This window comes from Battus philenor, unplaced genomic scaffold, assembly GCF_028537555.1.
Source record: "Battus philenor isolate CCGP_79_NKW_IND1 unplaced genomic scaffold, ilBatPhil1.0.hap1 SCAF_27, whole genome shotgun sequence".
Taxonomy (NCBI): domain Eukaryota; kingdom Metazoa; phylum Arthropoda; class Insecta; order Lepidoptera; family Papilionidae; genus Battus; species Battus philenor.
In genome coordinates, this window is record NW_027181690.1 from 6901085 (window position 1) to 7020767 (window position 119683).

The 119683-nt window shown below is 32.3% G+C and overlaps 7 protein-coding genes across 7 annotated transcripts; 4 read left to right on the forward strand and 3 right to left on the reverse strand.

Moving 5' to 3' along the window:
* Positions 1–7859: 7859 nt before the first annotated feature.
* Positions 7860–10646, forward strand: Prosbeta5 (Proteasome beta5 subunit). Its single transcript, XM_068768866.1, has 6 exons — positions 7860–8062; positions 8139–8240; positions 8491–8590; positions 8847–9040; positions 9381–9519; positions 10447–10646. Exons 1-6 carry the CDS (start codon positions 7919–7921, stop codon positions 10617–10619), a joined length of 852 nt encoding a protein of 283 aa, XP_068624967.1. The 5' UTR covers positions 7860–7918; the 3' UTR covers positions 10620–10646.
* Positions 10647–11757: 1111 nt separating this feature from the next.
* LOC137925353 (probable enoyl-CoA hydratase) lies at positions 11758–18442 on the reverse strand. The gene is made up of 6 exons (XM_068768778.1): positions 18254–18442; positions 16867–17099; positions 15486–15636; positions 14637–14786; positions 13110–13307; positions 11758–12354 (listed from the first exon to the last, which is right to left on the reverse strand). The coding sequence occupies exons 1-6, from the start codon at positions 18384–18386 to the stop codon at positions 12236–12238; spliced, it is 984 nt and encodes a 327-aa protein (XP_068624879.1). The 5' UTR covers positions 18387–18442; the 3' UTR covers positions 11758–12235.
* Positions 18443–18688: 246 nt separating this feature from the next.
* On the forward strand, positions 18689–22163 carry Der-1 (derlin-1). Its single transcript, XM_068768779.1, has 5 exons — positions 18689–19001; positions 19197–19400; positions 19896–20044; positions 20498–20608; positions 21063–22163. Exons 1-5 carry the CDS (start codon positions 18849–18851, stop codon positions 21196–21198), a joined length of 753 nt encoding a protein of 250 aa, XP_068624880.1. The 5' UTR covers positions 18689–18848; the 3' UTR covers positions 21199–22163.
* Positions 22164–23943: 1780 nt separating this feature from the next.
* Positions 23944–26109, reverse strand: ND-B22 (NADH dehydrogenase (ubiquinone) B22 subunit). The gene is made up of 3 exons (XM_068769004.1): positions 25967–26109; positions 25509–25651; positions 23944–24223 (listed from the first exon to the last, which is right to left on the reverse strand). Exons 1-3 carry the CDS (start codon positions 26062–26064, stop codon positions 24030–24032), a joined length of 435 nt encoding a protein of 144 aa, XP_068625105.1. The 5' UTR covers positions 26065–26109; the 3' UTR covers positions 23944–24029.
* A 7577-nt stretch (positions 26110–33686) lies between these two features.
* On the forward strand, positions 33687–65100 carry LOC137925469 (retinaldehyde-binding protein 1-like). Its single transcript, XM_068768915.1, has 6 exons — positions 33687–33838; positions 60391–60660; positions 62057–62278; positions 62787–62980; positions 63756–63872; positions 64660–65100. Exons 2-6 carry the CDS (start codon positions 60399–60401, stop codon positions 64900–64902), a joined length of 1038 nt encoding a protein of 345 aa, XP_068625016.1. The 5' UTR covers positions 33687–33838; positions 60391–60398; the 3' UTR covers positions 64903–65100.
* Positions 65101–67073: 1973 nt separating this feature from the next.
* Positions 67074–104374, forward strand: pds5 (cohesin associated factor B pds5). The gene is made up of 19 exons (XM_068768818.1): positions 67074–67285; positions 68873–68962; positions 85138–85332; positions 86012–86202; positions 86693–86900; positions 88861–89907; positions 90440–90617; positions 90911–91099; positions 92553–92646; positions 93354–93537; positions 94137–94358; positions 95056–95193; positions 95524–95583; positions 96176–96335; positions 96737–96855; positions 97522–97665; positions 98622–98786; positions 100253–100354; positions 101209–104374. The coding sequence occupies exons 2-19, from the start codon at positions 68882–68884 to the stop codon at positions 101308–101310; spliced, it is 3579 nt and encodes a 1192-aa protein (XP_068624919.1). The 5' UTR covers positions 67074–67285; positions 68873–68881; the 3' UTR covers positions 101311–104374.
* A 1435-nt stretch (positions 104375–105809) lies between these two features.
* On the reverse strand, positions 105810–110153 carry LOC137925567 (putative trypsin-6). Its single transcript, XM_068769031.1, has 6 exons — positions 109902–110153; positions 109128–109309; positions 108901–108998; positions 108228–108395; positions 106748–106866; positions 105810–106035 (listed from the first exon to the last, which is right to left on the reverse strand). Exons 1-6 carry the CDS (start codon positions 109991–109993, stop codon positions 105864–105866), a joined length of 831 nt encoding a protein of 276 aa, XP_068625132.1. The 5' UTR covers positions 109994–110153; the 3' UTR covers positions 105810–105863.
* Between the last annotated feature and the right edge of the window lie 9530 nt (positions 110154–119683).

Sequence of the window (119683 nt, forward strand, 5' to 3'; positions counted from 1 at the left end):
TGTCAATAGTAACGACTAGGGTGCAGTTTGTCCTCATTAGCATACCACCGAAATGCATGACATTATGTGACAGCCGCGGGCTGGACTCCCAAACACTTTTGACGGTTACCATAATTTAGACGAGACTTTACCGTAGCGTGTTAAGTAAACAGTTAATTTAAGTAAAACAGCTCTCGGATCTCGTGAGCAAAACGGTATAAAACTGTTAAAACCAAACATCAATCGTATATTTATAGTCTGCTATAATTTTTCAACATTCTATCATAATGTCTAGCTTTAATTTATTTAAACTGCTATATGACTGTTACATGCAGTTATGACATTTATTTATATGTTAAATAAAATTATTATTATAAAGTATAGTTATTGGCAAGCAGAATACCCGAAATCCACACTATATTTTACACAAATTAAAAATAGTTAAATATCATTTAACTTCAATTTTAATTTGAAAATAACGTCAAGCTGACTGTGTAGCTCATTTGTCAGCAAAAAGCTTTAAAAATTCTACACCAATTTTCAAACATCCTGTATAAATTGACCGCTCTAAAAAATTTATTGAATGCATCAGACCAATTACTTCTGGCAGTACAAAATGTGCAGAGACAGATAGTTAGTAATAATTAATTTTAATATGTAGTAATCCGAAATTTTAAAACTATTTTTCTAACTATATTATTATTACGTTCTTTATTACTACAGAACCGTTGATTTTTGACAAACAAATGTGCTATAAATTCACCCCTTTAAAGCACTTACACCTTTAACCAATCACCTGCATATTCCATATAAATTACGTTGTTGAAATCCTCTGCTTTAATTTACAATTTTAATCCGTTAAATTATATTACGTTTTATAAGTCAATAACAAATGTATAAAACTTTCGAAGGATTTAATAATGATTTAAATGAAAGTATTTTTTTACTACACTACAGCGTTTGAAATTCTAATAAAAAAGGGAGACAGTCTTTAAAAAAACATGGCCATCCTATTTGAATACCAGAAAAGACATGGATCGCGTGACAGAGAAGCAACTCGTGGTGCATACTCGGTTTCCTATGGGAACGAAGGCCTAATGCGCCCTCCTGGCCCTAACCCTTCTGATAAATTGCAAGGATTTCTTTCAAGAATGCGCTAATAAGTTTTAAAATTGGCAGATAGTTGCACCGTAGCGTAATCAAAATATCAAATCCTAAACTGTACACTAAATCTTTTTCCTATATATAGTTCTAAAGATCGCCTGTCTGTTTAAAAAAAAATTGAAAGTTTCTTGTTTGGACATTTTGAAAGACGTTTGGTCCCTAAAAATTTGGTTGACAGAGGGACCGACTGAATTTATATTTTAGCAATTATTTTAGGTTATGTTTGTTTTAATAAATTATTATTTACTTAACGATTAACCTTAATTTTGTCAAATATTGATAATAACACATTGAATTAAAGTAAAAAAATGAAAAATATTTGTGGTCAGCTGTGGATAGGCAAAATATCTGTTGACATATATTTTTTTTATTTTATGCAATCTCGGTACGGAACGTCCTCCCTAAGTCAAAACCCTGGATGCAGGCTGCCTCTAGCCGGTCCTATTAGAAATCTATGGCAGGTGCCCATGTTCAGCAATAGGCGTCCTATTATTGAAAGCATGAAATATGGGTACTCAAAATTTTACTTTATTTAATAACAAAACCTTATAATATTAAAAAGTAATTTGACATCGATTGTTTTATTCTATCTGTTGTATCTGTTATAGTCGTGTTATTTTAAAACTGATTATATATTTTTACATTCGCTGCACGATACTGTACGGTCTGAGAGGCGGCCACACATAAGTTGCAATTATGCGTTTTTAAGCTATCATTTGGCGGGCACTAGGTTAGTTCTTAATGCGCACTTTAGCCCTCACTAAATCGTGACTTTCATAATTTTCGGGTTCACGATTTCTGAATTTGTTTGACGGAATACCGCTTGTGTGGGAGGGCATGGCGCCTTGGCCGCTGTCAAAACGAAACATCTAATTGCCGTGCTAAGGTTTTAGTATTGTTACTTAAATAAATCGTAGTAGCTACATTCACAGATGTCGCTTTAACATATTGTTTACTAACACTATCAGTTACAACGATATTATAAATATATTCTGTAGTTAGGCATCATATAGTTAGAAGCGTTGCTGGGGGTTCATCCGACACTTTTCGGGCACTAAAGCTTCCCGAAGTAGTAATGTTATCCAGTACATTTGCCCTTGAGCCTAGTCATCCCATGGAGCGTCCACCCAAGATATATAAGAGCTCTGCAGCATCCTTTTCTGTTGAAATTGTAGTAGACAGCGACCCAAACCGAAGCTCTCCAGGAGCATAGCTATATACCTTAAAAGAGGTTTTATGCTAAGCGCCCTTTACGCGCTGCCCCCTCGCACCCCTAGAACTTGCTAATGCCACTTGGGTAGCAGTAAAAGTCAGGTAAAATATCTATAATTAAGGCAACACAAAATATAATAAAAATACTTCGGATATATATTTATTAATTTTTAGCAAACGAATACAGCAAAACATGATATGAGTATACATGAGTTACGTCTAACATTGTGCAAATTTATGTATTTGCCTATTGTAGTCGTACAACAGCTTTGGCTATAAATATGCACACTTATATATAAAGGTTAGTAAATTAATGAAAAAAGGAAAATAATATGAAATATGATAAAATAATGCACGAAGATCCTATGTTAAATAAATTATAGATATATAAAGATATTCATTTCTTTAATACGAAAATCCTCAACAGCGACATGATGTTTGATTTTCAAGTAATTCCAGTGTAACTTAGTTCCTATTTTACTTTTATTTACATGTAGTGTTCACTTAACTAATGTATATTTATTAATTATTAGTGTAATTTTATTATAATTTGTGTAATCGAGTAGTTTGGTCAACGTGTTTAAATTTTTTTTTCTTTGAGAAATGCAATTTATCTTTATCATTTCTGCTGTAGGGCCTTCACATAGACATCGGTTGAAAGAGCCCTAAATTCAGCGTGTCCTGGCGACCTTGACAAGGTCGTCTGTCCATCTATGTGAACGTCCCACGCTGCGTACCCTGGTCTGTAGTCCCCACTCCAGATTTTTTTTAAATCACCAGACTACGTGCGCTCTCGTAGTGAACAGTCGTATCAGCATCGCGTTACGACGCCGCTTCCGTGCAAAAAATCGATACCAGTAGGAAAAAGTTGCCGAAATTTTACGTTCATCATAACAAAAAAAGCGCACTTTCCCAAGGAATAAAACTGTATAAGAAGAACAAAAATCGATTAAATACTCGATTTTTCTTGAACAAAACAGCCATTAAAAAACCTTAGATCATGAGGCCATCATTAAATCACCTCGACAAACGTTGGTGAGAGAGTCCTGAACTCATTTAACCTAGACTTCTTTCTATTGAACAAGCTTGAAGGCTACCACAGAGGCCTTGGCTCTGACCGTAACTTTAAATATTTCATCGGATTAGAAGACCGCCAAGCTTATAGTTTGCTGAAGCGCTCCTCGAAGCTAATAGCTGTGTGCGATTTCTTTTCTCTCATTTTAGTTTTAAAGAATTGTTTATTTTATATTCTATTTCACATAGTATCTGTATATATTGTCGCCATTTTGTCATATACAGATACCGCGAGCTTGAAGAAGCCGAGCACGGATGGTGATTAGCCTAAACCTCGTTTGCGTAACTTAGTTCGAAGATTTGAGTAGCTCTTAAAGAATCCAAGCAGACTTGGGCTGTCATTTGATACGCGTACGGTATCTCCATTTGGGGATGCCCCTGAGATTTTATCCACAGCTAATGAAATTACTTTTATAATGTTTTTACATTTTTATAGGACTTTGATTATTTTCCATGTATTAAGGTTTGAAAATATTTCACGGTGGCTTCTCAATATATATTTGATAATAGGTATAAGCCAAATTTTATATACTCATATAAAAATAGTAACGAATCAATAAATATAAATGAACTCGTAACGCCTAAATTTGATCTTCAAAAAATTATTAAAGTTTTTATTGGCGTATATAATAAGTAAACGTACATTTAAAAATAATATTAATTATGTGTTATTAAATAAATCTTAATACATCATTCAAGAGTCTATAGTTGATCAAAATGTATGAAACTTGGTTCACTCATTTATATGTAGATATATATTTACATGAAAAATCTTTTTTTTTAATATTTAATAAAGGCAACTGTTAAGTTTCAGGTCAGCCATTCTCAGTTCAATGACCTTTTTGTAATATTTTAAAGTGCGTGTAAATGCACTAAGTACACGGACCCTTCCGCTTCGTGAACTCAGTTCCGATGAAGCTGTAAAAGCCCCCGGGCTAACAGCATCGACTTTAAACCGAAACCAAGTAGTAACCATCACCAAGTAGTAAATGCACATTAGAATAAAGATATTTTTATTTTTACTCATCACACTGATGTCAAATGAGGCTGCGAAATTTGAATAAACTACTCTCTCTTCATTACTTACGTCTAACACTTAACTATTATATAAATAAATAAACGCGCACTATATAACACTACTTGCTTAAATCTTCTTTTCATGTTCAAAGCATCCTTCAAAATAAACTTCTATAAAATTAGTGAATCAGCAAACTATATTCCTAAAAAGAATATTTGCGAAGTCAGAAGAATTTACATAATTATTTTCACTCTATTTGTACATGATGTAGAACATGTATAATTTGTGTATACAGCAAGACTCCGCTTAACGCGTAAGATAGGTTTCATTTCAAAGTGAAGCGTAATGCGAAACAGTGGTAAACTTGGTTAACTTTACATGTAAATTATGGGGTTAGGGGAAGTTAAAAAATTTGTTAGGTATTAAATTTTATAATCATCTTTTTCTTATATAAAAAATTTGACATTTATTTCAAAAATAAATACTTTTTAAACGAATATACTTATAAGAACAAACAAAATCCTAAGTCAGTCCGATTGTTCAGTCCATTTTATGTTTCCGATTTTCTGCCTTTTTGTCAAGAAGGCATCTACTGTAGTCCGAGTTCTCGTTTTGAGTTCTGATAGAAATTGTTGGATAAGTAGATAAAGTGCTCCGTCTTGGTTTTGAACTCCTGTTGAAACTTGGATCGTTTTTAACAAATTGATCCATAATTTAAGTTATAGAGGTCAAACTCCTTGAAACACCTTTAAAAGTTTTTTCGCCCTTCTTCGAAATTACTTCTATCAATATTTTTGTCCTCTTCTTGTTCAGTTAATTCCTTGAGCTCATCATTGGAAAGACTAGCCGAACCGAGACTATTTATTGAACTATTTTTTGACGTCTATCACATTTACCTTATCTTCGCTAATTTCTTCCATTGTGGATAAACCACAGAGTGTCCAATGCTTTTACTTAAATCTGGGCAAATATTGTTTCATACTCCTTTGAAAGATTTTGCCGTTATCTCGTTTCAAGAAAAGCTTTATTTTTTAGCATTCATGATGTTGTAGTTTTTCCAAAATTCTATTGTTCATTGCTTCTCTTCTCTAATATGCCTTAAAATTGTATATAAAAAAAGGTGGCAAAAAAAACCACCTCGACTGGAATGCATATCGTTAATTGTTATAAATTTGTTGGCTGGCTTGGAGCATCAAATAATAGTAGTTCTCTTTATTCAAGTTTTTATTTTGGGTTTGACAGACGGTCAGAAAAGTTCAATGAACCAACACCGAAAGGGTTGCATAGTTAACTATGTTACTCCAAAATGACAGGTAAAGCTGATTTATCCTTCGATAGCCTTTTCTTGGGTTTTGGAGTTGTAGGCTACTAGTGGTAAGTACTAGTTGAAGTGTTAATCGATCTTCTGCGTTGAAGGTTGAAATAAAGGTGCGCTAAACTAAAACATCGTCAAACGTGGTCATACTGTATATCGTAATTATTTTAAGCATGTGTTTATTAGTAATAAATAGATGAAAGAAAAACATGAAGAAGGAACAGATGAGAAAACTATAATTAAAAAGTGAAAAAAAATTATCTTAATAGCGAAAAGTAATAAGATTGTAGAATGCGAAATAAATAAAGCCGGCCAGTATCTCTTTAACAGTCTCGTTTTAAATAAAATTTAACATTTTTTATACGTCATTATCCTTCCATGTAAATGAGTCAACAAACTTAGTTTCATGTATTTAGATCAACCAAAAATAACTCTACAATGTCATGTATAGTCAGGTAGATCTAACTATTGAAGTTATTTCTGCAAAGATGTTAGTATTACAACGGTTTAAACACAAACACGTTGCAGAGTACACAGGCACCCAACATTTTTGTCACATTTCCTTGCAGAGAATTTTGCTAAAAGTTCATACATTTACTTTATTTTAAAAAAAAATATTACATTGCTTAAATTTTTTTTAAAATATAATATTGACTTTTATTAGAATAAAAAAAAAATCGGCAATTTTCTATTCTTTTAGCCGACTGGATCTTTATTACAGTACGTTGGTAATAAAAAAAAAACGTTTCCACACCGTCAGCTTCTATAAAATATTTCTCTTAAAACTTCGAACAAAGTATCCGTTTGTTACCAAAAAATCTTGCATAACCGCCAAGAACTGCGCAAAGTTATGTCGTAGTTAAAAGAATTATAAAGAAATATTACCAGACTTGACAATTTTTTGAAAGTAAATCTCAAAAATGTACATAATACAACTTTCTAATGAATATCATATACAATCGTCATCACTATATCACCGCTAGGCGCCAACACGTAGAATTCCCAAAAGGTTGCCGAAATGACCGGTCTTGTGCTCTTGACTCTGTTTATTTGTTTCATCTAATGGGGTATACCCACCCTACTACATATATTTACTTATTTGTTGTTATATGTCGTTAATATTATGTGTTATAATTTTATGTAACTCATATAAGCAGGTGCATCACAATTTTTCATTGATATAACTCGCCATATAAAAAAAGTACTAATTGTACTAATTGTTATTAAACAAATGGGTGGATAATAACTTTCGTACCTTGCAATAACTACATATACTAAAAGTTGATATGTATTCGATTAAACATTAACTTATCCTGGATACTTAAAGGATGGTAAGCAATGTGATATTATATTAAAAATAATTAATGTCAAATAATATAATATACGATTAATAATTCTAAAACATACACTCATTATCTAGTATACGCGCAACTATCGTCCGAACTAATGACAGACATTATGCAAAGTCTTCCAATTTAATCGATATTATAGATTGTATCGCATTTGGATGAACGCTCTTTCCCTCTGACTCATAACATAATAATAGGTTTGCTAACTTATCACTAGTTATCGTGGCCCATTCCTCGAATCCTATTTGAATATGCAGTTCCCTTTTGAATAATTTAGAATTTTTAATTTTCACAACTAGTTATTCAATACTTCCGTTAAAAGGTCAAACATGTTGTTGTCAAACTATGCGGATTATTAAATGGTTATATTTATAATGAAAACATTTAACCGTAATGTAATAACAGTACCGAGTAGTACCTAAAAGGTAATTGATTTTGTAATATTTAATGTTTTGTCATATTCTTTATAACAGCCAACTAAATTTATATAACAGCGCCATCTATCGATTAAAAAGTTGTTGAAAATAAATCACAATCTTTATTCAGTATACTATTTATAATCTTCTAATAATTATGATAGTAATATTATCAGCAATATGACAACTGACAAAAAATTAAATTATATTTTAAGCAATTATATCATAAACAGAGATAATCAATTAGGTTACAGATTTTATGTCTCTGTCTACGTCCAATTCATTTTAATACCTCATATAGCAACACTACTTCATTGTCAAACATATTTGATTTCAGATTTCGCTTGTCATCGGAATTCAGTGTTCAATTTCTCAAGTTAACTTCAAAACAATGGCTTTAATAGATTTTTGTCGTTTGAACGAAAAAATTAATCTTAAACCGGTTGATTCACTTGTTTCATTTCAAAATGATGTTATCGGATACAGTCAAAATTTTATGAATAACACCCAACTAGCGAATCCACCGTTTGCTAATGTAAGTGCAGGTTAAGTCATCTATACTTAAAGCTTAATAATAAGTATTTTATTAATATTTATAACTTTATTTTCAGCCCGTTCAAACTTTAGCACAGTTCAATACTAAAGACGAAACTGGACGCGATATCAAAATAGAGTTTGATCATGGTACAACAACTCTAGGATTCCGGTACAAAGTAAGTATTTATAGTAAAGTGTAGAATCCATTACTCCGAGTAGTATTGATCATAAACCATAAATAAGCCTCATTTCCCAAATATCTCGATATTCTCATAATGTGAACAATATCTGGATACAAATGTTAATAAAAATGTTTTTTTATTGTGCAGTGACTGTTTTGCATAATCAAAAACTAAATGCATACTCTTTCAATATTAATATTATTTTCTAAGAAAATTTAATTTTATATGTAATGTAAAATTTTAGGGAGGTGTGTTGCTGGCAGTAGATTCTCGTGCCACTGGTGGCCAGTTTATTGGATCACAGTCAATGAAGAAGATAGTCGAAATTAATGATTACCTCCTTGGTAAGTTTAATGTAAACTCAGTTTCTGATATCATTTATAAATGTCTTAAATACTATGAAATAATTATTGTAGGGATTGGTTGTAAATTTAAAAAACTTTGTAGAATTTTGGAAGCACTTCATACACTCTTATATGAATGTTATTTAATATTTCTAATGCCAGTAATTTTTTTGATAAATAATTCTACTTTTAAGCTTTTACACCTAAACTAATCACCTTGTATTTTTAGAAGTGGTTAAAGAAGTTTAATTTTCAGGTACATTGGCTGGTGGTGCGGCAGACTGTGTGTATTGGGACAGAGTGTTGGCTAAACAGTGTCGCTTGTATGAACTCCGTAATCGCGAACGCATTTCTGTGGCAGCAGCTAGTAAACTAATGGCAAACATGGTTTATAACTACAAGGGTATGGGTCTTAGTATGGGTATGATGCTTGCTGGTTTTGATAAGCGTGTAAGTAAATTTTCCTATATGTATGTTTATGAAAACTTATCATCCTCATTTTAACAGTAGAGCATCCACTGTTGAACATAGGTTTCCCCCCATAAATTTCCAAATGGACTCATAACAATGACCTTGACAAGGTCCTCTGTCAAGTTTTGTATTGTGGGTAGATGTCTTTAGCTACAATTACTTGTTCAAGAACCTTAAAGCTACATCAAAGATCTGTTCTGTTTGGTATATGGCAATGGTTACTATTTCAACTTGCCATTTATGTTCAACTTCAGGTCTAATTTATTTTGTTTACTTTCATGCTCATTGGTCTTACTTAATAAACACAAATTGATTCCAGGGTGCACAGCTGTACTATGTGGATAGTGAAGGTACTAGAACTCCGGGGAAGGTGTTCTCAGTGGGCTCAGGTTCAGTCTATGCCTTTGGTGTGTTGGACTCTGGCTACAAATGGGATTTAGAGGATAAGGAAGCTCAAGGCAAGTAATGTTTTAAATCTAACTTTGTATATATTTTGGTGTATATAAGTGTTAGGTATCCTCTTTCATAATAAAAAGCATGTGAATTCTCCTCTTCTTTTCAACCAATAGACACCCACTGCAAAGCAAAAGCTTCCCCCAAACATTGGCTTAATGACTGGTGCTGAGCTGCCTGCAATCGGCAACTTCTATACCTTAACTATGTTGTCAGTCCTCCTAATTAGGGGCTTATCCACACTGTGTCTAGCTATATATTGGTTTTAAAAAGTAATTACTTCTGATGTTACTTTATATGGAGTTCAAATAAACATCGAGCTGATGAAGTGTTGCAATAAGAAAATTTAGAATAACTTAAATTCTCTTTAACTAATCTTTAATTATAAGTGCCCCAAATCCTCATAAAATCTGCTTTTGTTGAGAGGCAATATTAAAACTAGTTTTGCACCATTCCATTTTTATTAAATTAAATATGTAACTTTAATATAATAGATATGGTGGTATCATTTTAAGATTGATTCAACCAATCAAACAGACCTAATGTCTGATTGATTAAAGACTATAAATTGTGAGATAAAATCTATATATATACATAAACACCAAGTGGACCATCGACATAGCCAATGTATGGGAAATTGCTTGATACAAGCAACACAAGACTAGCAGTTGTGGCAATCTTTGGGGGAGGTCTGTAACTTGTAGTGTAGTAAACATCTATCGGCTATGATGATGATGATGAAAATGTATTGCACAAATCACACACACAATAAGACACAAACTATTTAGATAACTATTGTTATAACATATCACTCACTATTTGAGTGTTATGACAGTTTTGCTAAAACGGAAGAGCGGTCTCCTAATGTACACAGACATTTTGCCTGGAAAGAGACAAACATTACATTTTTTTTCTCGTGAATCTGATTTTAGAACTTGGACGCCGTGCTATCTACCACGCCACCCACCGCGATGCCTACTCCGGCGGTATCATCAGGGTGTATCACATCAGTGACAAGGGATGGGTCAACATTTCCAATGAAGATTGCTCCGATCTACATTATAAATATCAAGAGGAAAAGGGTGTAAAAGATGATGAATATTAAGTTTGTCTAATAAATTTTGTCCTTAATTGTGTGTATTTTATTAAATACTTGATATATAATATATTTATTCATTAATAGCTACCCCCACTAACTTCATACTGTCACAAGTTACTGGCCAGTTCTAGTTGTATGGATTTGCAATTACAGTATATGAATAATACATACTGCCTATCTTTTGCTACAACTGGTTAACTAACTACCCACAGAAATGCGAGATATTTTACGATCTTTCATTTATTCCTATGTTCCCTAGATAGGGCACCATGTAGCCCACCACAGTACGTCGCCATTCACAATACTTCGCTCCACGTCATTCGAACTGCCTTCGCTTTTGTAGTGATCGTCCGCCGCCAGGTTTACTTTGGGCGGCCACGTCTTCGCTTTCCTTTCAGGATTCCATTCTAGGGCTTGCCTCAATGTAATCAGAGTCCCTTCGGAGCGTGTAGCCTATCCAGTTCCACTTGCGGCGTTTGATCTGATGGTCGATCGCTATCTCACCGCAGCGCTTCTAAAGATCTACGTTGGAGACTTTCTCAGGCCAATATATACCGAGAATCCCTCGAAGACAGTCATTAATGAAGACTTCAAGCCGACACGAGATATCTTTGGTGACCTTCCATGTCTCATATCCACATAGCAACACGGTTTTCACATAGGACCGGAATATTTCTTTCATTAATACCCATTCTTTAATTAAATTTGTTATTCAATGTTAATTCAGTACAAATATAAGCGGGTGGTTTTAACATTATAATGATAAATAAATTAAAAAAATACTTTTAATCTTATGTAATCAGTATATTGATATATTTTTGGTTTGACAAAAAACTATTTTCATATATTTTTTAGCAAGAAATAATAAAACTGTTGAATATTTATTTACATGGCTAAATTATGCACTTTCAAACTTTTTAATAGGTTAAGTTTCACATAATGTACGGTAGTCTCATAAATCAACATCAATACGAAATTTAATGTTAGGGCCGGGTGGTACAGTGCTACCGAAACCGCTATACCGCGCCATAGGAAAAACGCGGCGCGGTAGGGGCCAAAATAAAGAAATCTAAAACAACGGAGCGGCCGATACTTTATTACTAAGGCTAGTAGCTAACCCCAGAAATAAAAACTTCAACGCAACATTGATTTATGGGAGAATCCTGTATAAATTTATTTTGTAAATTTTTAAACACTGATTGCATTTACTAAAATCATAGGTTAACCTGACGTACAACATTAAGACAGCGTATAAATGTTCGCGCGAAGAAGAGATGTAATGGAATTGTAAATCCTATTATTTTAAAACAATTCTCATATGATTCTAGCGACATGGTTTGCGCTTTGGCTTGTTATAGATAAAGACTAGTTCACTGATATAACATAATACATACACAATACTCTAGCATTATACAGGATGAGCAAGAAAAGTGCGAATTTTATTTTTTTCAGTGATAACTTCTTTTCACAGCTGTTATATTTGAAAACTATCAGGACACTTTTTCACAATATTATTATGTGTGTGTTATATACCAAATGGCCTCACCATATACCAATAAATAAATTACATATATATGACAAAAAAAAATTAATACTTAAAGATACCTAAATTCTAAGTTTATTTACGATTTCTTCTCCTCCTTATTAGATTCAATGGTTACTTCTTCAATTGATTCTTCTAATTCCCAATCTTTAAGAGGCACATCTGTCAGTCTGTAGAATTTACCATGTTTACCGATGCCTGTAAAAAAAGAGTATTAAATTTTTTTAACCAGAAGTTCATTATATCGATACATATTCGCCTATAGTAACATTAGCTTAAATTCTTGACTCGTACATAAGATAGATAAAAACAGTGAAACAACAAAATTCAAACAAAAGTTCGGCTGGACATTATTTGTAAAACTATGGAACATCTTCATTTTTAATAGTCACTCAGTGCTTTAAAAGTTTAAAAGTACATGTAAAAAGAAATGTAACATATACATATATATATATAATCACCAAAAATTAGAGAATTTAGGCCGAGGTGGTGCAACTGGCGGACTTATCGCTCGTGGCGTTCTCTACCAGACAACCTTTGAATGGAGATGAAAGACGTGAAGGAAAGTAGATGATGTATTTTTATATTATTAAGTGTTGTGGACAAAGTTGTGGAAATGAATCGTTCTAATTTTACGGAAAAGAAGATTTTTTAAAAACAAATACGATCGTTAAAACAAACTATGAACCTCCCTAACTTTTTGTTAATTCTTTCCAATATGTGGCGCATTACGTCTTAACGTAAACTAGATTTTAACTATACATAGCTCGTTATATGACTAGATAGCTCGTTGTTAAAAGACTACTATATTTTCCTTCTGCTTCTTCGTTTTTTACCGATGCATGGCCACTGCAAAGCGTAGTCCTCTCATAAATAGTCCAGCAATTTCCTGCAACCTTAATTATAAAGATGGTCAACCCAGACCACGGCAAATGAATAAATGAAAAAATTACCTTTCTGAAACTTTTTTACTCCCTCTTTCATATCTTCCATGGCACCTCCCATCAGGGTTGATATGATAGCTTCCTCACGCATGCTCTCCTCGCTGTTTGGATTCAACTGAGAGTTGACTGCAGCCAGTTTATCCATTATTAATGCATTTTGTGGAAACTTCACTAGCGACTTTGCTAATTTTACTGATTCGCCAAGAGCTAAAACGAATTACATTTAATTTCAAACTTAACACTTGAAGTAGATTGTTTTGTAACAATGAAAATTAAAGTTTTATGAAAAATTTAATATTGATACAATATAAAAATTAAACCTTATTTTCCTTAATAATGGCATCACTTGAAAACTAAATAAACAATCTCATTCACCTTTTGATTAAAAAAAGTACAATTTCCAGTATGCCCTACATTGATGTCAGTTAAAGAGGAATAAGTGGCACTAATCTCAAAAATCCATGTCTTTCACATGGCTAATTATATGTCAATTATTTCTGATTTGAAGAAGAATCAATGTAAAAGAGATTCAAGGAAATAGCTTAAGAAAAAGCATTACAATAAACTATGGTTTTCAAATTATTTCTTTTTTCTTTATTAATATTTGAAATAGCTATTCATAGGATGAGTAAGCTATAACTGAAATTAAAATGAGTACAATTTATTATATATCTACATTGTTCATAATATGTCCCACTTGTTGAATCGTCGTCGTTGTTTCAGTCCATAGACTCCCTCTGCGCATAGGCCATATAAGAGAGGATATACCATAATCTGGCGAGTTACCGATCGAATTGCGGTATTATGGAACGCAGAGGATGCTGCTACTTATCCTCTGGAAACTTGTTTACAAGCTGTGGCAATCCTATATAATTAATGCACAAATTGCAAATTATATAAGATTGTAATCTGGGAATCAAACCCGCATGTCTCAGTCTTCTACTGCTAGGTTACTACCGTTTTAATTACTTGTTACATATAATTACCTTGTATAATTATATAGTTATTATCAAAAAATTGTTTATATGCACTATTTAGAACATTTTTTTTAAATAACCGTGAATTTAATTATTGTAGTTTTATACCACTGGGCCTACCACTACTGTCTGTAACAATGCTAGCAAAAAATAATCGTCACTCCATGGAGCATTCGCCTAAGAGACCCAAAAAACTTAACAGCCTTTAGAGAAATAAATTAGGTACTGGTATGAGCTGAGCCTCCTGGCGAAGCATTAAGTCCGTTACTGTAAACTTTTCCTGCTCTAAACTGACAAAGCGGTAATAAATAAAAAAAGGCCAACAGAAATTTGCAGTATAAAAATGTAGCTAATGTCTTTATTTTAAATATAGAAAATATATGGTCTGCACATATTATAAAAATGTAGGTAAGTGTAAGCACATTATTAAAAGCTACAAATATTATATTTTTCTCTGATTCAACATTGTATCAAAATTAATTATATTTATATTATATTTGATTTTAATTTAAAGTATTTTTTCCTTTTGATTATTAGTAAAACAAATATAATGTCTTACCGGTTCCAGTAGAAGTAAGTTTACACGTCAATCCCATAGCATGTGCTTCGGTACCGCTTATGAGACGTCCAGTCATTAGTAAATCTAAAGCCCGAGACAGCCCTATAAGGGAGGTTAATCTCCGAGAGCCAAATAAACTCTGTGGCACACCTGTATTAAAAGAAGTTATTAAGTAAATATTTGAATATAATTGATGTCTTGCACAAACATTTGGATAAAACGACTACTAAGTTTCCATAACAATGACATAAGCCTATGACTAAAAGTAGAAGATCAAGTGTTATTTTATTAAGGAAAGAAGATTTGTAAGGATGAATACCCAGATTGAAAATTAATAGATAAAATTCCTTCTATTAATTTATCTATAACTAACTGAAGCTGTAAACATTGTCATAAGAAAAATCCTATTTTTTTTTAAATAATAACACTTTTATTATTATTTTACTAAGGTGAGTTAATTCATACATTAATATTAAAACTGATTGGCGCAAAAATAGGAAAATCGAGTTAATAAGAAACACAAAATCCAAATTTAAATATAGCATTGTTTTTTAACAGCAAAAGTGTTTATGGTTAGACTAACTGAATCTTGACATATATGTATCCAAATATACATCGATGTACTTAAAAAACGAAACTACACAACCAGAATTCTTTGCTAGTTTCTAATTAAAATGCGATATTAATAGAAATTAAGATGTAAATGAAATTAAATAAAGATTCGACCAAAGCTTGTAAACAGATAATGAATTATTTAGACATAATTTAAAGATAATATTATTTATTTTGGCAATAGTATGACAACTGTTATGAAATAAGTGAATTACAATAATGTCATAAGAGACTTACCAAACCTTCTGCCCAAACATCCCACTACTGCAGTATCTTCAATAATTCTGAGATCACAAGCTATTGCTAGCTCAAATCCTTCAGCTACTGCATAGCCTGTAACTGCAGCTATGGTCGGTTTATCACATAATGGTCGTCGAAGAAGGCGTGACTACGGAAAGCAATTTTTTTTTAATAATCCCTTATTATAAAAGTTTACTTTATGAAGACATAAAATCAAGGTATCATGTTTAATGGAATCAGGCGTTACTTCGCGGAAGTCCATCCTAAGTAAGAAAAGGACCAATATTTAGCCACTTCTGCACATGCAGTGGTAGTCGTGCAATGAAATGCACCGCCCCCCAGCCCGCTGATAAATGCGTATGCGGCAAACAATGCGAATCACACAACCGTCACCACCAAATCACTCAACACGTGTTTCACCCCTCCACGGGGCATCTTCAGGAGTTATGTTACACCGATTAGTGCCAACAACAAATGTCACTCTGTGTTTGGCACTAATTGGTGTAACATAACTCCTGAAGATGCGCATTTATCAGCGGGCTGGCGGGCGGTGCATTTCATTGCACAACTACCACTGCATGTGCGGAAGTGGCTAAATATTGGTCCTTTTCTTACCAAGGTATCATGGACATTTGTGTTAATTAATTGTTTAGCATCATTAATCATTTTCATAATCATTATTAAGCTGCAAAATGATAGAGCAAACTTATTAATTTTATTAATATTATCAGTAGTTGTCGCTGTAATTTAGTCAGCATGTTCTGCCAACTGAGCCAATTTTAATGATGCTTGGTCTTACTTTCTAAAACGACTGCTAATTAAAAAACAATTAGATTAGTTATGGGGCATTACTAGGCTAATGGGCTTTAATGGTTCACAGCATTTTAATGCTAACAGACTCTAATCTCTTGTTGATGTAAAACTGATGATGGCCATCATAATCATATCATCTGTAAGACTACTGGACATAGCCTCCCCTGTATTTCTAACAGGAATAATAGGAAGTGGCCTGCATCCACCTTGTCATCCACAGATCCTACCCTACCCTGTGCATGTCTGTTCATTGTTTCCACTCTAATATCTTAAATATGGCTTTCATTAATTCAGCATGGTGTGTGACTTGCTCATTGGCACTTTTACTTGCCAAGCTGCTGGTCTACTTCAATCCTTTTCATTCAACTACCAATCTGATTGTTTAGATCACCTGTAGCATAATGCCCCAAAATAACCTTTCCAACTTTCAGTAAATATCTTAAATATATTTATAATAGGTATAATTACACACAATACAATAACAAACCCATACAAGAATATTATTGAAGAAATATTATTGTTTTCTTTACTAAACACTACAGAAAAAGAAACATTGTAAACTCACAGCTGCATCTCGTAATGTGTGGTATCCTTTTGTTCCCACTTCATCCATGTCAAACCCTGAACAGAAAGATCCACCTTCTCCATTGAACACAAGTACTTTAGCCTCGGTGTCTTTATCAAAAGCATCTATAGCTGCTGCCATTTCCCTCAGTGTTGCCTCATCAAGACTGTTTCTAGTTTTTGCACGATCAATATTTAGTGTAGTAATAGCACCATATTTTTCAACTGAAATATCTATATCACAAAAGTAAATAAAATTAATTATAATAAGTGAAATAATTTCACTATGTATTTGTGGTTTAATATAAAAAATAATAATAAAATATAGTTATTAGCCTTTACAAAATATGTGCATTAATGTAGAATTGCTTAAATAATTCAGCTAAGGCAACACATATATATAGATATAGATAATTTATGCCAACAAAAACCCATAAGTAGATATATATACATTTATATTTAGCCCCAAAAAATGTAAAAATTAAAACAAAAATAATCTTAGTTTTTTTTCATTGCAGCAAAGCAAATCATGCATCTAGTAACATATAACTAAAAGAAGCATGATGACGGACTACATTGATGCTATTAGTAGGAGCAGAAAGTAATGTCATTTCTGTGCATGTCGATATTAGATCATCATTTGGTAGCTCATTTTGTACTTGGAAGACATTGTATACTAAATAGCAAAAAGTTATTGATAATGAAGGTGAATATATTGTTGATTTGAAATAAAAACTTGTTAAAATTATTGTCATGTGATTTTAACTTAAGAAAACAACATTACTTTCCATTCCCCCTAATATTATTGAAGACTTTTTCCAAAGATTATGACTTCTATTGCATACCTTTAACATTAATAAGAATAATCTTCAGCACATAAATGGTTCAAAAATTTCGTTTTATTTATAAGAATATTTATGGTTGAATTACTATGAATTATGCAAGAAAAATATCAATATCAGAATATCTTAAATGCATTCTTAACCTAATAACTTTCAGGTCAAATAAAACGCGAGGAATGGAGAATGTAAATTTTCAAAGGTTTTTATGAATTAACTAACAACTTTATTTTTCGAACCAAAAGAAGCATCTTTTACATAGAAAAATAGATCAAACGTTCGATACATATATTGATACGAAAGTAACATTGATATGTTTTTTTTAAGTAAAAAACGTATGTCTTATATTCCGAATAAAGCGGATCATTAAAGAAATTAATAAGGGATCAGACAAGTTATTTTTTCTAAAAACATAGTAAATTTGAAGTGCATAAAGTCAAGTATTAGTAAGATATATATACGGTCTATATTGTAATCCATTATTGTTTTAAAATAGGTACTTTTTACCATAAATAAGGTTCATAAATAAATTATTAAAAAGATGATTACTCTTAACAATTTCTTCAGTCTTCGGCGGCTCCTTTTCTTGTTTTTTAGCATCATTCGAAGCCAGCCGGTAAATATTCATTCGTGTAAATGAAACGTTTTTAGCTAAGACAGCCGGTCTCAGCAAGGACTTCATATTTTCAGATATAATTTGCTTCTTATACTTGTTATACCTTAACTTATAAATTGAATTCTAACCTACACTTTAGTGAATCTGTCAATGTCACTTGGAAGAGCATAAAAGATAATTGTAAATAAAATTTTGTTATTTTATAATGTTTATTTATTTTGTCTTCCTAGTTTAATAACAAACATTTATTAGTAAACATTAATTATTAATAAACTTGTTTTAAAATTTGTATGTAAGTCTATATTTAACAATATTTTATTATAGTCTGTGTTATTTTATCCAGGTCTCAAAACAAAATATCATTGTAGTCAGTGACGACGAATTTTAGACAAATTCTTTTAGGACACGTGTACTCAATATTACGCTAAGTTTCATCACCGGACATTAATATTTTTAAATGGTGATTGTCAAACGATCCTAGTGTACATCCCGTTTTAAATTTTTGTGCCTCGAGTACTTGAAATCACAATGTCTGAATTTAAGGACTGGTACAACAGTGTACCTTTCTTCACACGATATTGGTTGACTTGTACAATTTTATTTAGTATAATTGTACGGTTTGGTATACTCAATTATTACTATCTTATATTGGATTTACAACCATTCATCAGTCAGTTTCAGGTAATTAGATTGTTATAGTAAATGTATAGATACGAGAGGCTGAATTGAATTTTGCATATCTTTTTATTAACCATCTTTATAAACGCTGTCGGCTATGTAACAAACAATATTTTTTGTAATCTACCCAATTAAAAGGATTTAGATAAATTTATCTAAATTACATTGTCTAATAGTTTATTGATGTATCTCTTTTAGATATGGAGGCCCATCACAGCTTTATTCTTCTATCCAATTGGACCGGGAACTGGATTCCATTTTTTGATAAACTGTTACTTTTTATACAATTACTCACAAAGGCTCGAGAAGGGATTGTTTGCTGGCAAGCCTGCTGATTACTTCTACATGCTACTGTTTAACTGGTTGTGCTGTGTTATTATTGGATTTTTGGTCAATTTGCGTGTAAGTTCATAACCATTTTTTTAACCAAATGACGTCCACTTCAGGGTATAGGACTACTCCATAAATTACCAATTGTAAACAATAAGTAACATATTTTAATTTATATTTGATCTGTCCTTTATGTAGGGTTAAAAATGTTTATTATGAATTTAAAACACACCTTGGGGACCTCAAGTTATTCAATTTCATTGATGTACCCCCACACTGACATCACTGTTAGATGCTTGAAAAAGTGAGTGCAGGGACCCTCGAGTACATTTGCTATCCCTTTATTGTTAAAAAGAGAAAACATAAATGATATACACTAGTATAATGACTAGGTATTACATTTAGTAAATGATTGAGGTTGACAGATGCAATTGCTAATTGACTTTTTAACTTCTATAAAAGATGCACACAGAGTTTCAATGCACTAATTATACAATTTTATACAGCTTATAATTATACTCTAACAGCTTTGATTTGTATTATTAATAGGATTTGCATATTTTATAGATTCTTATGGACCCAATGGTGTTATCAGTACTATATGTATGGTGCCAGCTAAATAAAGATGTCATCGTCTCCTTCTGGTTTGGTACACGGTTCAAAGCAATGTATTTGCCTTGGGTACTCCTTGCCTTCAATGTTGTTTTAAGTGGAGGGTAAGAAATGCTTTTAATTTTTTTGTAAATGCACAGGGTGATTGATTATAGATGTAAAAGCTTTTAAGGAGTTCATGTATAGGTAGTTTGTTGTCAATTAATGTGTAGTTACAACTTATCCAAAAATCAATAGATTCAATAATAATAAATAACCTAATGATAACATTGTATGAAGAGAGTTTTTAAAATTTCAACTACTACATATTAAAATTAATAATTGTTAGTCACTCCCTGTAGACTATACATCGAGAAATTTTTGATTTGTTATATTCAAATATTAAAAAGAATTAGTTTATGTAACTTACTGCTGCAGTGTTTAATTTACATAGGGTGATGATGAGCTATACATTCAAATCATCTGTTTCTAATTATCATGTATACAAATTTATGCAATGAACCTAAACAGTATTTATAAATTAACACAAAATGTGTAACATGTATAATATTTTACAGAGGCATGATGGAATTGATTGGCATCCTGATCGGCCATTTGTCATTCTTCCTATTATTCAAGTACCCACAGGAGTTTGGCGGTCCAGCGCTTTTAACACCACCTGAATTTTTGTAAGTGTTTTTGTTATTGACAATTTTAAAGCGGGAATTTGGCTGGTGAAGTTAAAAAATTCTTATGTGGTGACCACAAGCCAGTGGCCATCAACAACACAGTCAATGTTGTGGGATGTTGCTGGATATAGGCAGTGCAACACTAGTCATTGTGGTGATGATTATGAGGCTTATGTCCTGTAGTGAGTGCTGATATGATGATAATTAAAAAAGTTTCTACAATTTTGCTCTATAGCAAAATATTCCAGAATGTGATTGATACCACCATTTCTACCAGTAATGAAATACTAGTTCTTCAATGTTTTTTATGAAAATGTTGTAACAAGTATTTTTATGTTTAATATAATGTTTATGGTAATTAAAATTTTCTGTTATAGCTTTATTTTTAATGTGGCATCTTTAACATATTTTATTAGATATGGATTGTTTATTTATAACTGTATTATATTTACAGAAAGAGAATATTTCCTGATGAGCGATATGTTGGAGAGTTTGGTGTGGCAGCTCAAAATAGGATACCCAATCGTGTTCCAGGCACAATGTTTGGGGGCCATAACTGGGGCAGGGGGCAGACATTGGGCGGAAATTAAGTGTTTGACTAACTTTGATTCTATATATGGTGAAAGTGGTACTGTGACAATGAGTTAAATGTTTTTTAACAATTATTGGCACTTTGGCCAGTGAACATGTTGCTAGCCTGATAAAACTTTTATTATGACATCTTACATGTCTTTAAGAAGTTCAAACAAGCAACATAGGTGGGCAAAACTAGTAACAAGCTGAAAAAAAATTAGTTTCATTATATTTATTTTAATTGGTTCATTTATTCACTTTTTTGCTCCTCCCCTTTATTACAAATTGTATAAATTGGACATAAATAAATAAAATAAACCAAGAATCTGATACCTAACTGAAAATAAGCTTTCTTGATTTCGGGCTTTGAGTTATTAATAAGCATTTTTTAACAAAGAAATATTTAATAAAGACTAGTACATTTTTTAAATATAATTTCTTAATATATACATCTTTTGCAGATTATATTTTGTATAAAGTTCTACATAATTAAACTGTAGAGATTATAAAAGAAGTTAATAGAAATATGATTCTTTTTCAGAAAATGTGTCTAAAGTTCAATGTCTATTTAATCAAAGGTAAATATTAAACCCATACTATAAAAACAAATCAGTTACTTTTAGGTTGACCGGGCGCCGTTGTTATATAAACTTTGGTTACTGTGACTTTATCGAGGCTAATTATTTTTATAGTTATTTCATTGTAAATATCAAAACGACGTACACTTTTCGTTTATGCAAATTATGAACAGTTTTTCGCGTCCGCCCCGGCTAACTAAAAAGTATGACAACTCGTCATAAATTGTAAACTAGATATCTATTTTCAAATAAATCTATGTATGAACCCTTTTTTGGCTCAAAAATTATTTTTTACCATAAGATATTTTAAAAAAAGCTATGTTACTAAAATAGAACATTTTTCCTTATCGGAAAATCTACTAAATGTATTAATATATAGAACTTCACTGTTCCGTGATTATATTAAAATATATTAATATTAATAAAAGAGTTTTATTTTAAAAGTGCTTTAAAAAGTACTTTAATGATATACTAACAGGTATCTTTACTTTGTCAAAAATTTTCCTAATGAAATACAATTTTAAAAAAAATATCGCCCACAATGGCAAAGTTAATACACTATAAAAAATATGTTTAGTATACTTTAACCCTTTTGCGGACGACGACATTTTCGGCAAATGTGCGGGGCACGTTATAGATATAATAAAAAGGATATCAACATTTGAGGAACTTTCTCAAGTACCAATAAGTCATTCTTGTCGCTTGGAGCTAAAGTAATGTAACATAAACACTTGTCGCCGATCGCGCGCCATCCGACATGCAGCCCGAATAGCCGCAGAGGCGCCTTCCGACCGAAAAGGGTTAATATGAATAGTTTTACATCATGAATTCTACAGATGCATCTAAATGCAATTTCAAGGATAATATTATAGGAACCAATTTTTAAATACTTACGTAACATTCGTACATTTACGTCAAGTATATTTCTGCTACTGGTCATATCTGTTGTTACAAAATGTTTTTCATGGCGTATATGCCTTATTGGCAGAAAGCCAAAGAAGATTAGCCTAAATCACATATTTAGTAACAAAGCTGGAGGTTAGGTTTCTAAGGGAGCCCCATAGAGGTCAAACCTCCAGCCGTTACATTATATATTACAACTGATTGAGAAAACGCCATGCATTCCGATTTCATAAGATCAAACTTTTACTCGAAAGATTGCTTTATTCAAACTAAACATTCTGTACAACATTGCACGGCTGAGAATGAATCACTATTTTTTCTATTTTAAAATAATAGGTGTTATAATGGCATCAAAGACCTGGCAGAATTTCTGCTTATTTTTAATAACAGCTTGATTTTCGTTATTGAAATTTTAAAAACCTTCATTTCCATGTAACAATGAAATGTTTTTGTTTAATGTTAATTCTCCTGCCAATATGCAATGGTCATGAGACCTGCGATGTTAGATTTTTATACATAAATCAACCTCATTAGAGAGATATAGCCATGTCATGTTACTGGCCGTTTGACTTGATAGCGAGTGGTTCTTAAAAAAGAATATCATTAAGCAGTAATAAATTGTAAATTATTCTTAATTAATGATTAAATGGTACTTTTGAAGTTAAATAAAGAAACCTTCTGCTTTTCAGTGTTATTACTTATTTTTAATGTTAGGCTATTCGTTCACATTAAAGTTATAAATGTAACCAAACCACAACACGATATTGAGAACGGCTCATCTTGCTTGTGACCTGATTTTGGTAAGTGTAACACAACCTATTTACGCAGTGTTATCGTGTCCACAAACGTATATTTTTCCTTTAGCATTAGATACAAAATAATTTGCGTAATAGAATCTAGTTTCTTTGTTAGGTTCCCGAGAAGTCTACATGAACGAAAAATGATTAATTACTATACAGGCATTATTACAAAATACCTTTTGAATGAGATGAAATGCCTTAATCCATATTGTAACTAGTTTATAGTGATCTATCCTTGCATATAATTTATTCAAACCGAGTTATTATTAAATTTCCTAATATAAAAACATATTGAACCTGGTAACTTATTGGATTTGATTTATTTGTCAAATAATAACTATTTGTTAGTTTCATCAATATTTACAAACCAATTGATTTGTACTATTTAATAGGTAAAAATCTTCAAAATCTTTTTTGCGGACTTATTAATAAAAAGTACAAAAATCAAGAATGGGAAGTTGTTATAAATAAATAAATCCAGTAACATTTTTAGCTTATATAATTTCTACATGAAATAAAACAATTACCAAATAATGATCTCTTTACTATTTTGTACACTTATAACATTTAATGGTGTGTATCCTTGGGGTCTGGTTTTCCATATTCCTTCTCCCACATAGCAATGAATTCCTTCTTCCTCTGTTCACGTTTTTTGAAATATTCAGGATATTGGGCCTTTTCTAATGGATGCCAGTAATCAAGCACCCAATCAGGAGGAGTCACTACACGTTCAAATGCTACTCCACCAGGACTTCTGGGAACTTAAATTTTTAAAATAAAAACTTGTAAATGTTATATGCAAATGATGTCAAAATCAAAAAAAAAGTTGTTTTGAATATTAACAGGCTTAATAATTATTGTAAGGCTGCATTTCCACTAGGAATAAGTAAGATGTAGCAAGGAATGATTTTACTAAGAACCAATAAAATCACTTAAGTAGTCTTACTTGTGCAACTGTAGTGGAACTCGAAGTTTTTGTACATACAAAACCTTGAAATAATGTGTGTTAGGAATAGGTTGCAAAAGATGTATGGCGATGAGTGAAAAAATTGCAGTCTTTAGAAGATAACTATTTTATATTTATTAATTTCTTGAAGAAGCAATGAAGGCAGAATTTTTTACTGCTATTTTGATACACGGAAGACGAAACAGATTTGGGATATGTAAACAAATTAATTATCAAGTAAATTGGAAGGTATTTTTACTTTTTTAACTATTTTGCTATGCATATGTAAGTTCTTAACATGTGTACCATTTCAGTGTTTATATAAATAAAAATTTTCAGTGGTCTAGTACATTCCCAGTGACAATACTCACACTGTTCAACCACCTCATAACACCAAGCCACTTTGGACATCTTTGTTAGAAACACAGCCTTGGGAGATAAGAAACATCTGAGGTTTAAAATCAACTATACATCAATTTTTGAATAGAGCTAATGGCATATTTATGTTTTAAGATTATTAATTCAGTCATTTGTGTTATTGTGATAAAGTGAATAGGTGTTCATATTTTTGTTGACATATTAACAAGCAAACACTGTTCTATCATCTCACTTGTCTATTTGCAAGTTTGAATTGGATTTTCTTTACAAAAGATTTCCATAATATAATATCCTTAAGGCAAATACACATCCCAATATCTGTAATTTATGTTATGTTGCATATTTTAATTGGGTATATTAAATGATTAAATAATATTTACTATATTGTATTTAATAATGTAAGTAAATCATTTATAACTATATTTTTAAGTGAAAAAATGTATATTTGCTTGTGTTTACATAACTTGCAAGATAAAATAACATAAAATAATAACATGAATAGTACCCAGCATTTAAATCGAATAAGAAATATTAATCTTTTATAAACAGTATTAGTTTTAACTACTATATATATATATATACTATAACAGCCTTCATTTTAAACAAAGTTATTTCCTAAGTACCAAATTAAAGGACAGTTATACCGCGACATAATGATCCAAATATTTTAAGCCTTTTTCTGCTTATTATAACTCATAATATATGATAACCACTTTACTTACATTTCTTGGGGATAGGATGTTGTGTTAAGAACAGCTCCTCTTCCCCTTGCTTAAGCATTTCCGCAGCTTTGCGTGCATCTTTTTCATTTACAATCTTATCGAATTTCTCTCTAAGTAATACCGCATGGTAGCGATATACATGTCTGAAAACCACGCCAAAATAATTATTTATTAATTGTACTAAGAAACAATATAAGTCAAAATAATCGAATGTTGATTTTTACTACATTTACTACTTTAAATTACAGACGTAACCAGTAAGCTATAATAGAGACTTAAACAATATTTTAACCTGACATAAATGAGAACTTATCACAATCTTTTCAATAGTCATCCCTTGATCTAAAAATGTTAAAGAAAAATAGTTAAAATAAAGGTTGTTAGAAAAACAAAAATTACGTAATGTCTTATATGTTAAGGGAACCAGAAAAAATATAAAAATAATTATGTTGTCTTACCGTCTATCGTAAAATGATTCTAAATTTCGCAATGTCCTTTTGTAAAGGTTGCAAACTTTTTGCACATGAGTTGTTATTCCTAGCGGAATATTCGCCATTGTTATTAACCGATATACCAATGTCTATTTGACAGGTGCTGCTGGTATTTTAATGTTACTAGCTTTGTTTAATCGATAAACCTTTTAGGAATATGTTACTATTAATTTCACTAGTTTACATAGTTTAGTTTCATTGTGTAGTTAAACGTAATTGAGGGAAAAAATTAAAATAGAAAAACGTAGTTACTAAAAACGTATTGTACGCTCAAGACTTGTAAAATGTTTTGTTTAGTCAAAAAGTTTTTTTTATACTTTCATTTTTTTTAAAGAAGTGTTAACAATTCTAATTGCAGCAGATTCAATGTATAGTTTGTATGGATTTATATTAGTTAAATATGTTTATTTTAATTAGGAGTAGATGAAAACAAAGGTAATAATTTGACTAGTTAATTTGATAACATAAATTATTGGGTCTAATATGTATTTAAAATATTTATACATTCACATTACATTTTGCTAATAAAAAAAATATTGTCGATTAACTTACATAAGTACATAAGATGATTTACAAAAATATAAAATTAAATCTGCACTTTTTCATTGTTTGAATGTATTGCTTTAACCTAGATATATCAACTTTCTTTTTTTTACAGCTTTCCTTTATTATTTAAATTTCTTTTACAATGGCATTATTGTAGTAGAATAAAAATTATAATAATTGACAGTTTTTAATAATGTAAATAAAAAGAGTAACAGATTCATTTACAAAAATGTTTTTTATTCACAATGCGCAGAGAAGAGTTAAAAAGAAAGAGACTAAATATAATGCAAAAAAGGGAAAACATTTTTTAAAAGAATTATATTAAAAAATATAATCATAGACCTTATATTATTCTTAATTATCGTTTATTCATTTTAGTTGTAGTTATACCGTGGCTAAAAAAACACGGCACCTATGCAATTCTATAATTATAAGCGGGGCGAGCTGTTATGCCGAGATGTAATCAAACGCACTTGCTACTTAGCGGTCGGAGAGAAGATCTCAGCTTGGGCATTCAGCATTCTGACTCCATGACGCTCGGGGTGGCCGAAACGCAACTGCCGCATTGGGTGAATTGGCAGTAGAAACTTCAATAACTATATTATAGAATTGGGAGCTGTGTTCAGCTGTAATTTACGGCTTGTTCTTGGCCGACTTTTGTTTTTCTTATTGTTGTCGAATCATTCGTAACATGAGACTTGTTATGAGATCTTTGGAGGAGGATTATACTGTAGGTTATTGACCCTATTTAATTATAGAAAATTTATGACATGCGCACTGAAATTGACTTTGGCATTTAAGAAGATACCTATAAATCTGAGTTGCTTTACCCATCAAGTTATACATTGCTTGGGCGTGTTGGGTCTAGGTAAAACAGGATTGCGGTTCAATAAAAGCATAGTCGCACTCGTGATGAAATTAACCTCTTTAACAACTATTGGAGTTAGTGTCGTAACATTGGTTGCGGTTTAGACATTAGCAACTGGCTTTGGTAGTACCACACACGTGCAGGTGTTATTTTTGAGTAGAACAAACTCAACAACGGAATGTCGTTAGTGTAGAACGTAAAGAGGTATAGGTCTGAGGATCTTTGCCGCACGCTGGCCTGGAGGCGCTCGTGTGTTTCTTTTTAACAATCGTAAAATGATACAGAAAACGTTGTAGTACTAGTAATTTTTAAAACTACAACTACATTTTTGCACAGCAATATTTTAAATTTATTGCATCATTTCATTTTTATATGTAATATTTTATTATTATCTTCATATTTTGTTACATATCTTGTTTTATTTTTTGGTACTCTTTCTTTTGATCGCGTCCTCAACTATGGCCCTGCAGTATTTGAGACACGCAAGCCTATCTTTATCGTCATGTATTAACGGGGAGATGCAGGATCAATGTGTGCTACCAAATTTTTTTGATTACTTACGGCACAGAATCGTGGTCTTTACTTAAAGCAGTGACTGTGTCTCAACGGGAAATGGAGTGTATTATGTTGATGATTTCTCGACGAGATCTAACGCTTAAGGTTTTAGGGCGGAAACCATGATCCAGTAAACAGCAGGGGACAAGGTGGACACAGACGACCATGTTAAGTTCATCAAAAGACGCCGGATGCATGCGGTATTTTTAGAAATCTACGGGGAAGGTCTGAAGATGATGATAAAAGTTTTACCACATTTTTAATTTATTTGAATAAATTACGTCCGTTAAATTATACATGATTTGTTCAGTTTAAATAAACTATAAAATAATGTGTGACTTACAAGTAAGTACCTTGGACCAAAAAACTGTGCGAAGTTTCGCATATATTTGTTACAAGGCCGGCTAAACATGCGCATTATAAAGATGTAGATATGATTAATGGCGGGAAAATTACTTATAACTAAAGTTTCGTGCGGTATATTTGTCGTTTACATACAAAAACACATTAAATCCGTCTATTCCTAGAAGTTTTATCGAATAGTCTTACCAGTTCTAGTACTGGGAGTTTTCTTTCCAATAGTGCTACTGTAAAAATCACAATAACACATAGACCTAGCAATTGATAAAAATTACCAAAAAATAAACAGTAATGAATTTTTTTTAAGTTGTTTTGTACCTTAATTGCTTTCACCGACGGATCTTTTCCAAAAACTGACCAACGCTTATATCTCTATTAATTAATTGATTGGGGTATTCTGATCAAGCCGATCGTGGTGAACGTAAACTTCGCTTCTTCGTTCAAATTCAACTAATTTTTGACTTGGATTACAAGTATTTTTGGTACGATGCATCAGAAAATAAAATATTAAAAAATAGTGTAGGTTGCATGTCTTCTTATCAACTTTTTCGTTTAAACTCCACAGCACTGAATAGTTGGTAGTACGATGCCGTTAGCAGAATACGCACCATCCTTTTAACTATTTATTGACAACTAATTTCTGTTCATGAATCTTACAATTCGGTACTTGTTTCTTGTTTAATGGTGCATTTCACAATATTTTTTTTAGAATATAATGGCAGAAGTTTACATTGACACTATTTTGTAGGACTTTAATTTTTGGAGATATGCCTTTTCTCTTCAGACTTTCTCAACAGTGATAAAAGCATCTACTAGGTAATGTTTGCGGGCGCGTTAGCATAGCGCATTAGCCGTCGAGGCATTTTTAGGTGCAACGATTGTACGTAACCGCTCATCGTCAATTTTGTTCACGACGAATAAGCGATGGAACGAATGTAAATTTAATTCGTTCCTTGGTTCAGAGAGTCCGCAACTGCTTCGGCTAAACTCCACGACCAGAGCCAACTCGATTTTCAAGAACTCCCGAAAACTTTAAACTGCGCGAAAGAGCCGCTTACGTGATAATCCACGACTGCAATACGGAGAGCAGCCTCACTGGGACTTACAAGAGTGATTACGCATGAAATTTCAAAAAAGAACTGAAGGTTCACCCTCTTAAAATCCAAATCGATACGATAAATTATAATATCACTGTAAAATTATTTTTCATTTTTTTGGCACCGGTTTTCACTAATGCCCAATGGCATTAACAAATTTTGAGGAGTTCGCAAGGGCAAGCGCCGAGGGTGTCTAGTTTAAGCTATTTTAAGGTCCTTGCAGTAGAAACTCCTTGTAGTAGTTTCATCAGATTTACACCATAAGAATTTCCTTGCCCTTGGCTCTTGATGCTTTCCCACACCAAGGTTCTTCGGTCTAAGCAGTTACTCGTCGATAACACCCAGCATTCTAACTAAAGAGCACACGAACTTCAACTTCGTCAGTTGTTGTTGCCTGGCTTATAACTCTACTACCATTTCGGAAAGCGTTAGCACTGAGAGAAGAGGCGGGTGAAAAATCAGCAACGCCTCTATTTACTATGATCTGGGGTAATAATTTTATTTTCATGTAAAAATATTTTAACCTAATCGGAGAATTAAAAGGCGATAACATTATATTAGACCAGTGTTTATAGCGTGCGATCTTACATTTCTCCTAAATATCACAGTTATAACTACTCATAAAAAGAATTTGTTGCCAGGACGTTAACGTTTGTGAATAATATAAACCTGCCTTATCTTGAAAGAATAGCATGAGTATGGCAATATGTCCAGGCACCAATAAGTTTAGTTTAATTTTTTCTAGGGTAACATTGTTCTCAATTTAATTCTAATAAACGAAGATTCTCTTTTCACAGTGGTAACATTTAAAACTTAAGCATTATTTCATTAGGGAATAAGTAACAATTTTAAAAAATAATAATTAAATTGAGATAAATATTTTGATTTACATACATAATACATTGCGTCCGTAAAAACTAGAGTACAGTATTCGAATGATATTACTTAATTTTTTTGCGGTAGTATTAAATACAGTATATTAATAATAAATTTCATTAAATTTTATAATGTAGTTTGTTACATACTGAAATTACTAACACAGTTCTGTCTAGAAATAATTAGGTGAATTTAAAACAATGTGTCTAATCCACAAGATACTATTTTCAGCCATTGCAATGAAACTGTAACGAAGCAATCTTATCTTTTTTAGTAACGCCGCTGCAGAGAAACCGTTAGCTTGTGGGTGTTTTACTCACTTAGCGCTGGCAACGATAACTTAAGCATAGCTATTTGAAAGTAATGTTTTATTTACTAAAGGAGACTGAACATGAGTAACTTTTAACAATCTTCCATTTATTTTTAAATCTTCCATTAAGTTATAAAAACTTTGTATAAATAGATGCTGAAAATTACATATCGGAAGTAAGCGACCTTTGGTAAGACCACGTCAAGGTTTCTTTTTGACCTGGCGTACATCGTTGTCCAAGTGGCAATTGCAGATTGATCGAGATCGTGAGGTCGAGGGGGCAGGCTGCAGAGGGCGGTTAATTTAAACCTTAAAAGGTAGTGCACCTCTAAGGCTCCCGTTTAGCATTCCGACGAAGAGGTACCGAGAGGGTCGAACTTCGTCGTGGTCGCTCCTATTGCCTGTTTAATAATTCCATTAGCAATTCGGAAAGTTAGCGCTATGTGAAATGACTAGCAACGCTTCTATTTATACCGACAGAATCATAAACTGCATCAAAATTTAAGACCCTTTAAGACTTTAATTAAAAATTATATTTAAAAAACAGGGGCTTTTATTTTGTAATAATATTTTTATTGACACTCGCATCCTTCACTATTTCTGTTTTACCACCTTCTTTCGTCCTTTCCATTATCTTACATTCTCTTATTGTTTAGATACAATCCTTTTACACACCGCCTCTCTTTCTAAGCCTCAATCTATAAAATAACTGTTTATTATTTACAATTTTGTTTCTTGTGACATATTTTTATTTTCATAACATTCGTTACATTTTGCTGTACCAGACCTAATGTTTTTAATGTTATTTTAATTTATAACCTTCTTTTTTTATTTTGTCACAATATTTAAAAAAAAAATTATGGCGTAATTTTATGTCTCCTATTAGGAAGGTGAAAGTGTTACTCTCCAGCTCGCCATTCCTCTCCAAGTCCATTTTGCAATCCGACCTTTCTTTTGCGAAAATGGGACAGCAAGTTATTGCGTGCACCACGGTTTGGTCCGCCGCAGAGTCATAGATGCACGAGAAACACGAGTTTAAACATTGCATACAGCAGCTTCCTAGTTGCCGGCGCCCATGCATTCGCTGCACACTAAATAGTCTGCTCCAGCACCACCAGATACCTTCGCAGTACATCTGACGATAAAGACCCTGGGTCTTCTTTCTCACGTTCTTAATGTGACTGTTGAACGTGAATCTATACTCAACTGTGAGGGCTTGTATGCGGACCTCCCTAGTTTGACCAAGTGACTCCTCACATGCTCCGTAATGGGTTATCGTCCTTCAGTTTATTGGTTAGCAGCATTTCAGCATTGCACGAGGTGTCAATACCCTTTTGAAATAGACATTTTCCCAAGTATTCGAACTTGTTGTACACTTTAAAATTGAATTCTATTGTTTGGTTTTCTATCGCCTTGCTAACAGTCGACAAGGTCGATCAACGTCACCGAGGTGTCCCTTGTAGAGACAAGTACAAACATGTCGACGTTTGAAGCTCTTAGCTAATAAAATTTATTTATATGTAATGAGAAGGGCGTTTTCTGAATATTAAATAGTACGACCTACACATCAGTCTTCATAACCTTGCAATATGACATAGTACGCCTCATTAGACCAATAATCACACCAGCTATAGCTACGTGATGGTACCTAGAAGACCTCCGGAGAGACTGTCTACCAGTATTTTATTGATTAAGGAAACCGAGTTATTAAAAGCTAACAAATTTATGGAAAAATGATGGTATACATAATAATTATCTGAAACTGATAAATGGTAATCGCGCTGCTACACAGAAATTTTTATTTGCATAGTAAAAATGATAAAATACAAGGATAATGTTAGTAGTAACAAAACAGTGTAGGCACGAAAGTAGTTGCGGGTTTTTAGTGTGACGATTTCTTTTATCTATACATAAATTCTTCTTTAATATGTCAAAACAACTTTAATGTTCGATAACTTTTTGCCTTCATTTTATTAACTTCATCATCCTGCGCTGATCGAGTTTGTTCCTTCATCATCATATCAGCCAATTGATGCCCATTGCAAAACATATCTCCACGTTGATCGGTCTTGCGCTACTGGTATGTGTATCCACCGGATGTCCTTAACAGTAAAACATTAAAACAAGTGCGATTCAAGGTCATCGTTATTACTGAAATTTTTTTTAAGAGATTTTGTACTATTCAAAGTAAATGATGTAGTTTTATAGTCTCAGTTCATAATATATATTATGCTATCTATAGGCATAGGATTCTGGTTTAATATTTGAACTGAAAATAATTACGATTGTCAATTAGTTTTTCAAGGCTCAATTTAGTGTTTTATGAAAGTTAGTTAGGGAATCAAATCGAAAGTCATGCTTCAAGTATATAATCGCTCCAATAATTGTTGGTGGAACGAATTAAAATGTTTTTTTTTAATTTATCGATTTTTACATTGGAAAGCGAGAAAAATAATTTTAGATTCTTCATTTTACTCCTGTTTAGAGGTTCACAATTAAATTTTCATCTGAATCATCAGTTGAACGTTTTATTTATTTGCATTTAGTGTATCTAAACATAGTGACCCTAAAACGTGTGGTGACACGTGGTGAGACATGTACAATCAAATACACATTACATTATTAAACGCAATCACGAAAAAAACTGTACCGCCATCAACATTAACGGGGTCAAAGAAAGTTAGAAAAACGGACGCGATGAGATGACTAAAGTAAACCGGTCCCGGGCGCTAGTGCTGCCACAGATAACACAAACGTAATCTCCCTACACCGATTGCATTACAAATGACAAAGGGATTTTTTTTTTAATTATGTTATGACAACTAAAATATATATGGCCTATATTATAGCAAATACGCTTTACATTAAAACGAGTACATAATCAAAAAATTAGAACCTCTTTCGTCGATAAATCTTTTGAAATGGAACATTTTATATCTACATTTATTTTGAAATAAAAAACGATGTATGTCACCGACGTATTGCTTTTAACTTTTCGTAGTAAATTATCAGTGACGGTGTAGTATTTGTCGAATGCTAGTACGCCACTGCAATACGCCAGTGTTGTATCGACACTCGGAGCGGTGGGTACCATTAGTGGCTCAGGTAGAGTCAATAATAAAAAAACCTCGCGTCGACTGTGTTTCATCAATTTTGTCCGGGAAATTTATAAGAGTGTCTACTTGCTGGTTTGACTTGGATCTTGATTATTTGGTGTTTGTTTATAGGTGAGAAGTTTTTAATTTTTTTTATTTTAATAGTAAGTTTTTTGCGAAAAATATTGCATAAACATTATTAAAATAATTGACATACAATCTTTTAGCTGTACGTATATTGTTAAAATTACCTATTTTTAAGTAATATTTGTGACCGTTATTAATCGGTTTTAATAAAAAGCGAAGGTTGTCGCCTTTTACTTTTCTATAATTCTTCTTAATTATGCACAAGTACAGATGCCTTAAGGACGTCAAGCTGATTTAATGCAGTTAATATTTTTACGAAACTTCGTGAATGTTCCGTATTTAAATGTCAAGGGTTTAAAAGGGATTGCCTCGTATTCGGTGTAAATAACAATAGGCTCTGGGTAAATAGATTTTTTGTTTATTTATTCACAACCCCATTTTCATGGGAGATTAAAACATTACCAGTACATTTTTTAATCAATTATAAATCTGTTTATTAATGTGTCTTATTACGCTCGTTGGTATAACATGTTAAAACATGTATAAGACATGTTTTTATAAACAATGTAATAATAATTGTCTAAATAAAAAAAAAATATTTTAATTGCAAACTATTTATTGTGCCGCGGATAACGTTTAAAGGTTGTTTATATGACATCACGCATCATATTCCTAATAATTTTCTTTTAAAAATTAAAATTAATACGCAGGTATTAATTTTGTTTCTATAAATATAAAGAAAAAAAAACGCATTTTTATGTAATGCTTGCGACAGTCGTTTTAATAATAATTCACCTTTACACTTTATGCAGTATATTTTTAAAATGGTAATAAAAAAAATAGGAAGAGAATCTCCGAGATCTTTGCCTCAAAATATTAATTGCGAATGATTGTTGCTAGAATATTAATACTAGCATACAAAAGAGAAAATAACATTTTTAAATAAGGAATACGTACATCAAAGAAAATTAACAAAAATATTAATAAACTAAAGAGTATTCTAAATGAATTCTTAAGTTGAATTCAAATGTTGAAAAAAAAAAACTAGAGCAAAATTAACAAAGAAAGTAGGTGAAGTCAATAAGAAGGCGTAGTTTCGCTTTGGTTTACTATGGCAAAACCTGATTCGTGTTCAGTTTGTTCCTTATAGCCAGATGTATCTCCCGGCTTCGTTTAAATGGAAAAACAAACATATTGCATTGACGTTGATGGCTAGCTGGCTTTTCTTACACGATTTATTATACACACACACACACATATATATATATATGTATGTATGTGTATATATATAAATATATGTATTGCTTCAGATAACGAAGCATATTTTAAATTTTTAATGTTACATGTGAAGATAACAAGATGTAAGCTGAAAAATATGCTATCACATAAATCTGTTGTGATTTGGTATTTCTGGTATGTCTGCATCTGCTGATATGTAATGGCTGTACGCATATAAAACAAAGTTCCACAAGATATCCTCGTTCTTCGATTTCTTTGTTTTAAATCTAAAATAATTAAATAAACCTAATCTTTCTATCACAATAGTTAGATTATACCTAAGGTTTGGGCCATTCGGGCGCTCATGATATTTATAATAAATATTTTTTTTCTTAAAACTACAACAATTATTATGCAAAAAACTAATTTGAAATTAAATGAAAAATAGCAATTTCCAAAAAATAATAAATTAATATTATTAATTTAAATTAACCATATGAGTAAAAATCATTTAATTTCAATCGATAAGTAACATTAATATTATTTCGTTATGAATAATTGGATGCTGGCTGCCTATGCCTTGTAGTGGGTGTCTATCGGCAGCTTCGATGATGAAGATGATAATGAAAAATTATCACAATAAATACAGAATTAACCTTCTCAATAAAGAGTAAGTAAATAATATAAACCTTTGCATATGTGTATATTAATTTCTTATATACCATTTACCGTCAACTATATTGATCTTATTGTATTATTTTAATATTGATACATTTTTTCTCTTCATATATAAAACGATAGAAAACATTCGTCCGCGATGCTATAAACATTTTTCATAGCGCACTGCTTTTGAAAAAGGTTGCATAACCCTGCTCTAGTGTAAATAAAAAAGCATTAATGTGACATTTACGAATTTGCAATGCTCAGTTAATTTCACCTCGCTATTCATATCAACCCGAACGTAACCAAATTCGCACTCGCGAAAGTGAAAACATAACTCTCACTTATATTGAGGTCTGAGAACAAAAACGAACAAAAGGATAAGTGGAAACAGTTCTGTTTTATCGAAATTTTGTCACAGCATTCACCTCTAGTCTACTTTTTATAGCACTAATTTTACGATTTACACCGACAGGTCTTTCAAGAATTTTAAGATTTTTTTTTAAAAGATTGACTATGAATTTCAACATTCTATTGGTTTTTAGCTTGTTAGTAATATAATATTGTTAGTATGTTTATTTTTAATTAATAGATTCTTCCATAAACTTAATGGCTAGAAATTGAAAATCATGCGGTACAATATTTTTCCGAAAGCCGTTTGAAGGTCGGTTGTTTATTCATGTATATATTTTATAATGCTACCGAAATCTTTGCATTGAAACTTAAGAAATCACAGCGAGATGGAGGCTGAAGAAAAAATAGCTGTTGGATGTTGGAAGGGAATAGCTGATACTCCCTCTGTCATACCATCTAAAAATGTCTTCATCGAAAAGAATTGCACTTTTTTCTGAAAACTGAGTAGATATCAATAAGTCAATACAAAACGTCAGGCGACGAACCTATTTTTTAATTTATTAGCTCGCGGATTTTGGATCCGCAGGCCTTGAGTCCAAAGAAGCTGTAAAAGCCAGAAAGGCAAATAGCGTCCAGCACCAATTAAATACAGCTACAGTGTCGTCTTGCTGTGCAACATATCTAAGGCGCGATATAGCGGTTTTAATAGCACTACAGATACAGCACTCTTCTTTCTTTAAACTCCTTCTTTTTCTTTGTTCTTTAAACCGGAACCCAGGTATACTTGTGCGCCGATACCATTATAGCAATAATTCCCAAAGCTCTGATTATAACCGTTAGTTCGAATGACTACCCAATCTAAGATTCCCTCTCAGAGATTCTTCTCACGAGTGTCCGTATACGCTATCTTAGTGGCCTTATAATCCGGCGGGACATCTTATGGAAACTCTCTAGCCAACGAGAGAATCCTCCCGTTTAGCTATCATAACAAGGATTAGGTTAAACGAAACACGGAAAATAATAGACCCATTAAAAATTGGCACAAAGAACATTGTAAGTTTTCGATTGAACCATAATAGTATTAAAAGGAATCCAATGTCATTGTTGAACTGTTTGTTATACTATTTGTATATAGAACACGCTTCATACAGTCGTTTATGCTACGTGATGTGTGTTGGAATGAACGGAAAATTATATCAATTTATATGATAGATAGAACACTAGTTTTTTTGTTATATTTTATAATTATAGAACACGATTAAGAGAAGAAGGGCGAACCCATGTCGATTATTTGAAAGAGTAACTAATTACTATATTATTTACGTTTATATCGTCCTCTCAATAACAGGTAAAAGCAATATTTCCCAAGTTGAAGTTACCTACGTGCTTAAAGCTTGGTAGTTTAGGAGCTGGAAGACCTCAGTAGTGATAAGTACTCTATGCTAATTTAAAAAAAAAGACTGTTTGAACCAAATTGCATGAGTGTTCCATACGGAAAATCATTATGAAATGCTAGTATTTTTCAAAGATATATGGGATACATGCGGGAATAATATCACGAAAAGTTTCCACAGTTGCGCGCCGCATAAGAAGACCTGTTGCACTTCAGCCATTGTTCGAAGTCCGGTGTCTGTTAATAAAACAATTATTTTAGTGACATTTGGACTTGTGCGTTGGCAAGTTGTCGATTAAATATGAAAGGTTCAAGTGACAGCTACAAGAGTAACTAAATAATAACTACTTGTACTCGGAAAATTTAAAACTACCGTACTATTTATTTATCTATTAACACTTTTTGTACACAGTAGACAATAAATAAACCGTAGAAAATAAAATATTTTTTCATTAAATATCTGTATTTAACTGAAACATACTGCATAACAAAACACTACAGTGGATTATTTTTGGAATAAAATGCTTAAACTCGTAACGCATAAATTTCGTAACAAACAAGAAATTAAAATTATATATTTTAATTTAATTATATCAGTAAAAATCTTTTAATTTGAATCTATAAGTAACATTAACATTATTTCCTTATGAAATATAGAGGAAAAAATCATATGGTACATACTCTTTACGTTTATGCCGATAATAGTAATTTATCGAGCTGAGGTCTATAGTCAGATTGACAGCGGTCGTAAAACATTTAATTTATCAGGCTGCAAGAAATTGCAGCCTCTTTAGTAAGTCTTTCGTCTTTAAGCATAGTTTCAGTCCAGATCGAGACTGTCTTCAGCACTCTGCAATCAAAAAACTGCCACACTGGAAGCTATGTACCTGTGGCACAACTATTAATCTTCGAGTCCCGACTGACTTCCCACAAACCTATCTTTGAACAACCGCCATGTTTGCAACGGACGACGCGTTTTGGCAGACGTCGGTACTAATAATGGCGTGCCAATTGATATGGCGCGTGACTATCGGAACCATCTATAACTTTATTTCCGTGGGTTTATTGATTAACTAAACACAACAATGTGTTGATACTAAAGAACTTCTCTATCTTAACTCAAGCGTTACTCTTGATCTGGCTCGGCGCATTGTTTAAAGCCTCAAGGCATTTAACGATATAGAAATGAATATAGAGTTTAGTAATCAAAAATTATACTCATATACATGAATATAAATTTTAAATGTATTTAACCATAAGGAAAATTGCATAAAAGCATATCGTGACTCGCAGCTGGGGAAAGAAATATGATTCAACAGAAACAATCCTTCTCCCAACTGTCTCCGCTCAGTAAACGCGAAACACATTATGAGCAAAACACCCTAGCGGTACAAATTATATTTAATAATAAAAAAAACTCTAGCGTTACTTAAAGTACGTCGAGTTTCAACTAAATAATAATTCTCTCAACGCTTAAAGTGGTGGTTATCAATTGAGAGATATGTAGCTTCAAATGTGGCAGTTAAAATAATTTTGTTTCAATTACGATAATAAATATATTTCTAAGTTTAAAATGAATACGTACTAACGTCATTTGAAAAAAAAAGGTGCTGGTGTCAAACAAAAGTAAAGTAATCATACAATTACGTAATGGTAAAAATACCGACCGTCCCATTTGGCTATCGATGGAAAATGGCGAAGGTAAAATGTACAACAGGCAACAACGCGAAAAACTACGTGCTCCTCTAGATTCATGCGATTATTTACCTAACATCTGCATGTTAAAGCGTATATTTGCATACATGTATATTTCAGTTGACACTGTGTTGTTGATTAATTCGCAAATACGTTTTCTGATTTTATACATATACTGAATGCAAAATAAGAGGCTTGAAAATGGCGTTTATACAGGATGATGGTTTATATGAGTAATAACTAAAATGGCCAATGTATAAGTAATTTCTTAGAATTTTTTTAAAGCTTTTACGACTATTTAAAATCAACCGGTATAAAGTGATGATTTTGAAATTATTTTTTTTTTCTATGGTGATGCGTGAGGGCAATACATTATAAATACAAAGTCTGCAGGAACTGATAATGTGGAATAATTTATTTTAATACATGGTAATCCGAATTTTCACAACACTTTTTTAACTACATTTAAATTGCGTTATTATTCATTTCTGAAATCATTGATATTTTGAATAAGGTGTACCGTACGTTAGTTGACAGCAAATGAATTTTACTTTCACACTTTTAAGCTTTTACATCTATTACCAATCATCCTGTATATGCAGTAGATATGCTAATCAAAAAAAGTTTGATAAACATAAAATATGGCCGTAATTTGAAATTACTAAAGACAGAAAAAATATTTGTGTAGCCCAAGCAAAAAATTAATATAATAAATTATTCTATAATCATGACTTCATGGCACTCGTAATTTTAAATTATTCTTACACAAATATTGGTTAACACTTAGCTGCAATAACAAAAACCTTGTTTCATGTCCTTGATTTTGTACTTAAGAACCTGTTTGATTCGAGTAATGCACGAAGTAATTGACATTTTTCTTTCGCATATAAATTATTAATAGTTATTCTTAATAAATTGAACTTAAAAAAGTTATATTTGTTTTAAACAATAGGATATAAAGTCGAAATATTTTCTATAACTAATTGGAAGGTTTTTGTTAAATAATTATCACTTTTGAGTTCCGTCTTGAATTTTTAAAAGTTCAATAGTTATACCGAGTGCGTATTTAATAATTGAGGACATGTAAGATCTTTTTTCGCGTAACCTTCAATGACATTTGCGACTGACGGCTTCCGTGGTTATATTCTTAAATGTCGGTTCCGGTGAAAGATAAAGTTTACCTGAGGTTCTTGTGGTTCCGTGACTTTGTGGTTTTGCCAAATTAAGGTACACTGATTTATTACATGTAATACCACATTTACATAAATGTTTTTGTCTTTATCTCTTGAAAAGTTAATAAAATATTACCGAACAATAGCTTTTTCATGATGTCATAAATAACTAAATAAAGGATGAATTTATGACAGTATAGGATATCGACTCGCGAAATCAGATATCTCTGTATAACATTACTTTGTCTTTTTACATTTCAAATTCGTATCAAGGACATTATGGAGATTTTAATTAAATCTTTGAAGTATCTCTTGTAAGAATACATAAATTTTAACTGAATATTTATAATGACAAGTGAAATCATCCGGAAACTACGTCTCTAATTACGATTCAAACGAACGCTTATTGTCCAGGGTTGTACCTAACACTTTTTTAACTTTAAAATGTTATTTTACCCCGTCACTTTACAATAATCTCTACAGTAAATATTTATGTTTTGTTTGTAACTTTCGTTAAAATATTATGTATCATGAATATATGTCTATCTTAAAGATGGAGGTTCTTACGGATCCGAGATGTGGTCCCTTACAATGGGCCTTATAAGAAAGCTCGAGGTTCCTCAGAGAGAGGCTTCGCTGTGAGATCGAATCAGAAATATGGAGGTCCAACCAAGGTCACCGACGTAGCTCGTATAAAGTGGCAGTAGATGGGGCACATCGGTTGGCGCTTAAAGGTTCTCGAGGGTCGAACACGAGCCGATGGATGCGGCGGAATAGGCTCCCGTCTGGACCGTTGACGTAGATAAGGTCGCGGAAGTTACTGGATACAGGTAGCACCAGTTATTGTGGCGATCTTTGGGGGAGGTGTATGCCTTGCAGTCGGCGTCTATCAGCTGAGATGATGATGACGAATTTATAGTAACTTTTCTCAGGTTACAAAGGCATTTTATAAAAATATTTTTATAGCTGTAGATTCTCTCCGATTTGTACGGAAAATAGACATTCTCTGGGAACTAACATTATTTTTTCTCGATGTAACTTAGTGTATTTGGGTTTAAAAATACAAAATCTGTGCCCCACACCCTTTTCTTATAGGAAGAATTACACGTTTAGCTTTTGTAGTTTACCTGTTATTTTTTTATATAGTAGAAGCAGTGTAAATAAAAATAAATGTGTGTCGTATTCCGCGATCTCTGTGAGAAAAGTGTGCCAAGCAAATTGTATTAATTACATCCAGTGTGAGTGTAATTAATACAATTACATTTTACAAGCACTAATACATGTAATTTAAAAGAAAAAGAACTCCTAATTCATTATTTAATTAGACATTTACTACACTAAGTACCAACGCCTTAAATTAAAATAAAATACAAGTAAATAATTGGTAAAATAATAAGTGAGCTATCTTCAATATAACCTAATACATTTACAATTTTTTATTTAAATTTTTTTATTTAAAAATTCAATTTTATTTTTTTCTTGTGAACAATATTTATTTAAATATAATTTAAAATTTTATTTAATGGAACGCGCAACAGTTAATTAAGTTTAAAAATATATATAATAATAAATATATAATATAAGTCTGGCAACCCTGTGAGCGTTACGAAAATCTCGTACTACAAACCCACATTCTTCATTCGACTTACTTATGCAGTCCACGTTAGATATCGTTTGGTAAATTCTACATCGAATGTTGAATAATATTGACCACAAACATTGTATTGTTTAAACACTACTTTGTAGATCAAAACGGAGTAGGCTTTTTGAAATAAATTATATTACCAGTTTAATTGTGCCTATTTAAACCTATATATGAGAAAATGTGAAACTGTTTAGTGATATTAAATTTACTTTGAATAATAATAAAAGGCTTTAATGCATTTTACTTAAAGAAAACTTTTTGGAACCACTTTTAAGGTTTTTAGGTAGGTGTAAAAGCCTTAAAATGGTGAATGTATATATCTATTGTCACCAAAAAGTTTCAAAGCGTTTGCACCTATTTCTAATCACTAGTAAATAGGGTTTTTTTTTTAATTTTACTATATTAACATTACGTAATTTATTATTTCTGCTACTATTAATGTTTAGCTAGAGCGTACATTAATTGACAGCAAATAATTTATACATTCATCCTTTTAAAACTTTTACAACAATAACCAATCTTCCTTTTAATTAAAAATAAAAAAAATCGTTTTGGGTCCATTTTTAAAGTTTACGGTTACGTACTTAAACATATACATATTCACAATTTTTATTTTTATTTGTCGTAGATATAACAAAATTTATATTTTAGTTAGTTCGTTAATGGAAGACAAGATTACGTAAAAATTATGTTAATAGACATGTGCCCTTGTAAGTTTTCGTCGTTGTGGTCGTAGGTTGTGGGGTAGTCCAGATATGCCTACGGAGGCGTGGACCTCCCCCAAAGATATCTATGAGAAATCGTAATTGACACGCTTGGCAGGAGGGCTGGTGATCGCATGGTGATGGCATTATGATACGCAGAGGACGCTGCTGCCCATCCTCTGGAAACGTGGTTATGAGCAGTGGCAATAATTAATGCACAAATTTTGAATTACATAAGATTTTATTTCAGAAATCGAACCCGCAATCTAAGATTGCAAGTCACAGTCCTCAACCGTTGAGCTATCGCTGGTCGAGCTAGTCAGTTTTACAACAGATTAATTGATTCTAAATTAATTCGATATGTTTAATTATAATTTGAATGGTTTTTATTACGACAGCATAAAATATTTGTAAAGATGTTACACAAAACGATCGCAATGAAAATATATTATATGAGCGATTGGAAATCGATTATATTTTCGAAATCGATGTCTGCTGTACCGTAACCAATGAATGAAAAGCAAAGGCTTAACGTCAGTGATTGTAATATAAAAAACATCTAGAATCTAGGCTTTTGAAATTTACATAATAAAGTGCAAGATAATATATTTATAAATAGGTTGTCTGATTATTTAACATAAATTATTTTAAACCAACAGCTAAATTGATTTTGATTATAATAATCACAACCTAATTTAAAAGGTAGATTAATTGTCATTTTTATTGCGTTGATTTTATATTGAAATGTATAATATTAGAATATATAAAAAATTATTAGCATTTTAATTTCGATGTGGCATTTAACTGTTCTAGTCTATTACTCCACCGAGATGGCGAAGTAACTACTAATTAAGGAGAGATTTAAAAATGAATTTCTATTAGGGAATAATTTAGTTTTTTTTTTTTTATTGAACATGCCTAAAAATATTCTGGCCATGTTACTCACCTATAAATGGTTTAGTTTGAAAATTTGCACAATATTTTTTTTGTATTAAATACCACTAACCTCCATTTTAGGCGAATTTTCGAGAAATTACGTTCGAGAAGTCAGCTAGACTTCTACTCGGTAAAAAAAATATTTCTAATTTCAAAACTCTATACCTTATATCCTTATAGTTCCAGAGCTTCATTTAAAACTTTTTTTAAACGTGACATTTGGAATTCAAAGTTTAATGAATTTTATTATCTGTGACATAGCCATGGATATGCTATGTGATTACGCAGGCTGTGGTTACGTCATTACACATGTGTTGCGCTAATGTGTCTGCATCAACTTTGGGTTAATCGTGTAAAGCAACGTCCGGTGACCTAGTTTATTGAAAATCTGAATTTTATGATGATTATATTCGTAAAGATTCAAGTTGCAGGTGCCACTTCGATATAAATTTTTTTTTACAAATATTTCGATATGTATATGAATACATATTTACATTTATATTATACTCGCTTAATAGGTGTAATAAAGCTTTGAAGCGGTAATTGTATATATAATTCATTTGCTATCAATTAATGTTTGGTACACTATATCTAAAAATTAATGGTTATGTAAATAATAAATATAGTAAGATAATATAGTAAAAAAGTTTGTTAGTTTTTTTATATATATAAGCATTTCTACGTATTAAAATTAATTATTGTTATCTGTTCCTGACTATGTACTGCCTGAATATAGTAGTAGCCTGTCACATTTCAAAATAGTTTATGAGTGATGAATATAGAGTAATTAGAAATAAGTGTTAAAGCTATAGAGCTTTCTACTGATAAATCAATTGTAAATTCACCACTTAAAAGCTTCTGCGCCAATCAAATCAACTACTTTAATGAAAAACACAACCACATTTATAAATATAACCAATAATGTCATAGTTTCGCATTAAATTTAACATATTTAATATAATATGTTTAATTTAATGTTTAACATATTTAAATCAAAAATTAAATAAAAAGAACAGCTTTTTACTTTATTTTCTCTTATTTTACACATACTTATTTGACAAAAACGTAGGTTCTGTACACAACACTGCCAAACTGTACGAACAGTTTGGTGGCGAAAATAAGTGCTTAAATATACTATTATTATTAGAACTAAGATGCAATTATATTATAAATAAAAGTGTTAATCTGTAACTTTTAAAACATTTCGTAATAATATAAATAAACAATCTATTTTGTTAAATATATAATAATGATACTTGAATTACATGTTGCATATTTTTATTTGTTTCACTTACTCTGGACTGTCATGAAGATTTTGAACGAAAGGGTTAAATTTTTGGTCATATTTTTTTCCAAGAAAGTTACAATTTCTTTAGTGGATAATATAAGTAATAATCAGGTTTACATTTTTGATAGAGTTGTCATAGAATTAAAAAAGATAATTTTGTAGTACTGGCTGACAAGAGATACTCTAATAAAAAAATTAAAAACAAAATAACGTATACGGTAGTTTAATTATGTTAATACATTGTAATTAATGTAAATTTTGAAAAAAAAAATTTAATGTATAATAAGATTAGTTCAAGGTATATTTTGTGAAAATATGTCAAACATATAACTATAAAATACAGATTTATCCAAATTGAGTCCGCAAAGCTTTTCCAGGCAAGCAATTCAGGCATCGCATATTGGTGTGCACGCGAAAGCTACTTTCTCCAATGATTAAGCGAGTATAGTAAATTTAATACGAATGTTACTGGGGGATTGGTTGTAGGTGTAACAGCTTTAAAGGAAAGAAATATATAGCTCATTTGCTGTCAATTAACTGTATACCCTATCAAAAATTAATTGTTTTAAAAAGTTTTGCTGGTACGTCTTAGTCCTAAGTATGTGTAACATTTTTCTCCAACACTACATTTCAAGTCTTAATTCTTTTATCTTTTATATACTAAAACCATATATACAGGTATATAACCTAGAATATATACAGGTATAATGTTATTGATTGAATTTTTTTACCTAAGATTTTTCGTAAGTACTCCATAAGAAGGTTGCTATATATTAAGAAGCTTTTGTTGCTATAGACTTTTATTATATACAGATAGAATACGGATCGTGTGTCTTTTTTGTCATCTGGATAACAGAAATAAAAATCTTGCTACCAAATGTGAACATCACATAAGTATCAAGTATGTTGAGTTTTGATATGTCTTAGTATAATCGGTTGGCTTATAAAGCAAGGACCGTGAAATTTGATACACTTGTTCGCATTCGAGAATCTAAGATGCGTTACTTTGAAATAAGCAGAATATCTTTTAAAATCCACCCAACGAATTTTTATTAGAACAATCGTTGAAGTGATTTAGTTCATATAATAGGAGTATATAATAAAGTCAAACAAAGCACTTCTTAAAGATAGACGAAACATGCAAATACTAATTTAACATCAAGTATTTGCGCGATATTTGCTTTTGTTTATGGTCACGCTACCGGATATCTTCTAATTACTCGTACATGAAAATAATCGATCATATCCACTCAATTCAAGGTAAGACAATTATGTTACACGCATTTAAGACAATAATGATCACGCTAAGCAGTCCATATTTAACATAATACAACTACGTCATGTTACACTAAGTAACATTTACTTTTATTTCTGCAAAATCAAAATATCTGTATTCAATTAGGCATTGACATGCATTTTGAAATCGCCGTTATTTTTAACAATATAAATAAGTCAGTGTAGAACTTTAATAAGTTACCACCCGCTCGAACCCGAAAACCGAAATTTAACAATATTTGACGTACAGTAAATATTACTGTACGTCAAATATTATAACTCTGCAAATGAGTCAACAAAACACATTTCACTTTTTATATACGTTTAAATTCTGGGTTGAGCAATGTTATGTTGATAAAGTACATTATTTGCCGACAGGTAAACAAATATAAATGTCAATGCTGTCGGTCAAACCTTAACAAGTCTGTAGAAATATCACTTTACAGGGTTACTGTTTGAAGTTGTATTTCTATGATAACATCGCAAATATGTTTATATTAAATCAACGCCCGTTTGGGCGGAAGGTTCGAGTTAGTAAATGCGGCGTGGGTAGGCTCCCCTGGATAGACCGACGACATAGATAACTTCGCGAGAAGTAGCGGAATGGGGACATCGCAAGGCATCGTGGCGATCTTTCGAGAAGGCCTGTGCATTGCAGAAGACGTTTATCGGCTGACAAATGATGACATGATGATGATATATTTATATAGCTAATGTTATTTGACCCCTTAATTCATTTACAAAGTAAAAAATATTAAAAAAAACTCCAGGCAGTCATACGTGTTTCCTTTTATTCAGATTTTATGGTGAACTTAGTAACAGTTCATGTTATGCTTGTATCAACACTTTATGCTAAGAAATATATCGGAACTTTGTACTAATTTACAATTTCCATCTCAAGAGTTTTATACATTTGAAGTATTAACAATCATTTTGGACAATATGTTAGAAACACCACTATTAAAACATCTCAATGTTAGTTTAATGTAATAAGTAAAGTAGATTGATCGTTATCACGCGCGAAGGCAATAGAAAGATAATAACTTATTGATAATAATATCCACTTACAATCACTTACATAATGCAATTGGAGCTTAAGTTGATACAAATTAGAATCAGAATGAGCTCTCATATAATAGCATCCTTAAGCACTCTGTCACCACAGGATACGGTGAAGTTGTAATTTCCAATAGGTAAACATCACTACAAACTAGACATTTTTAATAATTTCTCCTTCGCATGAGTAAAGTTATTATGGAGAGAAAAACAGAAAAATTGGTTGCAAAATTTTAAAAATAATACTTCCCATACTAACAACAGGCTAAATAAAAATACCTGATCAAAACCCCTAGCTGTCAAACCAAACGTCAATTAGATGTTGGGATGTGATCAAATTAAAAATATCGTGTATCATAAAGCATTGTAATGAAAATAGTTATCAACGTGATCAACCCCATCATAATGACAGCCGAAAGGCGCTGACTGCAAGGCATAGGACTCCTTTACAGATCACCACGAAAACCGGTCTTACGCTGCCTGCGTCCAGCGATTTCACGCGACCTAAATGTCATCTATCTACCTAATCGTTTCCGAACTGCAGAAAAAATATTTTTTAACTATTAATGAAAATAATATTACCAATTTATAACAGTTTTGCAGTGTTTGAAATTGAAAAAAAAAAACTAATTTTCGTTATTAATCATGGCTAGACGATAGACATAAATTAAGTAAATAAAGTGACCAGTCTGAAATAGGTCGAAATATATATTTTATGTTCTGGACGTTGAGAAGTCTGTCGGGGCAGCCGGTTCGTGATAAAGAAGCATCAATGTCAGGCGTACACTGTAGAGTTAACAGTGGTTTTCACGTTGCAGCTGCAATTATGTTAAACTCGCTTACAGTTACCGCTGTGAGTCAGCGGCGCGTCCCCATTCTGCTCTGCTGGCCAAGACTTTCACTGCACGCTTGTTTATGGCGGTTATTTGAGACGAATTTTTGCGACAATTTTTATATGGTCGCTTAAAAATTATGTTATGCCTTTTAATTGCAAGATTTGCTAATCGTTCTTTTATCAAACAGCTGTTATACTGGAACTAATTTTTTTTAAGAAAGTTATAATTTTTTTTAAACTTCTTACACAGAATATGAAAGCGACTTTAATGCCGAACTGATTATCAACCAGTTAAACATTTGAGCAGTGCAGAAAATAAATTAATGAACTTCAACCGATAGACGCTTATTGTATGGCGTAGGCTTCCAGCAAAGATCGCCACTATGACTGGTCTTGCACTGCCCGCATCCAACCACTTCTCGCAATCTTGACTATGTTGTCGGTCCAACTAATGGAGGACCTATCCGTGGCGCATCTACTGAAATGTGGTCGCCATAAAAATGTATATAAACACTATATATATACATGTAATGAATAGTAATTATCGTAATGATACCGAGACACAATGTCAAGTAATAGCATTCGAACCTTTGCTTTGAATGCGCAACGATTCATGTTCATCCCTATATGGGGGTAGAGCAATTTATTGAGAATAAAATAGGTGTTCGTTCTATTTTGCCAACTAAAAACAAAGTTATATCAGTATTTATATTTAGTTTATAGAAATAGATGTACAACTTTGTTATCATTCGTCTATAAAATACGATATTTAGCTTTGATTCATTTTTGCTTTCAAAAGCTTTTTGTATCCATTTCAGAGAAATACAAAACAGAAGTATTAAATTTGTATAAACTAGATAATTTCTTCGCTACCGCGTGCCTAATGCATTCGAACGATAGCGCGATTTAGCATAATGGAAGCACTATCTTATTCAAATATACAGAAACAGTTGTTAGACATGCTATCCGACTTTTGAAATAATGGAGTCTGCAATTCAGTGGCGTCTAACAAATAAATCTTGTTTATCGCCCTGTTTTTCCTGCCGCCATTAAGTGTACATTGTGTTTATTATAATTAATCCATATATGTAACTAGCTTGTAATCAATCTCAATGACAAACAGACATGCAAACATTTTGTTATTGTAATTTAAATATTAATCGATTACTATTTATTCATGGGATTCTTCCGTGGTACTTATTTAAGAATGATTGTTCTCCTGTAAACATAAATTAAATTTTCCGCGAATTTCTTATCATATAATAAAGAATGAAACTAACTTTAGTTTGCGCCTCTCTTGCCTTCGAAGAACACACTAAATCGCGACACAGAGCTGTCCAACACAAAATCACAGTTGGTGGTCGTAAAGTTCATAGCTACTTTCGACAATAGGTAATTACGAGTATATCTTAGTTTATGCTTAGAAAGATTATAGGCTCTATTTATTAAACTTGTGTTCTAGGTCCTAGTGAAAGTCTGGATAAGGCCTATGTACAACAATGGATGTCCTGTGACTACTATCATATTGATGGTAATATATTTTTAAGCCTACTATATTTTTTAAATAATTCAAAGACTTATGAATTTTTGTTCTTGCAGTTCCGAATTCGACAAAACTGTAAATCTAAGAAAGCTAATAAAGCATAACACTAATCGTTAGTATGTTAAATATAAAACTCTAAATTTTGTATTGTAAACACTTAATTATTTTGGACAGTTTAAAAATTATAAATAGTATTATTTTAAACAAATACGACATCTTTACGCTCTATATATTAGTTAATAAACATATATGATATACATGATCTTTTAAATATTACTTTTAAAAGCAAAATTACTACACAAAGTGTAAAAATGTATAATGGGTGACGGAATAATTATAATGCTACCGAAGTCGTTATTCCGCGCCTAATATATGCGTGCGAAGAGACGGTGTGGAGTGTCGTACACTTGGTTCTATCAGTCCTCTGTCAACACTTCCGGGAGCGCTTGTGCTCTTTTTTTCAACCCCCTCCGGCGCTTTCCTAAGGCGCGGTACAGCGGTTTCACAGATAAGTTCTTTTATTTTGGTTTTTTTATATGTGTTTGCATATATAGTTTTACTGAGTTTGAATGGTAAGACGTTAATATTAGATTTCTTTACAGTAACTAAAGTAGATCGAAACGTGTGATTTGGATCCTCTTTCTTTTGGAAAGTCACCAAGTTCTTGAAGCGTTTAGGCTTTTATAATAACGGCCCAGGAGTCGCCCGAGAAGGGGGGTTTTTCTCTGTTTAGACTTAAACAATACACACTTTACTTCAATTTAAGTATGTTATTATTTGCCAACCGCAAACGTTGTATTTATATTCTAAGTACAATAACTGAAAATTCAGAACAAATTAATGACATTTTCTTCTCCACTGATATTATGAAAACGAAGATTTTATTTACAGTGGAATGTGTAAATATTTACTTTGTTGATATAAAAAATAATTAAAATGCACGTCAACGCCGTATGCGTGCGCCGGAAGGGCCAGAATATGTGATGGTTACAAAAAAATATCAGATTAACTTCGTCTTTCGTTTGTTTTCTGATATCGTCATGGTTCCGTACCTGCTGTTTAACATTTTACTTAATAATTTGTTAATTCCTACTAAGTTTCTTAAGGTTCGATTGCAATAACGTTTTATTATATCTTTTATTACTTAACAGTCTACACTTGCACACTGGAGTAACGAGACAGGAACTTTCTACGAGACCAAAAATCAGGAATGACCAGATCCAAAAACGAAGGAAAGTTACCGACATAGCTTAGCGATGTTGAAGTGACAGGTCCTACAGCGCGCAGAACGGTTGGCCACTTGAACCTTAAGGTTTTAGAGAGGAGATCACGGACCGGCAAGTGCAGCCTAATACGTACACTTATAAGCTGGACAGACTACCTTCTTAAGATCGTCAAAATACGCAAGATGCAGGTGGATTCCAATTGGTCCTGTTAGAAATCTACGGGGACGATCTAAAGTCGTAGCAGTGAATGCGTAGGATATTATAGGCTAAAAAAATCACAGATTCTCAAATATTAGCCAAACTATTTAAACGTAATGAACATACATGAGTGTGAAATAGAAAAGTTTTGAGGTCGCCCCTGAGCCATGTTTGATCCACCAGCTGGTTATAAGTCCGTTACTTCTCGATGTGTTCTTTCGTCTTAGTATTGGTGGGTTATATATATATATATATATATATATATATATATATATATATATATATATATATATATATATTTATATATATATATATATATATATATATATATATATATATATATATATATATATTTATTCACATAGTCTGCTAGCCGAGGATCGAATCAATGACATACGATCGTTACTCTTTTTGACCCGTTAATGCAATTTTGTTCATGAATTTCATTACGCTAATTATAATTACATAAACAGGATGTTACATAGATATAGACGTTCCAGAGATCAATCATTTATGTATATATATTTTATTCATGTACCGATTTTTAAAGCGCGTTTTTAGTTAGATTTACCTTATGATAGCAGAGTAACTTTGCGGTTTGTTTTTCTCGAGAATTTTTAAATTAGAATGCTATACGCGTATAAAGATAGCTCGAAGTCGAGGTCCTTTCTCGAGGGGCCTTGCACTCCCTTGTGTTACTCCACGGTGCGTTTGATAAAGCGATCTAAAAAGAGCCTGGATGTATTCCAATCTGATAGATCGTGTAATATAACGGATCGATTCGAGAAATCCCATGGTAATCTTAAATAAAATTACAGCGCCGGTTTAATGTAAGCGTCTTCAGTGTCTTACCACCTCAAACTAAAGCTGCAAATGTCGCGAAAAAATAGCTATCGCTAATAAAATAAGCCTTTATCAGGAAACCTAAAATCAAAAGATATTGGTTATTGCCTTCTTTTAGTCTTAATTTTGTATGTAATAGATAAATTTCAAATTATTTATTTTAAAGGAACCCTAAAGATTCACAACGCGTCTTCGGGAACTTCTAGATGGCCAGTAATTCAGCACTAACACGTAAGGTGCAACGACCTCTTTTGAGTAACCATACATGTTTGTTTTTATCCAATTTTAAACATAGAAATTTCCAGATGTTATTAGCTTAACACGATGTAAACATTGTGATTAATTAGCGGATAAAAAGCATATTATAGAGATCATTACTTATGATTAGATGCAATCTATACATTAACAAACCACACTGTAATATTAGTGAAAAATATTAGTATGTGCGATGGCTATTTACGTCTTTTTATTTTAGAACATGTTTATATAACTCCACTGAAACTACACGGAATACATACAGGCAGTAATTTAATTATAAAGGATAGCATTCTTGCTATAACATTGTTATTTAGCATTTTTAATAGCTTTTAATGTGATATAAAGTTACAAGACATGTTATCCATCAATGGGTCTTTTAGTACGAAATATTAAAATATTTATTCAGTAAAGTTTTTAATAGTATTAAATAGTGATTTAATTTTCCAAAGGAACCAATTAGTTGTTACCTTTGAAGGTTATTAAAACAACCTTTCAAGTCTAAAACATTATACAACTGGTAATGGTCAATTTTACATAAATATTCTTATAATACAATTTATTTTGTAAGAATCGATCTAATAATAAATACGGGAACGTTCTTAAGCTATTTATTTACATCGACGTAACGACAAACATTTAAAATGCGTATAGGTTTATGCATGTTGTTGTTTTTTACAGAATGATATTTTCGGATCCCTTTCATTCTGAATAAGTTTCATAATTGAATGCTAATGTATTATTTCGGGAAAAATATCGATTGTATCTCTAGGTATAATCTCAAGCTCATTGGTAAACTTTGTACGTATACGGAGGGCATTACCCTACATAAAAAATATCTTTATAAGTGCCCTTATCCAGTGGATCGGCGGGCACATGTCGCAATATTTCGGGAGGTAACGGTGAGCAGCGGGAGCGATGACCGCGCCTGCCGGTGCAGTTCGACCTGGCCATCGTTTATTGTGGACGTGCGACTGTGTGTCCCGAAATTTGTGAAAATGTGACGCCACACCACCCGCACGAGGCTGGGGGATGTAAGTTTTTCAAACAGACGATATAAAAATAAATAATCTTTTTCATGCACACTTTGCGGATATATAACTGACATTTTACTTTAGTAAAATTATCGTATTCTTTTTTTAAATGTTATTATTTTTTGTATTATATAATTAAACAATACATGTTACAATTTACGTGAAAATGTTACAAATTATAATAACGGTGAACAATTTATGGAAAATTTATATTAACATTGATTGCATTATTTACTGGCTGAAACTGCCGCATTCTATTTTGAAGCCATCTCATAGAATTGCTAATAAAGACATTTAAAAAAAATTTACATTACAGTTTCAATGTTTCAGTACAAAATAATTTATTAATGTAGTTTATACAAATATAAACCCAGGTGATAAATAAAAAAAATTGTACATCCATTTAAATTATATGTGAATCGGTATAGCATGTGCGTATAATATAACCTAAATCTGAAATTTGTTAACAAATTAAGATAATTTTAAATAACTAATTGTGAGCCGAAATTTATGCAATGAAAATTACGGTTCCACTTTATAAGAATATAATATAAAAAATGTTTATTACAATTATCTCATACGAATACAAAACTTATTAGATTTATATGAAATACAAAAAGAGTATAATAAATTGTAAACATACGAACTACAAGTACAGATAGAAAAAAAACACAGGGCAGTGCGCGGGTAGTTCTAAAATCATCAAATAAACAGGCGAAGATTCATAGGATATTTGTCATTATATTTCAGATTTATAAAGCTATGAAAGATAGTGAAATAAACATGATCGAAAAGGCTGCTGACGTTTGTGAGAACCTCTCAAAAGACTATCTAAATATATTGTCATTCTTCCTTCAAGGACTTAACTTACATATCCTCATCTCAGCCCGCAGATACTCACTGCAAGGTAAATGCCTCCCCCTAAGATCTATAGGGGACTTACCATAATCGTCAAGCTTAGCAAACGGGTAAGCGATCGCAGTGTGCATGCACGTAGAGGACGCTACTGCCGTTCCATGAAACTTGTTTGTGAGCAGAGGCAATTCTATAAAATTAATACACAAAGTGTGAATTATTTAAGACTGTATTTCGGGAATCGACCTACGATTGCAAATCTCATTTTTGGGGCTACTATTTCTATTTATGTTTAATTGTCCAAAATTGTTTTATCATCATTCACAAACAATAATAATGAGTTAAAAATTCTGTTCATTTAATAATAAATTTATATACATTTTTTATTGAAAATAAATCGTGATCTCAATGAAACCTTTTTAAAAATATATGTATGTAGTATATAAGTAAAAGAATTCAACCTATGAACTGACTCATCACGATATCAAAAGGTCTAGAAAATGAAATTAGGTAGGCATATTCCTTTCGCCGGGTGTTAAAAACGATTATTTTCAAAGTATAGCTCTTATAAGTATAAAACTTGGTAAGAATACTTTTAATATCGTGTTAAAAAACCAACAATAAATTTTATAAAATTACACCCGTAAATAGCAGTGCATGCCACGTGAAGCGGAGGAAGTATTCTGTACTCGTTACTTTACTTGTATGAATTTATTAAGGTTATTATTGTCGTTTGAACAAGTATTTTTTTTAATTCGGACCAATTTAATATAATTTTTTTTAGTAACACATTGTGTACAGGTACTTTATTTTTGAGGTAAATTTACTTTATTAAAATGACACATCATAAAGCTTCAATTTTTCGTCTGATTACCTAAGTGTTGCCAACACATGATTAAAAGTTTGTACCGTTGAAAAAATTTTAACAACTCTTTTAGTATTTTAACATTTGATTATACTTATAACGAAAAAAAAATTGTGTTCAATTTTGAGTTATACAGGGTCATTGGAACTATAAGCGTAAAAGCTTTGAAAGGATGGATGTGTAGTTCATTTATTGTCAATTAATATATGTTACACCATATCCAAAAATCATTACTTTCAGAAATGTTTTTTTTTATAAACTAATACTAAAATAAATTATTGATTACTATCTGTCCCTTAACACACTGCTTTGCCAAAAATTAGAGGCCTGTCACGTTACAGTAGAAATTTTTTTTAATATATTTCAAAGTGATCACTTACACAGAATGTTAAGAAATAGGTGTAATTGCTTTTTTAAGCTTTTTGCTTATAAATGAGCTATACGTTCACTTCTTCGTAGCCTTTTATACCTATTTCGAATTATCCTGTATACATTTTGAAAGTCCTTAACATATTCTATTTAGTAAGTAACATAGTAAGACTTAGTCATATAAATTAATATAGGAAAACCTTTCGTATCGCATGTTATTAAGGTTTAATTTACAATGGTCTTGATTCGTTAAGCTATCCTTTGTTTGTGCTCAAACCCGACACGCTTACCGACTGTAAATGAATTTATTGATAACGATAATAGAATCCATTGAATCGTAAGTAGCGCTTTGTAGCCGCGTTTTGTCTGTGGTCTGTTAGGTGAATTTGAAATTAACGACTTTTTCTGACCGTACTTGGTGGGTTGACAACCTTTTGAACATTCTTTAAATCATTACTGTGTATGTCGCCAATAAATTGATGATGTACGTTGGCATGGTTGACTAACTTTGTCGACACATTAAATATGGTTAACGTCATTCAATATGTAAACAATACAAATAAATAGTGACTAGTGTCACGTTGTTAAATTTGATCTGATCACAGACGATACAGCGAAGTGTTTTTTTTTTTAAATACAGACATTGTTAAAATGAAAATTATAAACTTGTCAACCCTGGTTGGTCCTGGCTGCTTAATGTGGTTTTTATGTGTAGAATGTGCCACAATGTTTATAATAAATATTTTTGTAGTGCACAAATATAATAGTTAAAATTGTATGTAATACGTAATTATTTTACGTTAAAAATATTATTTGTTTTTATCTTTACTTATAGAAAGAAGTTAAACATTTAATAACATACGGATCCGAGACGTGGTCGCGTATAAAAGGCCTGTAATTGAGAATGCAATGCTCAGAGTTTTGATGAGAGATTCGAATCATAAATGAGGAGTTCTGCAGTAGAACCAAGGTAGCCTTCGTAGTGATAACAGTTGCTTGTCTGTAGTGGCAGTGGGCACATTACTATTGAAACCGTTGGCCGGTAAACTCAGTGTGGGTAGGTCCGTCACCAGGCGGACGGACAATACAGGTCAAGGGAACTCGTTAGATGCGGGCACCGCAAGACCTATATAATACAGACTAATATTTTAGTAAAAAGTACCATTATTATATTTAAAAAAAAAAACTTGACTTTTGTGTGTCTTAATTGATTTATTTCGTAAGTATTTGGTATGAATAAGAAAATAAGTTAGAGTAGAGATCATGTTTAGATTAGAAAGTAATTTCGTTATGCGGATCTGAGATACTAGTTCGTCGTGTTCATTGTTTCAGCCTATAGACACCTACTGCATGGCATAGGCCTTACCTGAGGATATAGCTATTGCGGGATTTAACAAAAATCACTACGCTTCGCAGACGAGTTGCAGTCGCAGTGTGATATTATATTATGCAGAGAACGCTGCTACTCATACTCTGCAAACTTGTTTATGAGCATTGCAATGAACAAAGTGTGTTCATCAGGCATTAGTTGATTTTAGAAAAATGCATTTTGTCCAAATTATTTTATGAATTCTTGGTTTAGAAGGTAAATTCAAAATCATAGAAAGTTCAATTTTGATTCTGGGACAATAAACAATGAAGAACGGCAGTGTAAATATGTTGTAACTGAAACAGTCGGTTATTTTACAAAACGCTCAGCAACTCACGTCTCGATTCTACGTTAAGAAATTCGAAAGTTCCTTTTTATATTATCACAATCAGAAGTACCCTTGTGGAATAATATTGACTATATAAACGGATTCAATTGTTTTATTAAATATATAGCGTTGTATTATTTAAACCTATTTGTAATAAAAAAATAAGTCGCATTAAATGTGAAATCTCTTTTGTAATATTTTGTTTAAGGCAGTAAGATGATTCTTCAGGAGAGAAAAGTGAAAAAATCAAGGCGAAATAGTAAAAACTACACTCTTCTTTTCCCATATAAATCACATAATAAAATAAAACAACTGTTCCTAAATTAACGTAAATTAAAAAAGTAAATGACGTGTTACGTAGTAATGAATAAATATGGTAAAAGTTAATGCAATATAATGAAAATATAGTCAAGAACTCGTTAATTACAGAAATTAAATATTCTGTTTTGTAAGCTCAAGTCAAAACATTTTTTTTTTATTTTATTTTCTACTGAACTGTGACCGGCCATTATTTATTGACAGGGCACCCGGTAGAGATAGTTCATATAAAATATATACTAATATTCTCTAAATCATAAAATTATATCAAATTTATGATATTAAAATAAATATTCTGTAGAGTCAATGCCGGTAAAAGAATTTCCATTGTCAAAGTCGACCATCACTTTTACTATGACGTGAAAGGCGAGTGAAAGTTTTAGCACGCGAACAAGTTTGAAGGTCAAGTGCCAAAGCGTTTCGGAAAGAGTGATTTAAAAATAAAAAGAGGACAACTTATTAGAGGTAGATTATTATTCGTAAACATCTCTCTGTTATATTACGTGTAATCTATTAATTTCAACAAAAAATTTTAACCTTTTTTTCTGCATAGTAATTGAACAGTGAGCCAATACCAAAGTAATAATTAAAGAACTTCCTCTTTACATTAATAGATCGTGAATTTAATTAATAGAAGAGAGGTAAATTCTCTCTGGAAGGCTACAATCGGAATTTCTTTGCGAGATCAAATCAGTAATGAGGAGATCCGTAAACGAACGAAAGACACAGCAAAATTAGTGGACAGGCCACATAGCGCGCAGAATTGATGGTCACTGGGACTTTAAGGTACTGGAGTAAAGACCTCGGACCGGCAAGCGCAGGGTAGACCTTGCAAGGTCGTCGGAAGATGATGGTAGTCGGCCGCTTGCAACATTTTATCAGAATTTTATGAGGCAACCTATCTCCAGAAGCTGAAATAGTTCGAATTAATTACTTTATATTGCCATTCCTGAAAAGCAATGACATACTAGAATCAAAGATCAGCGGGGTGAATATAGTATGGTCCTTCGGCCTTCGAGATGGATTAAAATATGTAAGGGTAATACTAAAATACGATAGAGGTGATATTTATAATCAAGTTCAAGCTGATCTTGTTTCGAATTGCTTTAACTTTTCTTATACCGTACATACACTTTTAATAAAATTTTACGTTATGTACAACTGCGGATGCGATGGTTCTAACTATCCGTATCTGTAAATACCACTGGACAAAAAGCATGTGCCAATGAATAATAAATCACTTTTCATTAGTTTTACGGCCTAAAAAATCCATAGTATATACATCAAGAAACTTTTTTCTTCATCAAAAATTATGATACATATTGATTTACTGTTTAAATTGATTTGGTAAGCGATCAATATTTTATCGATATTGGATTATGCAAGGCCGCAGCATCGATTTATATCGCTTGCATAAACTAGATACAGTTGATGAAACGTAATAGTTTACTGGGTCTAGGTTCACGGATTCGAAATACTTGTGTAATGTTTAAGAATCGATTTCACGAACGCTCTCTGGTATTGCCAATGTTTGTTTTTAAATACAAAACGAAAATATATGCACAATTTAAGAGAACCTACATTTATTATGTTTTGTATATCCCGGATATAACATTAAAAACATAATGATAATTAAATAATAATAATATTTCGATAAAATGGAATTGTGTGCAGTAGACAATTTGGAGGTACAACGAACATTAAAAATGTAGTTTGTGCTAAAAGTAGCATTGTTTTAATGAAACACGCATAATAATGTTTATGTAAATAATTAAATTTATTTGAATTTATGATGGTTCTGGCTTAATAATTAAGACCTATATACAATAAATGTCTTTCTCCATCTAAGGCAGTGATTGAGTTATTTTAAGTATGACCCTGATTCAATTTCAAGTAAAGCTTATTTTTAAAAATTACCCCTGGAAATAAATTTAGGAATAATCATAGGTGAAAGAGCATTTTCCCTTCCTTTTCAAAAAATTTTCGTAGCAACTCGCGTATAAATTCTATTAAATGTGGAATAATTTTTAACGATACATAACGCGTTATAAAATTGAATATCTTGTTTTCAAATGTCAAATTTAAGAAATAATAAGTAGCAGCAAATTTAAAGTGTAACCTCTTGTTTTGTATTTAGACATACTTCATTAAATGTGTAAGCCCTTAAATGGGAATAAAGGCTGACGAGAAGGTTCACGAGGCGATAAAAGATGTTTATTTATTGCACTAACGAATGTATTATGCAACTACTGATGGTTTGTCCGCGTTTTATTGTGTCGTAACGGGTCGTTGCGTATCCGCGTCTGTCGCCTATACTGTTGCCATTTTAAGTGTACAAAGCTATGTTGGTGCCTTTGTTCGACAATTTGCGCCACTTCCACTGAATACGTTGTATCTCGCAATCGAATCGTAACAATTCTTACGTGCGCATAAGATCGGTTCTTAGAAATAAAACAAAATATTAATTTTATAACAAGCATTGTCGCCGTAAGATACGCACTGCGTATATGAAAATTCTTACTTTGGATTTTCAGAGTTCAATTAGACACTAACTATTTAATTAATCATTAGGCTTCATTATGCCATGTTTCATTTTAGTGTGGCCATTTTATCTTTAGTTTTCATTTTCTTGTAATCATTGTATACGTATAATTGATTGTTATTCTGGCTTGAAATAAATATTTATCTATTTATCTAGAATTACTTGTACTCGTTCGCTCCCATTTGATGGCATCCTTCAACTTAGAATAAGTGACGGGAAGATTCTAAACGAGAGCCTACAAACCATGTTTTTTCTATGAATTAACTTTCACAAATATTCTTGACAAATAAATAGAACTATTTATTTTACTAAAAAATCTTTGTACTACAATAGGAATTTTTTACTACTTTTTGTTTAATATATTAATGGTACTGGTCATATGTTTGACTAAATTAACACGGCGATCACCTTTATTTTGTAATATGATTTGTTTGATAAGAATACGTGAAATTTTATATAAGCAAATACAATATTAGATTCCGTGGTAACCTCTTCTTTATTATTAAATCAGCTTGAAAGTAAGGCGATGACAATGACACAATATTTACAACATAACTGCTTAGAAAATTACAAAAAGAAAATATAAATATGGCGATGAAATTAATAATAAATTATTTATAGAAGCAACAATGGCCACATCCGTCCTCCAGCCCGAAGATTGCCGAAGAGAGCACGAACCTAAATTGGACATCGCAGATTCTCCGAGGTTAACCGAAGATGAACGAATTCAAATACTGGAAGCAAAAGAGCGGGAAACTGGCGAACTGCCATTAGAGCTACGGGAAAGAGCTAGAGTGGAACTGCGAGAGGAACCAGCTTTACGCGAACATGCGTTAGCTCAGATGCGGCATTTTATTGACAAACATCCGGCTATTCGAAAATGCCGCACAGGTTAGTGTACGGGGTATAACATAATTAGAAAGGTATTTCAACGACGTAAACACAAACTTTCAAGGCTATACGTATCATCATTTGTTATACGTATAAAAGCTTCAAAGTGGTGGAATTTAACTAATCTGCTGTCAATTAAGACAAGAAACAGTGGTTTCAGAAATAATTAATAACGTAATTATAATATTATACGAGAAACCCTTTTCAAAATGCTGATTAATACATATTTAAATTAATTATTGTTAATTATTTGTCCTTGTAGACTTTTCACTGGCAGAGGTTACTGGCCTGTCTGCTTTTCGATATAAAAATATATTAATGTTATATATTTCAGCGTGATCACTTTATACGGAGTCACTGGATATAGGTGTAAAACTTCAACGCTTTTTGCTACTAAATCTTCACCCCTTTGAAGCTTTTAAACATATAAACAATAATCTTACAGAAAATATTCAAACTAGCTATACGTTAATAAAAGATGAGCACATCATTTTTAATTAAGTACAAGAAAATATTTACGCGTAATAAAAAATTACCCAAAGACAAAAAAAGAGGTAAAGTTTTGGTTAAGTGTACACAAGCTAATACGAAACAAATAAGGATATCATAAAGCTCTATACAGATATTGAACTTCTAAAAATAAAACTAGTAAAACTTCCCTGAAGACTAGTTTTTAAGGGATCTATTTGTTTACAGTTGACTTGAGATTAATTTATGTTATCTTTATATATAGGTTACCAACCATTTGTATTTTAAAATATTGGAACTAAGCTCACTATGCTATGAGTTACTACAATTTATTATTATTAACATATTATAATTACAGTACCCGGCGATAAATATTCACACCACCTATATAACGTTTTGTCAGTCGGGCGACAGAGATTACGCTCTGCGAAAATTAATCGATTGTCTCTTTCCAAAGGTCGATGTGCAATATTTATCGTTGGGTATTGTAATAAAATATTTACACTTTGAGAAATATTTATTCGTACTTCAATGTTTATTAAATATGTAAATTCATGTTCTTTTAAAATTACATAGTCGAAGAGTTTCTTTTGACTAACCATGAACGTATTTTATCATAAGCTGAGAACGTTAAATGAATAAGATGATTTTCCCAGTAAATGTAATCGAACTGGCTGAAAAGCATCATGTAACCTAACCACGTATAGATTTATTTATAAATAAGTTTAATCTTTTTAGTTTCTGCCAATTTATTACGCGATTTTGTCTTAAGGTTATATTATTATAACCAGGTTATACCTATATATTCATTACTATTCAATAAAATAATTAATATAATTTTACCATGTAAAAAATGTTATTATAATTATATAAACTATAAGTAATTTACCTTCAATAAAATTAAATCAAACTAATCTGTTCGTTATAGATGCCCCGTTTCTGCTACGTTTTCTACGTACAAAAAAATACTCGATCCCACAAGCTTGTTCCATGCTGGAAAGATACTTGACGATTCGACAAATGTACCCTAATTGGTTCCAAAAGTTGGACCCACTGGATCCGAAGGTCGCTGCTGTTATAGAGGCTGGATATTTAGTTCCTTTGCCTAAAAGAGATGCAGAGGGAAGAAGAGTTGTATTGTCTTGTATGGGTAAGTTGATTAACAACAATTTTAAATCTACGAGGAGGAAACTTAAAGTGATGGTCACCACGTTTCGTAAGTTAGTTAATTCGAGATAAGTTTTTACAAAGTTTATTTCCATACATACGTGCTATTTTGTTTATTTCCACAATGTATTGATTTTTTTTGTAATTTATTTATATATTCTGTTTTTTTTTAATGAAACCTTTTTAATGACATCTAAACCAGCCAGATATTTTTTCATTTAATTATTAGTACTGCCAAAGATATTTTAGGATCCCATTCGTAACATTAATTATCGAAGAATTGAGGTCTAAGAAACCTTATAATATATTGGCGATAAGAAAAATATGAATTAGATCATAATAAACTAGAAAGCCATGTTTACACTGACCTTATGGAAAAATGTCAAGTAATAAACATTTTTAAATTTCGTTAGGTGATGTGGCGTGACTTAGCTAATTGACCATTCTCTTTACGCGAGTACAGTATATTGAATCTATTTATCATTTCACAGGACGTTTCGACCCCCATGTGTACGACAGTTGCGTAATGGCGCGTGTTCATTCCATGATAGTGGAACTACTACTGGACGAGCCCCGGTCACAACTCTTGGGCTATATGCATGTCAACGACGAGGCCGGTATGCAGATGCCACACGTTAGCCTCTGGTCCCTTAGCGATGTTCGCATCATGCTCAATTGTATACAAGTATGTCCTTTATTACATTATGTAGCCTTTTATTACACAGATTATCCCATAAATCAACGTCAAGAAAGCATACACACAAGTAAATACTGAATCACAATTATTTCACCCGTACGAAGTCCACTGATAGGTCTCCCATATCGATTTTTAATATAATTTTGTTGAAGCAGCCTGCATCAAGAATTTTTTTCATGCCGAGTGATTATTTTAATAATTGAATATGTATTAAAATTCGATGTACTCGTAAATTAAAAATAAATTGCTTTACTAATCAGACAGCTTTATATTTTTCTCGTTTCTATGATCGATGAAATTTATTCTTTCATTCTTTGCTAAAGATAATGTAATTATTAACAGGCGTTTCGTCAACTATTTTACTACTTTATTTTTGACTCTACGCGACTTGGCAAGGTGTTGTAGTTGAGGAGAAGAAGCAAGAAGTAATTCCACAACACATCTTTAAATAAAGTTTTACAATACTACTACTAGACACATATGTATAGTGTCAGATATAATGGCAATATATACTGTCAGATAGAGCCTACAATAAAACAAAACAATAAAGCGACATTATTGCCGAGGATTTTGGATATTTAAATATTCATTTATTGAATGGAATACGTTTCCGTCCGTAGTCCAACAATGTTTTGCGGAATTTTAATAACAAATTTGTTTCAATTAAAAATTCTTCTGGCATACTAATTTTGACAGTTAACTCTTAGAAATGTATAAAACATTTTATTATTCTAAATTATTAACATCTACTTTTCTCTTACAGAATTCGACTCCTATGCGCCACAAATGCACACACTTTGTGAACATTCCCCATTACGGAGTTAGATTTTTCGAATTTGCTATTTCACTGCTTAGTGACAAGTTAAAAGACCGTGTTATGGTAAGAATTTTTTTTAATTTTTCTCATTTCAAATAGCCTACATGAAAACGACACATGTACTTAAAAAATAAATGTCTTAGAATATCTTTAGTTATTTTTTATTTTTATATACTAGTCAAATAATTTTTTAACTGTATTTGCGATCAACATTTTTATTTAAGTTTGAAAATATAAATCTGTCATTAGACGACATCCTTTATAAATTTACATTTGTTTCGTATAAAATAGTTAATAATTAAATATGTTTACATATTGTTGGCTTACACAGACTATAATGGCTATAATTATGGTAGTGTCTATCAAAATGTATAAATGTCATGCGCATAGATAGCATATAGGCTTACATTTAAAAAGCCTGCTAGAGAACAAACTATCAAGCGGGATGCTGGTGTTGTCAGCGACAGGTTACGGTGGGCGTTATAAGAATGCTCAAGGTCAGAGAGCAATGAAGAGAGTTATGCTTGGAGTTTCGCTGCGAGATCGTGTCAGAAATGACGAGATCCGCAGAAGAACCAAGGTCACCGGCAGATCCATGGGTCGAAGAATTTCTTGTCTGAAGTGGTAGTGATCCAATTAATGTCCGTTGGGGCCGATGATGCATTCAAACATTAAGAAATGAATAAAGTAGTATTAATCGGGTATATAAATAATCATTAAACAAGACATGAACAATGTATGTTAAAATAAATATAGACAAGATTTTGTACTACTAATGTAACCTTATTTAATTATAAATAAATTATCTCAAAAGTGTTCTTGATTGAAGTTAAATGTTATTATTTTTCAGTTCCATCGTACGTCGGAAGATTTGACAAAACATGTGGATCCCTCAATTTTGCCTAAAGAATATGGAGGAACAGTTCCACTAAAAGATATGGTCGATGAACTCAAAAGAAATCTCCTGAAACGCAGAGAGGAGCTGTTAGCCTTGGACGAAATGTGCGTTGACTTGTACGCATTGGAGAAAAACGATTTGACACAAGACATACATTCAACAGCCGGTTCATTCAGAAAACTTGAGTTGGATTAATTAATTACATATTATCTTGCAAATAAGTGATAACTTATGTTTAAGTACAGTTTTAGTGGAGAAATGTGATTTTATTATATTCTAAGACTTTACATTTTCTTACTATTCTTTAAAAAATGCATGTGACAGATATGAAAAAAAAAACATTAACGCTATCGCTTAGATATTTTGTAGTTGCTAGTTACTTATAAGCTAAGTTTAAAAATATGTAATCAAATAAAAAAAAAATATCAACATGGCAACTCTGCTTGATGTAATTTAATTGACGGTTGAATATTTACTATAATTTTACTCATAATAGATCTCAAGATAATTTTAAATACTTTTTTCGTATTATAACTATTAAAATGAACGACTAAAACACGTGTCTTAAATTCCAATAGTAGCAATGTTATTCGTTCAGAAACGTCCCAAATTTAAAATAAAGTAAGATTATCTTTGATTGATATGTACATGTCAGCTTCAGTTAAGATAGCATTAAATAGTTTTAAAATCAATACGTTTATTAATATTTCACGTTAGTTTTTTTAACTTAAAAAAGGTTAGTAACATGCATAATACTGAACTAAAGAAATTTCTAAAAGAAAGCAGTTTTAGTATTTCAAATTCCTGTTTTAAAAAATAGTTATCACGACTCAGACAAATATTATCGGTCTCAGCAGCAAGTTCAATGGAGCAAATACTTTGATTTTGTTATAGGTAAATGTACGTGGTTTTCACCTTTTAGTTCTAGTGAGCAAAGGCAGCCGTCGGTGGAGTCACGTTACCATTAATAACTGGTTTAAATCCTCATTGTCCACTGATAATGTTTATATTAATAATTGTTCATAGAATAAATATAAGGCGATTTTATTGCCAACTTGACAACCTGACTGCTGCTTCCTTTAATTCCTTTGTGAAATTTTTATAACTAGAATTATGGCTTAGATACTAATATTACACATTAATCTGCGAAAAATAACTTTTAATAATAAAGTTTTAATTTTTCAACTATGACTTTTATTTTAAAGAAAAAAATTTAAGGTTAAACGTGTGCAGCTATATGTGCACGCCAATAAATATCCTTTTCTTCAATTCGTTATAATGGTGAAGGGAGATTATTCTAAGTGACCAGAATTTCTCATTAAGACGACAAGATGTAAGAACAAACATTTCTTTTTCTATGTACTTTTCCGTAAAGGAATAGCGATTATTTTATAAATTTATTCCCGACTACACATTCTTCACCATTATTATTATTTACTATATTACAGTAGAGCCGTTCATCTTGAATAAAACTAAACAAATTGCAAAAACTACAAAATAGGGAATTAATGATATAGCAGGCAGGAATTCGGCATTAATTTTGAAAATAGACATTATGTCTCTAAATAGGTAATGTAATATTTTTTTTTGATTCAAGTGTTATTTTGCAACATATATTTTTGTTATATGTACATATTGTGATGAATACATTATTAAATCTTATAATAATATAATATGTAAATTACGAAGAATGGCTAGCTTTGACATATAAGACTTTATTGTAATTATAATGTAACTTTTTAAGTACCATAGATAACAAAACGTTCCATGGAATATAGCCCTACGATTTTTAACACGTGGTAAATTTTGTTACAAAATAATTTAAAAAAATCTATAATACTTTAAAGTATATATTTATAACACAGTAAAATTGTTTTAAGGTATTTAACAATTATAGAAATTGTGACAATGTAATTAGTTGTATGGTATTAAATGTTGTGTAGTTTCATTAAATGGTGCCATTTCATTATTACTGCAATAGTAATCTTTTATTAAAAATAATAATTAAATAATGACTCTAAAAGCAAAATTAATCGATTGAGCTGACATTCATGTATTTCATGTATTTTTTTATTAACAAATGTCTATACATTTTGCTTAAGTACACACATATGTCGTAACAGCTTAAAAGATAAATTGAGTTTTTTTTGGTATGAAGGCGGTCCGGTAAATATTTTATATATTAAAAGTAAATATTAAAATAATGTCAGTAACCGAATCAAAAAATTATGTTGTCTCTTAAAAATTATTATTTTTCCGTCACTGGTATAAAAATTTTGTACAAAATAATTTTACAACGTTTTCCATAAACAATAGATTAACCTTGAACTGCAACGTCAAAATCTGCTAACTTCGCTGTAGTTTTTCCCGCAGTTTGGCGTCCACCGATTGATAAAAAATTTCAAGTTGATTTTCTATGTATTTAGATTAATAGAACATTTATTTATGTACATGGTTTGTTCCTCAGTGAAGAATTTATGAGTTAGTTATGTTATTACTGTGATTGACAAGTTATACTTCAACGGTTGTGGTGATATTGTAAACATCGGGAACACAGGGCCCACGTCTATGACTTCTTGTACGTATTTTGGCCATTATCGGTAACATCTTTTGAATTGTGTATTATTGTCATGTTGTTACGGTGATTTTTGTAAATATTTTATGGATTAAAGATACCAGCATGCTTTAAATGTTTGTATACGTTTTGTGTTGGTTTCAAAAAGACTGCTGTTAGTTGTGATGGAGTGATGGTAGAGATGGCCACAATCAAACACATTATCAAAACAATGTGATGCATAAAATGTAGTAATCCCTTAAGATATGTTTTGTGTTATAGTTGCAGAGAATGAAGCACTACCTTCGTTGTGTGTTATGTTTTTATATTAGCGTAACGTAATCAACGTGTAGACGACAATGTTGGAGTCGTCTTTACAGGATGTTAAAATTTTTCTTATTTTTCCAATTGTTAAATGTTATTAAACTCGTATTTAGTACATTAGTTTGTGCATTATACCTGATTTATGAAGAGATATATCCATAATTATGTTATGATTTAGTAAACCCTTGAGTCATTTTTTTCGTAATTTTGGTGTATTTAACTATTTTATTATTGATTATCATACTACTTTTTATACTCCCTATGATTATTCCTGCTTCCAATATATAGATTATTTTTTTAATGTTATGAACTAAATTTTAATCTAATATGTAATATGTTTTCATATTATCAACAATATTAATATTAATTTTTCTAAATTTTGTTATAAACGATGTTTAGATGTTACTATAGAGTTTGGCAACTATTATAAATTTATAACTGAGATAATAGGTTATGCATTATAATAAAACATTTAATTAGGTCATGTTAGAACTTCATTTAGTTTTCTGTTGCAATACCATATTATTACAACTTTCCACTTCTCTTGACTTCTTGGTAAACCTTTATAAGGTTTTTTTTTTTATTTAACAAATAATGATAAAATTACAATTGGTTTTATTATCAACATTGTATCAAGTAATTTCAACTGTGATCTCAACTATTTAATGTGAATACATATTTTTCTGATTTGTGTGTCTGTCAATTTTATAAAGATTGTATTGGAGGTGCTGTAATAATTCCCATATAAACTAAGCTGCTTATTCTTATACATTTTTTAAAGAAAATGAAATTGTTAGTTCATGATATTCAAGCATCTAATTAACTCACTATGATACAATGACTTCTCGCTGACATCACATATACTGTGCAATGGTAGACTTTGACATCTTCAATAATACCAGGCTATATGATATCATAGGATTATCTGTTCTGGCCATACAACACAGCCATTTTACTTAACAGTCAAAGATGCTTGCCCATTCTTAATAATATTGGTAATAAAATAACACTAAGATGATTAGGAAAATATGTAATTGTTATTTTACGGTATTAATTAAACAATTATAGTACACTATTACTATACCTCAACTTATTGAATGTTATATAACAATGTTAATCCAAAAATAAATTACTCTGTTCTGAGTTTGTATAGGATCAATGACTTAAGCCAAATTAAAAGGTATTCTTTGTACAATGTGCACATGATATCTATGTCAAGAGGTTAAGTTGTGAAAAACCCACAATAACTTCAATGTATTTATTATAAGATAAAATGTTTGATTTCAGATTGGCAGCATGGCGGAAATAGTGTACCCGCAAGGCTGCCGTCCCATCACCGATGACCTAGGTCCCGATGAGCTAGTTCGAAGGCTTAAGGTTTTTATATTGTTTATGAACATTTTGCTGTTTCAACTATTTTACTATTTTAATAATTTTTGTCTAGCGTAGTCCAATATCATTAAAGAAGAAATATTAGTGTTAACATGTTTAGAGCCTCTTTGATTTAAGGTAGTCCCGAGAAAGACATTGTTATACAGGGCCTAAACGGGAAATATTGAGCAGTGGCAGCCCAGCAGTAAGGACTGAGACTAATAATTGTAGGTTGTGGGTTTGATTCTTGGGATACAGTCTTATATGATTCATACTTTGTGAATTAATTATGTAGGATTACTACTACTTATAAACAAATTTTCAGAGAATGAGCAGCACTATCCTTTGTGTACCATAATAATACCACACTGCAATCTCCAACCCACCTGTGCCAATGTTTGAAGAGGCCTAAGGCATACTGGTGCATTTATGAGCTAAATATATAGGTATGGGATGAGAGCCTAGGATGAGCCACTGATGGCTGTCGTACTCAATATGTTGTGTGATAGACTATGATTGTGGCTTCCTTTTCTACTATTAAGAGTTCCAGCATTACTCAATTCCAGATTACAAGATTTCATATACCAAAGAATTTAGCATAGTTAAGTAATTGTTAAATATCAATTTAAATTATTAGACTTGGTTTGCCGTTACTTCAGGTGATAATTACATACTATTATTTCTGAACATAACAATCAGAAACACATTTATACTCTATAAAACAGTGTCTAATGTGCTACTGGATTGTGAAATGATGCTAATGTTTTCTTTACTGGCGTGACTGATTTAACTAAGAATACTTTATTTAATATGTAAAATGCACCTCTTGACATACGAGTTGCAAATATAGCCAGAATATCCTAATTTTCTGGTTAGCATTTTCTTTAGAGAAAACACAATATATTATTTCATATGATTGCTTAAATCTAAACATTAGATAATGTTTTCTCTAAATTAATTAGAAACTGATATAAATCTCACATGAATCTTTAGTTATTTCTTTATTTTCAAGTAATCAATTTTTATTTACAAAAGAAGTAGTGAAAAGTGAATTGCATTATGTCTTTCATTCTCTTTTTGTGATCAAACTGGAATTATAGATTACAAAGTTTGATTTAGTTAGATACTAATAGAGAAACTAATGAGAGAGGCTATTTTCAGAGTTGCTACATGAACATGGGTAGATGTAGTTTGTCATCTCACTGACACAAGCCAAATATTTATCTGTCTTTTATTGTCCATTATAAGTATTTCTTTTACAAGTCTAATTTTTGCTTTTGCTATATATGTGACCACTTAAGTTCATCTTTTACAAAAATTTATCAGGTTTGTGCAAATTCACTTAGTATACTATATTTATGCTCTATATGCGATAAGTATGTGATGTTCTTTGATTAAGTATACTTTACTGATGAAGCCATTTGAGTTAGCTCATGTCATATGCTTACATTTTATGTATTGTTATTGTATTAGAACTGGCTTTGTGTCACACATGGTCTTGTTTCACTACTTTTGTACTGTAATATTAGTACTTAATGGGTAAAAAAATTTAATTGGGCTTATTTTATTAAATTTCAGATTGGATCATTTATCTATCATTAATTTACATATGAGGTTGTAAAAAAAATGGTCTTTACATATTGTTTTTGCATTAATATGAGTTATAATAATGCAGAAAAACTATGTATGAATTTGTTTAAGCTCTTTCGTTGATTCATTGACTCTTAAAATTCAAGTTACTTAAATATAGAATATTTAAACTAAAACAATGAGTAGTTTGTGTTTTTAAACTACTTAATACATTTGAATTATCATTAGATATTTTTAAAATAGAGAATACATCATAACATTAAATTACTGATGCACTTTGTATAGGGTGCCTAACCCTATATCGCAGAGACCTGACCAATTCTATTTTTTTATCTTGACAGTTAAAAGCAAATATGGTAACAGATTGTCTGTCTATTGTATGTTCCAGGTTCTAAGAGATGTATTGATAGTTAATAATAATCTTAATTTCAGAAGTAGTAACATATTTAACAATGTATTCTGACAGTTAACTGTTAGTATCATTTTTAATCTTGTCTGTGTACCTCATTGTGGCAAAGGTCTCTTCTAACTGTTGCCATGTTAGTCTGTCCCCTGCTGTTCTGGCCTAGGTACCACGGCCACCTTCTTTATGTCGTCCACCCATCGCTTGAAAGGCCTGCCACACTTTCTCTTCATGTTTCTCATGTACTAATGTACAAAGATCTGTTTTTACTTCTTTCTGTCATATAATACATAAATAAGAGATGTATTAAGTGTGATATCTCTTCAAACAGATGTTTTCATTAATGTATAGAGCTTGACCATTTCTTAAAACAATTCCTTATAGAGTACCTGTTACCTTTTTTATTATATTGGATATTGGATGGATGTAATAATAGTATTGGAAAAAGACCGTTTCGCAAATAGTATGCCAAAGTGGTAGCCTAACAGTGGAGGACTGAGACTTGTGACCATAGGTCGCGGGTTCAATTCCCGGGACACTTTTATATATTATTTATACTTTGTGCATTAATTATGTAGCATTGACACTGCTTACAAACACGTTTTCACTGTAATACCTCACTGCTATTGTTAACCCACCTGTGAAGCGAGGCGCTTATGGCATAACTCCCCATAGACATTTTGTAAGGAAAGTCTATGCCTTGCAATGAATCTTTAAGGGGTTATGTTAAATGTTTTATTCTTGTAAGGGAAGAACAGTCCTGCATTATATTGTAATTCAGTTTTTTTAAATCTAAATATCAATATAGTGGGGGCAGTTAGGATAACATCTAGCAATAAAAGGTAACATACTCCCTTTTGGACGAGGTTTTTCTTTTATGGTCCTCGCTATTGGAGGCCTCTCGTATGCCTATCTTATTTATGGGACAGGGACATATTTTATTTTTTTAATATTTTTTCCACTTGCTTTTCTTTTTTATTTCCATATGCTTCAATCTTTTAAAAAAAAATTTCACATGATTTTTCTTTGTTCTACTTACATTCTGCAATTTCTGTCTTTATTTTCCTTACTAACTACCTTTCATTCATGGCCTCACTTCCTACAATTCGTTCTTTAATGTCACTGGTCTTGTTTATCACATTATTTTATTTTATCTCTATTCTATTTTACATTTTATGATTTGATTATTTTACCATTTATTACAGTTTACATAGTTATTGTTTCATTTCTTTACAATTTTTTCCAATTATTTTGGCTACTATAGTAATACTTCACTATTTTTTTACTATATACATTTGAATGAGTTTTGCATTGCAGGAGTAAAAATATGCGAGGGAAATAAATTTTAATATGAATTTTACTAAAGTTATCAAAATTTGTATAAATTGGAAAATTTTTAAAATACATCTACTGCACTAATTAGCAAAGCAATATAATTTTATTTGAACATTAAATGAAGGTAATTAGAATTGACTTAACTGCTCTATGTTTTAAGTATTTATTAAATACATAAAATGGAGAGCAGTCACAACATTTCTTTAGTAAGGTTTAAATGTAAAGATGGTGCATTAGTAGATATAATTATGACAAACTTATGACTTATGGGCTTGTTTTTGGTGAGATCCAAATTTTGTATGTCAAAACACAAAATACAAATTTGTAGTTACTTCTGTTGACACGCAGATAATCACAAGATTTTTTTATCATCATATTTAAGCTTTAAGAGTTTCATTGCTGGACGGAAAAGAGCACGGACTGTGGTCAGTGCCTTTTTCCTCAGCCCCTCGCTGCGCTATCCCAAGGAACGGTATAGCGGTTTTGGTATATATTATTTGTTGTTTCCATGCAGCTCATTTCTGCGTTCAAAGTTTATCAGAAGTGTAGCTCCGGTTGTCACATTAATATGAGCATGGTATGCAAATTTTAACTACTTTTATTAATCGTATTTTTGCATAGTTTACGTATTTGACACGGTTATTACGTTTATTGAAGGTAGTTTTCAAAATAATACCTCGGCCACCGAATATTTTTGCGTTTGAAGAAATCTACCCACATACACTAGAGGCAAATCTTCGATTACGCCGAGAGCACCTACACACACACTTCTATATGTATACTACTTATAATAAAGCAGCCCAGCCCTTTTTGCAATCGTTCGATAAGGTACTTTAGACCAAGTTCGGTCTAGCGAGTCATATTAGGGGTGTTGCTAAAAATAAATTTTCATTTTTGGGTTGCTGTCATCGATATCTATAGGTAGGACTATATATCGGACAGATAGATAATCTCATAAAATTTATTAAAATAGATCATACTAATTTATTATAATAGAAATAGACCACTATTAAAATACAGCAAGTTCTGGTGGATGCACTGCATTTTTCTATTAATATCTCAAATTTCGAGTAAGAATGTGAAGATGAGAAGAAATTTGCATTGAGAAAAAAGTTCATGCAAGATAGCTAGCGCACTAACCAGAAGTCATAATTCGATCCTATCTACGTCGAAGTGAAACCTACGACGTTTACCTTCACTGACTAATCTTTTATCCCTACAAGTTTTTAATGATCCTACTGAGTGTGATTTGGATGCCCGTTCCAGATATGGGCTGATGTTCGCTGTTGAAAGTTCATAGCTGGTTATAGAGAGATTTCTGTTATATATTTCGTTCCTACCTACATCGCATATAAATTTACTATAAAGTCAATACAACTCAATAGAACTAAAGTAGGTATATTTATTTCCCAGTAAGTCCTAGTAACACACGTTTCAATGTTCTTAATGAATAATGAATGAATAAATCCTTTTTAGAAGGCATTACCGTTCCACAGAGATTCTTATGTGGTCTTATTTATTCTTATTGTATGGTTTCTTATACGTATCCATCATAAATGTTCAATTGCGACCTGTTGCCTGGATTTTTGTATTTTTATTTTTAAGTCTTTCACAATATCTATGGTCTTTCATTCTTTGTGACTTTTTATGTCAATTAAAATTGCATAAATTATACGATATTTATATTAATATGGAAAATTTAAGGTAAAAATCATTTTTCAATTAACCACACCGAGATCAAAAGCATTTACCGGCGTCGAATGTTTTTGGTATCGGAATTGTTATTTAGTTTTGATACATCGTCTTATTCAAACAAACATACTCTGTGCCAAGACATGTTCCGAACTGTCGGCTTTATAATCGACCGACATTTGGTCGACAGCCACATAACTAAAGTAACATGTTGGTGACGTTGAGTTTGATTACTTTTTAAAATGATAAATTTGTTAAGTAAGGCCTGTATTTATTTATGTGTGATTAGAGACTCGTGTTTATTGTCCACATTAGTGTTAGAGAGGCTGAGAAGATACGCTAGGTTATGGCGCATCTTTAAGTAGAAGGAAGAGGAAATTTGGTTTGCCGAGATTCGATTAAGTGGCTGGTAAGACGGTTGCGGGTAAACGTTCCCGGGACTCCGTCATATAGCGATGATAGAACAATGTTATTGAGGTCATTGTCAGTGAAAGTTAGATATAATCAGCAAATTCGGAAAAGCTAGGGCATTTCTCCGTTGTGAAAAGGTTTTTGTTATGATAATTAACTCTATTTAATTAAATATTTTTTTATATTCGCTTTGCAACTGACGGTTCTCGAGTAGCGACAACGAGCCGGTAGACGGCGTGGGTAAGCCCCACACTAGGTGGACGGACCGAAGACTTAATCAAGATCATTGGAAGTCGCTGGATGCGAACGGAGCAAGACCAGACATCGTGGTGATCTTTGGAGAAGGCCTTTGCTTTGTAGTAGTCGTTTATCGACTGAAACGATGATTATGCTGAATTAAACACATTTATTAATTTGTTTCCTTAATATTAGTATAACTAAATTGTTATTTACAAAATGTCGGTCCAAATGTTAGTGTACCGAACAAAAATATTTTCAGTTGTAAATTGAAAAATATCTGATACAGATAAGGAGGTGATGATAAAATTTCAAGAGTTTTTACTTTTACGATTTTGGAAAAGTAGCCGCATGTAAACCCACTTTTATATTTCACTATGGTGTAATTTCGGTGTATATCACAGTTCATGTTTACTCGTCAAACAATTCCATGGAATAAAGTCGTGAGAATTAAATTTGTGAGTCCCTACTACAGTTGCAGTGGGCTTAACTGGGGCGGAGCGATAAAATCTTTAACGTGCAATAAACACGCTATTTATCGTATACATGACTATTTGAGAGAAGTTACACTACACTAGCAGTATGCATCAAAATAGGAGTAAAATAAAAAACGTCGACTTATTTGTAAGAGACTTCTTCCTTCTCTGGATTATTTCACTTGCTTTGTGAGAAGAATTCTAGAAGAGTCTAATTTGATAGAATCTAAAATCAGATTGAGCTTCTCTATAACTGGATCCTTCAAAAAGTTACAGAGATTCTGAAGAATGTAGATGTGAGCTCGGCTCAGGGTCGACACACCATAGGACTCCTTTCAAAACTCGCCGACATAAACAAACTGCGAAAATCCCGATTCGAAACCAAAAGACGTAACCACGTGACCTTATGTGAAAACCGTAATAAACCCCCGTATAAACCGGACCTCCTCTAGAAAAATCTAGGACGGAATCTTTTGATGAGTTGGCATATTGTCCTAAACCTTAAGATGTTTAACAGTCTGCAGCGCTTGGGCAGCGACTTGAAATAAAATAATGTACTAATTAATGCATAATTTAGTAAAACTTTAAAACTGTATTATATATATGTATAAATTCTAGGTGTACGTGTATGTAGAAAAAATGTAAAAAATGATAAAACGCTGTCTTGACTCTGAGTTGGGAGAAGAAAGATCTGTATCAAATAGCGGCAACCCTCTCCCAACTGTCTGCGTTTATTAAAAGCGAAAAAAATGTGAAAGAGGCCATAACAAACTAGGATGATTTTTTGGCCATTTTTAAGATATCTTTTATGCAGTAAATGATACATTCAATTCTCAATATTTATTTTTTACTTCAGTTTTTGTATAATGAACTACTTAAATTTATTACGTGATTATTCAGAGACATTACTTGAGAGTGTATTGCATTACCGTACACAGTTGCTCACAAGAGTTACTAATTTTATAAAGCCTTGACATAGCTATAACAAGCTTATCTTTATTTCTAGTTCTAATCTTATGTACATAAGTATTTTTTATGCACATAGATCAGATTGCCACATAAAGCACAAATAACATTTGACTACACTTGCTATTCAAGGTATCACGTTGCCATTCCATTTCAGACGTCAGAAACGTTATATGATACAAGCATTGCTAACAGTAACATCGATTGCTCTCAACTTTCGTTTTAAAATAAGAGTTCCTGCAATTTTTTTTAATTGACTTCACTGCTGCCCAAATAACATTACCTGTTTCCATGTTTTTAAGTTAACCGGGCGCAAATGTCTCTTAGCCCAAACCTTTAACAGGTATTAATAATTATCATCATTCCTGATGTCCACCGCTGGACGTTGGCCACACGTATAGATTCCAATCGCCTGCATGCAGCGGTTTCCCACGACTTTAACAAAGCCAACTGTTCATTCTGTTGGGTTATTTATATTTACTAACAAACAGCTTACCCTCTATTCGCCCACCATCAATAATTGCTTAAATATTCTTGTTTTATTATGTGTTTACCCTACAATAATCAATTTTCAACAATTATGCGATTTTGAAAATTCGCTTGCGTCGCAAATATACATTTTAAGATAATACACATTATGTTACGGTTTATATATAAGCCGAGACCTCTATAAGAGTCCGAATATTCTAATCAATAAGACTGCCAATTAGTAGTGGTGGATCGGAAAGTAATGTCGTTTCTGTCCACATATTTTCAGAAGAACTGATTGATTTTAACCGCTCCGGCATTGAAAATTTTTATACTAGATGGCAAAAGGTTGTTGATAACGATGGTGGATATATTGTTGATTAGAAATAAAAACTTGTTAAAAATATAGTCGTATGAATTTAACTTAAGAAAGCGACATTACTTTTCGGTCCCCTTAATACTTCTATTTTGTGTTAATACATTCACCGTAGATGCACAACAGTGTGATATTGAAAAAAGGATGTACCAAATTTTGTTTTGTCAACGTAGAAAAAGTACTGTAGATGTACTATACTTTATGTTTCTAATAAAGTGAGCCAATTTACAATACCTACTGTAAAATTTAAATAAATAAAACAGAGGGGTACTACTATATACTATACAATGTTAGGGTAATTCAGTCAATATGACAATACAATCATTTACCGTTAAAATTAATTTAATTAGTTTCTAACATTGTTATCTCTAGATTTATCAGTTCTCAAATATCTCGTGTGAGTCTTGTCACGCGTGCTTCCCCGTGTCATCGCCTACATACCTTACATCAGTGCTCCTCAACCTTTTCTCATCTATGGCACACTAAAATCTTTCCTAGAATTTGGCATAACGAAAGCTAAATTCGAGACACGAGTGAACGTGCAACTGTGTCTCAAATACAAAATAATATATGTACAATGAAAAATGATAGAATTTCAATTTATTTATTTTTACCGCGACGTACTTGTATCTAATCTACGGCACACCGACTACGGAGCACTGCCTTAGATTATGTTTCTTTTAAAATAATGAGTCAGTTTGATATACGATTGAAGAATGCAAGTTTCATATTATAATTTGCAGTATTCAAGCCAAAGGCGTTATGTTACGTTTTATTGATATTGTATAGTAAGATACATTTTACACAAACGTTATGATGGCATTTACGTATGTGTTATGTATGTGTTATATATATTATTACGTATGGCATTATTGGCGCTCCAATAGCCTGCCAAAAAATATGATACATAAAAAATATACAGCAGGTTCGAGTAAGGATTTTATACTATATTTTTTTTACTGCATGTAAGGTATGAGAAAACGTAACTGTTCCGCATCGACTACACGAATTCAGGCCCTAACGCAACGAACCTCGTCTCACTTACGTAAGCATTAGAACCGTTGTATTACATCTGCAATACAACTGATAAAGTAAGATTAGAATTAACGTATTCACGGTACAATAAAAGATTTTCCTCGTTACAATACATGCTGAGCGTTCTGCGGTGCCATCAGATCCATTTATCATACGATAACTTTACACCTTTGTGGTCGTGCGTTATTTTATTCATTGTGCACAGGAATTCGAGCACGCATTGTTTTCTTCTCATAGCATATTGTTGCAAACATGTCGTAATATATAGCCACGTGGATAATACACTCAATTATTTTCTTTTACACGGTCGATACGATAAGTGCAAAAAAAAAGTGTAAATTTCGGTATACGTTTCAAAACTTTAAAATAAATTGTAAAACGAAGAATTTCACATGTTTTCTCAAAAAACCGTACTAAAGAGATAATACTTAAATTTATATAACGTTGGCATTTATAAAAGAAAATTAAATTTTATTATAAAAAATAGTGTACTGTGAAAGTTCAACCCGTAAATATAAAATACTAATTGAAATTACAAATAAAAAAAATAAAAATTGATTAAAAGAAAAAAGTGTGTAAAAAAGTGTATTTAATCCTGTTGGTCAACCGTTACTTAAAAAAATGTAAAAAAGATCATATAAAACAGTCGGGTGTATATACACCCAAATGTTTTAAATTCATATAGTTTTTTTTTTTTCAGTTTATTACTCATGTGTGCTGGGTCGTGATTGAAAACCAGTGTTTCGCCCACTGGATGATTCTGGTCACTGAATCATGACCTATTTCATACAAAAATTATTGGTTCAGACATTTTTTAATAATTTGTTATGCTCTGTTTTACTCCAATATTTTTGTATTTGTATGTGTAAACGTGTGTGTGTATTATTGAGGTGTGAAATAAATGCTTATCTAATTATCTGTCTGGCATTTGCCGATTGGACAGCAGTGACGTTCCGATCCAAAAAAAAAAGTAAAAAAATCACTCGCTCATCGCTCGCTTGGCCAATGCAACATCGTGACTGACGAATACGCACGGTCAGTGATTCAAAAGGCACCATCTTCATCAGAACCGTTTATTACTTAAGGTAGTTGACCGATGACGTAGTTAAGCCGCTGTATGTGGGCAACGCGAGACCAGTGATCGTGGTCATCTTTGGGGGAGGCCTATGTCTTTTTTTTTTGGCCCTCGCTATTGGGGGCCTCTCGTACCCCTATCTTTGGTGGGACAGGAACTTTACGGGCAATTAATTTTTTCACTTAGTTATTTATTATTTTCATTCTCTCCTTTGGTTCTTCACATATTCTTTCGATCTATTCTTTCATGCCACATTTCTGCTATCTTTCCCTTTTACTCTGTGACCTTTCATTCCTCCCTCATTACATGTTACAATTTATCTTTATTTCTTTTCGTTTACATTTTTATCACATTTTATATCACATTTTGAGTAACATTTTATCACATTTTTTCTTATTGTCTATTTAAAATTTTTCTTATTTTCTTTAATTTTTATTTTTTTTGTATCACTTTTTTAATTATTTCCTTGCAGTATGAGAGGAATTCTTCCCTAGTATCCTTTCCGCCTTTCAGGGAGGCTATTGACTCCTCCCTGATTTTAACGCCAGACCGGCACTCGAATTTGAAGGCCTATGTCTTGCAGTCGGCGTCTATCGGATGACATTGTGATGATGACATACCAATATATAAAATATGATTGTGTCAAATAAAATGCCGTGCGAATATCCAATTGACAATGTACAGTTATTTATAACTTTTGATTCTAGAGCTTTCTCGTCGAGTCTTAAGTGACTATTACTGCGTTTGACTATACAATCTTATGTTTTGAATACTGACTTCGGAACTGAGACATTATTTCAGGAGACTTGACGAGTAGAGTTCGTCTTTGTCTTGCAATCAGGTTAACAACCCTTTTTAAATATAAATCAATAAGTCTACGTTGTAATAACACATAAAAATATATTTGTATAAGGTGATACTAGATACAGCATAAGCAGATTTATTTATTTATTACAATCATAGTTCACAAGAGAATACACATATACAGGATGATTGGGTATAGGTTTAAAAGCTGTCGATAGTGAATGTATAGCTCATTTTTCTTTAAAAAGCTTAAACCTTTTACACCTGTTTCCAATAATTCAGTATGAATATTTCTATTGGAATGCGAAAGTTGAATAATGAAGTCTGCGGTGGCAGACGGTAAACAATAGTTAATTATTTTATAACGCATTTTGTTACTTTCCTCTATGCATATTCCTATAACGTTATAAGATAGCAGCGTTTCTATACTTACAGTACTGAAGTGTACTTATGCTTGCGTAATGTACAATTAAAATATAAAAAAATATGAAATCGTCATATCAGTCTGATATTGATTTTAGCACCGTACAAGTTGCAATATTATCGTGTCAAGGCAACGCGAGAAGTACGGCGAATGTGTAAGTGAGAGAGAATCTTTATTTGTTTGTAATTTCACAAGGCCCGCGCACCTGTGAAGTAAACAAACATTAAATTTGTCTATCAAAGCTACATTTGATGGACTATTTTTGAAATAGGTTCCTGTTAGTATGTGTACTATTGCTAATAAATGAAATGTCTAATAAAGGTTATATTCATTATGTATAAGATTTAATCTTCTCGACAAATTTTGAAGGTCCGAACTTATAACTCATTTACTATCAGTTAATCTATAGTATCAATAATATGTAATTATAATATAGTAAGAAAAAGAGTTTAAAATTCCAATTACAACCTATTAAAATTAAATATTGTTTACTATCTACCCCAGCTAGAAGTTAATGCTTATCGTATTTCAATAGAAAAAATAAATTATCGTAAAATATTTCAGAATGATCACTTTATACAGGATGATTGGAAATACGTATAAGTAAGATAGATACATGAACTATATAGCCCTTTAAAGCTTTTAGACATTAAATCGATCACGAGAACCATACATTGACAACTGTCCCCTCTATTTTTGCTAACCAAGTTAAGTGGGTATCTGGAAGAAATTGTCGTTTGCGATAAGACCCTCCTTTGTTCTTAATCGTCTTTCAACCCATAGACGGCCACTGCGAAACACAGGTCTCCTCCAAAGATATTTATGGGGAGGATATACTGTAATAGCCACTCTTGACAGGCGGGTTGGCGATCTTAGTGCCACTACCGCACATCGTCTTGTAAATTTGTTTGTGAGCATTGCAATTCTATATAATTAATGCATAAACTGTGAATTATTAAGATTATTTACTGGGAATCGATCGCGCGTCCTGCGATCGCAAGTCTCAGCTCTTTACCGCTGGGCTACCACTACCCCGTGCTTGCTGTTTGTTCTTAATATTTTTCTTAATTTATCTGATTTCTTTTATGTAATTAAAATAGTAAATAAATAAAATAAGAGTATAAAAAGGCGAACATTGTAGCCTAAGAGTTTCGTAGGTAAATTTACTCAAACAATATTAAAAGTATGAAACCATCATAAACACTACCTCGCTGAATCTAGATTCGAGTGCTCTGACTTAAATGAAGCCGTAAAGGTTCACCGTGCCCGGACATAATATCGAGAGATATAATCGACAGACGCTTCAACAAAGTAACATCTGGCAAATCGAATAAGCCTTTTTTACTTAAATATTTATACAGTATACATTAGTTTTTATTACAATAAATGACGTAATCCATTATGTAGTCATGAGAAAATCTTAAGACATGCGAATGTTACCGACAAAACCAAGTGGATTGTTAAGTTAAAGTGGCAGTAGACAGGTCAAATAGCGCGCAGAATTGATGGCTGCCGGGTCCCGGGCCTTAAGGTTCTGAAGTGGAGACCAGAGAATCGGTAAGCGCGGCGCAAGATATTCCACAAGGTGTTCAAGACGACTTTAACAAGGTCGTAGAAAGGTACTGGATGAAGGCAGCTTCTTACCGGTCCTATTGGAAATCTATGGAGGAAGTCTATTTCCAAGAAATGATGAAAATGATTTAATCATATATTCAAAACCTTCATTATTTGTAATTAAACTAAATCGTTGTTGAAAACCGCGTAGATATAAATAAGTCAATACAATAAATCAGGCGCCGCATCTGACATAGATTGTTTTTTTAATTTATTAGCTCGCGGTTTTCGGATCCGTGAGTCCGAAGATGCTGTAAAAACCAGAAAGGCTAATAGCGTACAGCACCGACTGTATATAGCGAATTATTAAGCGTTTACCCAGCCTTTCAATTAAATTATTATTTTGTAAATAAAATCCTATTGCTTGTGTTTATATGATAAATTATTGGACAAATATGCGTGTACCTCGTAATTGTAATTTGTAAAAAAATAACAGTAATCTGTATTTATTTATTTCTTGTTACATCTATGCAAATGATGTGGCGTACCAAATCTCATATCTCCCACGAACAAACAAAAAATCATTGCGTAGTTTGAATGTCATTGAAGGAGTAATGGAAGCACATGTTTATTCTGAAGACCTAATTCGCGTTGCATCTCAATATGTTAATACATTGCGGGCATGGACTTCGTCGTAATAAATTATAAATTTCTGCTAGTTTACGCTATTATTAACTACGCCCGTTACTGCGATAAATGCTATAAATAGCTCTGTTGCGAACACCCACGTGTCTGTATGTGACAATCATTTTCCTCTGTAAACGGATTACACAATGTATTTTCGTACTGATTATTACTATCCAATTTATAAATTTAACCATTAATATTGTAAGACTATTAAAATATTATTAAATATATTTTAAAATAGATTTATTTACTTTTAAAATTTTTAATAATTGTAATTATAAGTATATTTTTTTAATTTTGGTCGGGTATAACTCGGAGGTATTTTGGTCGAAATGTACCGTTTGTTTCAAAAACGGAGCTTTTTATTCGTTGTTATATTCCATATTAGCTAGTAATTTAAGACGTTTTTTTTATCGAAAAGCAAATTAAATTATAATTTGAAAAAAATTATATGGATCCTTGTACTAGTGGTGGCGAACTTTTAGGGCTCGTGATGTTAAAATTTAAAAATAATTTTCGTAATGTGTTACACATTACACAAAAGTGGACCAAAAATAATGAATATTTATGTAAGATAATTATTTGTTAAATGGCATTTAAAATACAAAGAGTAAAATTACGAAACTAATGATTTACATTAAGACCTGTTTTACACCATTCATTGACATCTAATATAGAACATCAAGTTGTAATACATACGCTAGGAAACCAAAATCATAAAAAAATGTTGAATTATTATGAGATATAGAACCCGTCTGAATCCAGCATCTGGCGACCATAAGAAGGTCGTCATTACACTTTGAGTGGACGTCCAACGCTTGTCAATTTTGGTCTCCACACCAGAACTTCAAGGATCCAGAAGTTATTTGGCCTGCCCGCTGCCATTCCGCTCCCATGTGCGAAAGAAAAAAAATGTGTCGTATTTTATAGCGATTATTTTTGACGGGGAGATTGGAAATATTTGTAAAAGTATTAAAACTTTTTATTGACAAGGTACACATTTACCCCCTTTAAAGCTTTTACATCTAACAATCATGCAGTATATAGGATTGTAATGATGTGTTTTCATTGTTATACGTAACAAGCGCCAATATTCTGGAGTTTACAGGTGACCTGCTTTCGTGACCTTCAGTAGCCGAGTGTAAAAACCGGTTTGACATTAACATGCGAATATGAGTTTAAAAATTGACATCGATTTACTTTTAAGTTTTCGGTGTACTGGCCAGTATTATGCTACGTGTAGACAGGCAAAGAATTGAGGTCAAAATGTAGGTCATTCTTTTTTCAAATCAAAATTTTGTTAAGTGCAATTTAAAACCGTAACACAATCTTGTGGCTGAAAAGAAGGTAAAGAATTAACTCGCCAAAAACAAAACAAAACGTCTTGGGTAATACCAATTAGTTATTTTGGTTTAAAGTTTATTAATTTATAATCTAAAAAGCTTTACTATCTTTAAAATTACGAGTTGCTTGTATAAAATATGAAATTGATAAATAAAACAATGTTATAAATGTGGTACAATTTAAGAATATGTATAAACAATTATCATAGGCTTAAATTTTTTAATCAAAATAATAAATGATGAGGATTTTTTGTGCAATTGATGGTTCTCGGACGTTTTTATACCCTCACGTGAAAATCACTAGTTGGCTCATAAATCAATCAGCTACCCGTGTGAAGATATAGGCCTCGCCTAGTTAGGATACTTCACTGTAAATTATCGATGTTTTTTTTTCAGTTTCTTTTATCTATGATTTCAATGTTACAATCTTTAACAAAACTAGATGAAAACACACCCTCACCCTACTCTCTATATAAATTCTTACAGCCAATTCTATTTCCAATCATGCGATGCGGTATTTAAATTCGATATAGCGAGTCACACATTAGGGGTCAAGCTAAAAATAAACTTTAATTTCTGGGGTCGCCGCTATCGATACCGATGGGGAGAGCTGTGTACAGGTTGTCCCAATTCGATATTTGTTTATAGGGCAAGTAGTGGTAAGCCCATTAATCATTTCAAAACAGTCAGAAAACGAAATAAAAAAATTAATGTCATTTAAAAAACTATATGAATTTAATACGCTCTGGAATGTTCTTTCTGTTGTTATGACTACAAATATTTACAATTCTATTTTTTTTCTGGAATAAGCTACTACCACACGCCTTATCACCTAACTTCGTCTTACCTTGATTTATGGGAAACCGGTATGTAAATAGTAAAATGGCGTACCTAATCAAATGACAAGTAAATTTCTTAACTTAAATACATTACAGGCTTGTTTAGATGTGACTATAAAGTAATACAACATCATTGTAGCCAGCACATAGACATTAACTATCAGACGTAGGCCTTATCTAAAGATCGCCACAATGACCTGTTTTACGTTGTTCCCATCCAGCCATTTCTCGCGACCTTAATTATGTCGTTGGTCCACCTAGTGGGTGTCTGCCCACGCCGCAAATAATAAATACACAAATAATACATCTTCCTATAATTTGACATCAAATTTTCTTTTGATATTTTTATTGGCTGTATTACCTATGTGGATTATAAAGTGCCGCATAATATTTTAAAATACTGTTATATAAGCTACCCTACCATACCTTTGTATAGAGTAATGAATTTTTGTTTTACTCTTTACAGGCTCTGGCTCATACGTTACAAGGCTTGGGTCAGGATGAAGGAATGTACCAGCAGTTCATTCCGCTCGCGATCCACCTCGCTGACGAGTTCTTCCTCACGCATCCATCGCGCGACGTCCAACTGCTCATCGCATGCTGTATTGCCGACGTGCTTCGCGTGTACGCTCCCGAGGCGCCATATAAAGACCAGGAGCAGGTAAAATGGGGGATCCCCAGTACTACATAAATATTGACAAGTAGAAAATTATTTCGACATTAAATTTGCTGTTAAACAAACATTGTTTAAGTGTTTAAGTAAATCAGAAAATAGATATTTTAAAGGATTCAAACAGTTCTATCGCCTGATGGCTAGATCATCATCATTGCAACAGTTGAACGTACGAGTCGATCGTTAGCAAGTTGCTTCCCTCTATTGTTTACGAACTTAAGGGTGTTTCAGGCTAATAGTTTAGTAAGTAGAGTCTACCGCCTCGTGGTCGCTAATTGAGAACTTTCAGCCCCAGCGTCCCGCCCACTGTAACTTCAGATGAACAATTATTCAAGATACGTTGGTGACTGGTTCTTCTGCGTATCTTTTCATTTTTGATCCGATCTCGCAGCGAAGCTCTGCTCACAGATAACCCTCTGGGTGACCTCAAACCTTCTTATAACTTTCAATAAGAGTTATGATTACGTCGTGGATCTATAAATCATCACCGGCAACACACACTGGTCAAAGATCTTCGTCTTCAGACATTGCCTTATTTTTTATTACATAACAATATATAATAGAAATATTATCTCTCTCTAACTAGCTGTCCGAGATTTTGAAACACAAAATAAGCAAGTCGTCTTAATAGCCATATACTTTTATGTATTATTTTCATTCCCTACAGGTGAAAACTATATTCCTGTTCCTGATAAACCAGCTGCAAGGTTTGCGCGACCCTAAGGACCCCGCGTTCAAGCGCTACTTCTATCTCCTGGAGAATCTTGCCTACGTCAAGTCATTCAACATGTGCTTCGAGTTGGAGGACTGCCAGGAGATATTCTGCGCTCTATTCTCTCTCATGTTCAAGATTGTCAAGTGAGTGTAAATGTGAATTGTGTTTATTTTTATATGCCCGTGAATCTCATAAAGTAAGTTAAAATTTAAAAATTTCATGTGATCACATCTTTTATTGATGACAAATTGACGTCTAAAGTGAAAGGAAAGAACTAACAAGGGAAAGTAACTCAACGGAAACACATATGTTTAAAAAAAACTAATTTCCAAGGTCTAGAATCTTTTAATAAGTAAATTACAGTCTAAATAAGTAGCTTTTAAATAGGCTAAACTTGTCCTAATTTGGAAAGAGTTGTGGTTGTATTTGTGAACGATTTCATAAAAAAGCATACATAAGTAAGAGAAATACGTTTAAAAATGATATTTTTTTACTACTTATATGTTGCTAATCTTTTTAAATTGAAGGGTAGTATTAAAGAGTTTTTTTTAAAAAAAAGCGTACATAGTGGTAATGCAAATAAGTCTAGGGAAAGATTTTAAAAAATCACGACGTACAATATACGTGTTTCAGCACGGAACATTCGACCAAAGTGAAATCCTTCATGTTGGACGTCCTGTGCCCACTCATCACGGAGTCCGACGTTGTGTCCAACGAGCTCCTTAACGTTATTCTGATCAACCTGGTGGAGCCCAACAAAAGGGAGCACAAGCATGCATATTCCCTCGCTAAGGAGCTCATCATCAAGACCAGCGAGACTCTGGAGCCTTGCATACAGGCGGTGAGTATATAACCTTTTTATATGCAAATGCATTAATGAAATTGTCAGTAACGTACAATTTTATTATTATTTAATAAAGTTTTCAAAAAAAAATATGGATTAAAAAATAATTATAAGAATGTAAAATATAAAATACAGAGAAAAATGTGAAATATGAAATACAGAGGTTTCAGAACGTTTTATTGACAACCTCCCACTTTACTAGAAGTTTTTGAACCCGCTACAGCTCTCATGAAACTGGCGCTATCCAATGGGTGGTACTGCCTTCATTGTGAATCTATTAATTAGAAATAAATGTTGCTTCGATATTTTAAATGTCGTCGTATCAGACTTTATAACTATGAATACTAGATGTATTATAATTAAAACAAGAGTCTTACAAAGAAATATGTCTTTTTTATATCTAATTTGTAATTTTTTTTACGTCTTGTTAGGGAATATTATTATATATAGCATTGGCGAACCTATGGATACCGCGTGCTGCCATGATCACAGTATTAGTAATCAGCATCTTCAAATTTCATAATTCAAATACTTGTCACTCGTAACTTAGAATTGGTTATTAATAATATTATTGTTGCTTGTCTTAATAATAATTGATAATTTAACTAGACGTCTTGTAAAGGTACAATAATATTGCATAATGAATGTACATATTATAAACATTGTTTTGTTTTTTTTTTATTATAAATATAACTTGATGTTCTTAATTAAGTTTCACAATTGCGGTTTGCGTTTTAAATCCCCTTTAACACGTTGACTGCCACGCGCGTTTACAGTGAAATCTTCGTCAGGCCACGTGCACCGCTACGGGGTGTATTCCTATGTTTTAAAAATGCGATTCGTTTATTGTCGCAAGAATAGCCGCCCACCCCGTTTGTTTCCATGATATGATGCTCAGTCATTTATTTTCGATATTTCGTACTTGTTTCTTATTTCGGTATTGTATAGGATCAGTTTAACTATTTGCTGAGTAATGAGTGGTATACCTGAAAATCTCTACCTCGGGTAGATATTATTATTATTAGATAATACGTTGAAATGTCGAAAAGGAAAAAGGGAAAACTTATTTGTTAGAGGCGAAGCGAGAGAGATGTAAATATTAGAAGATTTAGGGAAATATTAGCTTCAAAATCATTTGGGTTGTCTTGATATCGCAACATACATGTTTTCGTCGAAGACAGCTTATCGCGGTTCGAAAAATCGAATGAAAAGTCAAAATAGTCGAATGGGCAGATCAAAAACACGAGATGATATAAAGAAAACAACAACTTATTGTCCGAGTCGTCCCAACCAACCCCAGCTTTGTATAGAATGTTTCAAAGTTTGGCATTCTCCATAATTTTCTTAATAAACCATTTTCATATTACTTGAATAACAATAGTTCATACTAATGAATATCCTTTTATAAATTTAATTTTTTATTAAAAAATATGGTTTATGTTAAATAATATTCAATAGTTTTGTTACTTATCCTGCAAAATATCTTTTCAAACACATATGAATGTATGCGCAAGTAGTCAAATAAGCGTCACCCCAATACGAGTGACGCAGCCCGATCCGGAACTTGACCGTCACCCGAATACGGGTGACGTGGCGTTCAACGTGTTAATAAATGAATAATGTTTAATAAATTACAAATATCCATATTTTTATTTGACTTAATGTGTGATGTGTGGAAATTATGTTCCATTTTTTTTTCAAAATTCTGACACTAAGTTAAAAAGGTCTACCATCACTGTCATAGTACAATTTGATATTCTTAGCCGAGGGACCTTGTATGAGGACCCTGGTGAAGATGAATGCAAACTCAGACTGCCGACTAGCTTAGTTACTTTAAACAGATTAATACTGCCTTGAGAAGTTGTCGAGGTCAAAACGTAAAAATCAATGAAAAAAAATTGCTACCAATGTACCTGCTTATAATCAGTCATACTTAACTATAAATTATTTCTTGCAGTTTTTTAATCATGTCCTTATTCTGGGAAAAGAAGAGAAGAACCTTTTGATATTCTCAAAAGTGTACGAACTTATATATGAACTGTACCAATGCTGCCCTTCAATACTCCTCTCAGTGCTACCGCAGCTAGAGTGCAAACTCAAATCGGCACAGTTCCAAGAAAGACTCAGTGCAGTCGCATTACTTGCGCGAATGTTCTCGGAGCCGGGCTCTGAACTCGCCAAGCAATATCCGGCCTTATGGCGCGCATTTTTGGGCCGTTTCAACGACATTTCTGTGCCGATCCGAATCAAATGCGTGCAATATTGCATGCACTTCCTCGTCCATCACCCAGATCTGAGAAAAGATATAACTGAAACATTGAAAATGAGACAGCACGACGCTCATGAGCAAGTGCGATATGAAGTAGTCATGGCAATTATAGCAACGGCACAAAGAGATTTCCAGGCTGTTGCCGAATCAGAGGATCTATTACATTTTGTAAGAGAGCGAACATTGGATAAAAAGTTTAAAATCCGAAAGGAAGCCATGTCCGGATTGGCTATGATATATAAGAAGTTTTTGACAGAAAACTCTGTACCTCCAGCCACGGAGAAGGCAGTACAATGGATCAAGGATAAAATTCTTCATGGTTACTATATGACAGCTTTAGAAGACAGGTTGCTAGTTGAGAGACTTTTAAATACTTCTCTAGTACCATATACCTTACCACCACCAGTAAGAATGAAGAAATTATACTACTTGATGTCGAATGTAGATGATAATGCTACCAAAGCATTTATAGAGCTGCAAAAGCATCAGTTAGCTGTACGTCGTACGGTTGCTGAATGGGTTGAGTTGCATAGGAAGCCACCTACGCCCACCGTTCAAAAGGAATTAATCGCTAAGGTCTTACACATAAGTACTAAATTCCTGCCAGAGTCAGTAAAAGCGCAGGAGTTTCTTAATAAGTTTTCACAGCACATGAAGAAAGCGCCAGAATTGCTCCAGGGCATGGAGACTATATTAAATCCTAATGTCAGCTGTGAAGTATGTGTAAAGACAACAGTAAGTACAGATTTAATTGCGTCAAATAATTATTTAACCTCTGTTCTTAATACATTAGATACATAACTATAAATACACTATAGAATAAATAACTTTCGTGGGTATCTGTATACATTTTTATAATACATTTTATAGCAATTCCTATAAGTTATCAAGTAATAAATTTAAAAAGTTTGTTCCATAAATACTTGAAAAAATTTCTATTAGAATTAACATTGTGATAATAAAGGTTGGAAATATATTGCTCTAACACTGTATTTTTTAAATGAATTAAAAAAATAATCTAAAAGATATAGGTTTATTAGGAAATTTCAAATTATTGTTATTGTGTTTTAAATTGTAGAATTTATTAAAATATCGTAGTTATGAAGGAGCCTCCATAGTATCTTATTTGAAATTACTAGGCAAATATACCCAAAGAAATTTGATGATAATAATAATCATATTTGTGGCACCTACAGTTTTTAACTTTAAGTTTAAATTCAGTCTTATACTATTTAAATTATTTTTAACATTTTAATGCTTTTTTCAGTCAAGTGTACTCAAAAAGCTAGGACAACCGGTAATGACAAATTTGTACTACAACACTGTGAAAATGCTTCTGGAACGAGTCAGTTCCGTTATGATAGATCATGATTCACTGTTCATACTTGTTGAGTATGTGGAAGGAGCTGTTAAAGGAACAGATACATCTATTGCAGAGGAATGTGGTAAGTTGCGTACATTCACAGTACATATACGAGATAATGTTCCACAGCTATAAAAAACAATGACAGATGAAAAAACTAAATACTTTCCCAAAATCGTACAAGACAAGTAATAATGAAATTCATATTATTACATAAGTATTTATAAAACGGATTCATTGTTATTATTATTTTTATTGCAAATAAAATTAGTGTACAGTGAAAATCAATCTATATGTCCAAAACACTGGTACTTGATAACAGACATTCACTTGTATTTTTTTTTAGTTTTGTCTATAATATTATTTACTTGATAGGCATCGACTTGAAGAAGGCAGCAGAACGCGGGTTGAAGTTGCTGGTGATGCTGTCGTTCGTGTTCCCCGCGCACTTCCTGCACGAGGACATCCTCAACAGGCTCACCTCGCTGCTGGAGATGGACGATGAGACCGTCGCCCCCCATATCCTTGCCGCACTTACTTTCCTCGGCAAATATCGCCCGCTTAGTAAGTTATAGAAACAATATTTTATATTAATTAATTTACCAAAATGTTATTTTATATTGGCAAAATACCCCCTGTATTAGAATCTCGAACTATATTGATCTAAGTTTACTACCAGTGACATTAATGTGAGAATTCAATTATCAGTTGCATCTTAATTAAGTTGATATAAAAATATTAACAAAAAAGTCTTGACTTAACTAAGAGCAATATCGGAACCGGATGACTACACTATATTAGTGCCATTTGAGAAGCGAAATAGATTTAAAATCCTTTCAAAAAATTCAAATCCCAATCATTTTTGGTAAAAGTTATGAAGATTGACATATCATACAACAAGAAGTTTTTTTTTAATATTGGTCATGTTGCACCATATTTCCAAAGAAGAGATGGAGTAGCTTTGACGACAATTACAAATGGCTGTGTAGAATTTTCCAGAGACCAAGTCATTTACACAGAAGACATAGATAAATATATTTACTTCGAAAATTTAACTTGTGCAGTTGAATTTGTAAAATTTACTAAAGGCGTCTTTTCGTACTAGCCACTTTTTTATAATCTAATTATATTTTAATTGTAATTCAAATTTATTGACGTCAAGTCTACTATCTATTTGATTGAAATGCCTCCTATATGATAATATACTTTTTTTATTGTATAAAGAACATTGAAATAGCCTGGATAAATGAAAAATAGACACATCATTCCCCATGTGTGATATTTTCTATTTATTCATTTACAGTGTAGGGGTATCCTTAACAAACAAACATTCTTTGTAATTTTTTTAAAGCAAACAATAGAAGTTTTTTAGCATTATCTTTCTAACATTATCCAGGATTTTATTGTAAAAGCTCATAAACATTACAGAAAAAATGCTGGATATCTTTTTAAGGCGGGTCTTACGGTATTTACATTCTTTTGCCGAAATGGTGATTATCATTTTATTATTCAAATACAATTCTATTTAAAGGAAATCTTTATTCAAGTAGGTTTTTACATGCTCTTTCGAATCTTCGATTATTTTAACATTATAAGCAATAAGCTACCACCCGCTCGGAACGCTGATCTGTTGATAAGAGGCTGACAGAAACTCAACAGCTGCTCATTTAAATAAAATTTATCAATTTTTATATGTACATTATAATATCAATCATGTAAATGAGTCAACATACCAAGCATTACCATCGATTAAAAACTCTTTAATGCTATAATATAATTTATTTCATAATATACTTTTGATTTGAAACTGTGAAACAAAAGGTCTAAGATATCTAGTGGAAATTATTATGTATATGGTGCACACCCAGACTATTTATTTATTCTATTATACATTGTGCATATAAAAGATATTAGTCTGACAATGATTATAATTCAGTTATATTATAGGCATATTAATAGCGATAAGTAATAATCATGTAAATACAAAAATAATGTTAATGAGAATAAATGTTTCTAGGTGAGGCTTGCCCTTCGTTATTCCCAAAATTGATCACACTATGCAAAGCTTACGCGGAGGTCGGCACTCCGAAACAAGCAAAAAATGCTGTCAGGTGAGTTACTTTATTGTGATGTAATTGCTAGTACTTTGGCATGTGTACTAAATTAAGGCTTTCTAGTTATAGAAGGTTTATTAATAGTATTAATGGTCAGAATTTTTCAAAAGACATGTAGTTCTCAGAAAAGCTTAACTTAAAATAAATTTGAATACACATGATTGGTTATAAGTGTAAAAGCTTTAAATAAGCAAAAAAAAAACTTATTAGCCGACAAAAAGCTTTAAAGACTTTACACCCATTGCCAGTAACCCTTTGTAAAAGGATTATTCCGAAATGTGTATTTTTTATATTAGAATGCAACAGGTCAATAACTTCCAACGGTACATTGACTGCAGAGACAGACACTAAATCAATAAAAAATTAGTATGTAGTAATTGAAAATTTGATAATGTTTTCCTGAATATATTATCTTTATGTTATTATTTTAAAACATTAAATTTTGGTTAAGGTGTACCATACTTTAATTGACACCAAATATACTCACCCCCTTCAAAGCTTTTACACCTATAACAAATCTTCCTGTTATTATTATATAGTATGGAACAACATAACCACAGAGTAAACCATTTAACAATATAATAAAAAAATTGCTATGGATCCATGTGGAAAATAATATTAATGAATAATATTCATTGTCTATACATTCACCATATTTAAGCTTTTAAACATATTTTCAATCAATCTGTATTTATTGTTTACAGATGTCTGTATGTAAATGTGCCGGAGCAGCGTTGTCAGATCTTCACGGACATGCTGGACACGTTGCGTGCTACGCTCAACCCTCATTCAGAGCATTACCGCACCGCCATCGTGACGCTCGGACACGTTGCTCATAACTTGCCCGACACCTTCCCAGTTCACATCAAGAACATTGTCTCCAGAAAGGTATTTTGCCTGTTATTATAAAGACAGTAAGATACTTTATAATAAAGCATGTTATGAGTGCTTACGATATGTTTGGCAACCTTGTAAATTATATGGAATAAAAATAACCTTGAATCTTTCTCTAGGCTTCATGTAGGTGTAATTTTATAAAATTAACTCTTAATAATTCTTTTGGTCATTAACTGATTCGAGCCGTTGTTTTAGATGTTCCTTTAGAAATAGAAACTATAGGAACCACAGCTGTTAGATCGCTAAAACATTCGCTTCATGAGGTAACTGGGTACAAGGGCCTACGGAAGAGCCTAGTCTAACGATTCATTATTAACAGGTGTCTTAAAAGGCCAAATCATAGTTCGATCACAGCTGTAATGTTATTGTATTTTTACTGATAACTTAAATAACTGAGATCAAATAGCAGAAGATACTAGTATAAACAGCCTCTAGCAATAATACCACTATAAGCCATTGCACCTCTTGGATTCTGTTATATAATTTTGACTTAAAACATTTTCTCACCACTTCTAAAATTTGTTTTAGTTTTTATTTTTAAATTTAACGAAAAAAATATGTAAATTGTAATTTTGTGTTACACATTGCAGATAGTAAAAGAGCTGTTAGTTCGTGAAGGAGGTGGAGGTCCGAATGCACCTCAAAACGACTGGTGCGATGAAGAGGATTTACCAGAAGAGACGCGCTGCAAGCTGGAAGGGCTCAAGTGTATGGCGCGCTGGTTGCTCGGCTTGAAGAAGGACGAACTGTCAGCTCAAAAGACATTCAGGATGTTGAACGCCTTTATCGTTCACAAAGGAGATTTGTTACAGGTTTTCACTTTATCTACCATATCCATATAAATTTGTTTGTTGTATACTATAAAGTTTCGACGAATGCGTTCTTGCTATCATATACACTGTGATTGGTTATATGAGTACAAGCATTGTCTTTTGTGATTTTTTTCTGTATGTATATACAATTTCGTCTAATTATTCCTCTATTTCATATTTGTTATACCATGCCATTTGGTACATTTTGTTCTCTTTGATATAAACATTATTTATGTCTCTATTTACATTCTATACTTTCATTCGTTTTCTTGTCTTACTATAGTTATTGGTCACACATTATGTGCCATGTCCTTAACTTTCTTATTATTATTATAGCTTTCTTTATATATATCTCCATTTTCTATTCTTCTCAAACCCGTTAAAAATTACGTATTTAATACCACAAATATTCCTAAGGTGTGCTATCTTCTTACACTTAGCATACAATATATTCTTTGATAATATATAAAACATTTTAAAATCTACCATTGGTAGCTTTCTGAACATTATTTAAAATCCTATTGTAAAAGAACTAAATATATTTATTTGTATGCACCATAGAAAGATTATCTAACTCAATGAAGTAAATTTGAAGATTAATTTAGTTCTCACAGTTCTCAGTTACAATATACAATTTATGTTCCTAAAAACAATGAATATCCAAGACCATTTATGACAATAATTATTGTGTTCACAGCAAAATCAACTATCGAAGGCGGAGATGGCACACCTGCGGCTGGCTGCCGGAGCGGCAATGTTAAAGATCTGTGAACAGAAGGGCGTCGGCGACCAGTTCACCGCCGAACAGTTCTATAACCTGTCACATCTCATGGTTGTAAGTATAAATAAACACTTAATGTCTTGTGTCCTCTTTAGTCCTTAGCTGACCTCTTCTCTATATTTAATAGTAACTATATTTTTAGAAATTGAAAAAAAAGCACTTTTTTATTCTAACAACTAAATGCTATATTTAAAATTAGTTTCGAAGTAAACATTTAATTGAAACTAGATAAAACTTTAATTTAAAAAAAGCAGTTTTCATTGTAAAATGTGGTTGTATTAATTTAGGATATATTTACAATCGTTTTTATTGTTATTCAATTTGTATTTAAGGAAGAATTAAAAATTTAAATGGAATCTAACTCTATTTCTACTTTTTTTTTAGGATGACGTCCCACAAGTACGAGAGATATTCGCAGCGAAATTACATAAAGGGCTCTCTAAGGTAAACATTTTATTGTTGAATTGCATAGAATTCTCTTACAATATCATATTTGTGCACATTTTAGGTATTGTCTTCTATTTCCTTGCTTCTACTTTTTTATTTCTTTAAAATTATTCTCAATTCTTCTACACCTCTTAATATCTATTTTTTTTATTCTCATGTATTGGATGCTTTGCTTCTTTTTATCTACATTTATATTCCTAACTTTGATTATTTTTACTTCTCTATATTAAAATAAAACATTCCCGTATATAATGAAACTATGAGTTTTCGATATCCCAACTACTACTTTACAAATTAATCAATCAACTAAGATACTATTAAGTCTAAGTGGCTTGTGCAATTTCCGTGGGTTCGAGGCGACAAAGCGTAAAAAACGCATAGCCTAAGACCTCTTTTAAAGTAGCGAAACTCGAGGGCTTCCTCGGAACCCTCACCTAGAGCATACATAGAGAAGTGGTGGGAGAAATTGTTTCTATCTAGTATGATCTTGCTATATAGTACTATTTCACTCCTCACGAGGGGATCTCGGCTTCCGCTGGCACTCATTGATAAAGTGAGACGGTTGTATTAATATATTTTCTGTTTGCAGGGTATTCCTAACAAATGCCTGCCGTTGGACTTCATGGGCATGTACGCGCTGGCGGGGCGTGAGCCCGACCGTCGTATCCGCGCCGTGGTCCGCCAGTACATGCTGGCCGACGTCGTCCGCCGCCGCGAATACGTGCGCAACATCACCGTCGGCACTAAAGGTAACCATTTCTACTCTAATATGCAGGCTGATTAGTTATAAGTGTAAAAGTTATAAAAGGGTGAATTTCTAGCTCACTTGCTATTTAATACTGCTATTAGTTAATGGCACGCCCTGTTGATAAATCAATAGTTTCAGTTATACTACACAATGTTAGTATAATATGGTAAAAAAGGCGTTTCCAAAATTTAAAATATTACACATTTAGTTAATATAATATAATTATAATATAATTATTATTTACTATTAGTCCTTACAGAATGTATTACCAGAAGTTACAGTCCCACTGTCTCATTTGCATTACATACAAAAAATCAGTGTGTTCTTAGAGAGTTAAATATTAAACTATAGAAGGTATATGTACCAAAAACTTTTTATCTCATTTTCATGTTTATAACATAGTTGAAAGAGCCGTGAGCCAGCTGCCACACATCTTGCCGGACTACATGCTGGTGTTTGCAGTGCCGGTACTTGCACACGACCCATCCTTCTCTTCTTACGATAACATAACGCAGCTTAAGGTAAGCTATTCATTCAGACAATCATTTTAAACCAAGAGTGCTATGCTATGCAATTGCCATGCAATTTATGGCTAAGGATCTCCGATCTCTTTTAGAAATCGTTTTTAAGAAATCAATATCCTTACTTGAGGCCGGCCCTACAATATGTTTATGATATTTTTAATTTAGAATAATAATAATAAATTTTAAAAAATGGACATCTATATTGTATTTACAAAACACTGAAAAACTGTCTATTTCGGTTACATAATTCCGCGAAATATTATTAACTACCGTTTATAAAACTCAAAACGCATGTTTATAGTAAATCGAGAGAAATAGCATATTCAATAAACGAATATTTAAATGGCAAGAATCCTCGGCAATGATGTTGCTTAATTATTTTGTTTCCATTTAGGCTATATCTGGCAGAAAGTGTATAAACATAAATCAGTATAGTTAAACTTTTTTAAAACATATATTACTGAGGAGTTTCTTCCTGTTTCTTCTTCATAACTATAACACTCTAGCGAAGCAGAGTGAAGGCAAAACAAAACAATTGTTTTAAAATCAGTTGACGACCTATGAGGGTTCTGTTAAAATATTTCAATGTTGAAGAAATGAATTTTAACTTTGTGTTTACCAATTCATAGATTACTAGACTAATAGTGTTAAAATATTTTTCAGGTAATAAAACAATGTTTATGGTTCATCTTGGAGCCGCTAATCACCCGTAATGACTTCTACTGCTACGGATTTTACAAGAGTCTCGTCGAGCGCATGAAGAATCACAAAGACGCCGTCCAAGAGAACGACGACGCCATTAACTATGTAAGAATCATTAAAAAATAGCTGTAAAACAGTTTTATTTATTTAAAAATACATTTGATATAACATGTTGTTTAAAAAAAAACTAACATACATTTAAGTATTTTGTTAAACATTTATATATGCAATGTTTTCATTCAAGTATGTGTTAATTTAATCAAATTATTATTTTCTTTAAGGAGGATATAACCTCCTTAGGATTACTATCGGTGATTACTTGTGTATGTCATCAGGATAATGCCAGAAGAACTCATCACTCATCACATCACTCTCAAAATTGTATAATGAAGTAGAATATGTAGTGGAAAAAAATCTTAGTGTTGGAATATGTATAAAACATATATATATTACATTTAACATTATAAATATAAATCAAAAGAAACCTGCAGACTCCAGACCATTAGTTTTTATCATATATATTTTTTGAGATTATGAATTGAAATTGAAAATTAACCGCTAAGTACACATTCAATTTCAGAATCTATAACAAGTATAATAAAGAGTACTTGTGATTACCTGTTTACAAGTACCAACTTAAAATTTTAAAATAATATTGAAATGTATTTACATAATTTTTGACTTATCTAAATATTAGTTTTGGAGAAGCTGAATGCAGTTCTCTTCTAACTTGTCTTATTGGAAATCTATGAGGAAGCTGTGTACATTATGTGGCTAAAATAAAATGATAAAATTCCATTCTTAATTTGGTTCGATTAATTTTTTTTCTTGATACATGTATTTTAGTGTCTATTGTTTGTGTTATTTTTTTCTTGATATGTATTTTTGTGTGGAAATTTTGTTGGTATCTGCATTCGTATTACTGTTTAATGATTTAGGTGTAATTGAACTACTTGTTTCATAAAGGTAACAAAGTACAATCGATCACTGGTGCCACATAAAATCAAAGTAATCATGTAAAAATATACAGTATTATCAATAGAGTAAATATGTTATTGCAGAAATTGTGGGCGGTGTGCGACCTGGCGATGTCGGTGATCTGGTCGCGTTCCAGCAACTTCGAGATGAGGGAGTTCCCCTCTGACGCGCGCATCCCCACCATGTACTTCGCTCCACAGCCCGAGTTCTTCGTCAATACGCGCGTTTTCCTGCCACCCGAGTTGCAGGTAACCCTATTCACTCATAAAGAATCGACGCGGACGAAGTAATATTGTTTATTTTATTTTAATATTCTTCATTGTATATGCTAGGAGGCATTACATAATAATAAACAATCTCTCACAGAAAACCACAGTATGGAAAGGGTAGAAATATAAATTTACGTGTACAAAACATACATATACGTAAACATATATACTTATAATAATTAAATGTAATACAGTAATAAATAGAAACATCAAACTGCACTTGCCTCAGAAATAATTAGGAAACAGAGAAAGAAGAATAAATGAATTAACGGGTAAATAATCATAGGTATGTCTATATACACACACTGTTGAAGTAGTAGGTATGTCATATTTTAAATATTATTTCCATCAAATGTCAAATTCAATTTCAAAATATCTTAATTCATGTAGGCTTTTACACACTCTTTTTTAATTGTCAATTATTTTTATATTACATGTCCGGTCAGAAACCCAATAGTTGCACATTTAAATTAAATTTGCTAATTTTTTGTGTTTCCATTATAATTTCAATTATGTTGAAGTAACATATTTCGATCAATTAAAAAATTGGACGCTGTAAAAGGATTTACTTTAATGTACTTAATAATACTTTTAATTCTAAACATAAAACTGGAAGGTCTGCAACATGTTATAGAATTTTATTATGTTTATGTACTTGTAGAATTTATTGTTAACTTTTACAAGATTTAATATAATAACATTTGGATTATGAATAAAAATCATATATATATTTGAAAAAATTGTATCAACGCCAATATAGCAATATACCCACAATTACACAGCCAGTATGCACACATATCAACTAAAAATATGGCAAACATACCGTATATATAGTTTTAAATGTTTAAATAATTTTTCTATATGAGTGTATAATCCTGTTATATTTACATACTTGCCTACATTTATAAGTATATAGAGGATACCTATATAAGTGCACTTAGCTAGTAAAATATAAATTAGTGTAACATAGCATAACAGTATAGTCTATGATCAAGTTTCAAATAAATATTAAATAGGAAATGAATCCTTACAAAAAAGCTTTATAATAATGAATCTTAATAATTTAAATTAAAATTAATATTTGAAAAATAGTGCCCCATCAGGCCCCATTGGCAAGCTAACCATCAATCGATGAGCCATAGGTACTATGCTCAAGATCAATTTTCAAGTTCAAATCAAAACAAGATCTCTGGTAGATGAATGAAAGCAATTGATTGGCAAGTTACCCGCTGGGGCTTTAAGTTTCTAGAATGGAAAACAGAAGAGGACGGACAGCAAGCGTAGCATGAGTCTGAAAATGCTTCCTATTGATCTCATTAGAAATCTATAGAAGAGGTCTATATGTTCAAACGTTGAGGTTCTACTGTCAAAATGATGATGATATTGCACAAAAAACACAAAAACCATTTTCAATGAAAATAATTAATGTTATGTTTTTATTGTAGTTCCAGCCTAAGAGACAAAATACTATAGAGCAAGGTGTCCGAGGGAAGAAACGTGCGCGCACTGTGCCCGAAAAGGAAAGAGAAAACACAAATGATGTGGAGGTGAGCAAATTATACCTCTCTTGTTTCGATATACTAGGGTTTTCCCATGTAGGCCTAGTCAATAGTAAAAACTAAATAGGGGTTAATAAGTTCTAAAAAGAACACAAATTCATATTTATAATGTTCAAGATACCTTATATGGTGTTACGTGTTCCAACTTGTATTAAAATAAAGTTCACACATAAAAACACTTACAAAAAATTTTTTAGTTAGTTTTTGCTGGAAGCAGCTTTCATCTAACTGGTTCTATTGCTTAACCTGTGGGAAAGGCCTATGTCTGACAATACACGTCTTATGTCTAAAATGATAAATGATGGTGAACTATCACTTAAATTATTCATTAAGTTTGATGATTAAATATTGTCAAATTTTCTCATTAAATTGAAAAGTAAAAACGCCCTTGATTATTAGTTTATTAAGATAAATTGGGTCTTTTGTCCAAAATTATTACACAATCGCTGCATTACACCTATAAAAACCATGGAAATCTCTGGAGTATGAAAATGATTGATTTATAAAGTTAAAAGATAATTTAGAAAAAAAAAGTTAAAACAGTTAAACAGAATTTTGTGTATTTTAATATATAAAGATGAGTGAGGGTAAGGGAGGAACCTTTTTTCTTAGTTATAATTTGATTTCATGTAAAAAGCGATATGAAAGAAACTTTTAGAAAATCATTAGTTACCTTCTCCTATACTTATGTCCATCAGTGGATGTCATTCGGCTGAAAGGATGGTAGTGAAACATTTTAGATATTTGACCTCCAATCATCCCGTAAACCTCCAGCGATCACTAGAGGTAATAGGTGGAATCTTATGGTGTAATGAAATTAATTTAAATTTGAAATTACACAGCCTTCGGAGGCGTCGGAAACCCAAATTCAATTGCCGGGGCTGGAGCATCCCCCGGAGACGGATGTAGACGAGCCCCAAGCGAAAAGAGCGATAAGTGACTGAGCGAACCGAACCGTTAAAGAGACTCATAGTGCCGTCGCACTCCGAACTATAGTAGGCAGTGGCGCCGGCTGTGTTGCGGACAGTGATCTCTTGACCCTACCGTCGCCAGGTAGAGTATGGTAGCAGTCAACTTGCACACGTAACCTATCATACTGTTATAATCCGAGGTTTTAATTGCCCGCAATCAAAATTGTAACTTTTGTATGTTGTGTTATTATTGTAAATCTTTTCTATTACCGTACTCTAACCTGATAGTAATGTGACATAGATTTATTACACTTGTCTGTATTAACGGTAATATATTTTGTGAAGATTCACGTGTTTTATTTTGTAGTTTAGTGTCTTATCCCCCTGCCCCCCACCCCCTTCAATGTAATGTATGTACCTACATGCAGAAATTTTGTCATTCTTATTAAATATTAAAACAATCAAGGTCCGAGAAAGTTTTAATTATTATTTAACGTGAATCTTTGTAATATATTGCCGTTACATTTTACCTGTAAAATGTTGACTGATTCTTTCTATCATGTATTTTGTTGATATATTTTTAAATTAAATTTTACTACATCGCACAGTGTAGGCAAGGAAAAAAATAGAAAAGCTTTAAAAAATACGTAAAAAAAGTAATATAAATCTAATGTTTGTAATTTTATTGACAATAGAGAACGAAAGACAAAAGGACGAGAACTTAGTTAAACGAGTATTGTGTTACATATTAATCATTTTGTCATGCTTATTTTCCTACACTGTGTTGCTTGTGTTTTGGGAAACAAACGCCTGGATTGATGATATTGCATATTATGCAATTGCCTGATGGAAATAAACAGGGATAGGATCATTTACGTCTGAATACCACATGATTATACTACACTAAACATGAATTTTTTTCTTAATATAGAGTATAATAACATTTTTTATGTTAATATTGGTATATCTGTTGTTATGAAAATGTTGATTAATAGAGAAAAGATTAGTTTTTTGATAAAAAGAAAACCAACAGTGCTGCCAATAGCTTTATTTAAAATAAAAACACTGCCCAATGGAACTGGTTAATTTTTATAAAAAGCTTTTAATGAAGATATAGCCAGGAATATTGTTTGCACTTATATATGAAAGACATTAAAAATAATAATAGTTGGGACTTTGAAAATAATAATTAATATTTACGAATATAAATTTTAATAGTTTGAAAAGATAGAATAGTAAAATTGTTTTCAAAAAGTTTACTTTAAAATTTTTGAATTCTTTACTGGTTTAATATTTTTAATGACATCTTTTGTAAAATAATTTGGTTTTAGTTTATAAAAATGCAGTTTTAAAAATTGATTATGTTAAATTAAAAAAAAAAAGTGCAAACAAGTGTCATTACAATCCATGTTATAATCGGGGCTTTACAATAAATAAAATAATTTTGTGAATAACTTAGTGTCATACACTTCTGTATGACTCAAACAAACTTATGTTAATGTCATGTACATAAGAAAAAAAAAAGATTTTTTATAACAATATGGCCTTTTACATCATATAAGGGTTTATTTCCGTCAAGTGAAAATTTTGTAAAATCAATATGATGTTATCGATTCTTATCTCTGTCATCATCTGAGATCTGATGCCTAAAGCTACGAAAATATGGAAGAGACTTCAAATATGCTTTTCATTAATAGCCAACCCAAATCAGGGTTAATTTTCATCAGATCTTTGGTCATCATTGATGTTAATGGGTAAATGTTGTATATAATTCTTCTACCTATTTCTCGGCTAATAACTGAAATGTGGTTACTGTAAAGTGGTTTATTATGGTATATATACATTACTGGCAATGTTTAAAATACAAATAATAATACATTTGTGTATATATGCGAGTTTCTTATACCGTACGTAGTATTTAAAATTTTATATGAAAAATACGTTAGATATATATAACTTGGCGTTAATATGTGTTTTCATTTATACGCTGGTCGGAAGACGTGACGATTCTTTTAACTAGATAGTTTTTATCTGTATTATAACTATAGTTGCAGTTTTAATAAATCAGAAGTCGTTCATTATGTTCCTTTGGTTATTGATCGAATAGATATCGATTTTGTTGTCGATATTAATCGACTTCCACTTTTAGATTTATTTCATTTATTAAGTACTCTCTGTTATTTTAGGACCAAAATTATGAATATATTGCCCATTGATGTTTAAACAAGTAAATCGGTACGTGGTATATTAGATTTATTCATAGTAAAAGCGAACGTATAAAATGGCTATAGAAATTTGGCGCGAAAACTTAAATTGATTTTCATGTTTATCGAAAAAAAAAACGATTATCTTCCGACATGTTTATTTATATCGAAAACTCATGACAAAACTAAGATTTTTTTACGATGCCATTTTAAAGCATATTTGTTTTGTCTTTATTAATCTGTAAAAGTTTATACTATGAATAGACTAAGTCTGAATCTGAACAGAATATCGGACAAGAAAAAAAAATAGTCTGTACTATATAAGCTTAATGTGTCGGTTGGGTCGTTGTTTTTAGTTGTAATTTTAGGTTTTTCTATTTCTATTTTTTTATATACACTTGTATTCGTATGTTGAGTGTATTAACACTTTTATAATCGATATTTGTTCGAGTAAAACATAAATCGATATATTCTTCTTCAATATCAAAATAAAGTTGTAAGTGTCGCAACATATTTTGTGTTTATACGGACATATGTGCGTGTTTTATTACTATTTTAGTTTTGTGTGTATACAAAGTTGTTTAATTTATAGTTTCGTATTGTTTTGTCCGCGAATTAAGATATTTATTAAGTAGGTTATTTGTGCCCACTTGAAGCTATGCGGCTTGAAATTTATCTTGGTTTCAGTTTTGTGTCGCATTTGTTTGAGTTGTTTAGGCTACGCTCTTAAGTTTATTTCATTTGCTGCAGCGGCGACGTTTTATTCTATTTGTTTTCATTTGATAAGTGTACCAAAAAGAGAAACGGAGTGGTTCGTTGTATCGATGCCACGAGGTTCGGAAGCCGCGGCAGTGACTCCCCTGTAGTTATATGTAATAAAATAATTAACAATATACTGTGCTGTTTTATTATTATTTTTTATTTGTTGAGGAAACTTAAAAAAACAGGCGACTTTTACAAGTCATTACAAGTTTCTGCCTTTAGCACTATTGATATTGTGAGGATGTGCAAAAGGATCATAATCCTACATAGAAAGTTACTCAATAAATTGTATAGCACATTCAGGTGTGCAATAAAGTCTTACAAGATATATATAAACATATACACATACTCACATACACATGCATATATAAATGTGCGTGCACACATGCATGCAATATATAAATAAATAACAAAAAGATGTTATTTTAAATTCTTAATTATTAAACAATGAATAATTAAACAGAAGTGAATATATAAAATTAAAAAAAAGTATCCCGTGAAATATGGCGAATGGCGTAATGCGATGCCTAGAAAGAATGTATATGTTATAGAGTGAGAGAAAATATGAAAAGGGAAGGTAAATAAAACATAGATTTAAATGTACGTGTACTTAAAAATGGTGGAACGAGATGCCCTAATAGCGAGGCATAATAAAAAATGTTAGAAAAACTTTTTTTTATTAATCTTTAACATTAGATACTATTTTATCTATGATTATATATTGTCAACCCCATTTTAATTGTCATATTCGCAATTGCAACATTCAAATATCATTATAGAAGAAACACGCCATTCAGCACAATAAAATATAAAACTTACTGCTTACCAAAACACTAGACATAACCTATATAGTACAGTTAATTAGATCGAAATAACTTTTTGGACTGATTTGTAGTGTTGAACAATATTGAAGATCGCTGAGAGTCGTGGACATAGCTCTGTCATGGCCAGAGATTTCAGAAATGAGGAGATTCGTAGACGAACGAATGTAATCGACAATCCAGCGAATTGGCAAGTTGATCTGGAAGTGGGCTGAACAGAAGGCCGCTAAGGCCTTAAGATTCTGAAGTCGAGACCACCGACCAGCAAGCGCTCGTTGCTGAACTATACTGTCACTTGTCTAGACTTTTTATAGCAATTTTGAATTAATTTACGTTTTTTCGTGGTCTTTATTACAGTCTTAGCAATATCAGTGACCTTGCATCGACATTATATTATTTTGAAAAAAATTCTGTAAAGATGTTTCTGTCTGTTTGTTATAGAACCTTTATCGTCAACTTGCTCTATTTATGACTATATTCACGACGAAGATTTTTTGGAAAGAAATTATTCTTACTTTGTAAAGAAATACAATACAATAAAAAACTTGTTTACTCAATTTGTTGTTAGTTCTTTCCAGTAGATGGCGCATTATGAACTAGCGTAAAATTAATTTTAAGTAGTCGATTATAAATAATTCTAATGATCTTATAAATTGAGGTTCTATTTTTCTTCTTTTAAAAGATTGCCACGATTAAAATTAAAATTAAGGTCACCATCCACAAATGAAACAAAAATTTATGTCTTTAGTATGTTATTTAATATTTAAGTTTAAAAATATATTTGCGTGTAGATACATCTTTAGACGTGCGGTGTGACCTCGTCGCTGTAGTGCCGCTCTATACTTTCATCAACTTCGACCGTAGGCACCGGTCTCGGCACGGGTCCTTCTATTTCTGGTTCGATAATCTTCATAGCGTGCACCAACTCCGACGTCGTTTTATACGACGCTATCGTTGCTTTTACGAAATCCCTGGAATGACAATATATAATGACAAAATATAAGGGGTATTGTAATGGAATAATAGATATCTAGTTATTCTCGACTAGCTACAACATAATCCTCTTGTTGACAGAGGACATACTTAATGTGCGTGGAATTGTGGGAATTTTCCTTAATAGCATTTCCTACAGGTGTAAATATATACATGTAATTTTTATAAATATACCGCCGAATAGTCCTCGCTTCGCACAACATACAATACACCTCATTCACACATGGGTTCGATTCCCGGGATTCAATCTTATATAATACCCACTTTGTGCAATAATTACGTAGAATTGTCACTGCTTACAAACATATTATCACACTATAATACTACACTGTGATTGCCAACACACCTGCTAAGCGCGGTGATAATGATATATCCGCTCATAAATTCTTTGGGAGAGGTTTATGCGTTGCAGTGAACGTATAGCGTCTTCTGACGACCTTAACAGTGTCCTGTCCACCTGGAGCACGTCTTACGCTGAACTTACGCTGAACTTGTTCGTAAGTTAGGCCTCAGCGGACAGACGGCTACGTGGCCTATCGCTTCAACTTGCCAATCAGCTGACCTATGTCGGATGTTCGATCTCGTAGAGAAATCTCCAGCAAACTTCTCTCTATGACTGGTCAACCTTGCTAATGAGTCCCAAAATAAGAGACGACGTTTCAATACCGCTTTCAGACATTTAGAGTTTACCTGAAATAGAAGGCTTTGATGAAGACAGGCGGTTGATATGCGTGACCGCACTTCTCGGGGCCAAAACTCATGATCCCCATCAGCTGGTTCCGTTGAACGGCAGGTGCTCCGGCGTCGAACTTCACGCAACGGTAAACGATAATAATATTGGTTGTATTAATGTATTCATTTATATTATTTAACATTTCGAACTTATAGTGATAAATTTATTTTACATTATTCTTCAATGGTGTACCAACAGCAATACATATTATTTATACAATATATCGGGTACAATATACTTACAACATACAGGATGATAGGTTATAGGTGTGAAGGCTATAATGTGTTAGATGTGCAACTTATCGATGAAAAAAGCTTTAAGCTTTTACACTAATTGCCCACGACCCTGTTTAAAATGGTCACTCAGAAATATGTTACAATAATTTATTTCTTACTTTGGAATGCGTCTGGCTTACAACTTCTGGTAATAAAGCTATAAAAGGATAGATGTAAACAATAATTAATTTTAATACGTATTACATATCCAAATATTAAAAACGTTTTTTCTTGCTATATTATTATTACGCTATTCAATGTTTCTGAAAAAATTGATTTTTGGACAAAGTTCCATTGATTACGAGGTGTTTATAGAAGCGATCATTAAGTTCGCGAAGCGGGAAGAGTATAGATTTTCAATAGATAATATAAACAAATTTAAATTAATGAAATGTTTATATTTTTTGCTTAACGTAAAAAATAGTTATACTGTTAATATCTGTTACATTAATGTAAAAGGGTTAAGGCTAAGTCGTTAAAGCGTATGTCACTCCAAATCAAAGCTGTTAATTTCTATATACAAACGGCATATGTCTATGATGATATATATCCCTATTCCGATAAGATAATGAAAATTGTTTTATGACGCGAATTATCAACATAATTTCAGCCACAGGACGTCCACTACTTCTCGGTCGTGGACTCTTGTCAGAGGGGCGGTGGGCATGTACCTCGGTGTTTGACGGAGTGAGAGATTGATTGAGTCTTTAGTGATGGCTTTAATGAAATCTATCTTATTGGAAAGCGTTCATGAGACGGCTTGCATTCCACATTATTTTGTACCACCAAACGTTCCATTGAGCCTGCTTTATAGGAGTCGGCTAGTAGCATGTCCACCGCTAGGCGACTCCTATAGATTTCCAATAGCACCGATAAGAAGCGGGTTGCATTCAGCGTCTTTTGGCAACCTTAACAAGATCGACCGTCCTCGTTGTGGGCGAACGTCATATACAACGCTTGCCGGTCCGCAGTCTCCACTCTAACTCCTTAAGACTAATTAACCATGTAACCTGTATGCTGCCACGAATAGCTTTAAATTATATAAAAAAACAGGCCACTTGGCTATAAGAAGTAGTCATTGTTTTAAAGAATGCCGATCCTAGAGCCGGATTACATGGTTTAGTTACTTAGCCGCTTGATAACAAACCTATCGTGTACTTACAAGGCAAGCGTCCCTACTGCCGTTCCTCAGCGAGGCGCAGAAGAAGTCTGGCGTGAACTGGAAACCGTTGACCAGCTGGTAGGCATCTATGCAGTAGCTGCGGGTGCGTACCTTCAGCCGCGCAGTCAACAGATCCGGTGTGTGGTCTCTGAATGCTGTGTCCGAGCCCTGATCAATTTTTTTTTAATTTCATGACCTAATCACACTTCTCGTTCACTTCTTAATTTCTATAGGGTCGTGTTTGCTAATGCCTTGAAAAAGCCGATGATAAGCTCTTTACAAACCATTCTATCTTCTGTTTTCCTCAGAGTAGTATTAAAATAATTAGCACGATGTCTTATAACTCCATATAAGTAAAAATAAAGTCCTTGCTCGACCCTTTTTGTCACTCCAGAATAAACATGTTAAGCTTGTTTTGAGTGGTAGTCTAAGCCTAGGTCTTCTTCAGCTGCAGGACGTTCACTGTTGGACATAAGCTTCCCCCATGAATTTCCTATAGTACTGGTTAAAAGTAATCTCCTTGCAGCATCTTCCGATGATTTAACTAGGTCATTTGTCTACCTTTCAACTTGCCAATCTGCTAGGTTATGTCGGTTATTTTCATTCGTCTACGAATTTCTTCATTTGTGATTCATTCAAAAAATGTACCTACGTGATAATAACAATACTGTACCCTGGTTGCTCCCCAGCCTGATACGACGATAAAGCTCTGAGCAAACGGTTCCTTGACGCCGTCGTGTATCTTGATTAGGTTTATGTGATCATCAAAATCTGCGATAAATTTAAAAAATTACGCATTTATGAACAAACTATTATCAAAAATAAGTATTAGAATATTTACAAAGTAGTTTATAAGTATTCATATATGTAAGATTGATTATAAATGTTCGATAGGTTTACCCAGGTTCTCGGAGAGTTTAAGGAGAGCCACATCGGCATGGGGTACAGGCTCCTCTTCGAACTTAGGATGTCGCACGGCACCCGCCACGTCCAACAGCATGCCGCCTTCGTGTGCGCGCGTGCTTCCTACACGCACCTTCACGTACTCGCCAAGAGACTTCAGCGGAGCAACGTGCAGCACGCTCAATGGAAACGACGAATAATTACAAAATTACCTTTATATCATAACCACGGAAGAAACTCAGTGCAATACGAGTAACACTCCAAGTTCTCTTCTCGTGGGAGCCTTGATTAGTCACTCTATGGAACGTCCACTGAAGCAAACAAAGAAATATGCGACCTCCCAATGTGGTGCAATAGTATAACCCTGAACTGAGGATCCCCGGGAGCTTACGTGTTTCGCTCCCTCTAAAGAGGTCTTAGACTTTGCGGCCTCTAGGCTATGCTGTCTTACATTTATACAAGTGATCACTATATACCTATGCTTCAAAGTGATAAGTAAGTGAATAAAATTAGAGTGCTAATTACTTATCATCATCATCATGTCAGCAGACATCCACTTCATTGCATGGGCGTCCTCTAAAGATGTCTACAATAACTGGTTTTGCGCTGCCAGTATCCAAAAACTTCTCGTGCCTTTGACTATGTCGTCGTTTCACGTAGTTGGGAACTCCGCGTCTATCGACTCGTGGTCGTTACCCCAACGCCTGCATGAACGATGTGCCTCTCCCGCAATTTTTCGAGCTACGTCTATGACAATTACTCTATACATACTAATTAAGACAATGTGCAGCGGTTAGCACCCAGTTGGTGTCGACGATGGTGCCGGCACACCAAAGCCTCCCGTTTATTATGACAGCCGCCATGTAAGGGAAGTTCTTCGTGTCCGTCGCATTGCCGCCGCGGATTCTAAGCGCCTTCTGGTAATTCACTAGGAACTCGTTGCGGATTCTAAGATTTTTGTTGTGCTGTCTTCGGCGTTGGTCTTCAACTGGATTTGAGTCTTTTGTGTCTTCTAGTTCGGATAATTCTAACAAAGATAGACATGTTTAAAGATATAATCATATAAGCTAATGCTTTAAAAAATTCACAGTTAGCTCAGAGACGTTCAAACTTTTTAGCATTTCACGGATTCACCATACATTGTAGGAAGAAGGGCCGGGTACGGTGCTCGAGAACGGCTACCCGCGTAACAGTTTCAAGGAAGCCTTTTTGCAATGCCTTCACCTTCACCGGCCAGACTCGTCACCTTACGTAACTAAATTTTTAATTGATTTTACTAAGGTTACTGTTTAGGCAGCCCGTTTTAGAAAAGATCTGACTGACACTTGCCACGCCTGAATCTTTTGGTAACAAATGAATTTATTTCGAATTATACTTTGACTAGGACGTTGTACTTGTCCGCCGTAGTCGTTTGGAGTTTCGGTAAATTCGTTTACTGTGTAAAATCCATAAGGATTACACGTTTCGTTTTTCTTAAAAATAGGCCCATAGGAGTGTATATCACAGGGGAGGCCAAACCCCGATCATGCTAGATTGAAGCATCAATTGAGTTTTTTCCGCCACTCCTCCCAACGTTAACGCTTTCCAAATTGGTAGTAGTAATATTAAACAGGCAATAGCAACCGACCAAGACGAGGGTCGACCCTTTTGGACACCCATGTGTCAAGTGTGTAAGCGGGTATTATCGACGAGTGACAGCCTGAGGTCTACTCATGAGGCTCTTGACCCATGTCAGTCCATGGTACATTCACCGCAGCGATCTAAGAACTCGGCAGCCTCCCAATTTGGTAAAATTGTAGTATGAAGCAGCTTGAACCTCGACTTTCCGGAGAGTCCTCAAGCTTCGCTGTTTTAAAAGAGGTCATAGTCAATGCGCACTACGCAGAGTGATATTAGTGCTTGCCACCTGAAACCCGCGGAATCTGCTAATGCCTTTTGGCCAACTATAACATTCCGGTCTAGAAAAAAATTGAAAGTAAATCCGATCTAGAAGACGTCACCTCTTCAGGAATCCATTGTTTCTCATACGTGTACATTATTATGTATAATTTAAATATAATGAACATTGTAAATGTAATGTATTCGTATATTTAATGATAAACTTCGATGTATTAAGAAAAGGTAAAAATCTTTTTAAAATACTAAATTACGTACCTTTGGATGTGATGTTATGGTCTGCGAACAATAAATTTAAATTAAGAACAGCTAAAAGATAAAGAAAGATTAATTTAGCCATTTCAAAGGTAATGAATCATCGAGTCACACGGCCTTTTTACGGACGAAACAATATTGAAAATAAATTTTTATGTATAGAAATATAACGAAAGAATATAATATTTGTCTGTTAATGCGTTATTGTGATTTGAAATGTACTTTTATTGATTTTAAATAACTAAATCATAAAAGAATAAATCATTTGTGTTTTGTTTGTGGGCTCATGTGTAGCCGTTTCTAGCCATCATCGATCACAAAGGTAAAATCGTCATAAAAACTCCCGGGCATTAGGAACGCAGGTAAGTTTTTTCTTAGGCTGGTAAAACTGTCTTCAACATTGGCAAGCGTCAGTTTATCAAAAAGTTTAATAGGTTTCCGAGTTACACTTGTTTTTGGTAAACGCGTCAAGTATCGATTGGTGTCAAAAAAGATCAATTATTTTTGAAAACAATGCGCCAAAAATCGACTCATATCGTTCCATAACCCCCATATCCGTTTAAATAGGCTTTGTGTAACTTCTGGCTATTCAGCAAACCCATTCAACATTCAAAAAACCATTGTGGGGACATGTTTTGACATGTTTGTGGAGATAAAACGCGAATCGAAGAAGTTGCTTAAGACTCTATCGGAAAAAGACTATTCCGACTGTTTACGAGGACTAGAAAAAGCGTTGACAAAAGTGCCTTTTATTGGACATTATTATTGGATTTAGGGGAAAGAAATTGGTCTGTAAAGATAAATAAAGAATAAACATTTTATAAACAATTCATCTTAAGTAAGAAAAGGACCAAGATATAGCTACTTCCGTCATGCAGCAGTAGTCGTGCAATAAAGTGCACCGCCCGCCAACCCGCTGATAAATGCGCATGCGGCAAATAATGCGAATTACACAACTACCACCGTTAAATCACTCAACACGCGTTTCACCCCTCCACGGGGCATCTTCAGGAGTAATGTTACACCAATTTGTGCCAAACCACTCTGTGTTTAACGGTGTTAGTTGTGTAATTCGCAATGTTTACCGCAGCTGTATATTGGTCCTTTTCTTACTTAGGATGGATTTACGCGAAACGCCTGAATCCATTAAAAATTCATCTTGCTCTTTGATAACAGTATTACACTTCGTATGGTTTTTAAAGGACTGGTTAAAAGCAGCCTGCATCGAGCGTGTTCCGATGATCATAACAAGATCGTCTATGTATGCTGTGCTAGCCGGACCGAGGTGTCCACATCAGAACCTTAAGTCTCACTGGCCACCTATTCTGCGCGCTATTTAGCATGCTCACTGCCACTTCCACTTGTTAATCCGGTAGGTTTTATGGCTACTTAGCTTCGTCTATTTAAAAATTCCTAATTCAATCAAGTAGCAAAATCGCGTACTCCAATACAAAATAAGTGTGTAATACAATTTTCTATAATCATCTCAACAATTAAAGAAACACGTAAACAAAACCGAGTGAAAAAGTTGTTTTAAAAATACATTTGTAAGTTACGACACTGATCGCAATAAACTACCTTATCAAACATACTCGTAACAACTGGTTCGCGACTTGTTCCGTATTAAATCATCACTTTCGTACGGATAAGTTTAACTACAAGTAACAATACCTTTTTGAATATTTTCTTAACTGTTTCTCCATGTCCAAAGGTTGTATCCGTGAAAGGCTTTGATAGAATCGACGAAGAATCATTTTTGTGCTAGTCTTCTGCTTTTTTTATGGTAGAAGTAACAGAGAGTCCCTATATTGATCAGCAACTAGGTGATCGTTCACATAGTTTGTTACCATCTACTTTTCCTCCAAAAAAATGTTTGCCAAAGTTGTCTCGTTGTCTGTGGGTGACGCGGCAAAAATAACTTAAAACTCGTTAGTAACATAGTTTAGAAAACCTTATCTTGACTTTGGATAGATCAAGGAAGGATTTGTTGATGGGTTTTCTTGTTTACGTACGTGACATTTTCTTTCAATACCACTTTTCCAAATTCTTACACCTTTTACGGTCTGGTGGGAAAATTGACTACCATTTGGAGCCTTATAGGAATGTCGAAGATACTAACTCCCACAAGTCTCACCTTAATTTTTCTATTTTTTACACTTTCTACCTATTCTGGCCGCATACGCAGTTGTAGTTAAAAATAAATAAAATATTACTTTTGAATTTAGAATCTGTCATTATTATATGACTGCACATTGTTTTTTTTTTCGCGCCAATACATTGTATTAGATTTTGTGATATTAAAATAGAATGGGGCGATAAGGAAAATTAATTAATGCCAAACATAATTTTAATATCCTCCATATGCCTGTTCAAATGTTTACGTATTGGGCTCTTGATGGGTACAATACAAGTCCTCTATTTGTGAAAAAAAAAAAAACTAAAAAAGCAATCAAATTAGTAAGGAAAGAATACGAGAAAATCCTGTCCGAAAGCAAAATATTTTATCTCGGGGATGCAGATAACACCTTGAATTAGGACTTTTAGCCTATAAGAGGCAGTCATTTCATAACTGATAATTTAAAAATGATGAGGTGGTAAAATCAAAAGAACTACTTAAGCGGTGTGAAAATCATAGAATATTTTTTTTAACCAGAGTTTTTTTTACAATTGGGCAATATCTTAACAAACAAAATGACCGTATTTATTTTAAAAGCTCCAAAGCGTACGATGTGAGCATTATCCAACTTCGGTGATTTGGATGTTTTTGTGAAAAAGTTAAAAAAAAATCGCCAAAGTGTATCAAGATACCATTCTTAAGAATGTAGTTAAGCCCTTTAATATCACTACGTAGAATAACAAAGAACTATCATAAAGCTCGATCCACACAATCTCCGCTTCATCAGACCTGAAGGCTGGCGGCCATCTAGTCCTGATCTTAATCCACTGGTTTATGATATATGGATAATTTTAAAGATTAAAGCTTGCTCTAACTACCATGATGATTTGGTGGTCCCTAAAACAATCCATACGACCAGCAGTGATCAATTTTCCAATAGAAGGAGATACCGACTGCTCAAGTCTCTCGGCATGTGAATGACAAACAAATCAGTTTTAAAATGCGCCGCTCTCGTGTCCTTGCGTGACGTAATGCCATACTCAAATCAAACCGATCCTCTACCAACTCTAATATCGGTTTACCTAAAATATCTTCGGAGAAAAGTTTTACATCTTTCTCCGTCAACTGAGTAGAGGTCAATTAGTCAATACGTCAGGCATCGCATCTGACGTAAATTATTTTAATTTATTAGCTCGCGGATTTTGGATCCGGAGCCGTGAGTCTAAAGAAGCTGTAAGAGCCAGAAAAATAGGCTGACAGCGTCCAGCGTCAATGGAATATAGCCCATTTATAACTGCCCTTAACGTTTAAAGGATTGTATTTCGACCAATGGAGATCACTTCGAATAAGCGTTATACACTTTTCTAATGATTTTATAGTAATATATTTAACTAATACACTGTAGTAAATATGTGACAATATATAATATATGGCAAGACGATATAATACTAAGTATTAATATTTATATATACATGCTTTGGTCTTATTAAATTTAGACATTGTACTAATAGCATCCTTTTCCGTTCACCTTAAAATTTTTTTGCAACTTCACTGTTAGGTGATCATTGAGGAGACGTATATGAACTTGCTCCTAAACTCTTGGTCTGTTTTTTTTCCGGTGGGTGTGGGATCACCAGTCTGGTCAATATCCTAACACTGTCTCTTGTTATAATCACTAGTTTTATTAATACGCTGTATTCTTCGAATTAAAAGGCGTGCCAAGATTTTAGAGGATTTACTAGAAAAAACTCACCGTCGCTCAACGAGCTTTGAAGAGGGCTAAGTTCGGTATTTCATTAGATCGAATCAAGATTGAGGAGATCCGTAAACGTAAGTAACCGGAACAAAGCCGGCGAGAAACTTAACAGTTGCTTCAAAAATATAGTTTTATGCTTAATAATTAGCTTTCTGAGTGATCATCAACAACATTTAATTTCACGCATTAACACTAGTATAATATTCTTGGATATAACAATATACTCTATTAAATAATATTTTTTTAATATTATTTTTAATCCTCTCCAGTGGCAGATCTGAAGTTTATTGTGGAATTTTATTGTACATACGTACGTGCGTTCTAGATCAGTTACCAAACGTCAACCACAAGAGTTTTAAAATACGTCCACCCACAAGTTGGGCAGATGACATAGTTGTTCGTCGGATGATGCTGGAAATCTATAGGAGAAGTTCATGTACAGCAGCGGACGCCTTGCGGCTGAAGTGATGATAGCTAGTACTGATAGTTAATACGAGCACGTGATGGCTAGTAATTACGTATGATAACATATGATGCGGTTGAAAATGTGGTTTCTTGATAACAATATAACTTAATTCGTATTTAGATAACGTTCACTATTTATAACTATTTCCGATGCTTCATGTAAATTTTGTTGATTAATACAAGGCCTTAATGACGTCATAAAATATCAGCGGTCCAAGGTAATTTAGTTGTTCATCCACTTCTGTCAGTTTCTGGTCATCTATTGTTAAATAAATTAAAATAATTTTACATTGTTTTTAATTTACCATTCGTCTAGATTACAGTTATATTGACCGTTAAGAAAAAAAAACTATGATCAATCGAAATTCAAAATTAAATATTCTTTTACTGATTTAAAGGAATTATTTGATATATAAATGTATTTATTGGTCGATTTTATTTTCTCATAAATTACAGAATTAATGAAGTTAAATAAAAAGGACTAGTTATGTTATAATTAGTTGTTGTCTGTAGACATAACAGTCTTACTATTTAAAATAGTAACTTGTTCTTTTTGGTATTATTTCTAGGAATAAAGAATAAATTTAAACATTGAAATAAAATGTGTAATTTGGTGAAATCAGTAATGTTTGTAATTTAAATTATAGATCGATGTTCATTTTTCAAATTTCACAAATCTCTCTATATCGCAAATGCTTGTAATTATCTAGTCGTTTTAGCCTATAAACATCCACTGCAAGGTAAAGGCCTTTTCTAAAAATATCTATGGGGATATACAACCGTTGGCGATCGCAGTATGGTATTATGGTTCGCAGAGAGATTTTTGTGATCAGTGGCAATCCTATATAATTAACGCACAAAGTGTAAATTATATAGTATTGTGTCCCGGGAATCTAACCCGCGACATACGATCGTCTCAGTCCTTTACCTTCTCATTCATCTTTATTTCATTTCAACCATTAAATAATAATAAACATTTGAAAAATATTTATACATGGAACAATAAAACACAGAAAAAAGCAAGGTGTAAATTTAAGATATTCACGGGCCAACTACAGTTCATTCGGTGTCTTGCAAAAAGTTGGTTAGGTCAATGACCTGACCATCAAATTTTGAGAACAAAAATTGAGGACATTGGAACAACGTGGCAAATACACAAATCAGTAGAATGCATTGATTTTGTGGCTACAATATCTTCTAGAAATTATATATCGTAAACCAAAAAAATACAGTCATTTATCAATTCTCGCGTACCATTGATATATAATTTCGATTCATTTCATTATAATTTGATTGCAATATATTCAATCATATAGTGACATTATTTATTACTAATGTCAGGAATCAAAATACAACATAATGATACATAGTTCCTTGTGTGTTACCCCAATCTGGACCGATGCATCTGAATAGCAATTTTAATTCCAGTATATAGTCGACATAGCCGCACGGATTGGCATGTTAAAGTGGCAGTGGACGGACCACATAACACCAAACAGAAGTCCGCTGGGACCTTAAGTTTCTGGTGTGAAGACCATGAACCAGTGCACCCACAAAGTAGTCAGGCGTCTCTGTTGAGGTAGTTGGAAGACGCTGGTAGCAAGTCGCTTTTCACCGTAGCTATTACAATCCAGAAGGCACGTGTATGTCCTGTAGAAAATCTTACGACTGAAATTATAATGATAATAATTCTCATCACCATGATTGTTAGTCAAGTATGACCACTTCTGGGTTCAGCATGTCGGAAATTTAAACATAATCATCCAAAATTACATTAATCCTCAATAGGAATCGATAAACATTACGTATAACATATAATTCATAATTCAAATATGTGACAAAACAATATGACGTTATTCCCTGCATCGGGTGCCATCGATAAGGAAGACTTAAGAAGCAACTAATCAAACATGTAAAAACATTTCACCATAACGGGCACAATCAAATAGAATGCTCTAAATTGTTTTACACACATCGCCTGCGTGTACATAGAGTGTCACAAGATCCAAAAATGTATAAAAAATGAATGAACTATCCTTTACACAGCTTAAACAAATAGGTATAATTAATGTATATCAAAACAAAGTATTTTACTTATGATTCATGCTGCGTAACAACACACGTGATATTGCAGATATAAACAATATAAATATAATATATATATAAGTGTTGTATATATTTATTAATTATTTAAAAATGTGTATTTAATTTTTTAGACAACTTCGTTTGAAGGAGTTTAAAAAGCCTTTATAGGAGTTAATAAAATTTTTGTAATAAAATAAATATATACATTGTTATATACCAAAAACCTCGCAGCAATGCATGTATAATAGTAATGTAATATTGCTGTATTGCTAAAATACTGAGAGTATGTTTTTATATTATAATACTATAATATTAATATTAACAATCAATTTTTACACGACAAAGAGATTCGGTTGCTATCCGTTCGTTTCCAAATTTATTTATTTTTTAAAAACATTGACATTAACTTTTTTTCTAAATAATTTTTTTGTCCATTGGGCTCAGTTTACGTAATTGTTAATTAAAATTTCATTTCGTTTCTCTTTTATTTTCTATAACGGTCACTAATTTGACGGTTGTATATTTTTATACAATTTTATGGTTTTAACTGTACGGTGTCTTTCCAAGATAAAGTATAATGTTAACAATAGGGTTACTATTTATGTGTTCACTGTTGTGCAACTTCTTGTGCATTAATATAACGTTGTTTTATTATTTAGCATGTTAAATATAATTTTTGTTTTGGATTCTATTTTCGAATCAAATATTTATCCAGAAAAATAGATAACAATTTGCTCCCACGCTTGAGGTCCATTTTGTTATCAGTGTAGCACAAGCCTAAGAATAATCTTGTCGGTTCAGTTGTAAAACCTGATGTTGTAAATATTATTCATAATTATTGTTTACTATGCAGAGAAGGGAATACCGAAGAGTCATCGAAAAAAAAAATACACGAAATACGTGACATGGTCTTTATTTTTTTAAGTTTATCTGCTATAAATGCATGGTTACATTATTTGTTTGTAAGCATCGTGATGCATAAAACATTTATGATAAAAATAACAATTTTTTGTTGAGACCATTCGAATCTCAGATTAAAAATTTTTTTTAGTATTTCTTTAGACGTTTAGAATTCTAATGGGAGATACATAAAACACAAAAGATACTGCGTACCTGCACCGCATCAGGTATTCGAATCTCGGCGAATTTACTACACTGGCCCGTTTCAAAGCAACCAATGTTTATCAATACAAAACTAATGCTAATGGTTGCACTTGACCTACTAATATACATTCGCTGCGCGCAAGTGCGTCCTTTTTCATTCTCTATATATTTCTTGAGTTTTTATATGTAAAAATATAAATTTCTGAATTATAATTTTATATCACTTATGCATTTTAGGAGGTACTTTAAATATTTTGTTATTTGTACAGATATTTTACTTAGTCATTATTTTAAAGGATTTAGAAAGTAAAGTTAAAGTATCTACACTTTAATGTTTAATTAAGGCCAAATCTTAATTTTTTCGACAAAATGTGATATTACGTTTAATTTAATTAAATTGTCGTCTGCAGTAAATTAAAAATGCACGTTTTTCTTTTTATCTCATTAAAGCGCTAAACCTTGTGGCAATTATTGTTCAATGTGATACCAAAATGATGATAATTTATAAAAAAAATTCTTCTTAGCCGTTTTCAAGTAACTTCTCCATTAATAATGGTGGCTTGATGGACGTGAGTTGCCTAGGCTTTCTTCTTCGTCTACATCAATTGTGTTGCAGACTTTTGTAACTGCGACAGTCCAGCGAGTATGTGACCGTTCTCTAGCCTCTCTAGTTTTTCTGAACTCCTTCGTGCAATGGGACAAAATTACTTGAGAAGATATCACAATTAAATTATATTTGTAGTTGTAAATATACAATTTGAAAATTGTATTGCATAGAATATTCCAGCCTATTAAAAATTACCTAATTATAAATTAAAATTATTGCGGCACAAAATATTATCAAGCGGAAATTGGCGCAACATTGAGATTATGACT

Bases quoted from the DNA above. Each gene is read 5' to 3' on its own strand.
- Prosbeta5 (XM_068768866.1), top strand. From the start codon at position 7,919: ATGGCTTTAATAGATTTTTGTCGTTTGAACGAAAAAATTAATCTTAAA. The intron at 8,241-8,490 runs GTAAGTATTTAT...GTAAAATTTTAG, and splicing joins CTCTAGGATTCCGGTACAAA to GGAGGTGTGTTGCTGGCAGT. The intron at 9,520-10,446 runs GCAAGTAATGTT...ATCTGATTTTAG, and splicing joins AGAGGATAAGGAAGCTCAAG to AACTTGGACGCCGTGCTATC.
- LOC137925353 (XM_068768778.1), bottom strand. From the start codon at position 18,386: ATGAAGTCCTTGCTGAGACCGGCTGTCTTAGCTAAAAACGTTTCATTT. The intron at 17,100-18,253 runs GTAATCATCTTT...TTTGTGATATAG, and splicing joins GACTGAAGAAATTGTTAAGA to ATATTTCAGTTGAAAAATAT. The intron at 13,308-14,636 runs GTAAGACATTAT...AATTCGTTTTAG, and splicing joins ACTTACTTCTACTGGAACCG to CTCTTGGCGAATCAGTAAAA.
- Der-1 (XM_068768779.1), top strand. From the start codon at position 18,849: ATGTCTGAATTTAAGGACTGGTACAACAGTGTACCTTTCTTCACACGA. The intron at 19,002-19,196 runs GTAATTAGATTG...TATCTCTTTTAG, and splicing joins CATTCATCAGTCAGTTTCAG to ATATGGAGGCCCATCACAGC. The intron at 20,609-21,062 runs GTAAGTGTTTTT...TTATATTTACAG, and splicing joins TTAACACCACCTGAATTTTT to AAAGAGAATATTTCCTGATG.
- ND-B22 (XM_068769004.1), bottom strand. From the start codon at position 26,064: ATGGCGAATATTCCGCTAGGAATAACAACTCATGTGCAAAAAGTTTGC. The intron at 25,652-25,966 runs GTAAGACAACAT...CGTGGTTTTCAG, and splicing joins GAATCATTTTACGATAGACG to ACATGTATATCGCTACCATG. The intron at 24,224-25,508 runs GTAAGTAAAGTG...TAAAAATTTAAG, and splicing joins ACATCCTATCCCCAAGAAAT to TTCCCAGAAGTCCTGGTGGA.
- LOC137925469 (XM_068768915.1), top strand. From the start codon at position 60,399: ATGGCCACATCCGTCCTCCAGCCCGAAGATTGCCGAAGAGAGCACGAA. The intron at 62,981-63,755 runs GTATGTCCTTTA...TTTCTCTTACAG, and splicing joins TCATGCTCAATTGTATACAA to AATTCGACTCCTATGCGCCA. The intron at 63,873-64,659 runs GTAAGAATTTTT...ATTATTTTTCAG, and splicing joins AGTTAAAAGACCGTGTTATG to TTCCATCGTACGTCGGAAGA.
- pds5 (XM_068768818.1), top strand. From the start codon at position 68,882: ATGGCGGAAATAGTGTACCCGCAAGGCTGCCGTCCCATCACCGATGAC. The intron at 86,203-86,692 runs GTGAGTGTAAAT...TACGTGTTTCAG, and splicing joins CTCATGTTCAAGATTGTCAA to CACGGAACATTCGACCAAAG. The intron at 98,787-100,252 runs GTAACCCTATTC...TTTTTATTGTAG, and splicing joins TCCTGCCACCCGAGTTGCAG to TTCCAGCCTAAGAGACAAAA.
- LOC137925567 (XM_068769031.1), bottom strand. From the start codon at position 109,993: ATGGCGGCTGTCATAATAAACGGGAGGCTTTGGTGTGCCGGCACCATC. The intron at 108,396-108,900 runs GTACAGTATTGT...AAAATTGATCAG, and splicing joins CAGGCTGGGGAGCAACCAGG to GGCTCGGACACAGCATTCAG. The intron at 106,867-108,227 runs GTAAGTACACGA...CGTTGCGTGAAG, and splicing joins GCAGTAGGGACGCTTGCCTT to TTCGACGCCGGAGCACCTGC.